This window comes from Genypterus blacodes, unplaced genomic scaffold (genome assembly GCF_046128005.1).
Source record: "Genypterus blacodes isolate CSIRO-AG114 ecotype Tasmania unplaced genomic scaffold, CSIRO-AGI_Gbla_v1 ptg000216l_1, whole genome shotgun sequence".
Lineage (NCBI taxonomy): Eukaryota > Metazoa > Chordata > Actinopteri > Ophidiiformes > Ophidiidae > Genypterus > Genypterus blacodes.
The window spans coordinates 385,542-507,437 of NW_027467015.1; the positions used below are offsets into that span (position 1 = coordinate 385,542).

The 121,896-nt window shown below is 43.2% G+C and overlaps 6 protein-coding genes and 5 long non-coding RNA genes across 14 annotated transcripts in view; 4 read left to right on the top strand and 7 right to left on the bottom strand.

Annotated features, from left to right (window-relative positions):
- utp6 (UTP6 small subunit processome component) overlaps nucleotides 1–3,421 on the top strand; it is a 6,856-nt gene extending 3,435 nt beyond the window's left edge. Inside the window, exons 14-19 of the mRNA XM_076170326.1 lie at nucleotides 1–53; nucleotides 1,186–1,266; nucleotides 1,839–1,948; nucleotides 2,148–2,214; nucleotides 2,611–2,683; nucleotides 2,777–3,421. The exon at nucleotides 1–53 is cut by the window's left edge and continues 127 nt beyond it. Coding sequence (XP_076026441.1) covers nucleotides 1–53; nucleotides 1,186–1,266; nucleotides 1,839–1,948; nucleotides 2,148–2,214; nucleotides 2,611–2,683; nucleotides 2,777–2,931 — 539 coding nt within the window. The 3' untranslated portion in view covers nucleotides 2,932–3,421. The remainder of the gene's footprint in view (nucleotides 54–1,185; nucleotides 1,267–1,838; nucleotides 1,949–2,147; nucleotides 2,215–2,610; nucleotides 2,684–2,776) is intronic.
- Nucleotides 3,422–4,240: 819 nt separating this feature from the next.
- LOC143016151 (uncharacterized) lies at nucleotides 4,241–7,532 on the bottom strand. Its single transcript, XR_012965487.1, has 2 exons — nucleotides 7,395–7,532; nucleotides 4,241–6,148 (listed from the first exon to the last, which is right to left on the bottom strand). It is a non-coding gene; the product is annotated as an uncharacterized LOC143016151 (long non-coding RNA).
- A 1,054-nt stretch (nucleotides 7,533–8,586) lies between these two features.
- On the top strand, nucleotides 8,587–26,520 carry LOC143016101 (uncharacterized). Of its 2 annotated transcripts, XR_012965482.1 has the most exons (4): nucleotides 8,587–9,518; nucleotides 23,347–23,481; nucleotides 24,939–25,093; nucleotides 25,864–26,520. It is a non-coding gene; the product is annotated as an uncharacterized LOC143016101 (long non-coding RNA). The 2 variants fall into 2 exon arrangements; XR_012965481.1 differs by having other exon boundaries at nucleotides 23,347–25,093.
- A 27,505-nt stretch (nucleotides 26,521–54,025) lies between these two features.
- Nucleotides 54,026–56,806, bottom strand: LOC143016175 (uncharacterized). Its single transcript, XM_076170367.1, has 4 exons — nucleotides 56,740–56,806; nucleotides 55,432–55,854; nucleotides 54,846–54,982; nucleotides 54,026–54,747 (listed from the first exon to the last, which is right to left on the bottom strand). Exons 2-4 carry the CDS (start codon nucleotides 55,845–55,847, stop codon nucleotides 54,581–54,583), a joined length of 720 nt encoding a protein of 239 aa, XP_076026482.1. The 5' UTR covers nucleotides 55,848–55,854; nucleotides 56,740–56,806; the 3' UTR covers nucleotides 54,026–54,580.
- A 638-nt stretch (nucleotides 56,807–57,444) lies between these two features.
- On the bottom strand, nucleotides 57,445–94,794 carry rab11fip4b (RAB11 family interacting protein 4 (class II) b). Of its 2 annotated transcripts, XM_076170277.1 has the most exons (15): nucleotides 94,555–94,794; nucleotides 92,228–92,315; nucleotides 91,955–92,034; nucleotides 68,749–68,993; nucleotides 67,820–68,005; nucleotides 66,648–66,782; nucleotides 65,153–65,188; nucleotides 63,983–64,082; nucleotides 63,488–63,591; nucleotides 63,196–63,336; nucleotides 62,570–62,651; nucleotides 62,201–62,338; nucleotides 61,794–61,952; nucleotides 60,175–60,318; nucleotides 57,445–59,852 (listed from the first exon to the last, which is right to left on the bottom strand). In XM_076170277.1, the coding sequence occupies exons 1-15, from the start codon at nucleotides 94,705–94,707 to the stop codon at nucleotides 59,736–59,738; spliced, it is 1,908 nt and encodes a 635-aa protein (XP_076026392.1). In that variant the 5' UTR covers nucleotides 94,708–94,794; the 3' UTR covers nucleotides 57,445–59,735. The 2 variants fall into 2 exon arrangements, with proteins under 2 accessions (XP_076026392.1, XP_076026393.1); XM_076170278.1 differs by lacking the exons at nucleotides 91,955–92,034; nucleotides 92,228–92,315; nucleotides 94,555–94,794 and adding an exon at nucleotides 76,672–77,102.
- Nucleotides 94,795–96,127: 1,333 nt separating this feature from the next.
- On the top strand, nucleotides 96,128–100,600 carry LOC143016103 (uncharacterized). Its single transcript, XM_076170235.1, has 11 exons — nucleotides 96,128–96,267; nucleotides 96,618–96,766; nucleotides 96,867–97,029; nucleotides 97,547–97,933; nucleotides 98,124–98,405; nucleotides 98,497–98,520; nucleotides 98,671–98,772; nucleotides 98,878–98,908; nucleotides 99,146–99,195; nucleotides 99,294–99,328; nucleotides 100,099–100,600. Exons 1-11 carry the CDS (start codon nucleotides 96,192–96,194, stop codon nucleotides 100,183–100,185), a joined length of 1,386 nt encoding a protein of 461 aa, XP_076026350.1. The 5' UTR covers nucleotides 96,128–96,191; the 3' UTR covers nucleotides 100,186–100,600.
- Nucleotides 98,675–102,794, bottom strand: LOC143016104 (uncharacterized). The gene is made up of 3 exons (XR_012965483.1): nucleotides 102,613–102,794; nucleotides 102,255–102,406; nucleotides 98,675–98,751 (listed from the first exon to the last, which is right to left on the bottom strand). It is a non-coding gene; the product is annotated as an uncharacterized LOC143016104 (long non-coding RNA).
- Nucleotides 102,795–103,945: 1,151 nt separating this feature from the next.
- LOC143016107 (uncharacterized) lies at nucleotides 103,946–105,113 on the top strand. The gene is made up of 3 exons (XR_012965486.1): nucleotides 103,946–104,185; nucleotides 104,603–104,718; nucleotides 104,976–105,113. It is a non-coding gene; the product is annotated as an uncharacterized LOC143016107 (long non-coding RNA).
- Nucleotides 104,577–108,275, bottom strand: LOC143016106 (uncharacterized). 2 transcript variants are annotated; one of them, XR_012965485.1, is made up of 4 exons: nucleotides 108,127–108,275; nucleotides 107,482–107,584; nucleotides 105,935–106,079; nucleotides 104,577–105,680 (listed from the first exon to the last, which is right to left on the bottom strand). It is a non-coding gene; the product is annotated as an uncharacterized LOC143016106 (long non-coding RNA). The 2 variants fall into 2 exon arrangements; XR_012965484.1 differs by lacking the exon at nucleotides 104,577–105,680 and having other exon boundaries at nucleotides 105,848–106,079.
- Nucleotides 108,276–109,957: 1,682 nt separating this feature from the next.
- On the bottom strand, nucleotides 109,958–112,958 carry misp3 (MISP family member 3). Its single transcript, XM_076170349.1, has 3 exons — nucleotides 111,677–112,958; nucleotides 110,934–110,998; nucleotides 109,958–110,075 (listed from the first exon to the last, which is right to left on the bottom strand). Exons 1-3 carry the CDS (start codon nucleotides 112,758–112,760, stop codon nucleotides 109,983–109,985), a joined length of 1,242 nt encoding a protein of 413 aa, XP_076026464.1. The 5' UTR covers nucleotides 112,761–112,958; the 3' UTR covers nucleotides 109,958–109,982.
- Nucleotides 112,959–118,176: 5,218 nt separating this feature from the next.
- LOC143016139 (uncharacterized) lies at nucleotides 118,177–119,345 on the bottom strand. The gene has a single exon (XM_076170305.1). The coding sequence runs from the start codon at nucleotides 119,268–119,270 to the stop codon at nucleotides 118,626–118,628; it is 645 nt and encodes a 214-aa protein (XP_076026420.1). The 5' UTR covers nucleotides 119,271–119,345; the 3' UTR covers nucleotides 118,177–118,625.
- Between the last annotated feature and the right edge of the window lie 2,551 nt (nucleotides 119,346–121,896).

Sequence of the window (121,896 nt, forward strand, 5' to 3'; positions counted from 1 at the left end):
GCGGAGACGTGGGGAGGCTATTTCAGGAAGCGCTCACACACGTCAATCCTAAGGTACACGCAACCCACACACACACACACACACGCCACATCATTTGTACTCATTCCCATCAAAGTTTGCGCTGAGGAGACACACCACATCATTTCTGCCTGTACAGCACGAGTGTGATTGTTCTCTTTGGAGAGTGGAGACACACACACACACACACACACACACACACACACACACACACACACACACACACACACACACACACACACACACACACACACACACACACACACACACACACACACACACACACACACACACACACACACACACACACACACACACACACACACACTCCGCTGTAAGTGGGCCATCTCCTTGGCCCAATTTGTGACAATTCCAGCACATTAACTTCTTCAAACGGCCCCTCAGGTCTAAATGCGCCCCACCATCCATGACTTTAATCATTCCTTTTTGTCAGCTGTATGAAATCAGATTCACATATTATCTTAATAAACTGGTAGGATTACATTGAACCTTATCACCTGAACAGATTTTCAGGCTCGCCTCATATTGTGATCTAATCCTTACAAACCACCTGCATGTTATGTTTCTCTAGGACTTTAGAATTGTCTCTCTCTCTCTTTATCATTATTGCCCCTTACCTCCTAATTGAATTATTGTGGACACGCTTAGACTCAATTGTAAGATGTAAGATGTCGAACATCAAGGTCAGAACTGCTTTCATCTGGTCTGTCAATGGAATTTACGCTTCATTTCTGAGGACACGGAGGCAACGTCCTCCTCATTTTTCCGTCCTAATTCACCCTGTAAAGGACGCGCTGACCTGCCCGCTGAGATCCAAACAAGCCCACTTGGCCCAGGATACTGAAGCATTACTCACCAGCAAACCAACAAGCCAACAGTCTATTCAAGCATGGGTCTATGCTGAGACCTGTTGTGAATCTAGAGTTTTGATGGAGATGTTCCTTGACGCTGAGCCGGCAGATCAATCTCCCCGCTGTGCAAAGCTGTTAGTTTGGAACCAACAGGATGATGCTTCTGGTTGTTAACGAGATGGGGCACCAGTGTAGCAAAACAACCCATAAAGTGGTGAATCTGTCAGCGGTTGTTAGGGTGACGGACGCTTCTCCTCCTCTCAATCCTCACGTGTCTCCCGTCCCGCCTCCACAGGAAAGTCTTCCTCTGTGGCAGCTGCAGGTCCGGTGGAGCGTGGACAGCCAGAGTCCCGACGAGACCGAAGCCGTCTTCCAGGTATCCGTCTGAATCAATGACAGCGTTTGTAGACAGGGAGTCGCCTTTGTATTGAACAAAATCAGATGAGTCAAAACATCCACAGGAGTCTGTACATTGTTGACATGTTTCTATCAATAAGTCATCATTTTGAAGATTCTCTCAGGGTGAAAAGTTATAGACCAAAAAAGTTATTATTACAGTGCCACCATCAGATCAACCAGTACCAATATTCAGCGGGATATTACCTGGATTATGTCATAGTCAGCTTTGATTTATCCTACAGTTAAACATCAGGAACAGGACCTCCCTACTTTGTACTTACGACCTCTGCAAAGTGGAGCATAGAGATTAATGGCGCAGTGAAATGAACAGCAATACAGAAGTTGTATTAAATGTATTGGCTAAAACAGAAAATGTGTTACTGAACGCGGCAGTTGTTGTGCTTTTGATGCTACTGTCCGATAAATCCTCCCCTGATAAAGCAGGGAAGATTAATCGCCTTTAAAGTCTGCGCCGTGTTTGGGGAATGAGGACACCACACACACACACACACACACACACACTCACTCTGTTCTCTTGTTTGTTCCCAGAGAGGTCTGCTGTCTACTGTCGCGGCTGTTGCCATGGAGATGAAAGAGGGCTACCTTGATTGGTCATACAGCACCCGAGGCTACAAGAAAGCAAGAAAGACCTTTACCAGGTAATGACAGACACTGAGTGTGTGTGTGTGTCGTCTCTGATTCCAATGATAAATAACACAATCAGAGTGTAGCACTTTTAATTGGTCCCACGTGCTGTGCAGCATGATTGTAAAGCAAACTCTTGAGATTGTCAGTGTCCAGGGAGGAGGATGAATGTGGCTTGTGAACTAGAAAATACTTTTTTGTTTGCTTCTCTAGTTTGCAGGAAAACAGGCCGCTCTCCAAGGCCTTCTTTACCAGAATGATTGAGATGGAGAAGGAACAAGTAAGTAAATATCTACAAACCGACTGCACGACTATATTGGGACATGCATGAATAAGTAAACGGTTAATAAATAGCATGCAGAATCAAATATTATCATTATCATTGCAATTGACTGGCAATTGATTTGATACATATTGAATCTGCCTGCGTGATTGACATCTAACTACAAATCAAAAAGGGCTGGGATCCTGATGTCTTGATAATGTTTCATTAGTGTGGGAAACTAAACCCTAGCATGCAGCCTGTTTCAGGTTCTAAACCACGGAAACTGATCAGAAGACGAAAGCCACCAACAGATCTTATTAAAGGCAAAGAAAGCTGCTGACAGAGTCCATCATGTTGTGCAAAGAGCACGACATGATGGACCAAGATTACAGTGGATGTTTGTTCTTACAGGAGACGCCAAAGATGAACAATCTGAGAGGTTACTACGAGAGAGCCCTGCAGGAGTTTGGCTCCTCGGATGATGGTGAGGGAGTTCAATACCATGAAAGTAATAAGAATCAGCAACGATTATTAACACTAAACTTAACAAAACGCTTTTCTTGTGTTTTGCCTTCAGATCTGTGGCTGCAGTACATCCAGGAGGAGCTGGGAGACCTCGGTCAGCCAGAGAACTGTGGCAAGATCCACTGGAGGGCTATGAAGTTTCTGGAAGGGGAAAGTGTGGAGAGATTCATCACCAAATACACTCTGCTTCAGACAGGACACCTATGAGTCCACCTGGGAGATGCTCGCAGGTCTACAGAGATACAGAGAACAACCAACGCTGAAGAACATCTGTAGATCCTGCACTTGTTTTGGACCAGGCGTTCCTCTTGGTCCTTTTGAAGACCGGTGCCTGTCCACACACGATGAACTGTTTCATTGAAGTTGTTTTGAACCTTGCTGTTCTATCAGGAAGCGACCCGTTGCCGTTCCAGTGTCAGAAGAAACGTTTGTAGTTTTGATTCAGCAGCTTAACACAAGTCACACCTGCTTTCTATTTTCTAACAGAGCATTTGTGTGTTTGTAATAAGAGAACAATGCTGGAATGTTCTATGGAAGGTTCAGTTTAATTCCATGAATCACACATTTAATTGGCATTTGGTGATGATTAATATAACAATGTTAAAATGTTCCTTCATTGTTGCTACCCTCTCAGACAGTGACACGCTGTAACAGATGTATACAAATAAACAGCTCATATAACCGTCGTTTTAAATTACCTACTGCTGTGGCTATAATTCTGTTTTAATATACATTTACATATCTGGTATCTAAGGAATCATTGTGACTTTTCCGATTACGTAAACAATCCCCAAACAGATCCCCAGTGGAAATGTCCCCCAGTATACAGTCAAGTAGGCAATATGTCTGACATACAGTATCTGGGGAGACCTAATCAATAAACCCGATCGACACACAAAACCAACACTTAAAACCTGAACTCAGCTTTAACTGGGCAGAAATCACACCTGTGTTCATGTACTTGCAGCAAGCATGACAATACTCAGCTAGAGGGATCCATGACAAGCAGATTGTCGTCATCAAAACACAAACCATCACATAATGAGACTGCACAAAAAACACGAGCTGCGTAGTTACAAAAAGCAGGTTGGTAGTCATAAAAACATCACACACGCATCTGATAAACCATAAGCACATCCAGAAACACGTCAAGGAGCCATACAAAGTTAAACGTCTCACATTGATGCGGGAGAGCTAATGGAGTCCATCAACCTGTCACTGAGAATTGATTCACAAGTCCATTTGTCAGTTGTAATGTCATGAATCAGTCAGTCTCCATTAAAAGCAAAGTGAAGATTTACACATCCACGTTCTCGAGCTGTTCCTGTGCTGTGTTAATGTCCTGCGACTGTTCACCGACGTCTGGGAAATGAACTGAAGCCTCCATTTGTCTGTTAGAGACTCGCAGAGGGAGGCAGGTAAGATGCTAAATTCACCTGAAATCTTATTTACCTGCACATCTTTGGCATCCAAGTAACACTATCCTCTCTAAATGGGATTATTTTCGAGGAATAACTCTGTTCAACTACCTTAGTTTAATTTCAAACCTAAGAATTTGGCTGCAACGGGCCTTTAAAAGCATTATGACACAAACAGTCAATCAATATGAGCTTATCACATCCACAAAGTGCATCTTATGAATGAATAAGTCTCCTCCATACTTGTGCAAAAACATCAATCGACCTGATGGTGGCGCTATAACAACAACAACAGCTCAATAACCTTTGAGGCTGACATGGTACACTCATATGTGTGTTTCTTTGTCAGTAGTTTGTGTGCCTTGGAGGAGGTATTTCTAGTTTAAACACTGTTGATGCCTTCAGAGCAGAACAATACGAGCAGCAAATGTGCTACAGGCCAGAAGCAAACCCACACAAGTGCACAGTAAATAATCCAATTCAGCGGAGGGACGACTAAACAAACACCCAAATATATTTACACTTTTAAGGACACTTTAAATTGCTCTCACCCTTTGTTCTGTTCAGCAGTTGCACTTATAGAAATGTAACATCGATGAGGTATAACAAAATCTTACAGAGAAAGCATTCATAGGACTGGTTTAAAGTATCAAGTCAGAAAACTAGACAAAACAACACGTTTAACTACATTAACTTACATTACACGCTCACTTAAATGTCTTTTCTAGTCTCTAAAAATACTTCACACATTCTTGTTGTCCGTTTTCTATGACCAACGAATTTACTGAATGAATGGGAGTCACATGATCTCTCTGTGTCGTGTTAACCTCGTCTACAAAAGACCTTTGAGACATCACAGGCATCACGTTCCCACAGATAATCGGCTGCTCCTCGCGTCTTCACACAAAACAGCGACAACGATTTAAGCCCACAGCTGAATTTCCACACGTATTAAGGCAGAAATTGTATGGGTGACTGCAATTTTCAACTGTGATCCCTTTGTGCTGCCAAGGCTATTTACAGACAGTGCAGAAGTCAAAATACCACCGACACGTACTGCTTCCACAGTTTCAGATATGATGGAATGACATGGACTTTACTGCTATAACTGAACAGTATCTGTGTTCAAAAGGGTAAAGAAAGTATTTTAGTCAATGGCTCAGAGGCTTTTAAGTACTGTTCAGTCCAATTTTCAGCCGGAATGTTCAAACTTTCACTACATTGAGATTCAAAATGGTCAAATTTAGAGATTAGATTGGACAAATATGATATAATAGCAATAAATATTAGTTTTAGTGAGCAAACTGTGTCTTAGCCTTTGAAAACCTGCAGTTGGACCCGATTCCCACATGCTCACAGTCTCAGTAGCTGCTACGTTAATGTCAGACTTTATGTTGGCCGGTCCAGAGTCTGTCCATGGAGTTCCCATAGGGAGGCTGTGTTCACCTCTGAAGCTGATTAGATGGGGAAAGTCTAATTTCTTGTTCTGTGGCACTTTCTGACTGTCTTGCTTGCACTCTTCCATCTTCCAGTCTGAATGAAGAGAGTGTATCATGGATGTCTTAGGCCACTTGTCACCTCCTTTGTTGATGGAAACAGCACACCAAGCACACCGTCCTCATCTTCTCCAGCCAGAACATACAAATACACCTTCATCTATCTGGGATGCTTTCCCCCACGTGGGACCAAAACATGTTTAGACATAAAGTCTGTCCACCACCTCCAAAGAACATGACTTCAGATTTTCTTGAAGAAGATGTAGGTGAAGAGCACTACCACGCCTGCAGAGAGCATCCCGATCACACACTGGTGGATGGTGATGACGTTCTCCAGGGCATGGATGCGCTCCTCCATGGCGTTGGTGTTGATGTAGTCATAAATGGAGGCCCCGATGCTCCACACCGCCCATACGGCATCCACCACCGCTTTCATGGTAGGAGACACCATTTAGAGGGCCGAGTGCTGCTGGACGGCAGCCACATCCACCACCTGTGGGCTCCACTGCACTGGGGAGAGAGGAGGAAGAGGAGGAGGAGGAGGAGGGTGACGCATGGAGAGGAGAGGAGTGTGTAGGGTGCTGACAGCCAAAAACAAATCAGCAACCACAGATGAGTTTTGTGCTGTGGTCACCAGAGTATTTTACACATTGTATTCTTACATCTTATACGTCTCCACGAGCAATATGCAAAATACACTAAATATTTAGTTTAATTTAGTTTGTTGTCTCCTTCCCCTGATATCTATGACTTACTTTGGCCATTTTGCTGTCTTTATTAGTCCTGTTTGTGGTGGTTTAACTGTAAAATTAGAGTTAGTTGTCTAGAAATATCTACTTTAGCCATTTCAGAAGCTATATGATGAGACAAATCAGTAGGATACCAACGTGATGCTTCAGAGAGTTTATTTCAATGTAAAGTCATAGCTACAGCCACCATAGTTACTTTTGATGACAAATGTTGTTTGTTTGGAAGCTGTAACTTATTTGTTCACTGGAGGTCTGGGGAGTTTGAAGCAGCAGCCTGGTGAAGACAAAACATGACTCCCTCTTCCTCCTTCAAGTGAGGTTTTAGATTCCATGAGTGGGAGGCTCTCCTGAGACATGATATTGTTCAAGCTGCACTCAATTTATGGATTCCCATCGGGATGGAATGAGGATTTGAGGAAATTATACAAACATTAAAGATATAAAATGTGTGTGTCACTGGGAACTTGTTTTCCCGTGTGTGTATATATCAACAACCTTCTCTCAGCTACTTCACGGTAAAAATACAGATGTTTCAGGGTCAAAGGTCATATGAAAGCACTTTGTGAGCCACAGTGAACACATTTGTATCACTTTTTTCACAGTTTTTTAAGCTTCTGTTCTGTTTTATTCATCTGTACATCATGACACTGAAACTTCAGAATCACCAACACCCTGACCCTACAACGATCAACAACCATCGACGTCAACACTAATGCGGGCCTTTACCAGCCTATAGCTGACGTCATTTCAGCAAACTTGGTCCACTATTCAAAGCTGGATTCACATGATTTAGCATCTGATCAGGCCAGCTGATCCCCGCCCACGGTGCGATCACACAAACACCGGTTTAGTTCCCCAAATGGATCATGTGAGACCACAAACCTTCACAGATGTGTGTTACAAAGCAACACGAGCCAGAGTTTGCACCGCATAATGACGAATTTTACGGATTTGGATCAAAGCCCGGAGGGAGGCTGAAGTCGTTTATGATCAGACTCAAAACTCACCGACAGGTTTCCAATGTGAGTGTAACTGTGAGTGATGAAGAACATCCGTACTGTCGTTTGCTGGAGCAGTAAAGCTGATGGTGTTTAGAAGCCGCTGTGCCTGTCAAAGTCCGGCATTGTTGCAGCGTAAAGTCAACCTCAACGTAACACTGGACCTGTGGCGAAAACTTTCAGAATAAAATGATTTTCGACAAGTATCGCCTACGTTCTTTTCACGAATACAGCGAACACAAGCCAAAGGTAGCGCGCATGTAATAAGAAATGTGAAGTTAATAAAATCCTACAACTTGAATTTCAACCAAATAATAGATAAAGTACAGAGCGCCAACCCAATATATTATTTTGAAAGCAAACATTTAATTTCCGGTCTCGGCCGCCTGCATATGTCGAAGCAGCTGACACATGCCAAAGGAGAGCGTCACTACAGCCGCTTAAAGTAGAGCATGACCTCAACAATAGAATAGAATAGACATGATAACATTTTGTAAAAAAAAAACCCTCTCCCTGGGTTTAATAAAGCCTTTTCTGATTTTGATGTGATTCTGATGAAGTAACATAAGAAGAAAGAAGACAATGTATCAGAATGTGACAAAATTAAAATAACAAACAGTGACAAGAACATAATGGAATTGAATTGAACAGTGTAATAAAGCAAAGTAGATCATATCACACAATAAATAGAACAAGATAAAAATGCCAAACAGCAGAATTTTTTTTTACAGAATGGAATACAAATCTACAAGAGTAAAATACATGAATGTAAAATATAAAATGGAGTTGAAATTTAAAAAAAATAGTAGAACGTATGAGCCATGTCATAGCTGAATGAATCCATAAGCTTAACTGTAGCTCGGATAAGACAGTAGTAAGATAAGATATGCAATAGAATAGAATAGAAAAAAGTAGAATAAAAGAAGCAAACAACCGCGCGGTAATGACTTGGTGTGTGCGGGAGAATGTTACACGTGATCAGACACATTGATTTGAATCTAACTAGCTCCTGTCTGACACCTGAGAGCGGTGACATGGCGCCAAGCTGCCAGCAGGGGTCGCAGCGCACTAACAAGTCGCCGGGCGGGGAAATGACGGGAGGTACCTGGACTCGATCTCTCGCCTTGATCATCCACAGCATCGATCCTCCATAAAAGAGGGGAACACCTTCAGTCGAGCCGCAGACGAGCCACCCGAGACGCAGCCCGGGCTCTGGGCGGCGCGACGCGGCTCCCGTCTGTCCGCAACACCCCGCAGGAACGCGTGCAGTTACACACATGCTCGGACATTATATACTCTCTACGGCGCTCTCGGCCATTTAAAAAAAAAAACAAGAAAAAAAGACAACAACAATTTATTGAAGAATTGTTGGGAAATATGGGGCCACATTGCTGCGCCCGCGACGGGAACCTATAATTGGACGCGAGCCAGTGACGCGCTGAAAATAACCAGGTTACCACTTAGCACCGGTCCATTTTGGGGAGGGCCCAACACGAGGGCGCAGGACACCATATATCAGCGCCTTCCAGCTGTTTGGGAATATCCTGCTCCCAACATCGAGGCTGCAACATGGCAACAGGCACCAGCGGCTCCTTCACCTCCCCGTCCTGCCTCCTTTCTCCAGTATGGATATGCGGGGTGACCGGCTGGGTGCTGCCGGGTGCGCACCGGGGATCTCTCGGTGGGGGAACGCAGAAGCTTTTATTTTTTAAAAAAAGAGGGAGGGGGAGACTGGCAGCATAAGGCGCGACACTGTTGCGTCTGCGTGTTTTTTCTCCTCGGACTTGGCGGAGGAAAGGACCAAGGGGACTGTCCGACTTATATACTAAAAGACAATTCGTCCCCATACCACCCCACCCCCAACCCCTTACAGGATAATGTTGCTCATTTTGGGATGCGTTCAACACCAAGTGAACATATCATACTGGGGCGGCGGCGGCGGCGGCGCATAGACGGGGAAGTTCAACTTCGCAGGCGGCCAGACAACCAGACAGACGATCGGTCAAGTCGGTGCTTTTTAAAAAGATTTTTTTACGCGAGGTCCCCATGCGCCCGCACCGGATGCTGACACCTGCCCGGCACGCAGGTAACAACCACCGGGCAGCATCACCTGTACCTCCCCAGACACAGTGGGTATGTATCAGCGTGCACACTCAGATGGAAGCATGGACACCCCCATTTCGACTCTCTGGTTAGAATAAAATGCTGTTTTGTTGAAGAAAATACACAGCGTTTAGAATGTCCTCCACGGCAATGATAATGATGAGGAGGAGGATGATGATGTGTGTCAGAGGCTGGGTCTTTGCGGGCAAGGTGAGTCTTTAATTCATTCAACTGGCCTACAAAGTCCCAGTTTCTGTCTCATGTGACCAGCAAGTTATAAAGATTCCACTTCTGCAATGGAACATCCCATTAAAGGAAATGGTGATCCGGGTAGAATACAAATATATCGACTGTGCTATAAATCATACAAAGAAAAATAATATCGTGCAAATATGGCGAGAGATAAACTCACATAAAGCAGGATGAGGTCACTGTGAGCACACCGCCACCGACTGCTATTAATTCTGTAGTATAATTAGAAAATGTGTAATTTTAGAATAAGATAGCAAAAGGCTATAACCAGAGAATAAACATGAAGTACCTCAGGGTGCAGAGGAGGTATTATTGAATATCGCAGGTACATTATGTGTCCCAGAGAATGTAATAGGAATATTATAGTGATTTTTTTTACATTATCTAAATGTGCTGCGCTTCTGGTATAAACTCCACAAAATCTCCAAAAGAAATCTCCTGGGATATAAAAGTGTAAAATATGCGTTTACAAACAGCTGCAGGTTCTTTGGGTTAAAGCGATGAATAGTAAAGTAAAGTTTAATACTTATAGTTGAAAGAATTGTCTCAAATCCTTTTTTAGGGTCAGAGTTTTTACACATCTAAACTGGCCTCTTAAACAAAGTCACAGATAACCAGAGCGGATTGGATCTCTGCTGTGTCCAATGATGAACAGCTTTCACGTGCCATTTCTCAGGCTGAGCTTCTCTCAGCCAGGCCTCATGCTGTTGGAAGAGAATAGTTCTTGACGAAATGTTTTCAAACTAAATCAATTTCCCAGGCTCTTTAGAACAAAATATGGGAAGAAATAAGGAAAATAAATTAAAGTTCTAGAGGTAAATGTTCCGTTTGAAGATCAGTTAATTAGGCATCTGAATTAGGCAGACTTGACTGATCAATTTTAATGAAACGTCTTTGCCACTTTCTCTTCAGAACTGAACACAATCACTATAAGCAGGCAGAGTTGTCAAAAAGGATGAAGTCGTGTCTTCTGTTCTATTGAACAAGTGTGTCAAGTGGGGAAGAAGTTGTTGGAGGCCTGTTTCTATATCTGTCCTGACCCTAGAATGCCGTACATACCTCACTAATGAATTTAGCATCCTGACACTAGATGCTTTATGTAATTAATAGAGCGCGGGGCTGATGGTGGCATCTCCATGCTGCAAGTGACACATAGGCAAGACATTCGCTGAAGCATGGGATTTTTATTTTAAAAACACCAGCCCTCCGTGATGATTAAACCTCACTCAAAACTGTCTTGTGAATGTAATAGTCTCCCCTGACATCAGCGTAGGCGCTCAATCACAACATTTATCATCCAGCTTGTTTTAGTCATGATTAAGTATTTGCTTTTAAATAAAGTTATTTATGTTTTCACTGGTAGGCTGTGTATAACAAATCAGTGGCAGGCCATTTGTTTTCACAGGCCTGCTTCTCCCAGTAAGTTGTTGTGGATTGAAGGTGCAGGGAAAGTTGACACTTTGTCAACCATCTTTAAGTTCTAATAAAATTCCATGTGATTTCAAATGATGACACGGTACAAATTATTAACATTACTACTACAAGCTTTGTAAATGTCCCTATGGGTGGAGAGGATAAGAGAGTAAATGGAAAATCACGTGAGCGTAGGAAAGATCCACTGGGCTCGCATCACAGATTCACTCTAACGTAGCTCGCTAAAGCACAATGACACATCACAGAAAGCAGATAAAAGCACTCCAGCCAAAAGCTCTCCATGTATGCTGTGTGAGAGCCGGAGCCAGCGGGCGTATGAGAGCGGAGGGCCTAGTAAGGGAGGCTTGGTGGAATGAGCCTGGTTTGAATAAGCAGCATGGCTACGGCGAGATCTGGGATAGTCACCAAGTGTGCTGATTAAAGTTGTGATATTAAACAGTGCTGGCTGCTACCGCTGCCAAGCCTCTCTCAGTGGCATTCACATTGTTTAAAAGGCCCAATCGGACTCATCTCGCCACTTGCTTCACAGTGTTGCTTACATCTTTTTTTTTTCCACCACGGCTGTCTCATATTCTCTTTCCTCACACCATTTGTAAGCAGGGTTATAGGCTTTCTTTAAATAGAATTTTCCTACATTTCCCCGTGTGTTTTTTTGCTGTGGGTCACTGGGTTTGCTCAGTTCTCAGATTAAACAAGTATGGTATGTGGGCATCATATAGAAAACACTGCTAATGTCAAAGCTTGAGATTGTGTTTACCCCCTGTGTGAAAGCTGGACTACTAATGAACACACGGAGCTCTCCTTGGAAATTCTGCTCTGTACTCATTCGACCCCCTTTAAAAACGTCAGTGCAAATCCCAATAAAACTCTGCCATTATAAATATACAATTCATAAATACTGGAAAACGTGCTCGCTTTTTGTCAAATATGTGACCCCTTGAAAGTTCAAACTTCAGACGTTGCGATAGCTCCAGGTTGTTGCCTTTCCTCAACCACGATTGCAGAGATACTAAAGTTATGAACCAAAATGGTGCCCGAGGAACAAACGCTGCAGTTCGATCTCAAAAGTCTGGAATGAGACATTGAAAGATTAAGCGAGGGAGGGAGGGGGAGAGAAAGAAAAGGCAGCAAGAAAAGTGAGGGACTTTTAGGGGCAGCTGTGTTTTATTAACCCAGTCATAATGCCCCTAAAAATCCTTATTGCTCTTGCAATGGTCAACAAATCTCCAGTTGCAACATGCCGAGGATGTCTAAACAGCAAGTAGGGCTTCATATCAACAACCTGACGCCCCGCAGGGCCAGAGAAGGAGGCAGCCGCTCGTAGGTATTGGTTACATTAGTTAAACTCGGGGATGTTTTTACCGCAAAAAGCCCAATAACATAAACAACATTGTTCATTGATTTGCTGACCTCTGAGTAGAACGCAAGCACACAAAAGCCCCACCGTCTTGTCAACAGTCACCCAGGAGGTTTTGTCAAAAGTTTCACAAACCGTTTCTTGATAAAGACATTTGCACACAGAAGGTGGAAATGCCACCCAAATAGAAATCTCGAGAACTTTATCTGAACGCTGCACAGGCAGAATGAAAATCGTCTCTTGCGATTCTTTTTGGCAGGCTTATGAATTACACTGTCATTATGTTTCTGCACAAGTCCTCACAACTTAACATGCAGACAGGGCAGTCAACGCACCATGTCCTGCAATATTTTGACTTTGCAATGTAGCGCCAAGGGACTGACTGAAAGACAGGCAGAGACGAAAAGACAGATTGACAGGCCGACTGACGGAGAGATGAGCCGGCAAGCGGGGAAGGCAGACGCAGAATTAAGACGGCAGTAAGATATACAAGCTGGTAGCAAGTCAGGCAGGCAGGGCAGATGGCAGAGTTAAGACAGACACACAACGAGACGTATAGACGAGACAACAGGCAAGCATGTAGCAATACAGACAGATATAGGAAACGGTAACCAGGCAGACAGAGAGAGAGAGAGAGAGAGAGAGAGAGAGGCAAGCAGGCCGTGGAGGACTGGGATCCAGGCCTGGGTGTGGTGTCGTGGGGCCGTTGGGGCTGGAAAGCGGAGCGGTGTGGAGTGGAGCTCTATCTCAATGTTAGCGAATGAGTCATCGAAGGAAGGCCGTGTTGCTGAGTTCCCCTGCGGGACAGCCGCCGCCGCCGAAGGAAGCCAGAATCCTCTTCACGTAGGGTGAAAGAGGGAGCGAAGAGAGAAGGACAGACAGACAAAGGGGAGAGGCAGGGAGGGAAAGTGTGGACGATGACTCAGGGCCATGAACCACATGGTGATGGAGAAGGGAGGGAGGAATTACTCATCAGAGCATGTGGAATCTCATGCAGTTATCACAGGACTGACAGTGTGCTTCCCTCATGGCTGCTACTCAGCCGCCATCCACCCGCCATGAGTCCCTCAGGCACGTTGCTCGGCGTGGATCACTTTTTCCATCCGGGAGCTCAGTGAAAGGGTGAGCTGGGGGTCAAAATGACATAAGAAGGTCCCCACCAGTCATGAGGGACCGATAGTTGAGATGGTCTCTCTCTCTCTCTCTCTCTCTCTCTCTCTCTCTCTCTCTCTCTCTCTCTCTCTCTCTCTCCCCCTCTCTCCCTCTCTCTCCCATATCCGTGCAAAATTCATTCCAGGAGTGGTGAGTCACAGCGCTCTTACCTGTCCGCCCTCCTCTCTTCACCGCAACCTCTGTGTGTGTGTGTGTGACTGACAAGTGCATGAAATCCCACTTGAATTTTTAAAAGACCACATTGATTTGTGTTATGTGGATTTCAGCAGGGGCCATAATAGCCCCCCTGCCGAGCACGCTTCAGCTTCACGTTTCATAGTGCCAACTGTCATTCCGCTTGTAAGGCAATATGACGGCCGCACGCAGCTTTCAGCCCGGCGATAATACAAGAGAAGTAGCTGCTGTGGCGTCGTGAGCGTGTGTGAGGTTGGACAGGTCGCCCGGTCGCTCTCCTGGTTTTGATCAGGAGTGTAATTGAGTGTGAACGTTGTGCCGCTTGCACACAGTTTACCGCCGTCCCCATCTGCATATATTTGGGTTTTAAATTACTGCAAGTCGGCGCAGGTCTTTGCTCGTTGCTCTGTGTTCTGGCAATGCTGTCAAAATGTTTAATCAGAGGAACTTCTGAAAAGGGGAAGAACAGAAAATACCTTTATTTATATGTATCTGCACTACTTCAGAAAAATGAGGCTCATACTTTAGGTCCAGTTCCTCAATTGACAAAACAGCTTTTCCGTGTTTGTGTAAATCCGTCTTTGCAGTGATAAATGTGTCCCAACAGCACATTACTGGGTGATGAAGCTGTTCTCCACAATGACAAGACAGATAATAGAAAGAGTTGTAAAGACAAACAGCACGTCTGAGACTCACAAAGTAAACCTGTGGTTCAGGCGCCAGTGGCAGAAGAACCCTAATCCTCCACTTTATGTGAAAACAGAAACAGGTCAAATCCAAGCATGAGCTAAGGTGTTAGCAGTAAGAAGTACTCGTATATCAACAGAGAAGTACTTATTGTGAAGTGGAGTTTAGTGTCTCTGTCAGGCTGAGACGTCAAATGTCTAGTTTTTGCCGATTTTCTCGCTCAGTAAAGGAAGCAAGGAAAGAGGAAGGAAAGAAGGACAAAGGGAAGAAGTTTACTAATTAAACTACCAGGTGCTGAAATAATTAGGAATAAATGATCTTCTTATTGTGGAATAAATGTTAACTTATATATTATTAAGGATAATATAAGTTATATCATACAACAGTATTTAAAATTAAGTACCAGGACCTAGAATGTCTACTTATGTACAGTACTTCAGTTAATATGATTACTTTCCACTTCTGTCATGTGCTAACAGGCTCAACAGTAAACGTGTGAAGAGTCAGCAAAAAGTTAGGCTCTCTCTCTCTCTCTCTCTCTCTCTCTCTCTCTCTCTCTCTCTCTCCCCCTCTTTCTTCTCTCTCTACTTCACATGTGCACATCTAGCAACAAGATGGTGATGAGTACAGCATGGTAGCATGAATCAACAGGTGAAGGGGGCACACCCATGAGACTCATCCAGCCCCCCCACCCCCCTCTAGCAGCGGGAGCACCCTCCCCTGATGTGTGTAACAGAGGCTGCCATTAGGGTGTGTGTGTGTGTGTGAGTGTGTGCTGACAATGCTCCAACACTAGAGGAACCACTCAAATCCAGAGCAAACACTGCAGACAAAGGCGAGAGGGCAAGAAAAACTGGAGCGGACCTTCCATGTGTGGATCCCCCCCCTCCCCCCCCTCCTTAAAAAATGAGAATGAACCCTGTTGACCTGCTCTCAGCCAATCAGCTCGCAGGGTTTGGTATGGCTGCAGTAAACAGAGAGGAGTGTAAACTGTTCCATCCCTGCAACGGTAATTCTCCTCCTTAGTAATCAGAGTGATGCTGCAGGTGTCTGATGCATTTATGGATCCTAGGATCTGGATCCTCCTTTAGTAGGTTGAAGTATGCAGAATTAGTTAATGTACAGAAGAAAACAGTAGAACACCACAGCAATAAGCTTTATATAAGATTATTAAGATTGATTAAGATGTTTGAAACTGCTATATTTTCAGATCACTTGGAGGATTACCAAGGTGATAGGTGGAAGTAAACCTAACATACATTGTGTGTGTGTGTGTGTGTGTGTGTGAGAGAGAGCTTCAGCTATAGGTTAAAGTCTCTCTCCCTCTCTCCCTTTCTTCCTCCGTCTCTCTTACACACACACACATTGAAATGAGATCTTTCGACTCAGGGGTTGGGACTATGTACACACAAAGCTATAATAGACGGTCACACACACACACACACACACACACAGAAACATTAACTCTCTACCTCTCGACTCTACTGTTTGCTTTTCATATGGAATGTCAAAGTGAGCCGCTCGCAGCCATTGAGCTTTTCTGCACCAGTGGAGTGAACAGTGGATTCAGTCCAACCAGCAGCCGCGCTTCGTCTTCTCCTGTTTGTCTAAGTGATTATGTTTGCCTTTATTTGATCACGCCGCTGTTTTCATTTTGAGCATTTCATTGTATAAGACGAGTTGCTGATGATGTCATGAGGTGAACAACAGCCTGAGAGGAAAGTGCTTTTCTTCCGCTTAAATATTAAGGAAAGCTGTTCTTTGTCCCTTTTCTTCTTCCTACTCGTCCTACTCGTCTACAGCGGCATGTGGGCTTGCGGCAGCTCTCTGTCTATTTTGGGGTCAACACGACACGTTGACAACTTCATCGACACGTTCTCTTTGCATTGCAAAACCTGTTGCAGGATAAAGTCAGCTCATTGTGTGTGTGTGTGTGTTGAGTAACAATGAGCTCTGCAGGGCAATTGACAGTTGTACGTTTGATGCTGCAGATACAGTCATGCCATTGTGTGGAGTCAGCAAGTTTAATGTGTGTGTGTGCATGTGTGTGTATAAAGGGTGAGGAAATGCGAGTTTGTTTAGGCAGAAAGATTATTTGCTGAACAAATTTGATCACTGACAAAATTTAACAAACAAACCATTGGCTAAGTGTGTTTTATCTGTCATATCCTTCATTAGTCATAAAGGAATATTGGCCATTTTACTACGGGAACCTCCGCCTCCTCACGCCTCTTTATCATCGCCTGAGTGGGCTAATGGTGAGCTGTGCTGAGCCTGTCATTAAAGTGATACTGTGGCAATTTAAATATCGTGATCGTTTATGTACAAACTAGGTCAGAAACGTTTTGTAAATAAGAGCGTTCTGGTGCCGTTCACTTACCAGGTCCGGAATTTTTGCAAAGCTTTATGTACAAAAGACCCTTTCTGCTGTAGGTACTGTCTTTTTGAGGTTCCCTACCAAGAACCCTGCTATCTCATTCGCGTTGTACAAAGTGGGTGTGTCTAACCAGGTGTGTACATGTTATGATAGTAAATTACCAATCTAAAGTGAAGTGTCAAGTACAACTCAGGACTTATGGGTTTGACGTATTGCGTGATGGAAATAACAAAAAGCACAGTGTGTCGACTTTAAAATTAAAGGAGACAGCAGCAGAGGTGTTTTTCCCCCTAACATGTTGTGGTTAACATGGTGAAGAAGGTATTTCCAGTTAATGAGACCTTCAAAATGGCTCAAATACGTCATTCTTTGATTCGCTGCAGTTGACTCAAAGTCCCATTGTCTGGTCCCAGCCAAGACACTCCTGTCCAGAAGGCCACTGTGCCAAAGCCAGGCTCTGAGGGAATTACAAAAAAGGGAAAACCCATCTTCCCCGAAACCCTCTTCCATTACAGAGTGGAGATTTCCGCTTTTATCGAAACTGTCAGTGGAAGTTATTCAAACCGCTTGGAACACATCAGTCGCTGCTTTTTCTTTCTTGATGTTGGCAAAGTGCATGTGGCATGTGGAGAGCATGATCCATCCATGGTCGCTTTCAAGAAGGGGTGAAGTGGGTGTGTGTGTGTGTGTGTGTGTTTGAGCCTTTGATACTCATTGGTGTTGTATACCAGCTATGTTCTGCAGAGCTCATGTGCAGCTGTCAGGTCTGTGAGATATCTGCATCTCTGTGCAACCTTTGCAACCGACGTGGACACAGATACAAATGTTCTCTTTAAGTGCTGAACAATGAGCTGTATTATGTTGGCACCAGAGTGATGGGAGCCACAATGTGACAGGCTGGCCCGGGGCAACCTTAAGCCCAGCAATGTGCCTTCTTGGAACTTCCTCCTCATTCCTCAGGCATAAGAACTCTGGCGTGGAGCCCATGTGACTCAAAAAGCAACACTTTTGGAAATATGTTTTACATCTGCTTCCCAAGTATTCAGATGTGCTTTTGTGCCGCTCTCATTTAGGTTGACAGTGTTTTTTACGCCTCTTGTTTTCTTGTCATGCATCGCAGTTTAATGTTGGCTCATCTCCTTTCGCAAACAGTAGTGGTACTTTGTGTATTTTACATATGCAGTATAATAGCTACCACATTCTGACTACATGCAGGAATACATTAATTCCCTTTTCCACCTTGCCACTTTTAACATCTCCTTTTTTTTAAATGGAACTTATACACATTCCAATGCTCTCATTTTCATTTACAGTGAATTTACTTTAATATGCAAACCCCAATAACCCTTTTCTGTTCAATTCCGCAGCACTGATGTGCACACTGGGTGACAACAAGCAGTAAACGATCCATTATAGAGGGGGATGGGCTGATGAATATGTGTGTAGGTCTAGTTGAGTGGGCAGGTTGTTAGCAGGAATTCTGTGATTGTTCCGGGGCAGGGAGGCAGTAGCTCAGTGGGTACAGCTTCCGCTTGGTAACCGGAGGGTCGCCGATTCGAGTCCCTGAGCAAGGCACCGAACCCTCAATTGCTCCCCCCTCTGCAAACGGTGGTAATGTAATGTAAGTCGCTTTGGATAAAAGCGTCTGCAAAATGATCGTTATGTAATGTAATGTAATGTTCCGTTTGTGTTTTCTCCACGAGACTTTAAGTGTGGATTTAAACAGGCTCACACTTTCAGTTCACATCTTTCCACAAAGCGTGAATGGAGTGAGAGAATGAAGAAAGAGCTTGAGAGGGAAATGTAGCCCCTCCAATTTTTCACACCTCACTAGAATCGCTGCATGGAGTGGGCGTGGCCTGATAAAGTGGGAGAGTGGCACATTTTCCACCACTTGGCACCTCTCCAAACGGTGTGTCGGATGAGGTGTACTGCTGCCCTCAAGGCCCGCCTCCCGAGAGCCAGCTGTGTTCTGATTGGCCAGCTGCACAATGCCTGACTAACGCACTAGCTGGTGTAGTACTTTTCGGGTGTCTAACCAATTGTGTAGGTGGGTAAAATCAAATGTGTTGCAAGTTAAGGCAGTGAAGGACTACATGAAGCTTCCAGGGCAGTTCAGGACCTCTGGGTTTGTCCTACTGGATACAATTCTACAGACAATTTCCCACTCACATGAAGGAATATGCACCATCAAGTGACATTCCGTTCATCACTTGTTAGAATTAAACATCATACCATCACTGATGAGTTATTATTTCATACCCAGCCTCTGCAATATCGATTCAACTCTGAAAAATCAACATCACAGTCTGAGCTCTCAATCTCTCCTCAGCGCTGGTGGCATTTCAGACCGTCTGAGTTTAATTGTCAAATTGCTTCCGGCTTTATCTACCATTGGGAGGGTAAAGAACTGGCAAAGGCAACTTCAACTGAAGAAATAGAAGCTTAAATTAATGCATCAGGCATAGTCCTGCCAGTTGAGCCTTAGCAACAGCTCAGTCCGTTTCATAAATCAGCTTGTTATAAAGGAACATGTACATAACAGAATAAACACTTCCAAGTTCTCAAGGCTGTATGGGAGGACAGAGGGTGATGGAGTTTGGAGGATATACTCGTCTCTAAAACCCCCTTTCTGCCCGCCACCCAATAAATAGTCATCTGCTCTTGTAATGTACACATAGTAAAGCGAACATAAAGCATAATGAAAAAAGCTTTTAAATAACAAGGGTGTTTTCCTCTAATTACCACAGATGTCAAAATCTTGGATAAACACTCTCTTATACACAATTTCCAACGCAATAAGGAAAATATATGTGACCAATCTGTGTGCAAATCATTCCTGCAAACTGCAAGAATTGCTCGTGTGAATTGCGTACATGAAGTATACAGTAACTCTAATCAGAACCCTGTCTCTTATCACTGAGGGTAAATGAACATTAAACCAAAACATTTTGCAATACGTTAAGCCTAAGGGAAATTCATCCTGCCAAGCTGTGTGTGTCAGTGTGAGTGTGTGTGTGCCTCAACAAGCTCCACCAATTAAAAAATGCAGGTCATTACGACAATTATATTTAAACTCACTATCCATTACATCAAAGCTATAAGTCATAATCTGATTTATGAAGTTTGTAAGGAGCCACCAACTTAAAACACCTGATATATCCAGAGTGAAATGTAGCTATTGAGTAGCTGCAGCATGTGCACAGAAAACCTGCAGGAAGACTCACATTCGCCTGTGAAAATATCAGCCAGGTTGATAACATTGTTCAGTGGATAATTTTGTACTTGTTAATTGTTAATTTAACACAAAATGAAAGTTGTTTTATTTTTGTTACAAGCTTTAAATGTAGTTTAAGCTCTGAGCAAAACAATATGTTCTTCACACATGAACATGCTGGAGTTGATCCATGAACATGTTCAGGGCCGACTCTAGCATGTTGGGGGGCCGAAGCAAAGTAGGGGTTGTTGGAATCGACCCACCCTAATTTTTTGTACTTCATTTTCATGTCTGCATTGCCCAAACAATCACAGAAAAGTACAAGGACCTGGTGGGACTGAATAAAGCAAAAGCAGAGGAGAATTTCTATCATTTATATACAGTAAAACAATCCTCTGCTGTGCTGTCTTCAGTTGCCTGCTGAGGTGTTGTTGTTGTTAGCCTGGCTGGTCCAACCTGCAGCTGCCAACAATTAGCATGGAGAAAGATTTGTGATGGGGCCGCAGGCACTTTTTTTGTTTGCAAAATAAGATCATTTGCATCAACAGTAGCTCTCCTCAATGCCTCATTCATGCTGCATCTCAAAGCCGGAGCAAAGATCTATCTAAGATCATCAATGTCAGAACAAGTCAATAATGAAAATCCAGCAGTTTATGTCACCCTCTGAACCAGATGTAAATATATTGTCGCTTAGGGATCCATAGCTCATTGAACATAATAATGACTGTGGCCAAACCAACAGGATCAGGCCCGGTGACTCCTGCTGGGTCCTGGGCCTGCGTCTCAGAAATGCTGACACAGCTCATTTAAACAGGTAGTCCACCCTGACCAGCGCAACTGTGAAGCTGCACCGCAACTCGTTCGGAAATGAAGCCGGTTTTAATGCCGCTTTTCCCCCTTTGCAAATTCCAAATTCGTGTTGCAGGCAATCAGGCAAATCGGCCAACATCGGATTTGTGCCTTGGCTGCAAATCAAGTTTTTTTTATTCAGACTGCGTGATATTGCAAGGACTTATTTGGGTTGATTTTGGAACACAACACAGATTGAGATAGTGAAGTCTTTAGTGTCATTTCGGGAGTCATTTCAACCTCACAGTCTGATCCACCCTCAGTTTTTCAAATCCTGGCAGGCCTCAGTATTATTTGTACTCTTTAGCTGGTAACCACCACAATAACTGCCTGCTTCTTTTTGTGATCCACTCCGAGGCGTCAGGATAATTAATCCGTCATATTCCTGGAAGTCAAACAGCATTAGCGACGATAACAACTATTCCCTCACACTTTGTTCTTTTAACACTCTTTTTTTCTCCGTGGCAACTGACACCTAGAAAGTGAATAAGACACAACACATGCTCTCCTAACGAGACAGGAGTAAAAATGGCTTGATTCTTTTTTTATTTTAGCTACATAACGGCTCATTTTCTGTCTGTCAGAGTGAAAGTCTCAACTGAGCTGGAGTCAGAGTGAAGGTTATGTGAAATGAGGTTATGTGTTATAGATGCAGGCAATGTGTAATAACTTGGCATTGGCATATGACTTACAGTTCTGCATCCCCGAAAGTTTAATTTCGTTTATGATAAAAGTCCAGAACATCTGCAGCCAAACATTGACATTTCACTTTCTGAACTCGCTTGTCAAGCAGATTAACATCTGACTGTGATTTGCCAAAATGGATCAAATGAGTCCATGTTAAATAAAACCCTGACAATCACAATCTTCTCAGCGCCGGAGAGTAAAAGAGAAAAAAGGAGAGAAGGAAGAAATGGTCTTCTGCTTCAGATTTACAGCGGAGGGGTCACCAGTGGAAGTGGAGCTGGAGCAGAGTGGTGCAGAGCTCTCCTCCTCCTCTTCCTCCCCTTCCTCCTCTTCCTCCCTCCTGGCCTCCTTCTCCTCCCACCCACTTTTTTTGTTTTACTCTATATGGGTCATACAGGGATTGTGGGAACATGCAGGTGAATGTGCTGTAAGAAAGTACTCCAAACGTGACTTAAGTAAAGTCAAAGGAGTACTCATCCCTGCTCGATGTATTTCTGTAGGTGAAGTTGATCGGCACACTCGACTCAAAGACATTTTGTGAGCTCGCCGCCGCCGTACATGACGCACGTAAAATCTAACAACAGCAGTATTTTCCTCTGAAACATCTGTGGAATACAAGTATGCAGTCTCATAGGACACAAATTACATTACATTAAGCAATATTTGTGACACTTAAGGGCCATAATGTGAAAGGGTTGTAATGTTAGTTGTGCCAAAACACACAGAGGAATGTAAAGCCCTGCGCTGTGCAGCTACTAGCTTAATGTTTGGGGTTTGACGTCATCAGAAACGTCCTGTATACTGACAGTAGACTAGACAGTTGAGCGCAGAAGCTAACAGAAGAGTAAATATCGGTCGTACATGGGGGTGGACAGAGACGTGATGCCAGTAGGTTGTTAATGTTGCTCTGTGTCTGCTGGATGTGTAATCAAGGTTTTACGTCAGAAGGATTTCAGCTTTGCCCCCAGTGGTTGAGATCAGTTAATGCAGCTGTCAGTGCTGAAGCAAGGTTTTACTTGAACAAATACACTTCTCACTCCTTTCTGCTTCTGCTATTTACGCTAATCTAGCTGAAACTAACCAGACTTAAGGTTTGTCTTGTTTGTCTTTTTACATTCTTAGCACCCAAAACAAAACATGTTTGGTTGTTATAGCCACAGAAAACCCCTCATTAATCACACACAGTATGAACATGCTTGTGTGTGTGTGTGTGTGTGTGTGTGTGTGTGTGTATGGTTTCTTCCTACAGTTTACCTGTGTGCACCATTAGAAGTCAATACTTTGTTGGTCCAGGCATGAAGGCAGGATGTTTTTGATGAAGCAGAGTTTAATTTAGGCTCAGGCATTCTCAGTATCTGTCACCTAACTCCCAACGATCCCCGACACACACCACAGGAAATGTGTGTGTGTGTGTGTGTGAGAAAGAGAGAGGGCGAGCGTGTGTGCCTGTGTGTGTGCGTGTGTCCAGGCAGTTATGTATAAGAAGAAATGTACACTTATACTTGTAAACGTAATAATAACAAAAACAATGTTGAACTTTGTAGATGAAACTTACGCAGCTTCTGTAATGATATAATTGTGTTTAACGTGACTAATAAAAAATTCCAACAGACACGTCAAACACCCCAAATCTTCTTTTCTTCTGTTGCAGGCGTTGGCACAGTTAGAGCTCCTGCTTGGCCATAAAATAACCAAACAGGCGTAGGCACTGCCAGCAAACCAGCAAAAGCACAAGACGAAAGCCAGCAAACACTGCCAAAGACTGCAACCCAGTGTTCTCTGACGGGTACATAAAAAACCATCGGCCTTCTTCCTTGAATCACACAGTTTTTGTTCTGTATGGAAAATGTTTTATTGGGAAGCCAAACCTGTTGGAAAGCGACTTCTTTACTGTATCGTTTAATTACCTGAACGCACATTCTCTCACCGCCTCTAATCCTGACGTGTCGTTCGTGTCAGAGGAGTGCGTGCGCCTCCCGAGAGGAGAAATGTGCTTTTTGGAAGAGCCGCGAGTGTAATCTCACGAAGCGTTGACCTCCGGTTTGTTGTAATTTTAACGTAGCGTTAAACGAACGTGCTCGGACCCGTCGAGGAGGCTTCACGGCGTGCCGAGAGGAGAAACGTGTGGTCGTCACACATCCGTAACGAATGGAAAGAAAGGAAGACCACACAGCAGCATGGTCAGATCAGGTTGTCAGAGACCATATTTAAAATCTGGGTCAGAGTACAGGCCATAACCTCTCTCTCTCTCTGTCACACACTCTCTCTCTCTCTCTCTTTCTACACTCTCCTCTGCTCCCTCTCTCCTTCGATTTGTCCCTGCATCCTCCTCTCCTCTCTTTTCTCCCTCCTTTCACCGATTTGTCTCCTACCCTCGCATCCTTATTTCATTCTATTCACCCCTTCTCCTTCCTCCTCTCTCTCTCTCTCCTCGTCCTCCTCCATATGCTGCGCCTGGCATGTGCTGCCTGAGCTCTCTGGCAGGTTTTGGGTTTCACGCTCGCACCTTAAATCAGGATCATGTTTGGTCCCATTGTAAATGAAGAAGCTGACGGTGGGTTTGAGTTTGGAAATGTAGCAACAATATAAAAAGAAACGCCACAGTTTAATCTCTGATCTCTCGGGCTACGACAGACAAAAGTAACTGTTGCTCTTCTCCCACGAGGAATTAAGAAAATTCAGAGGCGAGCTTTTCTCTCTCTTTTCAGGCACAACCATGTGATTCATATGAAGGTCCAGCGGCAGCCAGATGACAGAGTTATGAGTGTTACAATAAGCCTATTCAGTTCTGCTTCGTAACATTTAAGAGAAAAATGGCCGCAGCTGTTGCTGTGGAACATTAACAAGACAGAAGGCTAAAAATATTCCTCAGGTACTTCTGTTAAACTGGTGTGAGTTTAATACAGACAGAAGAATTAGGTGAGGGAGGAGAGGGAGATTTGAATCATGAGTTTCTTGGATATGTTTGAGGAAATTCAATGTAGGGTTGTTTGTGAAAGGTTTAAGGTCTGTTTGCTGAGGCAGAGACACAGTGAAAATAGAGAGAATGCTCGCGTTCATCAAAGGGGAAAAAGCAAACGCAGTACAAAACAAACTGGATCAATTTCCCATCTTGCTTCCTTTGAGTTCATCGTGCAGCGAACGAGGCTGCCAAGGAAAACTCAAATACGCTGTGATGACATTGTCCTGTTTTCACACTGGAGCGTGCGTCCCAGTCAGGACTTCTTTTGCATGCTTCTTCAGTTTGACATGGAGACGGCGCCCCAAACCACCAGCTGAGCCGAGCCGAGATGAGCCGAGTTGAGCCGAGTTGAGCTGGGCCGAGCCAACCTGCCTGCTTCAGAGCTCTGCTGAGACCTGCCAGCTTTCCCTGCCCCGGGCCTCAGCTCGCAGTCAGAGTGAGTTACAGCCAATTCTCACGACACACACACGCACTCACACACACACAGGGACACCCACACCCACACACAGATACAGATACAGCACGTGGCCCCATGCAGGCACACACATGGGTGAGACACATGTATAAACATAAACCAACTCACCAATAAACCAACTGACACAGGCAGACAGATAAGACAGGATAGACACGTACTATGTGTAGCCTTGCTGACATGTACGTATATATATATGCACACGCACACAAACCCATACATAATAATATCCCACTAACTCGTTCCACTCAAGTGTAATCTTATTGGACTATTAAATGCACGTACAAGGCCACAGCATACACAGCTCCAACCTCCTTACTCTGCACCTTAGCGACACATTGACCTCCATTGCACAAGCACACATACACACACACACACGCACCACACACACACGTAGGAAAGTGAGCACACGAGCGAGCGTCCACTGCTGTCCGCCGACGGGAGCGTCGCATCTCAGGGTTAGTGTGAGGTCAACGTCCAGCAGCTGCTGGATCAGCAGGATTGATCTGTCTGGGTAAACACGCGTGGTGGAAACCAGAGCGTTTGTGATCAAGAGCTTAGCAGAGCGTTTTTGTGTTTGTGAGGAGGAAAGTGAGTGAGTGAGTGAGTGTGAGAGAGAGAGACAGAGAGGGAGAGAGAGAGAGAGAAAGCTATCTGTATTCTCCGTAAAGGCCTGAATCTGTGTGTGTGTGTGTGAATGTCTAATTTGATCTTTTTTTCATCGTGGCTCACAGGATTGTGGACGTCCCAGCAGCGGAGGATGATGAGGTGAAGCTAACGGTTCACAGACGGGGCCGGATCCCAAAGCCTGCCGGTTCAGCCTCCTTATGGAAAACGCGTTTCTGCACACAAGCCAAAGAGCTGCGACGCCGTCTGCCTACAATGTGTATGCAGAGGAAAACTATACCTCTGTTTTCTGTAGGCCAGCTGTGGGTTTAGACAATAGACTGACTAAGTACCGACACTTCTGACACCACTCCTCTAGCAACACCACATTTTACTGTCTGATACTTAAACCAGTTCTCATCAATAGTGAATATACATAGATTAAAGTTCTGGGTTCTCTTACTACCTCAAAGCTTGTTTATATATTTTCTGGATGTGTTTTTGGAGCTGATTTGTATTTTTTAAATTATTTATTATTATTAGTATATTATATTATTATTTTTAATACATCAGTCTGTGAAATAAAATGATTGACTTAAATCACTGTGGTTGCAGTAAGAGAAGTAAATAGTTGCAGTAATAAAACTGAAGCAGATCTACTCCTCCTCCTCCTCCTCCTCCTCCTCCTCCTCCTCAATGTAGAATAGTATGACATTGACATCAGGCAATTGCACCTACAGGTATTCACACTGTTGAGATTGAAATGTGAATTCAATGTCAATAAAAACCTGAAATATTTCAGAAATTGGATCTTTTTTTGTTCATTAACTCAATATTCAGTCTTCTGTGTAAAGACCTTCCAGTTTGACAACTCAATGCCAGCGACACACACACCCGACTGATTAGTTATACAAAAACAAGATCCACATGTGGCACCTTCACTACAGTTATGGAAAATAAACAATATGGATGTTTGTAAGACAACTCACTCCCCGCTTGGATGTTCCACTATTGGTGTGGCTTCTGCAGACATGCGGACGCTGTGTCGTGGTGAAACGAGAGCTGAAAGGTTTGAATCTACAGGCACATCTACGTCCAACTCTCTCCCGTCATCAAGAGGGAGTTTGGAGAAGAACCGCCGCTCCTTCACATTGAGCAGAGTCAGTTTAGGTGGGCCGAGCAGGTGTTAGGAGACCACAGGGCAAGAGCTGACCTCGGACCCGCAGTGGAAAATGAATGGATGATTATTTTGCAGGGGTGTAAATCTTTGGCCACAGGGGAATTTGATTCGATAACAATTATTTAGGAGAAGAATTCTTTCATTTCAACCAGGATTTGATTAAATTTCATACAATTTTATTTAATTACTGAATTTATTTATTTATATTATTTTGCAAACAGCACTATGGAGACTTTATTTCTTACTTTTAGCAGAGTACAATGACTAGAAGATCTCAATCTAGTGGTGTGTTCAAAGGGGGAATATACAATTTTCCCCTAAAATATAATCGATTCATTTTACGTGTAAGCAATTAATGCATCCTTTACATCCCTTTAGACCTAATATTTTGAGTTTGAAAATACTGATTGACTACTTATCTTGTACACAACTACTTTTTTGTGACTTTGGTTCTAGATTGCAGCTGGTACTCTAATGCGTGTTTAACATAGACATGAGGAGTGATAAACATATTCCAATGGTGATGTCCATGCAGCCTCTGATTGCTGCAATATATTGTGTCCTGTGTGTGTGTGTGTGTGTGTGTGTGTGCATGCGTGCGTGCGTGCGTGCGTGCGTGCGTGCGTGCGTGCGTGCGTGCGTGCGTGCGTGCGTGCGTGCGTGCGTGCGTGCGTGCGTGCGTGCGTGTGCGTGTGCGTCTGTGTGTGTGTGTGCGTGTTTGCATGAGTCGGTACAGGTTAATCCAAAGCTTGTTGATGCGGTCCAGAGTGGCGCAGAGAGAAGCGTGGGTGAGCTGTGAGAGTCCCTCCGAGCGGAGTTTAGGTCCTGCGGTGCTAAAAATCCTTGACCTGGATTCTGCACACCCACACAGTACCTCTGGTCCAGTCCAGGACATGCTTTAAGACTTCAACTATGTAGCAAAGATAGCAAGACACACACACACACACATACAGACAAACAGAGGCAAACACAGACACAAAGACGTGTGAAAGAAATTGATATGCTATAAACTTAAACATACTTTCTTAAACACTGATGATGAGCACAAAATGTACCCGCACACGTATTCATGCCGATGCATTCGCTGTACCTCACACACACACACACACACACACACACACACACACACACACCCACCAACAAACACATCCCTGTTCCTCGTCATGCAATGAGGAGCACATGACAAAAATTCGGGTGTGGTGCATGACCTCTTATCGAACAAAAGCTTTCCACAGAGAGCGCTGATGGGGGAGACTGTGCTTCCCCCGCCTGTCCCGCCTGTCGGCAGTCATGAGGTCCTCATCTCGTTTGCCACGCTGTGTCTCGTGGTTCAAAGGCCATAAAATGTTTTGAACTAAAAAATCCCCTGCTTTTAAAGTACATTCTACCACGGCAGCGTGGAGTCAATAAATCAGCGTCTTAGCCGGAGGAGAGGCGCAGAAAAACCCAGCAGGAGGAAGAGCAGATCTTTTCAGGGCATGCATCTAAGAATTAAGCCTTTGAGTTATTGTCACACACCATCATGCATCACCTCGAGGGGCGGATTTCAGTGGGTATGGTTAGTAATGCACACATAGCCTCAAGCCTCTAGCATCTCTCATTTATACAGTCATTCAGCACAAACACACACACACACACACACACACACACACACACACACACACACACACACACACACACACACACACACACACACACACACAGTATATCTGCATCCTGTGTTCTCTGAGGGCCAGATCTTGTATAATGTCTGGTCGAATAAATCACCTGATTTAAGTGTCAGAATGGTGACATCTGTATGATAGTAAAACAAGTATGTCTTCTCTTAGGTCTCTATGTGGGTTGTGGTCTCTCATCAACAGCAGGTTAAGTCATAGTTCACCATATATCAGACCCACTCAAACAGCTGAGGGGCCCCCTAAGGCTGAAGCTTGGAAGAATATCGTATAAATTTATGTGAGTGCGCTGCAAAAGGAGAGAAATGTCAATATCTTAATAGATGATGAGTAAGAAGGATCTCCGCACTGAAATCAAGAGAAAACACAATTCCAAAATGTGTTTAGCATCATTTTGTGTGTATTCTAAAGCTCAGTTTCACCTCGATGCACTCACACACATTTCTTTGACTTATTTCAACCAAATTAAGACTTTAAGGAATCAATGATAAATACAAAATCTTAACGCAGGCATTAGAGAAAGACATTAGAGCAAAATGTTACACAACCATGGCACGACAATAATGTTTAAAGGTTTAATGGGAAGAAAGCCAACAAGAAGGAACAGAGAGAGGAAACTTGTGAGTGAATCCTCTCTGAGTGCAACCGAAAGGCCTAAATCAAATTTAGCAGAAATATGTGAGTGAGTGTATGTGTGTGTGTGTGTGTGTGTGTGTGTGTGTGTGTGTGTGTGTGTGTGTGTGTGTGTGTGTGTGTATGCGTGTGTGTTAAAGGCGGGTTGACCATCACAAGGTAGAGTGACTGAGGAGTTTTGCCCCCAGGCGGCTGGCAGGCTTCCACCCAGGGCCCTTTAAATTAGAGCAGTGTTCACTCAGGCAAGGTTACAGGGTTCAGTCGCAGTCATGATATGAAAAAGACCAATTGTCTGGCGCGGCGCTGGTGGCTGCATGAAATCTGATTAAAAAGCTTGCAATCGACGGTGTAAATGTGACCGCGTCGAATTGCGGAGTGAATCCACGGACATTGGGTTGGAAAAGAAGCCGCACCCTTTGGAAAGACGGCAGAAAAAAGAACATATGTAATAGTAATGATGATTCATGATACTGTGTGTTCTTTATCTGATTTCCCTAATGTGGAACATCAACAGGGAGCATTAATAAATGAGATGTAGTAGTAATCTGTTAGTACGCGAGCACGTGTGTGTGCGGGGAGCTTCTGCAACACGTTTTCAGGCACCAACTGTAATGTAAAGCAGAGTAGTTAAAGGGCCGTTCCCCATGCAAAGTGACAGCTAGAGACGAGCGCCTGAACTCAGCAGGGACAAGAAACGTGTCAGTGATCTAATGTAACTAACCAAACTAACCTCAGCCTGTCAGAAGGGACTGACACACACACACACATACAAGCACACACACACACACACACACACACGCAGCACGAGTCACGCATATTAAAAGCACTCTCATGCAAATCACGTTTGATAGGCAGGTTCTGATGGATGTTATGGTACGTCACATGCAACGATTCCCTAGCTGAGTGCAGAGGAAGAGGAATGACAAAACCTCTTTAACTTGTTTTAAAATGGATTCGCTCTGAATCCAGAAGTATGCAGCACATTATCTGGTATGTGTTGATATCACTGTTCGTCATGCCTGAAGAATCTGTGCTTCACTCTTGTTCCAGAGGCAAAGTGTGCCTGCACCCACCGCCCCAAAAGTCCCTTGCCCCCCTGCAACCCCCCACCCCCCACCCCCACACACACACTTGCCACCAAATTACCAAAATGTTTTGAGCAAAACAAACAAAACCTGTTTAAAGATGTCAAATTCCAGTTTGAATAAAGAGCAAAACACTGCTCCACACATATCATGTTCCCTCAGCTTTAGAGATGAAAGGAGCATTTTGAAATATTCATGTTTGTAAAACTCAACACACACACACCTGAGGCGAGGGAAGGAACAAGCCAAGAGGACAAACACAGGGAGGGGAAAACCTGCCAAACATCCGACTCCTTCTGTTTTAATAAAAGAGCTGAGAAGCATTTCAACTGTGAAGCTCCTCACCTAAGAGCAGCATCAGGTGGCCCATTCATGAAGCTTTCATCATGAGCCCCACCCTGGAGCTGCATCAGGAGGCCCGGTCGCACAGCCTGGATCCACACCCCTGGAGCTGCGTCGGAAGAATCGTTTACACAGTCCGGCGAGAACTGCAGAGGATTTGCAAACATGCAGACACGCCTAACGTACAGCACATTTCTGCCAGATGCCAAACACACACACACACACATACATACATACACACACACACACACGCAGAGAGAGAGAAAACACAAAGGCAGATGAACTCACACCTACAAACTTTGAATACATCTTATATCACACATACAGTATGAAGCACCTACACGTCTTTACGAGGCTCAAACGTGTGCTGTAAGTTGTTTATCCTCAGTAAATACACACAGCTGTTAGTGTCCAGTGAAGTGAGTGAACAATGCTGGCAGCTCCACACCTCCAGCACGAGGGACACATTAGAGAAATAGTAGGAGGAACGGGCCCACTCACTCTACAGACCAGTCCCCTGTGTGTGTGTGTGTGTGTGTGTGTGTGTGTGTGTGTGAGCGAGCGAGCGAGCGAGAGAGAGAGAGACAGAGAGAAAGAGAGAGAGAGAGAAAGAGACATTAAATATCATCCAGAGAGTTGGAGGAATGAAAAATTTATTGCAATTCACTAAATATTGCAACATGTATGCAAAGACTGAAAGTTGCTGCGGGAAAATGATGAGATGAAGGCGTGAGACAAACTCCACTCGCAACCAATAAACCAAATGAAGCGTTTCATCAATATTGCGTCTAAAATGCATGAATCACACGGCACGGCCCGCAGTTTGAGACTAGCAAAGGCAAGCAGGGGCCTCGGCGTGTCATCAGAGCTGCATTTGAATGTCAAACATTTTCTTACTTCCCAACTGTCAAATCCCACAGAGCGAGATGATGTTTCAAATGCAGGGGGGGGAGAGAGAGAGAGAGAGAGAGAGAGAGAGAGAGAGAGAGAGAGAGAGAGAGAGAGAGAGATGCTACGTTCTGTCGCTGGCATGTTCCATTGCTCAACCTGTTGATCAGGCTTCTTCCCAAAGGGCCTGGATGTGTACTTCGCTATGGGCAAGCACAGGTGGTTGAAGTACTTTGCCTGCCAAAGTGCCCCGAGCTGAATGGATACATGTTGACAGTTTAGCACGGTTAAGGTTGTTTCTTGCCCTATCAAAAAAATGTTTCATTAACCTTGCACATTATACACGCATTCTAGACATTATACACACACAAACATTCACACACACACACACACACACACACACACACACACACACACACACACACACACACACACATGCATGAGGACCCCCCGCTCCCTCTTAGCAATCCCCTGTTTGTTTCCGATGGCCGTCACAAGTAGCAGACGGTTTTGCCATCCCTCTCCCAGAATAGCCACCCGTTAGCACCGCCAGGTCAGATGGTTTTGAGACATCCATGGTAAACGGTGCTGGAGTGCAGGGTTGGCGGGGTGGAGGGGCCACTAGTGCGTGACGACCTCGTGGAGAGTTTCAGAGAGGTGGTCATGCTTGGGCCTCAAGTGGAGGTTTCTTTCACACTCGGGTGACAATGAGTGCCGGGGCACAAAGGAGGGGAGTCGAACAAAAAACTGTGTGTGTGCGCTCGCATGCAACAGGTGGCGAGGATTTGATTCACAACATTCTATCATGCGGGTAATTCTTTAATGAGGAAAAGGCCGGGGAAGCGATCCACCCATGAGTGTGCTTACGCTCCACTTCTTGTAAACAAACACAAACAAACCTCTGTTCCTACGAAACACAGCTAAATAACTCATCTTTTAAAAAATCTGTTGTCTGATGGGAAACACCACAAATTTAATTACAAATGTCAACTCCATAAAACCTTTGCGGTCAGATTTATCGGAATATAGGCGCGCCATCTTTTTTTAAGGGATGTTGTATATGAAGGTGCTTGTAGCCATGGTGACATGCGCACAAAGTTACAGCAATCTGGAGCCTGGCAGAGCAGAAGACAGATCTGCTCTCACTGTCTCAGGCAGGCATCTGACTTATTGATTCATCAGAGAAGTCGACCGAAGCAACTGAACAAGCAGCCTCCTAATGACTTAACCACATCAACTCTTTCTCTTCTGTACCGCTCACCCTCCCTTCATCTTTCCCTTCAGGCACCAACTGTGGCTAGAACACGGTGAGTCACGTTGGAACAAAAAGCCCCATTCAAAACTCACATATACACTCACACACAGCCTGACTCTTAATAAAAACTCTTTCCCTTCCTCAGTAACCCCCTTTGCCCTCCCGATCTCCGGGCAGAAACAGGCGGGCATGGCTGTAGTGAAACCAGATCGACCCAATCCGGTTGCCGGGTGCAGATCATTTCACCGTGCTGGTACAGCTCCCAGAAACCACCAGCAGCCAAATCTCCTAAGGTCTTCCCACCACAATCGCACAGCCCATTCATGTCAAGTCAAGTTTATTTGTATAGCTCAATATCACATACAACGTCTCAAAGGGCTTTACAGGCCCACAACAACAAACGGTTCCCGACCCAGCCCAAAGCTCTGCAGGAAAAACTCTCAAAAAACCTGAAACGTTTCAGGGAAAAGGGAGAAACCCTGTGAGAGGCAACGCAAAGAGAGATTCCCTCTCCTCGAGCGACTAGGTGTGGTAGCTGAGTGTCATCTGCATAAGAGTGCAAATCTACGCCAACAACTCTGAATTAGGTCTGCAAGTAGAAGCATGAACATTGAGTGTTGGACCCTGCAGAACTTCTCTTAGTTGAGAGATGATAGGAAAATTGGACACAAAATGGAAACTGTTAATAAAGTTAAATCTAAACCAGGATAGTGTCAGGTTACAAACTCCATTTTCTAGACGGTCAAGCAAAATATTGTGATCAACATCGCCGAATGCTATGCTTAGGTCGAGGAGGATAAGCACAGCTGTGAGTCAGCAGAAAGAAATAGATCATTTGCTACTTTGGTCAGGGCAGTTTCATTGCTGTGAAATGGCCTGAAACAGGATTGGTACATAAATAATGTTTAGTAACGTAATGAAAGTGTCTGACCAAACTGTCAAAAGGACTCGATGCAAGATGGACCTGCTGGTGGCAGAATTTTACATTTCTGCTTTTATACTGTCAACCTTACATGTGAGTGCAAGAGAGAGAGGGACTGAGACAGATGGTGGAAGAGGGAGCGAGAGACAGGGAGATAGTCAAGGGACAACAGGACTGGAAGATAAAAACCGTACGAGCAAACTGAGTGTATTTTCAAGCACTGTTACTTTCTTCCTCAAACAAGGCATCGGTTGCTTTTTCGTCCAATATGAAGCAACATCTCCGCCCCTCGCTGGCCTTTTTCCCAAGCCCAAGCTCCGGCCCAGGATAGCTTATTTGTCAAATTTGTTATCTTTCACAACTGAGAACCGTAGAAGCAGAACGCTTTGCGTCATAGTCCAACAACCTAAACTGCCAACGCTGAGTCATATCAACCAAGCGGAGAATCAACTGAGCGAATCACACGTAGAAGCGATTTCAAAGGACTATTTTGGTATCCCAACAAAGTGGAACCTGGAGTAGCTAAGGATCGTTGGACTCAATGTTCCTTCCCGTCTCCTTCCATATCATGGAGAAATGATCCTGTTGGGACAATACAGAAGTAAATGTTGTCAAATGGAAACACGGTTAAGCTTAAATTAAGAATTGGCATGACAAGAAGGCACCATAGTTCAATATAAGCCAATAGAACAGCACAGAATGTTTCACCCTCTATTTCCGCGCCATCTCTATTCAGCCAATGTAGCCGTGAGGATGTAAAAGTCTGCGTTTTTGTAAGGTAAGGTCACATTTATTCATGGAGCACCATTCAAGAGCAAGTGTCCCAAAGTGCTTCACAGGTCAGAAATGCAGGACAGTCAAGACAGTCAAGGTGAAACATCACAGACAAATAGAAAACATCAATAAAAGTCTGATCTATACAAATAGGTTTAACAGACTTCCAAAGAGTCCAGGCACGACAGCAAACACTCTCCCTAATCACCCTAATTCTCACACTGGGACTGCGGGATTTGCCAGAAGATCCCAATCAGGAGACCCCATGAGACCTCTTGGCTGAACATGCGGTCAGAGCCTCATAAGTGAATAAGAGAATCTGAAATCTATCCTATCTTTCACATGAAGCCAGAACAGGGGAAGTATGTGATCTGTGGCCGGTACTGCTTAAGAGTCTGGCTGCAGCATTTTGACTCTTGAGAGCTCCGTTTGTGAATTTTTCTGTATACACAATAGATACAATGCCTGAGGGGACTTGATTCATCTTTCCTAATTCTGGTGTAACTTGCGGTATAATTGTATTCTATATAGTGTGATTGATTATAAAGTATTCTCTATGTTGTACATCGACTCATACAGAGCTTTTTTTGTATTGTTTATTACTATTACTGTTAAAATGCCACCATGCTGCTGATTTCTTGAACATGTTTTCTTCCCGCTCTATCGCGCCACTGGAATCGCCAATCATGCCCTGTGCACTGACAATGGATCTGTGACAGCAATATATGCATTAATCACACAACTTATTACTTCTGTATACTTCTAGATCCACTGTAGGTCAAGCTACTATGTCGGCAAAACAGAACGTGTCAAAGTGTTGTTTTGTACTTGAATGCTGCTGGGGTCAGGCAGAGATTTTTGGACAAAGCACAGACAGGAGGACGCATTAGATGTGCCTTAAATTTGAAAAGTAAACAACAACATAAGGAAAGATACAAAATGTTTCAATGTAAATGCGCTGGAGGAGTTGTAGCTTAGCGAAGAAGTAAAGATCCATCTAACATTTAACGGGCAGAAGGGCACCATAGTGTAACAAATGTTTTATGAGTCACTGCTGGTTGGCAGCTTACAAATAAACACAGCTGAACAACACTATGGAACAAATAACTGCAGTTTAGTAACCATACTTAGACAGTGATGTGCTACTGTGAAGCATTCCCAGCACGTCTGCTATGTTACCTGAACTCAATGACCAGGATGATGGTATAAAACACGTTTTCTAGGCACCGTGCCAGCATTCACACTCGCAGCCTACATAGGAGGAATCTCTGTGCGGTCAGGGCCTCTGAATCACACATTAGTGCGGATGCCATGTATAGACCCTGATAATAGGCCCATAAATAGACGGCTCACCCTTAACTTCATTGACTTTTGACCTCATATTCTCTACATTAACCTTTTCCATAGGTCACCACCTTTCATAGGGTCAAAAACTTTCACAGGCTGCTTTCATTTAAAGACAAAAATAAAAACCTATATTGCGGTAAATTGGTGAATAAATTAGTCTTCATGAAAAATACCAGACAATTCTTGCTGCCATCACTTTTGATTAGAACATATAATAATTAAGTGGCTAATCATTGAAGTATCAATGTTAAATGTCAGCGTCAATGCCAATGAGTGACGGCAATGAAGAGATCAACACGAGGCAAAGAGTCAAGGAGAGAGGCCTCTGAAAGAGATACCTACTGTTTCATCTCACCGTCAAGCTTATTTGCCAGCAAAGGAAAAGCTTTATGTGCCAGAACCGTGTCTCAGGGCACGGGAGGGCAGGTTCCGGGTCACAATGTCAGTCGTTTATTCAACACCTTTCCTTTGATTCTGTGAGGACGAGGGCTTGGGGGGCAGGAGGGGAAACTGTCTCCTTCAGATGTAGAAGGCAATTAATAATTCTCACAAAGCTTTTGACATCAAATTCAACGGGGCAAACGTCTCTACACGTCCACTGCTACGTGTTATCTTGAAAACCGACGCGCCAAAAACAACCCCTGGCTGATACATTTTACACAAAACCAGCATGTGTATTATGCATGAGAATGTCAGGAGGCTCACATGCTGTATAGACTTCTTTAGAGTCAAACCTTCCCATATCAGATTCATGCAGGAACTGTCAGCAGATCGATTTCCTGTCACATACGGCAGCGATGCAATTGTGACTCAGAGTTATTTCAGTTATTTCACTCAGCTCACTGAACGATAGCGGTGCAGCCAAACATATGTTTACACTGGCTCACTCCCAGTGTATGCACAGCCTTACAATCATTATCTAGGTCAAAGGGTAATTGACGTGAATAGCATGCCTGTACATTTTACTTCATGATGTTTCTTGCCCGCATAACAGCATTTTCCCATTTGCAGGGATTTTTTTTCGTATTTAATCCAGGAGGAAAATGCGGCTGTAATGCTGAAGCTGGAACAGAATGTATGTGCCAAGAGTGTGTATTCCTGTATAATGTAGTCCAGGTGTTACAGCATTCAAAGTGACTGGCCTACAACTTTTTTGTGCCAAAAAAAGACATTCCAGTTTCCATGTTTGTGCTCCCTGCATGTATAAATAGAGGTGTTGTGGAAGTGTAAGCCTGTGTGCAATAATGCCGTGTCGAGCCCGGCGGATCACATGCTTTGCTTGATTTAGGGCCCGAACATATCTGCTTCTAACGATACGAGCTCCTATGCATGTGTGGCGTCGTGCCAGCGCTCTGAGTGACACGAGGACGAGGTGCAATACCCATGTGAATCGTGCAGGCGGCACATAGAGCCTCGGGGTGTTTATTTACGTTCAACTGTAACGCAACACAAAATTGGAAGTTCTCAAGGGAGACTTTCTGCCCCCTAGTGGATATACTGTTTAACCATTAAGTACACACAAAGTATGCAGGAAAGGATGTGAACAATAACACTAACAAAAATGTTTACACAATAATGGCGCTCCCCATAACCAATGAACTCAATTTTTATGTGTGTAATCAATGGACTCCACCTTGTTACCAGCGAAACATTGCACCTGCTCCTTTGCCAAGTTTACAATTTGCCGAGTTGTTGAGGTATTTTACTTTGAAGGAGCCTGCTTAGAAACGAAAACTGCTGCTGCCGTTATGACTCTGAATAAAGCTGATGAATAGAAAACGGAGTGAGCAGACGGCAGATGCAAACCGAACATATACGTATTTCCCCATGGGTCCAGACAGATTTCCAGGCTGTTGTGTTTGCTTATCTACACCATTGGTTGCATCATTTTGGAATTGTGTGTTATAACACTGTGACTGATGCAACTTTCCCTCCTCCACATAACTCCTCACATTGCTGGGTTACAGGGAGCCAAGCAGTACAGTCCTGTTGGTTTTTCTTACAAATTTCCCCCAGAATACGCACAGACACATTTCTAATCGTCTCTTAACTCCAAATTGGGTCTTGTCCTAGATTTAGGGAAGTCAGTGTGTGGGACCTACAGCAGTGTGTGCAGCCGTATCATTGGCAGGCCAGGGTGTGGTGAGAACAGGAGTCAAGATCAAGTACACCAATGACAAAGATGAGACCTTAGAACGCAAGATGACTCAGTGTCATGATCCAGAACTCCTCATAAAGGGTGTTAACCTGTCTGCCTGCTACAGACACACACACAGACACACACAGACACACACAGACACACACAGGCTGAGTGGGCTGAGTGGGAGACCATGAGTGGACTTTACCAAACCAATCTCAGTTCAGTTAAACCCACACCAACTGCGTCTGAGTCACAGAGGAACTCCCCCGACGCATTTTTAACCAAAAACATTCTTTCTTGCTCTCAACTTCCTATTAGCGATGAGTGTGTCATCTAATGTAGGTCATGTGCACCCGGGTCCACAGCGAGACGTATCTGACCGCGGCCTATTCTCCACGTTTTGTACGATTGTTCACAACATCAATTATTTACCAGTTATTTCAGCGAATGCCTTTCCCAGGCTTGGTCCAAATTGAACCAATATGTGATTCTGGACAAGACTATACCAAGTGTGATGGACAAGACAACTGTGCGTGTGCTGTTGTTGTGTCTTCCTCTTTGTCTGGGCCCTAACAGACACAGTGGAGCAGAGGGAGAGGGAGAAGTAAGCGACCTGCAGCCATGTCTGATTTGTCCTGTGTGACTTCAGGGCGTCTTTGTGATATAAAAGAAGATCAAAATTGGAGAAGGGAACCGAGCGTCTGAGATGTATCGGGGAATTTGCTAATGTATGTGCGAGCACAGCATGTGGTTATGTGTGCGTGTGTGTATGTGTGTGATTATAGGCTGAAGGGCAAAGAGTCGAGCTTGTGTTTGATGCTCGTCTCAGTGGCAAACTTCAAACAGAGCACACACACGCACACACACACACACACACAGGGCTAAAGTTCTGAGAGATTATTGTGGCAGGTTCAGAAGTTCAGTGATGCTGTTTTAGCGCCACCACCAGGTTATCTGATGATTTCTCTTTTGGATGTGTAATGAGTGGCAAAATTTGGCTCCTTCATAATTTAGGTGAACAGCCAATTAAAGCAAAACAGTAAGAGATTTCAAAAAATAAAGATAAAACCTTGGCCCATACACTTTACATGTACATTTGTGTGACAATTGTAGCAGTACATGTGAGGAAATTGTTTTGGAAAAGTAAAAAATTTACCGAACACCGATCGACCAGCCAAATCTGATTCAAATCACATCGCAACTGTACAAGTTAACACTGTGACGGACCGACAGACAGACGGCAGTGATTATAATGCACCTGCTTGGCTTCGTGCGAGTATTATAAGCACGCACATACACACACACACACACACACACACACACACACACACACACACAAACACACACAGACACACACACACACACAAACTGAGCAGTTGCATTTTACATACGGCACATCAATTAAGTCACACAGACAACAAGGAAGCCAGATCAAGTTCATCATAAATGTCAACATGGGGAACTGTCATTTCCTGTGTAAATACACACACACACACGCGCACACGCATACGCGCACACACACACACACACACACACACACACGGCATACATATGGAGCAACTGTGTGTAATCAAACACACATTTTACACACAAAGTCTAAATAGATAAAGGCACATGTCCATTCTCTGACTCACGTACTCATTTAGCCGATTTATCACCACCGTTGCACAAGCGTTTCAGCCGGCTCTGTGCGTGACTTTGTGTGTATGGGTGCATGTGAGAGTGTGTGAGAGAGGGCAGTAGGCTTAAACTATTAAGCTGAGTATAGCAGGTTAATTATGTGATCTGAAGGATGATACCTCATGCCCGGGAACAAAGCAGATGCTATTCTAGAGAAGAAACAGTGCGGGCCAACATGTGAGCCCTGGGGGACGCCTCAACAATGCTAGCTTTAGAGCAGCTATTGTAGCCAGCCAACGATATTACAGCCAACAGTTAAACCTAATACACTGCCAGAGCGCTGCCAAGAAAGTCTGCTGCACCATTATCGACAGGATTAGATCTGTGTGCAGCCCAGTCTAATATTATATAATTGAAAGTTTGTCCAAAAGTAGCAGGCGGAAACGATCGCAGGCTTTTACGGATGTATCCCGCGTTAAGTTCTTGATTCCAGCGCTGAGTGATAGATTAGCAAAAGGGGACTAATAAAGTAGAATTAAAAGATAAAAATGGAGCAGGACCAAGATTTACTGTATCTGGAGAGTGCTACTTGTTCTTATTATTCTAACTCTTGTTCTTGTTCTTATTGGGGCGGAGGGATGGAAGGAGAGAAGATTTACTAATTTGACAGCCTGGAATCGAGGCATTGACACTGAGACAAAGAAAAAAAGGCAAATTTTGACCCTTTTCGCGAAAGAAAGTTGGACGTTTCCACTGGACAGCAACACCAGAGCTCCCATGTTTGTGTTTGGTCTCAGATTATCCACACTGACACACAAGAGTCCAGTGAAAATGCCAAGAGGACAGACCGAAATAACTACAATTTGATATTTATATTTAATTCCTTTGGCATATTACAGTATCTGTTTCAATGATCTGACGTCTAAAAACATTTAATGGTTTTGTCTCTATGGTGTATGCAGCATATTTTCCTATTTTGTTTATAATTACACATTTAGCCAGCATATGATTGTAAATTTGTAAAAAAAATTTTTTTGCCGCAGTTGTTTTTTTAGCTTGCCATTTTTGATGATGATTTTAAAATCAAATCAATATATTTGTATCCCTAAATGCTCAATCACCCTGGAATCTACATTGACCCAGTTAGTATGACTCTATTTTCATAAAGGGAAGAGATCAGTAACAAAACGTTTTTCGATTTTTATTATTCATGGTTTTTTCAATATTTTAGCACAATTTAAAATGTCAAACAGATTTTAATGATCATAATGCATCGGCACCAATGTTCCCTTTTCCATAGGACTAACAGTAAGTATGTAAATATAGCATATTACCTTTATGAGAAACAGTAAGTGATGGGATATAATTGTACATTATTGAATTAACTTCAAATGGTCTAAAGTAATTCTGTCCTGTTTCTGGCAAATGTGTTTTTTTATTGTTTAGGCTCATCAGTATTTTAGTTTTTCATAGAGGAATATTAATTTAAGTATTAATATATACTATATCATAACTATAGATGATTTAATATTATTTTAGAATGCTGCTCCACCTCACCACATCTTTTTACCGTTGGACACTTTAATTTGCTTGAAAGAAAGAAAATGATTTAGTAAATTCTTCTTCTGAGACCTTTTCACAGTCCCACAGGTCCTTTTTCTGAATCTTATACCAAAATAGCAATGTGGCCTTTTAAGGGTGAATTTTAAAATGCTTAAATCTATGAAGCCCTGTAATATTTCTAAGGTATATATAGACAGTATATACTGTATATGATATAAAATATAAGTTACTGAGAGTTATTAGAGAAGAAGAGACTGATTCTGACATTTATGTTCGGCTGATGGAATGTTATGGAGACTGCTCGTTCGTATTCAAACAATAAAGATATCAATCAATGTCTCTCAAACAGAAGATCAAATATATGGAGAATGGATTCATTATAACCCAGATATCATCGTCTATGAAAGCTTCCTGCTGTCGAGTAATGGCTAACATTACATCCATGAGGAACAATGGACGCCAGCGTGGCTCTTATTTATTTATTAGTCTGTGGGAATTGGTTTCATAAAGAACTTGTAGCTTGAAACGTGTTTGCAACTGTGCATGACAGAAACTGGCTGCCGTCACCTGGCACCTGTCCAGCAAGAACGCAGAGCCCAAAACCATGCAAGCACAAGTTTAGAAACATGAACCCATGTGGCCTGTTTTGCTGCAGACCTTTCTCTTTTATTGCACTTATTGAACCCAGTACATCTGAAAAAGCTTAAGGCCTTAATCCATCCAGATTCTTATAAAGGAATCTTCTGTCAATTTCAGTCTGTTTTCATCAGAGCCTGGTTTGCGCTTGGCAGAAGAGCCAAGCACATTTCTCTGACTCATCTCGGGTTGGGGGGTAGGGGAGAGGAATTGGATGGGCGAGGGAGGAGGAGCAGGAGGAGGCGAGGCCGGAGTTCCCCTCTCGCTCTGGTGGTGGGCGAAGACTTGACTGAGCAACTGAGACTGAGCAAACCAAGCTCTATTGTTTCAGGCCTGTTGGCAAAGCAGGCCTTCCTGATACTCTACAAACAGCGATCGCATACACACACACACACACACACAAACACACACACAGACACACACACACAGAACACATGGCTCGCTGAGGATCCTGCCAAAATGGTAGAAACTTGTGTGAGAACTGCAGAAAGACTTTTGCAGAATCTTTGTCGAGGCGTCTTGCTCACCTGGCAGCTTGACAAAGACACATTCAGCAGATTCTTGAAAATATCTCTGTAATAGATTATAAACTTATGATATCTAAAGGATGAAGGATTAATCCAAGATAATCGCGTCTTCTCAGTGCGGTTAAGGGGTTTGTGTGTGTCTCTTAACACTTCTACAGTCATAAATTCTCAAAAACACATAGTTACATGTTGACAAATGAGACCTTTGATGATTGTGTGGTGATAATATGACACTTGTCCTGTTAAAATGTATAATCTGTTGCTCAAATATGTAATTTATCTGCATGCTGGAAGCGTCCCAGCTCCACCACGAGGCTCTGACGCGGCGGTGGCCTGATGTGATGCGAGGCCGGACTCTGCAGCAGGAGGCGCAACAACGACGGCGGCGAAATAGACAATGATGTCAGATGATTGATGGCAGTTTTCAGGAAGTGACTGAGCATCAACTTCTTCTAGGAATCACCACGGCTTAATTTAGAATAGTTTGACATGAAACGTTATGTTGATTACAGCAGTGAATTATTGACTTAACACCTTGAAAGCGAATATAAAAGATCTGACAGCTTTGGCTTCAACGCTGCAGCAGGGAGCGTTAGGGACGATTTATGAAGCCGACCTCAATGTGATGCATAATAGCACGTTGTGATGTAAGGAGCAATTCAGTCAAGGCGACAGACTTATTGCCCCGCTTGTCTGGCATGAGGTGCAAGGCGGAATAAAGTGATAAATGAGTGACACAGCAAGAGAAACAGGAACGGGATGAAACGCAGCTCCGGAGCACAATCGTTCATTTCTCAGCCTGGGTTCTGTTCAAACAGTCACACACGGGTTTCTCGCGGCCTCCCGGGCCTGTCGGGCAGCGCCACTGTTTGTTTTCCACTCCAACGTGGGGACACATTTGGACCAGGGCGACAGCGGAGTCTATTTTCTCCACCTGGAAGCTTGGAACGGAGGGGAGGGAAACTCAAGACTGGTTTTACCCGCTTCCTGGAAACAGTAAAGCAAAGCGGGAGGCCCACAGTGAGGGAGAGGGGGGAGCCGGAGTGTGTGACAGAGTGCAGAGAGAGAGAGAGAGAGAGGGGAAGAGAGAGAAACTTCCAAGTCAATGCATAAGGAAAATGTGTGAATGCATGGGAGTGTTTATGTGCCTGTGCATGTGTGTGTGCGAGAGAGAGAGAGAGAGAGAGAGAGAGAGAGAGAGAAAGAGAGAGAGAGAGAGAAAATGACAAAATGGTAAAGGCCACATGCTCCAGTCAGGGGATTTGCTGATGCCCACGAAGATCTGTTTACAGTGTGTGCCCCTGATGACCCCCCAGAGGATGCAGCCATTGCCAACGTGCATGCACACACACAAACACACACACACGCCCCTCATCTAGGACACATATCTCAGCAGACATAGATACAGGGTGTCAAAGGGCACCTGTCAGAAAGCATCCGGAAAAGCTGGATACCAGACAAAGCATGTATCCCTGCAGTGACACCTCAGCCGAATGATAGGTGTGTGTGTGAGTGTGTGTGTGTGTGAGGACGAGAAGAAATGATCCACAACTGCGGCAGGTGACGGATCCCTGCACACACACTAATTTGTGACTGCAGAGTAGAAGGTGCACTGTGTGGCGTCAGAGGGTACGAGAAGACAAAACAGCAAACACACAGAAATGGAGGCCAGCGTGGAGCCAGAGTGTGTGTGTGTGTGTGTGTGTGTGTGTGTGTGTGTGTGTGTGTGTGTGTGTGTGTTCCAAGGCCTGAAGCTGGAGAGGCTGAAGAGTGAGCGAGGGGAAGAGAGAGAGAGAGAGAGAGAGAGAGAGAGAGAGAGAGAGAGAGAGAGAGAGAGAGAGAGAGAGAGAGAGAGAGAGAGAGAGAGAGAGGGGGGAGCATCCAGTTCCACAGTTATTGTTATAGCGCCACCATCAGGTCTATTGATGTTTGGCAACTATAGACATTTTTGGTCAATGAGCCACGCCCACTCAACTTTGGCAAACAATTAAAGCAAAACGGTACAGAATATAAAAAAACAAAGATACGACATTTATCCAGCTCAGTCCAGAGATTCTACGTCTAAAAAAATGCAAAAAAATGTCAGAGGAGATGAAAAATGGGAGAAAACGAGGGCGTGGCCTGGATGGATGGATCTGGATGGATCAAAGGTTTCCTCTCCTGGATCACGACACCCAATAACGTTTGAGACATCCTGCTACCACACAGAGAGACAGGCAGTGAGGGTCCTGAGAAACAATTAGGTCTGCTCCCTCCTCCTCCCCCTCCTTCTCCTCCTCCTCCTCCTCCCTTGCCCTTCATACATCAGCCCCGTCGTCCCATTTACACATGACAGCCAGGTTTGTAGCCTGCCTGTTACATTTCAGCCGTGGACCCCGGTGACACGGGCGGACACGCACGCCCGCTGACTCACCCACCTGCCCGACTGTCAGGACGCTTTAACGTGCCCAACACAACGCCGCACGACAATCGAGCACGACAACCGAGCACGACAACACGCCGCCGACAAGAGGGGACGGAGTGAGACGCAGAGACAGAGGGACAAATGTCACAGATGATCTTAGCGTGGGCCTTAAATCACACGGCGGCGGTGCCGTCATGCTCTTTAATGTACAGAGGCTGGTCAAGGTCCAAGGTGGCTTTACTGTGTGCAGTGTGTGGGCGAACCAAAGTACTCTCCACACACACACACACACACATATTGTATGGAGGAATGCAGTCAATAGACGAGGGGTGAATTAAAATGTGTCCCGGAATGCACGTCTGCAAAGAGAGCTTGACTGTGTACATAAGTGCTTGTTTGTGAGTGTGCACCAATGGAGAATGGGTACGTGTGTGTGTGTGTGTGCATGAGACTACAAGGACAGAGATGGAGACAGAAAGAGAGAGAGGGAAAGTGGGACAGACAGCAGTGTGTTTATAATCCCCCCCCCCTCCTCCGTTCTCGGCTCTCTTTTGCCACCGAGGGGGAAGCGAAGGAGGTCACCCACACCTACGAGCACTCAATCAACCTGCCGGCGACCTTGCTCGTCCTGGATACGGCGCCCTGCTCCCCTCTGTTTGTCTGCCTGCCTCTTTGCCGCCGCCGCCGCCGCCGCCACCGCCTCTGCAGCAAGTGCCAGGTTACGCCGCCGTGAACGCAGAGGTGCCGTCACCACCAGATGCCCACTTTGCCGCCACGCTGTGTCAAAGCTGTGTTATATATCACAGACAGGGATGGCGGCAAAACCTGACCTGGTGACCTGTCGTCTCTCTCTCTCTCTCTCTCTCTCTCTCTCACTAAAAGCAGTTCACTCGCTATGGGTGGATGTTTTTAGTGAAGTGGACGGCTGCCAAAGTGTGTGTGTGACTGAGAGATGAAGCCGGTCCTTAAGAGAGTTGTGAGCAGACGTGACGTTCCCGCTGATTTGCCACTTTATTAGGTACACCTGTGCAATCCTGTGCACCGTCGCTGCAACTCAGGCCAACTCTGTGATACTGCAATCAGAATGTAAGGTACTGAGAATAACACACTGCTGATCTATCTCTATAACTACCAAAGAGGTATGAGTGGGTTACATGTTACTGGGTGTTGCGTGTTTGTAGACCTGTTTGTTTCTGTGCAGCATCTCCATTAATGAGCCCCGTGTCCCAACACACACTTGCTAGTCTGCAGGATCTGGTGCTTCATCTGGCTCAGGTCCAAACTGCACCTGTCTTGAGGATCAACCTGTCTGATTTGACACACTGAGGTTTGTGTATTTGCTGCTATCTCACACTGAAACAAAAGAACTATTCAAAGATTTGTGGTTCTGGTCCCAAATTCGATGGGTCCGTCGCTCGGTCAATGCCAGGACGTTCCATCAAAACGGTTCTGAGACATTGTGGAGTAATCCTGCTAACAAGCAAACCAACGGATGTGGATGAGAGCGCGAGTGTGACGCAAGAGGCAACTGTGTGTGTGTGTGAGGCACAAACAGAAAGACAGATCTTGAAATGAGACCGAGTGAAGCTCAGTGGATTCTGGTTGACCAACAATTAATGATCTGCTGGGAATCATGTGACTGCGACGGAAAGAGGAGAGAGATGAATCAAACAAATCAGCTTCTATGTATACACACACACTTTGTATTGTTCTTAATCCTCCGCCTCTTTGTGGATTCGGCATGGCACTGCTACATGAAAAGTGGAGTATCACGTTTCCAACATCTCAAAATCACAGCCCAGTCATTCTCTCCCTCACCATTCCCCTTTAGATCCTGGGTAAAGAAGTATTTTCCTCTCCACTTGTCACTGTCAGTTACAGGGGCAACAATGGAGACACAGTGTTTCTCGCTGACACTGTGAGAACCAACGTTATAATGTGGAGGGGGACTTACACTGCAGGGACAATTACCTGGCGGCGTAATGACGGTGGAAACAGCTGAAATCCTCATCAGCTCGGGCAGATCAACACGCCAGGCCACAAATATCTCTATCAGCTGTGACGGTCTGCTCACATTCCTTTGTTCTCTTCCATCGGATGGGGCTTCCCCCTATGGAAAGTTAGTCAGGCGTGTGGATACAGCTGCAAAGAAGACTTCACTGACCGCCGCGACAAAGACAACACACACACACGGGCCGACACTAATGAGAGAGGGAAGGCGGCGGAAAAGAGGTTACAATTCTCTAAATGGATGGTTGGAGGGCTGAGAAACATTGGACGTGTACATGTATCAGCCTGTTTGGTCTGTAGACTGTGTGTGTGTGTGTGTGTGTGTGTGTGTGTGTGTGAGGGAGAGAGGGGGAAGGAGTGACAGAGACAAGAGAAAGTGAATGTAATTCATCTTTAAAAGGGCAGATTCCTGGGTGATGTATGACTTGCAGAGTGAGAATGGTGTGTGTGTGTGTGTGTGTGTGTGTGTGTGTGTGTGTGTTTGTGTGTGTGTGTGTGTGTGTGTGTGTTGTAGAAAAAGGGCGTGGGAGGTGTAAGTTAGCTCGGCTACAACTCCTCTTATCGCTCCACAGAGCAATGTGGAGAATGAGGATTCTGGGTTCTGCCCTGTTGATCAAAGACAGAAGGAGGCTTCCTTCCTCCTTCTGAACCGTTTCAGACACACACATGTACACAGAGAGAGAACACACACACACACACACACACACACACACACACACACACACACACGCCCAGCATGCATTATATAGGATGATATGTAAGTGCATTACAGAATCAATAAGCTGTATCTGGGGCATCAGCCTGCTGCTGTATAAGGCAGTCAGGATCAGCTGTGGACATTTGGTTGAGCTGTGGAACAATCACATATATTTGTTAAATTTCTGTTTCTGGTCAATTTCCAAATGCCCATTTTACTCTTCCTCAAGTTTCTTGAGTATCAGTGTGTTTGTTGGTAAAGATGCAAAACAATCAGCAGTAAAAGTTTGACAGTTTCCTCCACATTGAACCTTTACGTCTCTTAAGTGAATTGGAATGTTTCCATTTCCAGAGACTTTCCAGTGAATGAGAATTCCACTGTTCAAAACTCACTCTCCATATCTCATGTCATCCTTAAAAAACAATTATCTAAACATAAACTATCCTGCACCATTCATCACAAGTCTTTCCACAACCAACTACAATGGTTTCTTGCCAAGATGAAGCCCTGATTTACAGAAATCTGACTGGATTGATCCCACCGTCAAATATCAGTAACTCTGCCTCAAAAGATCAAGCATGAGTCACGATCGGCACAGAACTCATAACTTCACTCTCCAGCTTTCCTCCTTCACCCGTCAGGAACAAATCTTACTGTTACAGGGGTCACATTGTGTGTGTGTGTGTGTGTGTGTGTGTGTGTGTGTGTGTGTGTTCGCTGCTGGATCTGGGTGATTACATGCAGTCAAAGCTCCTGATTATACAAATGAACTGTAAAGAAACTGCGTGGCTTTACAGTCGACCGTCTGTGATTCAGATGCGAGTCTCATCACAGCGACGATGTGCAGAGTCTGACACGAGGCGGCTGCCTCTGTACGTGTGTGTGAGAATGTGTGAGGGAGGCAGAGGTGTGTGAGCGTGCCTGTGTGTGTGGGTGTGTGTGTGTGTGCGTGCTTCAGGGTGTACAGTCCCTGTAGAGTCACGCTTCCTGTGCTCAGACTAACAGTACGTCTGTGTGTTAATTCAATAAAGCAGCAGCAGTGGAGTGTAAGCCTCTTAATAAGCAGTGTGCCTCCTCCCTCTGTCTCCTCATCAACCTTCCTCTTCCTCCACTCCTTCTCTCTGCTTTCCCACCTGTCCATCTGCTCTACATTCTCTTCCTCGCGTTCTTCTGTTCCTCTTCGCTGCACGTCTATCCATCTCCGTGTGCTCATTCTTTCCCTACCTCCCATCATTCTCTCTCTCTCTGCACTCACTCGTCTTTGTTTCCCACCATTTATTTCTCCTTCCCTCTCTCACATCCTCCTCTTCCTCCTCCTCCTCCTCCTCCTCCTCTCCTTTCCTCTTACTCTGCCTCTCTCCTCTCTCCCTTCTTGTGTGTGAGCGGTGGGTCTGTGGGGTGCTTGTTATCCAGCGCCCATCCAGACATCCCACGTCTTGGGGAGCCAGACAGCAAGACAGGGAACCCGGGCAGACAAAAGGGCCGACCAGAGGGGAGGGAAGAGTGACAGCCTGGCAGCGACTGCATCAACACTGACAGGCGGGAGAGAAAGACCACAAATCCAACAGGATGGCAAACAGGGAGACAGCCAGGCGAGCGGCCCGACAAGAAGACAGACAGGCCAGTCGGTCATTAAGGCGGGTAGACAGACGCGGGCAGGGGGCGAGTAGGGCAGGTAAGTAGGAGGCAGACAGGTAGGAAGAGCAGGCAGACACGCGGGCGGTCACAGGCTGGCGCTTGGCAGCCAGAGCGGCTACGAGCCCTGCATCCCAACAGGCCACAGGGTCAGGAAGTGCAACGCTGACTAACACTGCCTCCTCCTGGGCCTGGAACACAACCGCAGGCATGACAGGATGGAGTCCAACGTGTTCAGTCATAGGTTCAACATAACAACTCATCTCCTGACCCGACATGGTTGAGCACTAAAACAGAGAAACACTGAGGCTCCACTCACTGCCATCAAGTCCACTGATACTTCCTGTTTTGACTTTGATACCAGTACAAGTATTTCATCTCTCTCTCTCTCTCTCTCTCCCTCCCTCCCTCCCTCCCCCTCTCTCTCTCTCCCTCCCTCCCTCCCTCCCTCCCCCCCTCTCTCTCTCTCTCTCTCTCTCTCTCTCTCTCTCCCCCTCCCTCCCTCCCTCCCCCTCTCTCTCTCTCTCTCCCTCCCTCCCTCCCTCCCCCTCTCTCTCTCTCTCTCTCCCTCCCTCCCTCCCCCTCTCTCTCTCTCTCCCTCCCCCTCTCTCTCTCTCTCTCTCTCTTCTTATAAAATACATATATATATATTTATCTTTATTATGATTAATTCTATATCATATAGGACTTTTTCCTCCTGTGCTTCAGTATTTCTAGTATTGATCTGCTCATCCTCAGAGGTCACGGTGAGGTCATCCGTGCCCATCAGGAGTACAGATTCCACTTTTTTCTTCTTCCAGTACATCAATTCCAAACTACTGTACATTCAACAAGAATATGACCAATCGATTCAATCAATTCCAAATGTCACAGTAGCTGTAGCTGATGCAGAGGAAGCGGCGCAGCCCCGCAGCCTCGGGCCGCCTGTGAAGCTGCTTTGTTGCTAAGTTCACATGATTACCCAGATATAATATAGAGTGAAAAGCATGAGATGAGCTTGTAATTAGGAATCGTTGCGCGTTCTGTCATTTGTTGGAAAATGTGTGAGGATGATGTCAAACGTTAGCGGCCCAATCCCTCCCATCTTCTCTTCTTGCTATTGGAGACAGTTGTGAAGGTTTTCTAACACAAACTAGATCCTCCTCTGGCCAAGTTGTAATATTTTGCTATAATTCAATTCAGGAGGAATCTCTGTTCAAACATTTCCTGTGCTGTGCCCTAATAAAAGTCATGGTGTTGAAACAAGAATGTCCTAGAATAACACTTAGTGACACTCGGGAGGTAAACGTGCCAGACGCAGGCAGGGCAGCGTTCCACATACACCATATGGTGAAGATTTGAGGCAAACGCCTTCTAATTCCAATCACACTGACTCAGCAAAATCTGTTCCTCTTCCTCTGTTCACCAGATGTGGCAACCGTTTATTTCAGAACCCCCCAAACCCCTGTTGTGGCAAATCTCAATCACCACACTCACTGGTGTTTAGTTACAAACACCGAAACAAAACTCTGAGTCAGGGTTCAGGCTCAGATGTGAAGTATGAGCCGAGTCAGAGGTTCTGCTGGGATCACTACAGCAGGGCCAGACCTCCGTGTTCCGCTGGAGAGTTAGGAAATGGTGGCGTGGAACTTCTCTGTCCGCCCCGGCTGTCCTCCTCCTCCTCCTCCTCCTGCTGGGTCTAGTCACAGTGACAGGAGGACACAATGGGCTTTACACATCCTGAGAGGAACCTGTGTGTGTGTCCAAGAAGTCATTAATGCTTCTAAAGTACTTTTTTTTTTAATGTTTAGACTTGCAACGCCAGAGAGTCATTAAGTTTTATACTGCCAAATGTGTTCATCTAGCCCAACTGAGGCAAATTTTCCGAGGATTTTTACCATCTTTTACCAATTTTCACCACTGGACTCCAGAAAATGGCTCTGTAATTTAATTTAGCAGAATCCTGACTCAACAAACTGCCAATTTATTTATGTTTTTGTACCGGTTAGCTCTGGCCACGGTCAGCTTCCCACAGGGTTCTTCCTCTACTCAAGCAATGTATGATTACCAGATCAATCAAGCAAATCCTAAGGAAATGGAAACAACCGGACGCTGAAACGAAAGGGGGGGGGGGGGGGGGGGGGGGGGAGACAAAGCCATGACTGGACGTGAGTCACAGAAGAGGAGTTCTGACCCGCGTGTCCAACAGATCATCCTCTGTGGGGGGGCCAAGGCCAGTCAGAGGAGGATGAAAGGGGACTGGATCATATTCATACAGCTGTTCGTATGGGAGGACATGAGAGGAAACAAGGACTTCTTTGAACAGGATTTTCCTTGATTCCACACTAACTGAACTCATTTGGGATACATAAAAACATTTTCACCATGTCTCGACTTTTTGCATTGAATTTGCAGCTCTTTTTTTTTTTTTTTTTTAAAAGGTCTTTAATGCATAAATTACCTAACTTGAAATTCCTTATTCATACATATCAGATCTCTTTTTGTGCTCGCCAGACTTGACTGAACTTCAATCGACTGTAGACTTTCTCACAGCAGCTAAAACGGCTTAAATGTTCCTGTTTGGTACCATTAAGATTTTACTGTTTCTACCAACAGTGTGTGTTGGGTATTTAACAAGGTTGATGTGTTCAGCGCCATGGATTATGTTCCATTATGGTAGAATAAGGTGATTTGGTTGAAGAGAATAAGCTGTAGTCACATTCCTGCATGCTGCCTCCTCAAACTAACCGCTGCGTTGGCAGATCGATAAGGACGCTGAATGTTAAATGACCGGAACACACATGAAGCAAAGTGGGAATGATTCACAGCTGAGAAATGTGGGATTAGACGGCCTGGTCTCAATTACTCTGAGAAAACACACCAGACCATTAACGATCGCTTCCCCATATTTTCTCACAAACGCCACTGAGATTTCAATTAAAAAACAAACGAGTAGCAGTTTGACCCCTGATGACCCACAGACCTCCAGCGTGTCGTGTTCATATGTCCACACACAACATGGGATGTGGTCAAAGCATCTATTAATCATGATTACAACACATACGGTATGACACACACACACACACACACACACACAATGCCCAAACTACAAAATCAACTAATGTAAATACTGAATATTGTTCTTTGTTGTTGATGATTTAATCGAGGTTGAGGAATGTGCAGCAGGAGCAAAGTGAACATCGTCAGCTGCTCCTGTGACGATGAAGAGCAGATGGATTTTGACGAAGGAGGCCCTCTTTTGTTTGAATGCATAAGAGTTTGTATGAGTTTGTCATTTAAGATGTGAGAGAGCGACACTCGGTTTCCTCCTCTCTGGATTTGTAAGATTCATGCTCGCAAATATTTATGAGAGAGTCTAAAACAAATCAAACTAACGCCACATGTGAGCGGGACGAGCCAGCTGTGCAGAAGATGATCACCGCCGCTGCAAATGAACACTGACGTGCAGCATGGGTCAGTTTCCTGGATACACAAACACAAAAAGGTTGACACGGCACGCTTCGAGTCACGTTTCTCTTCTCCTGCTCAGTCTGAACAGGAATCACAGTTCACCCTCACAGATGACTTGGGGACGGCTCCATTCTGAGCTCAAGCACTGCCAGGAAGCAGCGGGACATCAAAGCTCCTCCCTCTTTTTTTGATATCGACGGTAAATAATTTGTCTTGGGGAAAAAACCCACCCCAGATTTGAACCTAATGTTCACCAACTCGTCTCATCAGTGCCACCGGCTGTGAATTATGACCTCAATCTATTATTGACACAGACGTGAATGATTTAGCACCGTTGGGTAACATTAATCAGTTACCTGCGACTTCATCTCCAGTGGAATTACAAATGAGAAATGGGGTTGAGCTGTCTGCAAGTAAGTGCATGTGTCTCCTAAGTCCTTGGGAAAGAACCCAGTGAACTCCCAAAGGTGTGAGGACATAACTCAGGCAGAGGGAAATGTTATGCCAACTCTTCCATCTACTGGTTAAAAGTGGGAATCACATCTGAACATTCCCCCTTCAGTGATGGCGAGTTAAAGCCAGCAAGCTTAGTACAGCTGGTTTAAGCTGCATCAGACGCATCTATTCATTTATAAAATAGGTTTCTGTCCTATGTTTCCAATATTTAGCTGCTTCAGCTTCAGTTTCCATCAATTGGAACGACAACCAAACTACAAAACACCTTAAATCTGAACCTTTGGCTTCCGAACGTCTAAATTTCCCCTTCATCACCTGGAACTGACACCGGTATTGTGCAGCACTCACACAGGTTTGAATTCAGCAAAACAACATGAACCACAGGAAGCATCATTTGTGCAATATCAAATACAGAAAATGGAACACGCACTGCCATTTCTAAAACATTGCTCATGCACAGAGAAGCAAGACGTCATATAGCTCACAAGCTTATAAAAACGTGGCTTGTAATTTGCCTTTTAAATATCTGACCTTTGTCACATGTAGACAGAAAGAAAGTGCACATAGCTTTTGATGTGCAGCATATGTGTTGCATCTGGATTTTGTTGTGGTTTCATTATTGTTTGACTTGTGGGTGTAAATGTGCATGCTGTGCCTTCCTGACATGAAGAGTTTATACTATATAGATCATAACGCCTCAGTATGTCCAGATGCACTGACGCAGCTGTAACACAGGATGTGACGCTCGGGCCCTGCTAGACTGCGTTTACCACAAATCTAAGATGAGAAGTCTCACAATATGACCTGAGAATGACCCTGTTAGTGTGAAGCAGTTACACACACCTTAGATATGCAGCTATGCCTCTCTATGTCACATCCCACAGCACAGAGACGCAGCTGGACTGAGCTCATCACCTCCATGCAAATGAGGATTTAAGGTCACAAAGGTTGATGGTGACAATTAATTATACAAAGAATTGACCAGCAAATTCAAAGGAAATTTGCTTTATTGAACTGTAGGTGTGAAAATGAAAAAGCTGCTGCAGGTGAGAACAGTTTGTTATACAGAAAAACCTTAATCCGCTCCTTTGATTATCAAATAAAACTTAACTTCTTGCCTTATTGTGAATATCTGGAATCTGCAAACAATATAATTGATCTAATGTTTCCGAAAAGCAAACTGGAAAGGATGAAATCCATCTAATTTCAGGCATTAAAAACAAAAATCTATCAGATAAAAGCTTGAAATCAATTTGATGAAATACTAAAGCTGGTGTTCAACTAAAATCATTCTTCAAAATCACAAAAGGATAACAAATCACTGTATTTAGCACACAACAAATATAAAATCTGAATTAAAAGTGTGAAATATAAGCTACAATAACAGCAAGACTGCACCCAAACACCTTTGACCTGTGCACGGACTCCTCAGTTGAGGCAAAACATGAAACGCTAACACTCCTCTAAAGAAACGACCTTTGTATAACTGCAAAGGTGCAAATTTAGGAACCGTGACCAGAACATTGTCGCAATAAAGAGAAAACTGGATTAAAAAGCAAGGTGACTATTCCCCTACGTCACTGGTGATTTCACAGCTTCCTCCTTTTACTCGTCAGCGTCTGCAAACTGCTCGGGCGCGGTGGGCGGCCTGGAGCGGTTCAAATTGAGCGGCCGCGGGTGCCGAGTGGCCGGTCTGTAACCGGCCGCTGGCGGGTCGGGCCTTTGCTTCAGAGCCAAATCCCTCAGGGCAAAACTCAGCAGATCCTCTGGACCTGCAGGAGGCGCAGGAAGGAGAGTTTGTACTCAGCCTGACCCGCATTCTAAAAATAGTGTCCAAACTGCAATCAGGTGCGTAAATGTCATTTCTTACCATAGGGTGCGTTCCCAAAACACATCTTCCTCCAGTTGTCCAGTGAGGCCTTTTGGATGTCTTTTTCCCAGCTTCCCCTCTCTTGAGGCGGCACCGGGGCCGGTTTGGGCTCCAACGGTTTGGCCAATGCGCCGTCGCTATAACAGATTGAACGGTCCCGAGCTAATTTAAGGATCCGTGATCAGATCCAGTGTTTAAATCTGCTTATTTCCTGATCATATTTGCTTCCTGCATAAACATTTCACTCAGGAAGCAGAGGGACTCAACGACACTGCAGTCATTTGAATTGCAAAAAGATAAAGTTTTAAATTAATGACAATTCATATCTAAATTGTATTTTGGCCACAAGCGACTGCCAAATTTGAACAAGCTGCAATTTATTACTTAAAATTATATGAGAAATGCTTTAAATGATGGTGGTGTGCCTGTGGCATGCTGGGTAATTATGGTATTAGCTGCTCCGCCCCCTGTGGGAGCTGGTGAGGAAGTCAGTGGCAACCATCCGGTCACACCTTCATATTGTAACACTCATATAAAAGTGTTCAGGACCCAGAAGCTGGACCTACATGTCAGGCAGGTGACTCACCGCTTCTTCCGTCTCAAATTGCTCCTTTTCTTCCGTGTCGTCGCTGCTGCCAGTTGGTTGGCGTCTGGCACCAGGAGGTCAGAACCACGAGGCAAACCAGCGTCAGGCGGACTGGTGGAGCCGTTTACTGGGCTGTCAGTCAGAGCCGAGCTACTGCCTCCGTGTCCCCGGAGCTTCTTTGGCCCTGCTGGTTTTCTGGCCTCGTCACTGCTCAGCGGCTTGGTGGCGGCCGGTGTGCCAGCTGGTCTGCTGTCACCGGCTCCACTGGCGGCAGCTGGACAGGGTTTGCGGTGGACTGCTCCATTAACCAAACCTGTGCCGGGGGTCGGGCCGGTGACTTTGGTACCGTTGGAGCTCCTGGTACCGCGACATGTTGCTCGTCTTCTGCTCACGTTGATGGTGTCACTCTGAGGCATTGTGGTCCTGTAAACACAAAACAGTGGGAAGACTGAAGTGAAACAAAACTGCATATTCTAAAAAGTTATCGGTTACATCAGATCACTTTATTCATCTGATCTCAAATAGCAGGAACATTCTTTATTACCAAAAACTATAAACTGGTATATATCGTATCATTATCACATATCTGCTGACTCTGATAAGCAAACATCTGTCAGTTATATAAATATCAAATCAATCTGGCTCTAGTATGATGTCGTTGGCATACAAACTCAAAAATATAAAATCCAGAGTAGATAATCACACATTAGATTGATTTTTGTCACATTTCAAAAGTCAGGTTCATAGCTTGTTAACAGCTCTGATGTGTTGGTGTCAGACTGTGACGCAGTGACTCATAACAGGGCTGCAAGGAAGGAAGGTTTTCACAACGTTATCCAAAAATGGTTTAGTCCACAAAAGTGTTCACCAAAACTAAATCACCACTTATTTAAACTGTCAGTTACTTTCTTTGTCAACAGACGGATTCATCTTTCAGCACTGAAATCAAATCACCTTTATCTGGTCACCTTAAATACATTTACCCTTCTTTGATCTTATCTTATGTACAAACATGTCAGTGGCGCCTTGATTTAACTTGAAGGTGCATTCCAATTGATCAGTTTCTCATTTAATATCTGTTGTTTGATGATTTACTCGGTAAAACAGTGAAACTCTCTGTAGTTGTGTGCAGCTGCGCTTACTCGTCTTGACCAGGTGGTGATTAACACTTGTTGCCGTCGGCGTGTTTACCACTCGGGTGAAAATAAACAGTTAGCTCACACACAGCTGCAGAGAGGTGTTAAATAAGGCTTTAGAAGTGTGTATTGATTATTAAATGAGTCGTTAGTCGCCCTCCTGGTAGCTTACCTGCAGTCTGAAGCACGTAGCCTACACCAGCACACGCACACGAAAACACACACGACAACACACACGAAAACACACGCACACACCAGCCGCTGACCAGCTGTGTGGCTCAGGCAGGACGATAGAGGGCGCCACAACACAAATAAGATACATGTGTAGCAGTTCTGAAAAAAGAGAAGAAAATGTACAAATTATTATAAATAACAATGAAACAAGGTTTTAATAATTTCCTTCTAGAATCAACCATCTTCTAGAATTAAGAATATTTTTACAGTTATTCAGCATTATTATTATTTTTTATTTATATTTTGTCAGATCATACTCATTTTCTACAAAAAAAATAAAAATTAGGAAGTTTATTTTTTATCTAGAATAATAGTCTTGATTGGTTGGGCCACAACTTATTTTGAGAAATAGATAAATCTAAGAAATGTAAATATTGAAGTGCAGTGCAGTTGATTGGATTTGTTGAGCACCAGCCTGTTATTTAAAAAAAAAGGATTCATGAAAGATAAGCAGTTTAAAGATGCTGTTAAATTTACAATAATCACTGTGATTCTTACACGTGTGTCTGGTTTAAACATACACTCCCATTCAAAAAACATTTGACATAACTCAGACACAATCTCCAATTTCATATTTACATTCATTGCTTGTATTCTGTCAGATTGAATTCTGCCATGAAACAGAAACAAACAAACAGCAATGAATAGTTCAAATGTTTTTATTTACAGCACACAGTATGTACATGACAAATGAATGTAAGACACATCAGCAGCGTACACCATAGGCACAAAATAGTGATTTCATATTTCAGAAATTATAACCCATTAAGAAAATGAAAATGAGACAGCGTCACTGTGAAACCCATTTTATTGCCACGTTAATCTGCTCAGAGACGTCGACCTGGAACATTATTTTAGAACTACAAGAAATAAATTTATGAAACATTTTGTGAAGTCAAACGAGACACAAACAATTGGATACTGGTAAATAAGTTAATATTGCTCATAATATCCACCATTTAGTTAGGAAGACAGTTTATCACAATATAAAACTCCGGTTTAAAGCAACATGAAAAGCAACGGACACACTGTGACGGACAAAAGCCAAAGAAAAACGACATAAACCCAAATTTACATAAAAATCGGTGACAAATTTTCTGAAAATGCTAATCTGTGTACCGTACAAAGCACTGTGCTATGTTTTCTCTCCTAATAGGCAACCTAAGCTATCGCAAGCTCTTTCTTGATAAAACAGTACAAAATATTTTTTAACAATTTTGAAAAAGAGGTGAGTGGCACATGATTACAAATTACTATCACTATCTAATTACAACATTTACAAGTCCAGAAAGAACTTCAGACATGGACAAGAATGTACCTTAAAAAACAAACCTGTCAACCTGGAGCAACGTCATCTTGAAAAATGTCCTCAGAGGCACCGACTAAAGAAAAGCTGAACCATGCAAAAGGAAACAAGACAGTTTTTGTGCAAGGAAGCAAAACTCAAGTTTAGAATAATTACATAATACAGCAGATTGTAATTTTCCTCCCAATATCCCAGAAGCTCCTCTCCTTTACAGTAAGGAACACTGTATACATGTTTATATTTACAATGTAGCTTAACCCATTACAAAGATTGAAAGTCAAAAGGTGTTTTTGTTCTCATGGAAAGTGAAACATGGAGTTATACAATCATGATATTTACATGAGAGTTTTGGTGAGATACTGGGGTACAAATTACAATCAATGACCTGTAGGTTCAATGAGATTGCTAATCCAGTATTCTGTATCAAAAAACGACTCTCCTGTGCATGCTCACGTCCTCCTCGTACCTTATTACGTATATAGTTAATGAGATTCAGTATAAATCAAGTATTTGAGTGGATCTCACCCGGTCAGAGTCAGAGATTCAGCGAGCGACGGTCACGATGGCCACCGAGACACCTCAGTGCCAGAACGCTCTGACCGCTCCGACTCGAGTCCACCACACATTCTGTACATTCATGTTATATCTGTGCAACATCATTGGGTCTATTGCTAACGACGGTGTGCCTTTCCAAGCTCATGCTGCGCCTGCACATAGCAGCCACGTACAGACAGACAGACGCACCTTGTTTGCAGCTTCTGCTCCATAAAGTGACATTCTTGTATTCATCTAAAGTCTTTTTTTTTTTAAACAGACTAACAATAATTAATCGCTGAACTGATTGATACTGCAACTGCAAGGCTGTGGAAGACATGTTCTACAAAAGCAAATAAAACTTCACCTTCAGTTGTCCCTCGCCCACTTCCCAAAAAGCTCTCATCCCTTGCCTACACGGCTCCCCACCTCTCCAGTGAAGACACTCTTCGTTTCTTACTCTTTTACACTTTTGCCTCTTTTCTCAATATACGTGCCTGTCCAGATACTTCATCGACATACATTAACATACATTTGCATCAGCCTATGTTATCTTCAGACATCTGGAATGGCATAAGAGGAAGAATCAGCAATGATGGAGCCCGTCTCACCCCGTGACTCAGGCTTACAGTCCGTTTCCCTGTCTGTCTGCATTTCCCTAAAAATGTGTCTGTCTGCAGATAGAAAAAAAACAACACTATCACATGGGGTTACAGCAGAGCCCACAACAGGTTTGTTACATTATTCCAGTTTTTAAAGCAAAATCTGCATGTCCAGTGTATTACACATCCAGTGAGTGCAGTTCACAGCATAGACAAAGAGTATAAACAGCACAGGATCCAAATGGACGACCATCAGTCAGTGAACACACAGTTCCCCTCGCACATCCATATCAGCCTGCAAGAGATGATGCACCCCCAAACAGCAGGGGGTGCTTAGAAGTCTTAGAAGTTCCATTTTTCAAGAGCAGCCGGTTCCTTTTCCTTTTCCCTGCACAGATTCCTGACAGGCAGTCACAGGTTCAGATCGGACCACGGGAATGATCGTCATCATGCAGACAAACTGGAACGCTTCTCATTCCAGCTGAGCGGTTGCTATTTCTTGATCTCCAGGATGGACGGGTTGTGGTCCAGGATGGACAGGATGATTTTGTCCATGTACTGCCGCAGACGTATGTTGATTTCCTCCTGCTCTGTCAGGGCTTCCATTATCTGAGGACAGGCAGGCAGTATGTCACACACACACACACACATCTTCATTTCAGTGAGATTCAATTTGACCTCACTAATACTCTGGATTCTGATTGATGTAGTTGATGTTATGCTAAACAGATTCATATCTACTATAATATATCAACAACAGTGTCATGCTGAGATGAAACCTGAAGCAAGAGGGTGAGACCTGCACCCTCGTAATGTGAGGCGCCTATGAACTAACTAGCTCACTAATACACAGATGCTTCCCCATCATTAAAGAACAAACAGTAAAGCATGTTTGTATTCACATCTAAGCAAGTCCTTGGATGAGACCTACCTGGTCTCTGGTGGCGTTTTCTATTTCAGCAGCCAGAGACTGAGCCTTGGTCTGTGTGGATAGCAGGTTCTTGGCTTCGTACAGGCTGAGGCTGAGGATCTGACCGTTCAGGTCATCGTTCTGCTCCTTCAGCTTTTGGTTCTCCTAGAAAGGGGAGACGGAGTGAGAGAGAGACAGGTTTATATTTGCTACAGACATGTTCATCAGAAGGGTTAATGCACTGAGGTCGCTGCTCATCACCAGACAGAGAATGTGGAACCTTGAAACTACTGAAGCCTCACTCAGCCCATACATCAGATCACTGCACTTGGTGCCTCATCCAGCAGCAACACACATCTATTTTGGCAACACCTACAGGACAGGGTTATGTGTGTTACGGCACAAACTGCTCCGCTGCAGTGTCTGGTGTGTTATGAGAGCTCCATGATGAAGTTGCCTTTGAGTGCTGAGAAGAGGTCAGTCAGCCTGTACCCTATCCTATCCTTTAACATTACCCACAGACCTGCAGCACTGACCCCAATTCAGCTTCTATATGGGCAAGTTCACCCTACTCCATTGAGATTAGTGGTTAATCGGGAGGGCAAAGGTCACAGAAGCAATTTTACCATCAGACCAGGACGGAGCCAAGCCCCGGCCAACGGCAGGTGTTGCAATTCAGGGGGAAGAAAGTCCTGGGACACACATCGCTGGACACACACACACATACACCACATTGACAGACACGCACACACACACACACACAAAGGTGCACAGGCAAGCAGAAGACAGTGAGTTTGTCCGTGTGGATGGATATCAGAGGGCACCGAGCTCTCAATTTGTTCAAAATCTGAAACTGCATCAAAAAGCTGAAGAACACAAAACGTCTGCGAACACAGCCTGGCTTTAAACTCACACTGTCACTCCTGATGTTGCTTGCCTTGCCTTCTTTTCCTGCTCTTGTCAGAAGGAACCCTCTTATCTGGTCCCTTATCTCTCCAGTTTACTTTGTGCCGGGTCTGCACATTTTGCAGCGACTTCAAACAGTAACATAACAGTTTAATCACCATCTATGGCAGCTGATAGATACATGGAAGGAAATGTACGTATCGATTTTAAAGTACAAGAACAATCAGCCAGCAGCGGAAACTTTAGGTCAAGTGGCATCTGTGAACTACAAATGTGTAAAAAAGTCAGAAATATTAAATATAAAAATGTAAAGGGAATGACCTATGATGACCTCCTGGAAATGCTTTGTGTTGTCTGACTAGATTGGACAGTGGTAATTGTGCTGGAACTTGCATTAATTCACTGCAAACTCCACCAGCACGATGTTCAGTGGGTCAAGAACGGGAAAGAGAGAAAACCAGGATAAAGGACAGGGCGATAAATCTATGACCTGGCATTTCCTCTCCCTTCAGTACATCTAAGCTTGCACCAACCCCAGTGAACATTATAAAAAACACACATTTTATTATCTGCAATCAAATGCAGCTCAACAGCAGAGCCACACAAAACAACTTTTACTGTTGAAGTTTATAATCAGTCAGAGGTGTAGGTTCAACACTGTCCAAGAAGTCAAGACATGTCAAGTTTAGTGTTTATAGTATTCAAACTTGGACGCACTAAGCAGCCGTCTGTACCTGTTTGAGTCTTTTGACCTCGTACTCCAGCTCCACCTCTCTGGTTCGACTGTTGAAGTCTGCCAGGCCGGACGAGGAGCTGCGGCTGCGTCCAGGCCTCTCAGACTCCAGCTTGTAGAGCTGCAGATACTCAAGCTCCCGACGCAGGTCCTCTATGAGCTATACACACACACACACACACCAGGAGAAGGACAGATGGACGTTATGTAAGACAGTGCAGTATTTTGGAGGTGGAGATGTGTGAGAAGTATGTGAGCCAGTAGAACAGCAGGGACCGACACAATGTGGGGTGGAGGAGACAGTGTGAGGAGTACAATGAATGCCATGTTGGAGTGCATGTGTGTGTGTGTGTGTGTGTGTGTGTGTGTGTGTGTGTGTGTGTGTGTGTGTGTGTCATGCCTCCCCACCTCCTGCATGGCCTCCTTCTCCTTCTGATGCTGTTGTCTGTTCTGCCTCAGTTTATCCATCATCTTCTTGTAGACGTCCATCTCATCCTTTAGACGCAGACTTGTGTCCTCCAGCTTGTCCGTCATCCTTTGTTTCTCCTGATGATGCACAAACAACCACATACACACCCACATAAAAAAACAAAAAACAGTCGCAGATTTAAATGTGCTTTTGATTGAGCCAAAAGTAGGTCACAGTCGTGTTTTCAATATAGGCAAATTCTTCTTTACGTCAACAAGTCCAAATGCAAATGAACAGTGTACCCGTGAAACAGTCCCCCCCAAAAAACCAACAAACAAACAAACAAACAACACAATAACAAAACTGACCTCATCCAGCTTCTCAGTCTGTGACCTGAGCCGGCACAAGTTGAGGTTCATCTCACTGTTCTCGTCCTCCACTTGCCTTAGCCTGAAAAACACAAAACCACATATGTAATCATCATCAAAGCAATAAATCTCCTTGTGAAATGTCACATTACGCAACATAATGCCAGTAAAATTGGCACGAATTGACATGTGCTTCCTCTGAATAAGCATGTGTCACATGTCAGTTTATTCATGCAAATGCTTTCTAGCCTCGTGCTGAGCTAACACACACCTCCTGTTTACTCAAAGAGCTGTGGAGTCGTGTTTAATTGCTGTAGGGACGAGTACTCAGAGTACTGACGGATGTCAGGTGCCTGAAGTCATAAATGATATCATATGTGAATCTTCACTCATCAATCAACATAGACCAATATAAACAATAACAGCTGTGCTGATTAGGAGTGGCATGGGCGGGGCGTAGTGAAAGCCGTCTGACAGGATCACCCGAAATGGATAGTCAAATTTGAAATACCCTGAATTGCATCTCATCATCTGTGAGGAATTCAAACACATGGTGACAGTGTATGCAAATCATAAAGACAAACACGTGAAACAAATCCATGCTGCATACGTGTGTGCAGTCTCACCGGTTGGTCAGCAGCTCTATCTGCGTGTTCGTATCTCTCTCCATCTTGTTGTAAGTCTCGCGGTGTCGCCTCAGCTCCTCCACCATATTTTGTTCTGCTCGCGTCTCCTGGTCTTTTAACTGCTCCTCCAGCTCGTTCACCCTGAGACCACAAGCATAAGTATGTTTCAACTCAAGTCAGCTGAGGTATGAGGTGGGTTGGATGCTAGACATATGCTTAATCAATATCTGCTTTGACACAGATACTAGTTTGTATATTTTATAGTGATATATAAGTATTTTTCTGACTGTACCTGTGTACCAGCTGTGTATTCTCCTGCTTCAGCTTGGACTTAAGATCACCGTTTATCAGAATTTCACTCTCCAATTCTGCCACCTTCTTCTCCAAAGAACTCACCTGTTAGAAGATAACAATAGATTTAGTGTTAAGTGACAACAATTCAAAGAGTTTGCATATTCTATGAAAACTGCAACTACACTGAAAGATTTGACTAAAAATCATGTACGCCAGAAATGACGTTCAAATTATGACTGAAATGAGAGGTCTTACTTTTTACAAGAAAAATGCATGAAGTGGGACTAAAACTTGTAGTCATGGATGCTTCCAAAAAAACAGACTTCCGCTCATTTCTCAAGTGTTAAATGGCTTCATCACATTCAGACAATCCTTTTATTTTCAGCAGTTCAACATCGGAAACGGGAACAGTTAAACAGAGCACAGGGCCTCAACACTCAGCCTATGTATAGACACACAACACGCATGCAAAGAAAACAACCAGAATTCATACCTTCTCATTGATATCAGTGTCGCAGGAGTCTATGCTGTCTCTGAAAAGGTCCTCTGTGCTGCCGTTGCTGCTGCTTAGGTTGCTGTTGTGGAGCAGTTGCCTGTTCAGACACCACAGAAATACACACACACACACACAGGAATCAGCAAGGAACAGATCCAGGTAAGCTGCAGCTGGTGTGTGTGTGCGCGCGCCGAGTATCAGAGATTCTTTGCACTGCTCTGCAGTGAGAACGCCCCAGGATGGTTCAGGCCAAAAAGTAAGTGTTGACAGAATTGTAATTTATACTTACACACACACTCACACACCTTATTTTAGATGCTGACAGTGTCACACAATGAAGTGTGACGTTCAAACTGTTATGTCACTATAGCTGCTTCCTCTCTCACTAATGGAATAAATTGAAAGCTGCAAGCCTCTGCTCCATTATTGAAATGAGTGAGGAGAGGAGAGGGGATGAGAAGAGAAGAGCAGGAGAGGAGAGGAAGAGGAGAGGGAGAGGAGGAGAGCTCACAAAGAAAGAACAAATAAATAAACAAAAAGATAAAAAGCAATACAGTGCAACCTGTAGGGGAGGAGAGGACAGTAGAAAGAGGAGGAAAGAACACGCCTCATATTGAATACATACATCAGGTCTGACAGGCTGTTTTCATTCATGTCACTATAACTCAGTTACTGTGGGTGTAAATCGGACAAAGGCCCAGATACAAAACATTCCACCCACTACAGGCCAAACACACCATGGAGGAGGAGAGCAGAGGGAACAATGCAGCCTCTGAGCCACACAGAATGATGTCCACACGTAAACATCTCACCTATCTTAAACTCCAGAAACAGATCAACACATTTTGCAGCTTTATGGCAGATTTATGATCTGTTCCAAATGTGCTCTGGATCTGCTGATTAACCAGGAAGTCATTGTTCCCTGAATAACCATTTAGCTGGGAGTCCCATGGTAACACAGATGACAGATAAGAAAGTAATAACCACAAATCTCACTGCTTATAGGTGTGTGTGTGTGTGTCAATAAACAGAGTAAATGTGCAGCACCGGTTGGACAGCAAACACAGCATGAAGTACCTGGAGTGACCTTCCCTTCACACACACACAAACACACACACATACATACATACACACACACAAGGACACAAACACAGGTGTACTGCATACCTTCCAAAAGCAGTGCTGGAGATTTTCCTATTGGGGCTGCAGAGGAAACAAAAACAACAAAAGAAAATCAGATCATTGTTGTCAGAGCGAGTCGTCTTGTACACGTCTAGGCGCTGAACAAAGCACTGAAACTAAACTGCGGAGACAATAGAGATGTACTTTTTGCCTCATTCGGTCTTACAGACATGTACGTCGAGCCAGAGACACTGAGGGACGTGCGCGTGATAATAGATTTTCTATCCGAGTTCACATGCGTTTTGCCGGCTCAGCATCTGTTTCAGGGAAAAAGCTGAAGAGAGCGTTTCAGCCGCATGTCTCCGTCTGATCTGTATGGATTTACAATTACAATTAGATAAACAAAATTGAGCAAACATAGCCTCTGACAAATTGCAGGTTAAGTTGTATATTGCTTTTTTGTGTGTGTTGGAAATGTATTCACATCCATGGTTTTGCTGTGACGGCTCTTAGATGATGATGATGGCTGAGGTGGTAAGAAGTTACACTGGTTCACTCAGAGGTGGTGCTTGGTTCAAAAGTTTGACATCTTCTGATTGATCCACACGAGCAAGCATGCGCATTCTAATGTTTGTCTCGATTTGCTTTAAATTTCATTCCCACTACCTTTGATATTCCGCTCTCCTTGTCAGCGTTTTCAACATGCTTGCTCCATTCAAAGTAATGTCCCCAATCGATACAGAGTCTTTCTCATTCACTCAGTCGCTCACTCCTGCCGTCTTAATTCCTTTTTCTGACCATCCCTACTCCATTATTCATAAGCGAAAATGTCCTGTGGCTCTAATTAGGACAGCCATGTTAGAATAAAGAGTTACTTCTCTCCTCTCTCCAGGGAAAAATACTGCAGAGTCAGCAGTGACTCCTCCAAGTCAATTCAACTTTATTTCTATAGCCCAATATCACATTCAACGTCTCAACAGGGTTTACAGGACACATTCAGGTAGATAAATCACTCAATTCCAGCATTCCAAAATGATGAGTGTGTCAGAGAGCGAAAGAGAGGGCGGGAGGGGAAGTGTGTGTATGTTTGTCTGGAGGAGAACTGAACAGCTATTAATGATCACCCTGGATAACATTTCTAAGAATAGACTCCCTCTCACAATTGTTGATGAGGTAAGCACAGGAGTGACTGCCTTATGTAAGGGTGTATGTGCGTGTGTGCAGTACTCTATATGACAGAGTGTGAGTTTAAATATGGCCATGTATTCTTCACCACAATATGTCAAGTCAAGTATAAAGTTACGGTGAATTAGAGGAGCAGAGTAACAAAGCTTAAACAAAAGCCAGAGAGAGGTGAAAATGTAATGTGACTGATTTATCTGTTAATCATTCACGAAACAAACGATTGGAACTTGTTACTTTAAATGTGGATTTTGCGTAACCTTATGTGGCATGTGTGTGCATGAAATGTGTGTGTGTCTGTGTGTGTGTGTGTGTGTGTGTGTGTGTGTGTGTGTGTGTGTGTGTGTGTGTGTCTGACCTGTTAGCTTTGAGACTTTTCAGGCGAACCTCCAGGTCATTTAGCAGGTTGACCTTCTTGCAACACTGAGAGCAGTAGACGTCCATCATTTCACCGGTGTAAGGCTGCCGTACTCTACGAGGAGTCTGACCCGCACTGTAAAAACAGACATACATACACACACGCACTTGTAAATGTGTGTACAGGAGGGGAAAAAAAAGTTGTGAGTGATAGCGACATTAAAATTCAGGCCTGTGAAGGTTGCCAACACACCTGGAGAGAGTTGTGTAGCAGTGAACAGAGTTTATTGCTGCCCTAACAGCTCTTTAATATGAATTGTTTAAACTTCTTCCTTTGCGTATTGTGTTTTCCTGCTTGGTATGCGTGTCAGGAACATGTCGTAGTATCGCCAGTGTATCAACCAGGAAGCTTCATCACCTTGAACATGTGGCTTTCATGAATATTAATGGAACCCTTAAGGGCCAAAGCTTCTCACAGTCAAGTGTCAGAATAATCAGTCAGGTAATTATTGTGAAGCTTGCACAGTGGAGCCGATAGTGCAGGAGATGAAGTTATTTAAATGAGTCAGCACCAACATTAGGCATTTTCCTCCTTATGTGGGCCCGCAGAGCACAGACTCGCTATGTTATCTGCAGTCTGTCCTAAGTATAGAAGATTATAATTGAGTTGGCTGATAAAATGTAAAGATGGCATGACAGATGGGTTTTGTTGTGTTACTCATGCAATCCAAATATAAGTTCTCACTGAGACAACACTGTTCATAAAAAATATTCTATGTATATGAGCTACACATCCTGTTGTGTCTAGGCATTCAAAGTTGTTCTGAGTCAGCTACCAAATCCTTCTTACTCACCAATATTACACATCCTTACTTGCCAACTGTCAAGTCTCAGCTAGAACAGACCGTATCCTGCAAATTCACGTCTTACACTCCCACAAACTGCTAGTGACTGTTCCAGTATAATAATTAGAACTGTTCACAGACTGTCACATAACTCGCCTCACAAAAAAATGTTCATTCCAACACCAACCAACTACAGCAACTAAAGAGCAGGGCAGCATCTTGTCAGTGTCAGAGCCATGTTAAAATTCTATGCTACATTCTCTGAGGCATTGTTGGACAACACACGCATGCATAAGACACACGTACAAAACCGCCTGCTGCCTCTTACCTGGAGGGGACAGAAGAGCCCAGGTCTGAGTATCCGTTGGTACGAATCTCGTCGTCTGGGCAGGGGCTGCTTGGAATGTAGTCTGGCTCCTCCCCTTCTCCGTAATCCTCAAACTGTTCCTCGTTCAGGGAGGCTGAGGAACGCGTCGACAGGTCAGATGTCACTGAGATGTTTGTTTGACCACACCTGTGGGGATACGAGGAGAAGTTAGTTAGCCAACTGTGTTCAGCATCTGTGGTCCACACAGAAACGTGGTATGCTGTTGCTAGAAAATGAAAACACAATTTAAGAGCGCGGACATAGGCGCATTTATCTCCAGGGAAGAAGAAAACAGTTACATTTCAGCACAGCACCACAGGACACAACTTAATTGTTCTACTGGGCTCCTCATGGGGATCATTTGTTTCATTGTAAGCCACATATACAAAGACAGAAAAAATAATGAAGTGCTTTTTTATGCATCTTTGTAAAATCTGAAGGTATATTGATAAATAAGCTTAACTCAGTCCCTTAATGTCATTGGGATCAAGAATAACATTATTTATAGATGTTTAATGGTATATTTCTGTGCTAATGGCAAGAGCTGCTAGATCAATCAAGTTTGTTTATATAGCTTATCTGTATCGCCTTACTAGCTCAAAACAGCAACAATTCTTTGCTTTCTGAGAGGACAGAGACTTATTTTCTATAAGAACATGAGAATATATGAGGAAATACATGAGGAAAAACAGTGGGACCTTAAATTGAAGAATATGACATGCTATGTGAAGATCCGCCAACATTGTGTTCAGTCAGGAAAATTCAAAAACTCTAATTGTTAAAAAATAAATCTCTCCCCCTCCTTAACATACACAACATTCTGTGGCTATGAAAATAGACGATATGTTATATATAGAGACCAACTCAGCAGAAGTTGGAGCTGTGCTTACTTCTCCCCAGGAAAGAAGAGCTCGCCGAGTGCGTCCTCCTTGTCCTCTGGTCTGGGGTCTGAGGTGTCGGACCCCTGGGTGCTCTCCACTGCACTGTCTCTGTCTGATTCCTTCTCCCTGCTCTCGTATGCCACCTCCTCCTCTGGTTCCTCCTCCTCTCCGGAGAACAGCTGGCGCTCAGGGACGAGGTCAGGATAAGGCCTCGTGCACATGATGACCGGACACGCCCGCACCTCCTTACCACCCTGGGAAAAAAAGGAAGAAGAGTCAGTCATGGGCTTAACATTTATCTAAATGTTGTGCCATTTGAAGTTGCCAATTGAAAAGTGTGTGATGGAGAGATAACATTATACATTTTCATGCAAATTACATAAAAAGCATGTATCTATGGAAACGTCATGGATAACAACAACTCTATTGTTATTGTGTTTGAAAAGAAAAAGCGCTAGAATTTGTTAATGAGCCTGTTTCAGGTCATATTATTAAGTTTTAAGGTAGAATTCCTCTTCACTCCCTCGCTGTGGGAAAAGTTATAGGTTCCCACAGGGGGTCTGGAGGATTAAATGGGTAAAAGGGCAACAAGTCAAAGGTCACGGGTTCCACGCCATTCAGAGTCACTCGTCAATGCCTCAAATCTGAACTACTGCAAAGCAGCACAAGACCTTAACTCAGCATGACTGAGCAGCTGAGCTGCATGCAGCAGGGTGAAGGGGAAGGAGGGAACTGATCGAGAGCTAATAAGAGAGGAAAGACAGCAGAGAGAGCAGTAAGTGCGATAAAAGAGAAAAAGAAGAGGGAGAAAGGAGTGAAATCTAGAAGGGAGACAACGGAAGACAATTCACATGAGGCCATTAGAAAGAATGAGAGAGGGAGGAGGGAGAGAGGGAGAGAGAAAACATGGGGTCTCTGGCTTAATCCCTGAGAACAAAACTAAGGATAAAAGTCTCTTTAGTATTCCATAGGCCAAGGCCTTTGCAGGAGCCTCTACTTATTTCCCTAAAGCATAAAAATAAACTCAGCGTGAATGCTGGAAACTGGCAGTCAGCCCTCTGTGCTGCACCACAACATCCAGGAAAATGAACAAACTAACACAGTGGGGACCCCTGACACCTGTTGTGAACAGCACATGAAAGAGGTGCATGAGACTTTTAACACCAAATGCAAGACAGAGCCCCAATATATTAGTGGAGGATGAGCTGAATCCTGTCAACACAGCGACACCTTTTCTGATAGAAAGATAGACTGACCTGATAATAACCATAATTATAAAGTCTCATAATTATAACAAGTCAAATAATAAGTATTATTGTAATTTTTATTATGGTTGGACGCTGAGGAGAATTTTGTCATTACAGATACTGATTACAGACGCTGATAGTTAGCCGAGAGTGGTAGTTTGCCAAATGAAGGATTGGACTGATAAAGCAGGTTTAACTAGTTTATTATCTAGTGGTTAATATTAGATAATAATTCATAGGCTCAGTGATATAATTACTGATGATATTTACTTGCTGTGCTGGGGTGTTTGTCCACTAACACACAGCTGTAGAACAAAACATTATCGGCATATCATGATTTGAAACCTTCTATTCAGTACTAAAATCATTATGATAAAGACATGCTGCAGTGATGTGCATTTAGATTCAAGTAATCCTTGTTTGATCTTCAGATTTTAAAAGACTTTGCTGATTTATACGAGTTATTCTCTCTGGATATTCCAGGTGAAAGAGAATACAAATGATTTCTGCTGAGTGTGTTGCTCCAGGATATGTTGCACTTAAAATACCGGAAACCTAAAACTTCCTTCCAGTTCTTCCCCGCCTCCCAGGTGAGGCCAATACCAGGAGGAGAGCAGGTATATTATAATTTGGAAAATGAAGAACCGAGACAATCAATCAACACCACATATCTGTCGGAATAAAACACTTCCTCGGAATAAAACAGACGCACCCACGTGCACAGAGACACACTCACAGACACACTCACACACACACACAGACACACCCACTTGACTAAGACAAGATTTCGGAGATAAGAAAGCAGCTTGTATGATTACAATAACAGAGAGTTAGAAAGCGAGGAACGCGGCCAGCCTCTCAGGAAAACCGAGTGAAACCGTCTATTATTCACATCCACTGCAGCCAAGAGAGGAATGGGAAGAGGGAGGGGAAAGGAGATAGGACAGGAAAAAGAGCAGGGACATTCGTGTGGGCAGAAGAGACAAGAGATCACCTCATGTTAGGTGGAGTGAAACTGGTGAAGACAAAGAGAAAAGAGAAATAACAGAAACAACTTCAAAAAGAATGACACATAATTCTCTTAATATTTCATAACTTGACAATTTGATTTCAAACTTACCCAACCGTACATGGGCACAACGTTTGTAACTTGAATGATGACTATGCAGAACAGTGCGATGACGCAGTCCTAAAACTCAACACACTGACTAATGCATTACTCACGCTACTGTTGTTGAGCAAAGATGCGGGGGAAACTTTATTGTATTGCAAATGATGTCATAATACAGGTCGCAATAGAGGCAGGTTAGATTGTCATTGTGAAATAACACTGGTAGAGACGCAGCATAAGAGGTGCGTGACAGCGAACATGTGGAGACCTGTGTTCAGCATTAGAAGTTCATCTCAAAGTCCTCCGACAAATATTTACTGACACCTTCATATTCTCTATCTTAACCGATCACAATCCCAACCACAACCATGCTAATTCACCTCAGGGAGCTTCTTAGAAATGAATGTAGCTGGAGATGCTGGAGATGTCAATCAATGGCTTAACACAGATTGAATTTTACCTAATTCTTTAGGTTGGAGATTCAAATCAAAAAAAATCTCTTAACGTAACAGACATTGTGATGAAACTGTGTTGTGACAGGTGTGTGATGACAGCAATCCTCATGGAAAAACCCTTCATGTTTGTGTATCCAATGATGGCTCAGCAACAGGTGTTACTTAACCCAGATCCAAATATTGATCTGATCAATGCCATTCAATTTTGAAAAATATATTTTAGTACAATGATTAACTATGAATTCTATACAAGGCCCATCCAACAAACGTTCTTTTTTACTGCAAGGGTGACGTTAACGCACTAATGAAGTTACCGATTGTTACATAGTTACAGTGGCAGAATTTACATTTACTTCTCTATCTGTCACTCAAAGGCCCAAACAATCCATCAAGAAAAACAAGAAGAACATAAGTAGTCATTAAAAGATGAGCTCTCGATCCATCTTTCTACACTCCCATTGTCTATGCTGAGTGCTGAGGGTCAATACTGTTTTTGTGCTGAACAAATCATTAATCCACCCTTGAGGCACAGTGGAGAATTATGCGGATGACCATGCATTTCTAGGGATATTGATTTGATTTGGGCGGGGGTGGCTCTGAACTTCACATACCATGACTGGACAAGGTAGGTTCACATGGAATTACTAGACCTAAAACATTCTGCCAGTACCAAGAAAACAGAGAATCCATAAAAATGACTCCACTTCAAGAAAAACACAGCATGACGACTGACAAACATCATCTAATCAACAAAAAAAATCCTATTACAATTCAGAGATGGTTCTTCTGAAGCTACCAGCCCAGCAGCCCAGTACGTAAAGCTACATAAGCTAAGACCACAACTGAGCTCCACCATCCAATAATATTTGAGGAATTTAGTGGCTTTAGGTAAATAAGGTAAAAACAAGATTAAATGACTAATATGGCTTGCAAGGTTTTAAAAGCCGTTTGTATCCGTTGGGTATTTGTACTGTGTTGCTGTGGGATTGCAGTTAGCTCAACACTAATCACACAATCGAGCAAAACAAATGTTGTGCAAGTGACAGGAGTGGGACGCTGCCGTGGGATGGAATCAGCAGGCAAAGAAACTGAGATTGATCGGGTCGATCCAAGCCGATGGAAAGCTTTAATTCATTGTGAGTCAGCAGAGAGAACTTGTTGGGGTGTGAGAGAGAGAGATGAAATGAGAACAGATAGAAGATGGATCAGAGAGGGAGGACAGAACAAGAGAACGGGATTGAGAGAAAGGTCAGTGGAGAACGAATACACACTCGGGAGAGAGTAGAGGGTTCTTGGCTCTCCGCTTGTTCGTCAGTCTGAGCTCCAAAGATAAAAGGAACATCTTTAAAGAGGCTTCTCGCGCTTTGTTCATTTCTCTCTTTCTCTCTTCCTCTAAGCCCTAAACTCCTCAAGCGCCATTATCACAATAACACTCACCAGTAAAGTTTTATGCTTGTTCTCTGAACTGCAGTGTTGAGCCAAGTATCTATTACCAGAGGGGCTAGCAATCCTATAGCAGGAAACCGGAGGATCAATATCCACTCCAAGAGGAATATTCATAATCATAACAAATGTGCATATGTTACCCATGTTTTGCTAAATAACTTGTATTTACATTAACAAGTTATCTCATACCAGCCATGGCAACCTATTATTATACCTGAGTCATATGAATAAACATTTATGTATACCCATGAGTATTTATGTCCTTGCCTGCCTCATTGTTCACCCCCCTGGCAAGAAAAACTCTTCCTACGCATGCACACACTCATGTTGATACACATGCACACACAAAGGGGAACTTAAGACTCAGAATTCACAACCTTTTTGTAAAGTTAACACATTTCCGTGACACACTCAACACACAACTCAACGGTACAATATGGTAAAAGCTACTAAAAGAAACACCGTCATAAGTCGGGGTTTTTTAGTCCTGCTTGTGTACACATGTAACAGTAGCACTTTTCACAGGATTTACACACGCACACATCCACATTTGTATCCATCTGAGTCCCGGGGGAAACAGGTAGCTGCTTGGGTTACCAGGAATGTTGCTCTTGACAAAGGACAAAGTAGGGAGGGACAGGAGCTGCACACTGGAGACTGTGGAGGCTTTCTCAATGAAACATGGCTAAGATGGAAACCCCAGCGGGCCAAACTGTGAGTGTGAGTGTGTGTGTGAGATGCTTCCTGTATTTTGTTTTTGTGAGGACCATAAAAATGTAGAAAGATGTAGAAGGTCTCAGAGTGAGAGCACTGTGGCTGGGGTGAATTCCATCACAGAGCTGGGTTAGTACTCACTTAAAGACTGGTAGTTGTACCTACTAAAAAGGTATCAACAAGTCTGGTTATTCAAATGTTTGAAAGTTTGCCAATATGGGCGTATTCATGGTCATTAAACAAGGAGAACTTGAAACTCCTCTCTTGTTTGTTAATGTTGTGATTAAAGTGTTCGCACTAAAGTGTTTATGAACTGGTTCTTTAATTACATGCTACACAAACTTGAGTATGTAACTTGAGGTTGGCCCGATTGATTGTAATTTACAGGCTATATGTACAGCAAGGATGGAAAACTACAGCTTACATACACCGAAAGTATTTGTATTAGGGTGTGTGTCAGACAAATTCAATCAGACACCTCCCGGTCAAACAAAACTGCAATGTCATGTATGTACTGCGTGTGTTGGTATGATCATTAAGAGCAGTGTCCGGTACTGAAAGCCAAGATTAACAGGTTTTAAGAAAGCTAGGTGTGTGTGTGTGTGTTTAGACCATTTCTCCTCAAGGTGTCAACCACCTGTTCCGAACAGTAGCTCTAACATGTAAACAACAACTGGTTCAAAGTTTTAACAGAACACTTCCGCTTAATAATAAAACAAGGAAGTAACAGCAAAGCAGTAAGTGTTGTTTTAATCCTACAATAGAGGAATTACAGCACAATGCAGCAGACTAATGCAGGATCCTCAATTGCCGAGGCAGATTCCTTTGTGAAACCGTCATCCTTAGTGTAATTACTGTAGGGATTACAAAGAGACTAGGTGGCTTTTTCAGTTAGGCAAAGAAACACCCTGTCAAACTGAAATGAAAACACATTTTGTCTGGCGGCTGCAAAAACCTTAAAAGTCCATCATCTCACAGCCAAAGTGTATTGTGTCTAGCACACCGATTCCTCTCTTTGTGTGCTGAATCACCAAACTAATGTCCTCTGAGAAGAAAGGACATCTCTGTCTTGCGTTTACAAAGTGCATTGTCTTTCTGTTAATCGACGGTTTGTCTGTCCTCTGGCTGTTGTCCTTTGAATGGGGGCATCTCACACATCACCCCTCAGCAGGTGGCCCAACCTCTTTGTCAGCTGTTGTGTCTGAAGTTTGTAATACAAACAATATGGTAATCGTTTTCACAAATTCAGTAAAAGGCGTTACATACAACGATACAGTGTTTGCTGGGAAACAGTGTCTTAGTATTTTTACAAGTATTTTAAAAAGCTTTGCCACAACAGCAGGTCTACCTAATCAACACTTGTGCACAAAGGCACGAGCAGTAAATTGAAGTGCATATTCAAGGTGTTTATTTGGTCTTAAACTATGTTATCATTGGCTGAGGTGAACATAAGGTATGTGCAGAGTTCATTTGCAAAAAACAGTAACATAATCTATTTGTTGCGTTTTGTCAATTTATTATTTTAACAACACATCAGTTGGATTGATATTAGCTGGAACGCAGAATAAAAACAACATGTCCTGTTTTTGCATCTTCATCTATTGTTGTTTTCATGTCTCCCTCTCTGTACTGACATATTAGAATTGGTGCACGAGTGTGCGACAGACGAGTTTCTGTTTTAACTGCTGCAGATTAGCCTCCATTCAGCCAGCATGGCTCAGTACTGTTAATCTAGTTATTCTAGTCCTGGTGTACACATTGTACAGTAAAGACATGTTGCTAAATGTCAGTCCAGGACACAAGACACTATAATAAATGTACCAGGGAGCGTCAAACACGATGTATTTATTAAATAAGTATCAGTTTTCCAGGAATATTTTAGAAGACCAGATGATCAAGAAAGTATCAACTGCTCAGGTGATGACCACTAAATCTCATTACGTAATGTTCAGTCGCACAGTCGGAGTATTCAAAACCAGTCTTTGACGTCAAACTATACCCACTATACAAATGAAACTCAAATTACCTCTCAGGAATCATGAAAGGAAAGGCTGTGTCTATGTCTCTTTTTGCTGCTAACTTCTAAATGATCTAGAATTAAGTTAAATCATCAACAAAAACATTGAGTACTATGTGTGTTATGTTTTAATTTCTACAATATTTTGAATGTAGCTAGTTTACACAGTGTCACTCTTGCAAGACAGGAACTTGAATGTTGCTGCTATCACAATCGCTATCACAAAATTGTTTCAAAATAATGAAGATACAAACATCAGATTTAAATCAATTCTGCCCGAAATCCAGAGTCTACGCTGTCTCAGACTTAAACTATCAATAACATCCACCCCAGTCCTGGAATGGAAAGGAAATGTAGTGTTTTGTGTTACACCCCTATTCTCGGTCATTCTATCTATACATGGAGAATCTACAGTATAACCGTCCACAGCCTCAATATCTTTCTTGCTTTTTCATGTTTGTTCATCCATGTACACTAGTTTTCAGTTAATCCCATTACCATATGTTGAACTGCATTGGAAGAACCGGTGAGAGGGGAAAAGAGAGAGAAGAGATGTTAAGAGAGAGGAAATCAGGCATGTATGTGAGGAGAGCAAACAGATGACAGGGAGAGAAACTGAAGTGCATTGTGGTGACACCGGCAGCTGAGCAAGACAGACAGGCAGGCTGGGTCATACATATGGCACGCACAGACACACACACACACACAGAGGGACAATGGACTCTGTGCTGCCCCCCCTTCGACCAATCTTCCCCAAACATATATAAACTATCTCTGCTTGCATCTCTATGTTCTCCTTCTTCCTCAAAACCCTTCACATCATCGCTTCTCTCCATCTACCCTTCTCTTTCTCGTCCCTCCCTTTTGTGTTCTTTCCCCCATGACTAATGTTTCATCCCTCCTTATTCCAGCTGGCTGGCTGGGTGCAGTCCGGTCGCTTACCCCGTTGGCTAGTGAGGGGAGTCCATGGTCACCAGTCCACCACTCTCCACCAGCCAAGCGCTCATCGGCTGTAGTCATCCACTCGCCCCGTCCACCAGGGCTAAGTCCGCTCTCTCCGTTCAAACACACTACGCACACACACCACACACAGGTGTTCCCTTCAAAGCAAACCGAGGAGGTGGTGGTGTTGGGATAGTCCAAAGGTTGAGTCCTTGGAAATGGTTTAGTCCAAAGAGAGAGAGAGAGGAGTAGAGCAGGATGTATGGTTCACTTTAAAAACACTGCATTGGCTGCCTGGCTACGCTGACAGAGACTGCAACTGCCTCACTCTCTCTCTCCTCCACACACATACACTGCACTTGGACTCTGCACTTCACGCCCACACGCAATCGCAGTCCTTCCCTCGCTCGCTGACTGGTCCGCCGGCTGACTGGCGTTCACACAGTGAGCGCTCAGATCAGGCAACAGTTGTTGAATTCATGGCCCCGCCTTCCTCCCGCTCACCCGCCTCCCCCTTTGTGGGTGGTTGCTTAGCAACTGGCTTCAGTGGGCGGGGTTTGCGAGAGTCCTCACATTGCTGCACACTCTCCACTAGGCTACCACCCACTCAGGCTATATTTGCATATGAAGCCCAGCCTGACTGTGTGTGTGTCTGCTGTGGAAGAGACTGGTGGCTGTAAAGAGGGGGAGGGAAGTGATTGTTATCACTTAAAAGTTAACATGTTTACAGGAATAGATGTGACTGGTTAAGTCAGGATGGAAAAGAGAAAAGAAGCAAGGAAAGAGAGATGAAAATATTAATTGCTCATTTCTGTCAACTCCAACACAAGCAACTACAAGAAACCACACAATTTATCTGTAGTGGCCTTTAAATAAAGTAAAGTGGCAGTGTTCATTTTTCAAACAATTAAATAAAAACAAAGAGTCCTGCCTATATAACATAAGGCTGAATCACTAAGGATATAAAGCTTTGTTGAAGAAAATTTCATCATCAATTTTTCTGAAATTCACACCATGTGGTGACAGCTTTGAATTTGGTCCCAGTAAGCTGGCACCATGGACATGTTGCCAGCTTTTTTGCCAAGAAGAAATTGAGATGAGGATTTTAGTCATGCTACACAATGAGTCACAGAAAATTTGTGATGTTCTTACCAAGTTTTCCTACCCGTCATACCAAAAGATGGCTACTAATTACGTTTTACTACAACTCATTTAAAATAGATATATCATCTATAGCCTGCACTGTAATATCGCAGCCTGAGAACTTCCCCGGGAACCGAAGTGCTGTTGTCCTACTTAAATCTGAAGAACCTGTTCCCTGTGCTGTGGAAACATAAATCACATACTCCACTGCCATCACAACAAATCCCCTCTGGTCTCCAAGCCACCGTGTAGTTACTTTGTCTTTTTTTGGCCTATAGTTGCCTTTGTCCTCTTTTTACTACTATAGTTGTCTTTCATTAACAACATTTCATTCAAACCCTAAATTATACAGTTGAATATATGTTGTTGTTATTGTTGACCTTCTCTGCACAAGGATGTCTTTCTTTAACAACAATTATTATGCTCACGTTTCACTTCTGGTCTTGTTCCAGTAACTCCTGAATTACAAGGAAATGTCGGTGACCTCATTTTCTACCTTTCCAACGTATCTTCTTCCCCACATATCGATGTTGCAGTATTGTAAAGCAGTTGGTCTTTAAATATTCTATTCATAACTTAGAACTCAACGTGCTGACCAGTCTCATGCATCATTCATGTATGGGAGATAATGCGGGCACTTCTGTTGGTAGTTTGAATCTGACAGAGTAATGAGGAAATGGGACAGGGTGTGAGAAACAGAAAGAGGAAGACAAGGAAAGAGATATGATCCGGGCACAGGGAGCCAAATAAAAGCTAATTATATGGAAAGGAATGCACCCTTCCAGCAATCTCCTTTCTCCCCCTCCTGCTTTCTCCACTTCTCAAAGATATTGGCAGTGGCTCGACCAATGGCCTGTGGCTATTTGTTTATGTGTAATTTGTTAGAGGGCTGGCCTCTTTCCCCCCTTTTCAAAGATGCCATTTACAATTCCATTCATGCCTACCTGCCTCATTCAGATGGCAACACAAAGTTATGGACCAAGGGCCTGTTTTTGACTACATGCTTTCAAAAAGTGTTAACACAGTTATGTTAATGCTATTCAGAGAGGGGAAGAGAGAGGATGGCATTATTGTATTACTTTCCACAGTGGTCTATAACTGACTGAGGGGAGGGGAGGTGCAGTATTAATGTTATACCAAGTCTCCTCACAGACAAATCGACACAGGGTTAGAAATACAAAATACAGGGTAAGCAAACACGCACACATTTGTGTACACGAACCCACAGTGTTAAAAAAAACAAACCAGACAAATGTCCTTGTTGCAAAGTTCAGCTGAAGCAGCTCTGTAGGGATTCTCCACTGGAGTTTGCAATGCAGCAAGGCGCATTTTTGCAACACAGCAAGGCTAATGATAAGAGGGAAAGTGGGAGGGTGGTAGTTAATAAGAGATGGATAGTGGGATAGAGGAAGAAAAAAATAGAAGGAGAGAGATAGAGGCTCTGCACAATGAGAGGCAAAAGAGGGCAGAAGCTAACAAAACGAATGAGGCAATGATTCTCTAGAGGTGCAGAGGGCTGCTAGGCTGCTTATTTGGGACGACTGCGGTGAATGCCAACACCTTCATCTAGATACACACAGAGCTGAGAACACCTGAAGAAAATGCACACAAGCATACGATAATATTCACATGGGCTGGAAACATGGACTGCCAAAGTCTATATCCATACAAAACTTACTTGTGTCTTTGTGAGTATTAGTATACCACTAAATTACATTTCAGATGATCTGTACCAAAAGAATACTTTGTGCTGCAGTCAATTCTTCTACCCAATAAGTTCCATAACCTTATTTATATTGTGGCACAGCCTGTTCAGGTTACTAGAGCAAACCACTTTGACATATATGTTTAAACAAAGCACAGGCAAACAAAGCTTATCTCGTTCTCGTCTGTCACGACACAGCAGAGTGAATTACTACTGTGATACTGCTGCTACACAGGTAAGAAGAGAGAGTCCAAATTATTCCAAACTATTTTTTTTAACAGGGCCGTCTGGAACACCTATATTCTGTGGTCATTGTATTATTACTTATGTTAGGCAGCCCCATTCATTGCTCAAGAATTACTAGATAATAAAAAAAACTCCTCCAGTATAATTGGAAGAAAATTTGAAGAACATATTACATGACAATTTTAAAGCAAGAATGCAATATGTTAGGTACAATCTGAACACCATGCAGGCAATAGAGGCGGTGAAAGAAACAAATTAATAAATAGGCCACAATATGTGAGAAGAAAAACACTGTATGTAGAAGATGAAACTGATAGGAGAAAAGGTCGTACAAGAGAAAGGGGAAATAAAAAAGCAAAGCCAATGACAGGACAGAGAAGTACCTCACAGTTTGAAAATTTAATTTAGTTTCCACCCAAAGGGCTATACCGCTCACTCGAGTGGGCCGAGTATATACTGGAAGCAGAAGCAAGGGAACTAAATGAGTTGTGCACAAAAAGGCACACACTCACAACCAAACAATACTGAGCATACATCTCTAAAAAATGACATTCGTACACCGGAGTGACATCTTTCATAAGAAAAGCACAAACAGCGGCTGGGATACTGTAGATGTAACCCTATACAGTATTGTTTGTACACTATACGATTCATAGATGAGCAGCAAGAGATGGAGTTGCAAAGGTGCATGTGATATTATCTCCTGCTACTGCAAATCAAGAAGGAACACCTGCTTTTGTTTGTTTGTTTTTATTTTTAAAGACTACATCTACAGCAGACACTTTAAGTTACATGTTGTTAACAAGTGACTACACAGTTAGAGCTTTGACCTTGAAATGGCTAACTGGTTAAAAGGTTTTGGTTAAGGTGAACATTTGTATGTCTGGTAACACAGATCATATGAATACTGACGCTTAGATTAATTGAAACCAGGCTACTGGGTTAGTACGGCCCACAGGGAGTACTCTCAGGGAAGTATGAAGGTATTGATTACCATTCATGTGGGTTAGAATGCCTCTGTTTATAGAAGTACACAATACACCCAATAATCAATACGTACTGTATATACTGTCAAACCAACAAAGAAGTATAAAGATCAGCCGTGACAAGCTTAAGAGTGAGTTAAATTAGGTTGGAAAGTGTATAAAGCATGGAAAAATGCAATAAAAAAGTCGACAAATATTAAAACTTAAATTGCATTTTCACTAAAAACTAAAGCTGCTACTTGGAAGGGCACTGTCATGTCTTCAAGGCTAAACAGAAAGCCCCAGGGCCTCCAAGTGCTGCCTGAGAACCTTTCACAAATACTGAGGTTTGGCCACTTAATGACGTATTCACAACTTGCTCTTTCCACTCACACCGGTTTTACACGTGACATACTTATGACTCCACCTAGTACAGTCCAAGTACATTTAACAAAATGTTTTTCTGAGCCTTCCACCTTTCATTGCTGGGGAAACTAAACCAAATGCAAACTGCACAGAAGGTAGTAGGGTTCTGCATTAATATAACATTTGTCAGATCAGCTTTGACCTCTAGAGAAAGGTGCAAAAGTTCAATTTACCTAGTGAAAAGGTGGATAGAAAAGTGAACCAAACACCAACATGTCAACAATTGTCAACAAACAATCTACTCTGTCAGTATGCTGCGCAGTCCAGATCAGATAACAGCTGACTGACAACAGATCAAAGCGCAGTGATCAATACGACCTGACCATCCATGTGTCAAATCATTGCCAGTCTACTGGGACAGCAAGGGATTGAGAAATCGATGAGGAAATGAGAAAGGGGAAGTTAACGAGAGGCCTGATTAAAAGCTGAGACAGGTCGGAGAGAGAGAGAGAAATAAGACACGCAAGCAGGAAAGGTTAAGACATGAAGGACCTTTAGAATAAGCTCACAAATACAAATCAAACTTCAGAGGGAATCAAGCGGAGGTGCCATCAACGAGGCCTGTCACAATAATGTCACCATGTCTGCCATCATCCTGTATTTTGACACGCATGGAAGTTGCGCAGAGCTGAAGAGGAAGCACAGAAGATTAACTAAGGTTGTCGCTTCCTCTATTAATAGGTTACTGTGGGTGGGAAGCTACCAGGTGAGATCTGAACTGAAACAACACAACGCCTTCAAATTAGGCCAACAGACAGGATGGAGAAACTCTGGAACATGAAAGGATTTATAAAACAAGTGATGTAAATGCAAAAAAAACGAATGCAAAAGGCAAAAGATGGGCTGAACATTGAAGCATTGAAAGCACTGCCTGAAGTCCAGCTTTTGTGAACCACTGACTGTGCACGCACGCAGGTTATACAAGTTTAAACTCGGCTGTTCTCACTGTGCGTCTCTTCCTCTTTCACAAAGAGCCATTATCAAGACATGTTGATTTAAAAGACACCTGTGTACTGACAGTCTCTTTAGGTAAACATTTACACCGCCATGCCGACCCCTTTCATCTTTCACCTCACTGTTCTCATTTATGTTGAAAAGACTCAGGAGCTAGTTGTGAGGTCATTTCGTCTCAACTTGTTAGGTAAAAAATTAAGCTGAAACTGCTGTTGAAACACTTTGTGCAAGCGTAACTTCCTTTAAAACGGATGTGAGCTAGAAACAAGCATGTGAAAATATTATTATCTTCATCATTGGAACAGAGCAGTAATAAAACTTGACAGAACAGGAACTCAACATTCATCAATCATCAAGTCCAAACAAGATTGACTGTTAATGTTGAAAAATGTTTCCTTTCTTTTTCAGTAGTTTAGAACATTATACTGAAGTTATAGGAAACTTAAAACCAAAGTAGTGACAATGCATTTTATTGAACCTCAACTACAGCAGTATTTTGTGTTGTTACTGAGAACAGAATCAACGCACGAACAAAAGAGAGACAGAGAGAGAGAGAAACAGCATGAGGAGGCGGTCATCCAGAATAAAGCTCCGGTGACAGCTTTTCTTTTCAGCGCTCACGTCACGCAGGACAATCAGTGACCTAATTAAACATGCAGAAAGGAGGATAACGAAAGAAACAACTGGGGCAAAGAGAGAAAAAAAGAGATGAGTGAGGAAAAAAAGAGGTGTGGATTGATAGGAATCAACAAATAAATCACGCAATTGCCAATAACCCTTAGCTAGGGGATATAAAGGAAAGGAAAAAGGATGGCGACTGGTGAGGTGAGGAGGTATGAAGTCAATATTGCTATTGTTGCAAGCACCTGATATTATCCACTCTAAAGAAGACGCTCGCCGGCGGACACTAACTTTGAACACGATGAAGACAAAAATGGCAGCGGCTTGTCCAGGCCCCCAGCACTGGGCAAGGGAGACGATGTAGGGGAGAGAGACAACGGATGATGGACAAGTTTTAGCTGGTTCAGAAATTGTTTGTATCGTGTTCACACACACAAATAAACTACATCATAGTTTGTTTGGGACCATACCCAGACTGACAGGAAGTAGTACCCACCAAGATATTTTACTTTATCTTAGGACCCGAATGTGTTTGTCGTGCTTATATATACATCCAACAGAGCCAAAACAGGGAACACTTCAGAGACTGAAACAAATGCTACGAATGAACAAGCAGGGAAAACAGCGGAATACAGTATATCGCCAGAATCTGTGTCAATAATTGTGCAGCCTCAGGGAAATTGTTTTTGTGGGTGTGGTTGCAAGCTTATAATGTCCTGACATACAAGTTTGTGTTCAAGCAGCCATGCATGAAGAGATGTATGTGCAGATCCATGAGTATGATAGAAGCAGTGTACACTTTTGCACACATAAGCTTTTCTCTGTGTTCTTGCTGATCATTATTTCCTCATTCTTTGGAGGAGACGCTTTGCACGCGTTCACATGTTCTCTGTGCTGTGTCACAAACAACTATGGAAGAGGTGCCTGGAAAGACAACAGACGATCATCCACGCACATACGCACAAGAGACAGTAAAGGAGTGTGGAAAAGCTGAATATACATTTACATATGTAGACTCTTCTAGTTCTCTCTCACACACAGCCTTGCCATAGTCAACAAAGCGTCCAAGTTTGTTCCTCTAGCAAACACTGATAGCGTCTGCCTATCTAACTTGTGGAAATGGAAATGTGAAAATATTTGCACCATGTACTGTATGCTGCATGCAAGCAAGCATACTTATGTGTTTGTGCACGTACATACTTTCTCAAGTGTGTGTATGTGTGCGTGAAAGCTCGTACTATCCAGCCAGATGCTCCTGGCAGGAGGTGACCCCTGTCCACGCACAGACACTCTAGTCCTGCACACACACATGCACACACATGACAGAAAGGGAAACTCACAACATGCTCAAAGTCAGCACAAGGGCATACAACTTCCCAAACAGCCAGTAACAGCAGAAGAAAACAAACTCTTGCTTCACTGCATTGCTTCAAATCATCACTGCTCCCAACTTGCAATATGGCTCTAACAAAATGTAATATTGTCATATTAGCATTATCAAAGTGGCAATTTAAAGTTTAGCAGCATTCTTTCAATAATGTTTGTAGCCTGTACAATATCAGCTCTGCTTTATGTAACAGAAATAACAGAATACAAACATGGTGTAGGTGCTCCAGGCAATCAAACGCCAATAAAAAACATAATTTGTCAGAGAACATGAAAGTTTGTATTACTGTATGTGTGTGAGAGTGTGCTCTGCAATCTTGCAAAGCACACACACACACACACACACACACACACACAAATTTCTGCTAACTGAAAAACTTAACGTGACAAAAGTTTTGTAAAAAGCAGAAGACACTCAAAGGCTGAGGATGAAGAGAGAGAGAGCGAGAGAGCGAGAAAGAGGATGTTGGTGTTCATTAGCAGTCCTCCCTTCTACCCAGATAGTTAAAGGATAATCATGTCTGGTACTGGTGTGTCCTTGACTGTCTTTGGTAGGACTCTTGGTCCTTGTCTCTCTTCCAAACTGTGTGTGTGTCAGTGCGAGTGTGTGAATGAGTTTTCAGCATGAGAGTCTTACAGAACTTTAATTAACCAACTAATCTGCACACATGCAATGCCAAAAACTGTGGGGGAGCTACACAAATCACACTCCTCTCCAACAGGATATCATTTCTTTCCAGCACACTGTGTGAGCATCCAATGATGACACCGAGTTGAGATATGGGTAAAGGGGGGCAGGGCACGGTGGTTCTTCCCTGGATTCAAACCAAGGCATTAAGTGTTCCATCGTGGTGTACAGCTTAGCCCACTTGGCCCCAAACTACATACTCTGGTGCTATTCATTGATTGTATCCCACTTGACCAGAGTTAGGAGGAACGCTTTCACAAATCCCCAATATTGGCGTGAGTGGCTTCCCCAAAGGCATTCACTGAGCTGTAGCACTGCGATCGATAAGAGAAATTGATCTTAGTTTCAAGAAAGTTACCTAAACTGCACTGCGACAAAAAAAACAAGCAAGAGAGATCACATGGGTTGTGTGTTCCTTTGATTTTACCGGTTGTAAAGTTAGATTTCTGAGGATAAACGCATACATTTCTCTACAAATTTACAACAATGTATTGTTTATTTGTGGTCATGAAGTTAATAAATTGGAAAACAGCTGACAACTGCATTTCTGGGCTGTTGTAGAGTAAATTTAAAGATTGTGAGAGAATCAGGATGATATAAATCGTTTCCAAACCAAAACAGTCCTAGCTTGCTCTTGCAAGACATTCTGTGACAAAAGCCTACAGTGAGACAAATCTAGCAGGTCTATAAACCAACTCCACTTTATATCTCTCTGTTTGGACATGCAGTGAACTTAACTGACTGCTGTTATTTCAGTTTGCAGGAGGCACTAGATGTCAATGAAGACATGAGACATGGTGGGCTTGAGATCTAACAAGCTCTGAGGGTACTTGAGTTAAACAGATCCTACAAATATCAAAGTAAAATGTTAAACATGATATTTCAGCTCATATATTACACGTCTTTCTGATGGTTGAGATGGTTTTCACTGTAAAGAACCTCAAACATTCTGAAATCCTTTACAACTGATATGCCACATTGACTAAAAATAAATTAAGAACATTTAGCCACCTATCATTTTTTGTTTTCCTCTCCTTTCTGTCGTGGAAATCTGGATAGGGACGGATCACAGACCGATTGGGGACGCTTGGGAAGTGAGGCCTGGTGATTGTCATCTGTATTAATGACCCCTGTCATTAACAACTAAAGGCCAAATGGCTCACCCATTCATAAATTAGATTTAGACGGTGCTTAGCTAATCTGTTGTTCCTCTCTCCATTCCCTTCTTATCTTTTCTCTCTTCTCTCTCCAAGTTGCCCATTTGTCTGCAATCCATCTGCTCCTCTAATCTCCTTCCAGACTTACATCCATCACTCATCCACACTGCATCCCATCTATCTCTCTTTAATCACACATTTCTCTCATCTACCATCATTGTCTTTGACATAGTCTCCTTTAATTTCTTTCCATATCCATGTCTCTGGGTTTTTTCCGTCTTCACCCCAATATTTTCTCCCCACTCCCTCAGACAGGAGACAAGCTTGTGATATCAGGATTCATAAGCTCACTCCTTCTCCCTCTTGTCTTGTAAATCTACTCATACAAAGTCAATATACCAATAATATAACAAATGGATACGCAGAATACCAATAGGTTTGTGCTTAAGACACAGCTAGTGCAGCTACACCCTATGCTCTCAATGCAGCATACGATATAAATGTTAATAACAATTACATTCTGGTGTAAAAATTCAGTATGATAATCAACAATAAGTCTCGTCTATGATGTTACTTCTCCTGTGCCCCACTGAGCGTTACTGTAATGTGTTAGAGCCTGGATTCCTAATTCCCAAATCTCAAGACTGGGAAGATTGGGCCATTGAAAAGTTTCCACATTTGGCAAATAATGTACTTTTAACTAGGATCAGTGGCTGTATTGTTGATTTTACCTCACTGTGCTTGTGTAATGGCAGCTATCATGAAGAAACCGGAAAATGACATTAAGCACAGCTGCTCAGAAATGTCTGGATGATTAGCAGTCATCACAGAAAAGGCTTAGCCTTCCACTTCGTTCTCCTTCTCTGATTTCCTGGCAAATCTAAAACATCTCATCTGGTCATTACATGGCATCACATCAAATTATACCACATGGCTCACAATGTGGCATCAGGTTTCTATGGCTGCCCATCAGCTGTGTGGCTTTTAATGTGGCCAAAAAGTGCAGCATGTTGATTTTGGACTGACTAACAGACACCATGCCTGCAAGCAAGCACACATAGAAGACAGGCAGATGCTGGCTGGTGACATATGTGCCAAAGACAAAACACATCAAGTATTATCACTAGCAAAAGATGTAAATCTCCACAAATACACACACTAACAAAGACTCAGCATCCCTTTTGTCAATCTCAAACTTAGAAAAAAAGTTTTGTTATATGAGGGTGTGCATTTTCAAAAGCAGAAACTATGTCTATTGAAAACTCTGTTAAATCAACTGAATGCCAACTGTCCTGCAACAAACAATACATGGACAAAGCTGAAGAAAAGCTGATGAAGATAATTAAGCATCTTTAAAAAACCCATTTATCATGTGGACAGAAACTCTTCTCCGGTGGGATGCTAATGTTGTTTGATAAAAGGCAATTGTTTGATAAGACACATAATATCCAAGAAACATAATTTTACTCTCAGGAGCTAAAGCATAGATTGTTTTTCTACTGAAGAACAAGTACTGAAGCTTTTCTATCTGCTAAAACACATTAGTGAGGGCGGTGGTGGTATCTTCTGTCACGCTGTAGGTGTTAACCATACAGTCAAAGATAGCGACAGCTAGTCACACCAATGTGCGTGTTAAAAAATAAGGAAGTACGAAACACAAAGTTCAGAATGTGGCATCCTGAACAGTGATATGGAAATGTGCGGTTTTAGAACACAGCCATTCGGGCCGCTGAGTAGTTTCGGTCATTAGAACAAGATAAGGCATGAAAATCCATACAGCCATTTGCATCATGAAAGGCATTTAGACCTCATGCATACTCAAACCACATCCATTCTCTAACTGCTTATGCTGCCAGTCAAACACATTCACACGTTCGACAGTTAAGAGAGTCTTCCTAATCTACATGACTTTTGCCCGAGCTAACTATACCCGACCCTCCAGACCCAGACAAAAATAGTTTGTTTTAGTATCAAACATACATCAAACTACCCGGAGGAAGCCTGGGTGTTGAGTTAGGGTTAGACAGTAGCAGTGTGGGCTTGGTTTAAACATCATGCTCTAGCACAAAGGTCAACAGCAAACATGCCCTTTTCACTCTCCTGGTTTCCTCCTCTGCTCCCTTTGCTTTTCTTTGTCTGAACTTCAGCCTTTATGTTCTCTCTTACCGCCTGTATTGCCTCAACTCCTGTCTTTTTTTGCCTTCCCTGATGTCCTGTGTCACTTCTTTAATCAGACCGTGAAATGATTGCAGAGGAGCGTCTGAACAGTCTCACTTCAACTGAAGTCTGAAGTGCTAATGTGGAAGAGGGAGGGATATGGATAACAGAGATGATGGAGGTAGGAGAGGGAAAGAAATCAAAAGGAGGGGGAGAAACAACCAGACGAGAAAGGAGAGCGAGAGGAAACTAATCAATGGTGGTGAGAGAAACTAAGGCAGAAAGGAGAATAATAGAGAAGGAGGACAAATGAAAAACATGAACACGCCTCAAATGAGCATTTACAGGGGAAAAAGGGAAAAATTATTAAAAAAGAAGTGCGGTGTGTTCATTGCAAACTTCTTCTCTCTCAAGTGATAACAGCACTGAGAAACAAAGGCAGATAAGAGACAAGCTTTGACATGAGATCATCGTTGTTGTTTATAAATTGTTGGACAATCAATAGGATAAGGACCTGGTGGACTAAAATAAGAGGTTGGACAGAGGGGAAATGTAATTGCTGTACTTCAACAGAAAAGGGGCTTAACACACTACCACTCCTCTGTGTGTGTGCAGCTGAGAGGAGTTTGATTCAGTATTGAACTGTTCTGATGCGCCTTGAATAGTTACACACAGCAAACCCAGGAAATGTTGAAGTATTGCAGTTATTTCTTTCCCTTTAGGCCAGTTCATTTCTAGCAGAAGAATTTCATGGCTCCAATTTCAAGGCTTCTACAGCCCCAGAGGAGTTTAATGAGTTTCACACTTCAATGAGTTAGCCTAAAACTTTTGGGTTTGGATCCAAAATGTAATTATTTTTGCATGAATCTGAACAGCCCTCGTGAAAAGCAATACATGGCATTGGCTCTGTTCTCTGAGGACATAAACATCTCAAATGGGTGCCAGAATGTTCAGATGGACTTGAAGGCAGAATCGTTTGTCTGAGCAAAACCTGTAGGGAGGTGAAGTCATGTCAACTACAGGGTAATATTCCTGGTGTGTAAAATGTGTTATTAATAGTTGTCTCTCCTTGATTCTCCCACTGATCCTGCTAGATCTGTTCTCTTCTGCCTTTGGAGCCGGGTATCTAGGCCAAAAGACCCCCCTCCCAAGCTCTCTCTGTATGTGTGCGTGCGTGTCCTCTCTCGTGTTTAGTGCACCAGTTTCATCCATCTTTGCCGCCTGCCAAAATCCATTTCAGCACCTGTGTTGCCCATGCTGAGTCTCTCCCCCTTGTCCCTAACATATATGTGCATGCTTGCCCACGTCTGTGTACAAATCCAAGCAGCAGGAGAGAGCAAGCTAATAAATCCTCTTCCAGGACGCCTCATGCAATAATGAGACACTTCTCACCTTTCCTGCTTCTCCTCTTTCTCACACACACACACACACACACACACACACACACACACACACACACACACACACACACACACACACACACACACACACACACACACACACACACACACACACACACACACACACACACACACACACACACACACACACACACACACACACACGGGGGGGCTACCCGGCAGAGCTCTTGGATTCCACCCGCTCCTTGCTATGGCAACAGAAATGTACTCAACAAACTTCCCCCCGACATGACAACTGTCCACTTCTATAAAAGTGGGCCTCTCCACATCATAAAAAATAACAGAGGGAAGTAAGCTAAAGGCACCAAGAGGGAGGGAGAGAGGCTTCACAAAAGAGTAAACAAGATAAGGTGCAGTAAACCAAAGTCCTCTAGAAGACTGAATAAATGTTGATACAGTGGTTGCTTTCAGACAGAAGGTTAAATTGTGGTACTGGTTTCATCTAATCACAATCACGGCAAGAAACCTGAAGAATAAACCTGTTTCTATTGAGGAAATAAGACAATCCCTTCAGATGAATAATGCATGTTGTTGCACTATTATCAATGGCTTTTAGTCCGACTCAAACAGTAACTAAATGTGTTTAGATCTCAAAACATATTCAACTTTAAATCTAGCCATCTAGCTATTCACCCATTAACCCGATGAAGTCATTTCCTGAACGTTATCCCTCACTGTCAGCAGCAGCACTTCAGCACTTTTCTTTTTAAAGGTTCTCTAATGTGCATTTCTCACTTTGCCTTTGAAACCATCATCTTTTTTTTGTGCTGAAGACACAAAAGGACACTGCCTCTGCTTTTACCTCAGGCTTTCTGCAAACATTACCATCAATAACATGCATATTTCTATACTCATAGAATGTTTTTGATCATCTCTTCAGCGTCAGAGCAAAGACATTCTAAGGGTCACATCTCTACATAAAAGCAATGCATTTTTATTCAAACAGACACCACCTGCCACAAAATCACACCTACCTGTTACCGTGTGAACCGTGAGTTCTAAGCACTAAAAAGTGATCTTGGATGACAGCATACGTCTCTTTGCTGAATATTTATCACGGCTGATTGCCAGCATAAAACCATCTGTAGACTTTTGCATCCAAAGCAGTGTTTCCAAAGAAAAAGACGAGTTTCGTAATGCCTGTCAAAGACACAGTGGGTAGCTACCGTATTGCATTTCACCCCGTGTGAATATTTCAAGAGCGCCTCTCCAATGGCATAATGAAATGTCACAGCAATGGCTGTTAAAAGACTTAACTTCAAAAAACCTGTAAATGACACCCACTTCAAAGTTAGACCGTCAGAGAATGCGACAGAAAAGAACAGAAGATTTACTCATGCAAACCGTAACACAGGCCACATTCAGTTAATGTGAGAGTTTGCATCATTTGCTCCACGATAGATGTTGCCAGTTAAATGAGTTTCCTTTCTTTGGCGCCACACAAAGTACCACCTCATTAATGATGGAGGACAGGGTTGTGTAGAAGGGTCTGATTCTGCACGAGGTATCCGTTTCCAAGAAATAGGAATGTATGAAATATGTGTCACATGTAACACCAAAGGGAGCTTTACTCCCAGTTAGCCTGTGATGTAATGAGCCAATTATCTCAGCAAACTTCATTGTGAGACCACAAAAGATGTGGGGAAATAATGTGGCGCATAGGAACACATCTAAAAGAAATATCCAACCGAAACGCTGGAATATAAATTCCATAGTGGTAATAACAAACAAAAGAATGGAAAATATCTTCATGAATCTTCACTGTTTAACCAAGTGTCCTTTACAGTGATGCTGCAATCATAGGTTTACAGAAATGTGCCCGACCCTTAAGCATCACTAAACTGCTCCATTAAGGTCCTGGTCTTCATCAGGGAAGTTGCCAAGTTTAGCATGTGACTGCCAGAATGAACTTCTGTAGCTGAACACTGCCACCGTGTGGGAAAAGTTGTGTAAGTGCATCAGCTGCAGTGTATTTAATGAAAAAAAAGTTTGTTCATGTGTTTTTAAGTTAACACATGAGGTGAATAACAAAATCTGTGCCAGCAAGCAAAACACATTGATGCTAAAACACAGAACACTCAATTAGAGAGTATATTTTAATAACAGCTACACTGATCAAACGGCTTTTTGTAGCCCAAACAATCTTAAGAACACTCCAGTCAAAACATAAACATCATCACTTAAGCGAGTTGAGTTTGGTTTCAATCCCAAAACTGTTAAGAAGCCATGGTAGCTGCCACCTGTATAAATTCTTGCTTGGACCATAACTAACCTGCACAGCGTCTCTCAGCTGTGGTGATGACATCAATCGAGACTTATCTATTCCAAAACCAACATCATCAGTTTCAGTAGGGAACGGTTGAATAGAAAAAATAACACACACACACACACACACACACACACACACTGCATACCTGATAGTAATGGTCATCTGCCTCATACGGTCCTGTGTTGATGAGAGTTCTTGTTGTCTTGGTACGTGCTCCATCATGACCTGTAAAGAAGAATACTTACACTGGATGTTGTTCTAAATCGTAGCATCCAGCACGTCCCTTGTTAAAGTGTTTAAGTGTTTGTATGGCATACAATTTATGTATTGTGGTAATTTCGTAAGTTTCCTCCAAGTAAGAAATGAGGAAGAACAGTCAAGGTATTTGGTCACATGCCCTGCTTGTGCTCCTTCTTACCTTTCATGGTCAGCACACCCTGGCAGAAGTGCTTGAAGCTGATCCTCCCGTGAGAGTCCGAGTCCAAACATTCAGCCCACACTTTCACCTGGACAAGTACAACGAGAACCATCACAGAACATACAGAGTTTAATTAATGAGACTCCCATGATGATACTTGTTACTGGGTTTATTTTGGCTGATCTGCTATCGGTGCAGGTGATTCGTTGTTAAGCTCAGTAATACACCAAGATGCACAGTAAAGCTTCGCACAGCAGCACTCCCTATAAACAAAGTGTGGCAGGAGTCATAATATTCCCTCACATTGAAATTGTCCTCGTTTTAATGATTCACACTGCCTTTGAAAAACTTGAATGAGCATATCATGTTGTATAATTACATGTTTCCATTTTGTTTCCTTGTGTTTTGACAATTACCAGTTTCTACCCTACAATATCACAAATGTTAAGGACCTGAAGCTTTTTTTTTTTTTTTTTACACCACAAGCTAATTTAATTTTTGATTCTATCTCACTCCTCCAGCATGCACTCAAGATCCTCTCAGTGAAGAGAGCTGCTGCCTTTCAGCACTCTGCACCAGAGCTGATTAATGCATTAGGCTGTCTGAAAGCCACCAGAGCCATTTCCAGTTTTAACAGCAGTAATTCGAATAGTTTGTGATAAAATATAGAAAAATACCCGATTTGAAAGAGACAAGCTGGGTCTGAGTGGAAGGCTGATGCTTTATCTCAAGAGAGAAGTACGATTCCCATTAACCTTACATTTTGTCTGCTGTTTTTTTCAGTCAGAATTTGATACATTTGTTACAATTTTGTTTTTGCGTGAAATTCAGCAAAATTATGTCAATTCATGTAGTGGTGGTTGGAATTATTACTTGTTGGCAGCCCAGTGTATTGTTTAAGAAGTTTGTCGTCTTGAGTTTATCAAGTCAGAGTGAGGAGAGAGGAAAGAGTGTGTGTGGATCTGCAAATGACTCTCATATACGTGAAATCTTTGTATCTTGGATTCTCAATCTCTGAGACAAGACAAATAAACGAGAGGTTACGTGTTATATCTCATTGTACTGTGACCCACAAGCACATCATATGGCTCAGCAGCCGTATCTGCTCACACGTAGCTGAAGTTATTGCATCCACTTCATCATGAAACCATTTCCCAGGTTGGTAAGAAGCCTCCCCAAGGAGCTAATCAGTATTTGCAGAATGTTCCTGCTGAGGAGCAACACACACTGGGGAGCCAATCAACTACAGTGTTCAATTAGGTTGACATGCAAGGAGACACATGGACATGTGCCTGTGTCCACTGTGACGCAAGCACATGCGGGGAAAACCATGGAAAACACCATCAATACTATGGCTCACACAGCACCGACTGAGCCCTGTTAGTCAGCCAGGATGGATGCAGTGTGAAGACTGAGGAACTAATCAGAGAACACATAAAAATGTGCATTAATTGCCCTTTGACCGAGGCACTAGACTAGAGTGTTGATCTGGAGTTGGTCCCCACACGCCAGACGATGGCTGCCCTCCTTGGGGACGGGTTAAACGCTGAGAACATACGCTGTTGTGTCAAAATACAATGTTGAATAAAGCCTTCGTGTCTACATATGCTTCGTCCAGTTTCCTCCCACAGTCGGAACTGGAAATACTACATTGCCTGTAACTAATAAGTTTGAATGTGACTGTGAAGTGTCTGCATGTCTGGCTGATAGACTGGCAACCTGTCACACAATCACTGCTGATATGAGCTCTAGCCCCCTGTGATCCTGCACACAATCCAAGAATCAAAGTGAAATAAGCCTTCACTTCACTGTACCGACAAGGTTGTTTAGGGAACAGACAACGAAAGCAATAATTCATATATGCGTGTCCAAAATGGTATCTGCCCCGAAAACTCAATATTTGACACAGATCCTAAACGTTATGGTCACCGTCTCCTAAACTTAACACAGACACAACTTAACTTAGCACAACTTAAAGTCTTTAATAATGATCCAGCGAGAGGAAACGTCCCAAAACAAAACCTGAAATGAACTTTCAATCTCAGCATTGCCAGTTTCGAAGGCTAACCTACCTGAGCGTGCCATCTTTGGCCAAAACCTGTTTAGCATTGAACGAGACAAATCCTTGTTTGTTACACAACAGCTTAGCGGATACAAAAGAGAGCGTTTACGTCCTTTACATTATCCTGGAAGCTTAGAAAAACAACGAGCGCGTCGGGCAAAGTTTGGAGTTTCAGACCTAAAGCACGCAGCATTTTAATGAGTAACGTAGAAAAAGTAATTTACACAAACACAGCAATTGAATCGTTGCGTGTCATAAAGCTCACCTGTTCGTTGTGTCCGAACCGGGAGCCCAACCTCACCAAGTGTTCGGGGAGGATGAAGCCGTCCGAGTCTTCGTCACACACGTCAAAAACCTCCTTCAGCTTCCTCAGACACGCCAGCAGATGCTCCGCGTTAGGACTTAAATCTTTATCCATATTTTCCTCACGTGTTTTCTATTTATTTTATTTTATTTTACGTGCGTTTAACTTCATTGGCACGACGCGACCCCCCCTCCCCGACGACACCATATTGAGCAGCGCGCGCTAGCCCTGTGCGCGTGACACGAGAGGCAACGGTGCCGCGCGCGGGAGGAGGAGCTATGCACTTCTGTTTAGTTTATTTAATTTAAGGAAATAAATAAGAGGAAACGTAGAGGTGCTAACAGGTTTCTTAATTAATTGTTAACAGTAGAGGGTCATTTAAAAAAATACAAAAAATACTCACCACAATCCAAAATTCAATTGAAGTTGAGGTCAAATTATGAAGCTCAGTCGAATCTCTAGCCAATGGTACGTTCTTAGTCAGTCGTCAACCTTTGAGATTCAAGCCATTTAGTGTTTGGTGTTTACAGAAAATGCAGAAAGACTCGAACACCAAACACTTCAAGTGACCCCCACATGATTGAAACCACTTCTTGTGTGGTGAAATGAGCATAATCAGCAAAAACAACTTTAAGGTCAGATCAAGAAAATTTATGTCACTTTTTCACTTCCCTACTCTCTACGAGATGCCTAAAGCAAAACAGGGCAGGTCTGCTTCTCTGAATATGGTTAAGATTAGATTTACGACCGATTTAGGTAACAGGTTTAACTGTTTTCAATGTTGTGAATTAATTCCAGCAGATGAAAATAATGAAATGTGGCTATTTGTCTGAGGTACCAGAAGAATTTCCAGAAGAATGCCACTTACTCCTACAGAAAGTTATGATTAGCAACATCTGCCACTTTGAGATTTCTAAGTAATGCAATAATGATGAGTTCTATTGCCTCCAATAGCTAAACTAAGCTCCCTCTGTTTCACAAGGGACAGACATTTGGTGTTGACACAGTTTATAAACATCTTGCTTTGTATGACCTAATTCTTGGTCACAACTCTTTTGTCCCACATTTTTCAGCATTCTTTTTGCTTAATAAGGGAAATCCTGATCAAGCAAAACACAAAGCACACGAACAAAACAGCTCTTACTGTGTCATCGGAAGAAGATCAAATCAACTGGCACTAAACTACAGCACACCTTTAGTATAGAAGGCATAGAGCTCCATTACTAATTACTTATAATCCCTTTGTTGATGTGACATAGAGGAATTCTGCTTTTGCTACATGTTTTCTATATATGCTGACACAGGAACATTCCCACACGTGTGTCAGTAACATGCAAACCTGCTATTTATTCTCAAGAAGCACACATCCGACAAGCAACCTCCAAAAAAGGAAGTGTGTTTACTGGTTCCACTTCCCCCATCATTCCGTCGTCAAGAGGATGTCATACTTATTAAGAAAACAGAGAGAGAGAGGCAGAGAGAGAGAGAGAGAGAGAGAGGGAGAGAGAGGGTGAGAGAGCGAGCGAGAGAGGAAGAGGTAGAGTAGCTCATGTCTGTAGGTGTTTCCTTATGATTAGCAGTCTTTTGTTGTCTCAAAGATGCAGGTTGTTAACAGAGGACGATCTCTGTGGCTCTGGATTTTCGCTCTGCTGTTTTTTTTTCTACAACTTCCGGGTAAGAGTCACAAGTGTTTCTAAATACTCACATTCTTCTCCTGGTCAGTTGCTGTTGTTTCTGTTTTGCCTAATATTACAAATGAAAAGGAAAATGGCAAAAATGACAACGAAAATATCAAATGAATAACACAAGAAATGTAATGTACAGGTCATATCTATATATTGAGTGTCATCTGTACTTGTTTACGTTTCACATTACTTCTCATGACCAGAGTGGACAATGTGACCGTCACCTGATATAGCAACCATTGAGGTGCTTTGTCTGCTGCTGTGCTGTTGCTCCATCTTAGGAGTAACTTGTGAAACTCCACTAACTGCAGCTATATCACCTTTCTATCTCCGCTGTAGGAAAAGTATCAGCCTCCACCTCTGCTCCCACTCTTCCAGCCCCTCTTCTTGAAGTCCTCTCAAGGTCCAGGGACTCGGTGCTCCTGGTCTGCCGTGCTCCAGCGGGCCACCTCGGGGTTGTGTTCATGTTGTATAATGTCACAGAGAAGGTAATTGTGACACAGATGCATATGCTTTCAGTCCAGGTCAGGCAGACGCCATCACTGGGCTCCTTGTGACTGTGTTTTTTCTGTTCTGTTCCTTCTTGAGGTGGACACCCTGGAGCTGCAGTCGGCTATGCAGGGGGTTCAGTTCACTCTCGGGGCTCAGGCAGGCATATCGGCCCAAACAGAACTTTTCTGCTGTCTGTACAAAAACAAGGATGGCATTTACAGCGCCTTCAGTCCCTATTTGCATCTGGAACACCAACAAGGTATGTGTGGGTTTGCAAAACATAGTGTGTCGACATAATTAGATTCCCAGATGTGCCAGGAAAGAAAACAAAAGAAATCACAAACCAGATTATAGTACAGTAGATAAAAGAGTTTGCACAGTTTATCTATTCAAACTGTAACCAGTGGTGACTCTGCATGCGGTATGAAATAATAAACACTCCCATCCGCTTCTCCCCGTGGCTCTACAACACACACTGCCACAGGTGCTCTCGCCTGTGGTCTCATATTGTCTTCTGCTGCGGGCGTGTGTAGCATAGTGCTTACATCCTGCACCTCATATAGAAACCACACACCCACACACAGGCAACCATCAAACACAGTGTGTGCTGCTGTGAAAAGCTGACGGTTACAGAGGGAAGTTAGGTGAGAAATAGTGGCAAATCTATCTATCTATCTATCTATCTATCTATCTATCTATCTATCTATCTATCTATCTATCTATCTATCTATCTATCTATCTATCTATCTAACAAATCTCTGTCTTGTCTTCTCCAGGTGTTGCACCTACAGGCCCCACTCCCTCCTTCCCGACCCCGGTCTTGTCAGTAGAGCCCTCCAGTGGCCGGGTAAAAAGGGGCGACACACTGTCTTTCCACTGTTTCGTGCCCACTCTTCAACCCCAGTCTCAGCTCCCCTCTAGTGGTAAAAAACAACCCATCTCCTTCATGTTGCTGAGGGCAGCTGAGAGGACCGGAGCCACGTCATTGGTCCTCCAACCACAGGCCACCCAGGTCTCAAACTCCATGTCCCAGCTGGGAGCCTTCACTGTGGGGCCGGTGGAGGGAGGGGAGGGGGGCTCATATACTTGCCTCTACCAGATCAGAAGAAGGAGAAATCTGTTAAATTCAACTGTGAGCAACATGGTTCAAGTCACCATCGCAGGTTAGGAGGACGCGATTTTCTGGTTTAACTATTTATTATATGAAAACCATCTGCAGTGGAGGTGGTAAACTTTTCTCGATTCATCCATGGTATCACAGTGGTTAAGGTCACATATGTCTAATCCAGAAACATGTTGCTGGCCTACACTTCTTACCCTAACACCTGCCTCATTTGTAACTTGTCCTGTCAGAAGTGCTGCCGGTGCCCACCCTTGTTCTCCAGCAGCAGGCGGGACTGTGGCATTTGTCATGCACAGGATCACCTGCATACCCCGGTGCAGTCTTCTCCCTCTACTTGGTGGATAATCAAGTCCTGATTGCCTCTCAAAATGCCCCCTTGACACACTATCAGGCCGCCTTCCCGGTGCCTGTTCAGGACACTCCCTCAGGGAACTACCAGTGCCAGTACAGCGTCCTTCTGGGGAGGGAGTGGAGCCACTCTGAGCGCAGCCTCCCCCTGGTTGTCTCCACAGGTATTGTTACGTAGCAACACTGTCTGTATGTGGTGTCAGAGTGTAGTTGGACCACAAAATGTGATTGTTTTGCTTCTGTTTCACATTTCAGGTCCTTCCCCTCCACCTTCCCCAGGTAGATATACATTAAATCAGAATTCTTCTTTCTGCAAAATGTGATTTTATGAGCAGCACGAAATGGAAAAATTGGAATGAGGCCGATATCAAATGACGCCACAAAAAACTTCTTTATCCCTCTATAATAGTGCTCTCACATTGTGTGCAGATCAGTCCGGTGTGGATTGGCCTCTGGTGCTGGGCTCTTTCTCCGCTGTGGTGTTATTCCTCTGTTCAGTGGCAGTGGTGGCTGTGGTGGCACATAGAAAATGTATGAGTGAACACGTACTGCAAATCTCTGCTTTCTCAGTATTCAGTGCTTGTGCTTGATAGAGGAAGCTAGTCTTCTTTAAATTTCCTTTTTCTTTCGTTTCAGTAAAAGCGTCAGATCATGAAAAACAGAAAAGGTAACATATGTTCCTTATTATTATTATTATTATTATTATTATTATTATTATTATTATTATTATTATTATAAAATATTATTATGATGATGATGATGATGATGATGAGAACCCCTGTTTAAACCTCTGGATGAGCTCAGATTTGAGGTTTTCAAGTACACTTCCAACAACAAAGTAGACACAGTTAATCCGTATTGCAGCACATAATTAATCTGCATCACTGTATGTTGCACTGTTCAGACAGGAAGCACAGTTCTGGACTCAGGTTCATACCAAAGATTATGCTGTTGGTGAGTCTTGCTAAAATGTATTTAGCGTGATATTGTAGGAAAGGAAATACAAATGATAAACTGTGTACTGATCATTCATGTAACTCTTGCTTCTACAGATCTTACACTCAGACCTACAAGCTCTAACCCACAGGTAAGTCTTTCTTATTGCATTATGCGTTATGATGATGATGATGGAGAGTTTATTGACCTCTTCCCAGTAATACATATTTAGATAAGGCTCACCATGTACAGGGACACAGCCTGCTGTGTCTTTCTGCTGCATCTGTGTCTCTCCTGGAGCTTCACTACAGCAAACAACTGTAAACTTCCTTGATCCCTTTGCTGTAAACACACATACACACACACACACACACACACACACACACACACACACACACACACACTCACACGCCCTCTCTGCTCAAACTAATGTTGTTAAGCAAGCCATGGCCCGCTTCTCATTAGTTGTAATCACTTCCATTAATTAGCTTGACGAAGGGCTCTCGTTAGGCTAAAGTCTTTCCCAATGGGCTCTCTCTCTCTCTTTCTCTCTCTCTCTCTGACTGTCTCTCTCTCCGCATTCTTACTGAATGGGACATTTGGGGTTAGATGTACAGAGCTGCACAGGGACAATACTCTGTCCCCATGCCCATCCTATACGTGCTGCTACACCATCACATTAAACCTGAAAACAGAGACATTTATTCCTATTTAGGAGAATAGAAAGAACTCGGATTTGTATCTAACATGACACAAACCCTTCTAACTGAACTGAATTGAGTTTGATGCATAAAATGTAACACCTATAAGGTAATTTCTTAAATAGTTCCGCTTTAGTGTCAAAAGCATTGGGAAAATAGTACAGATGATGATAATAATGCCGAGATCTCATAGATTTTGTATGTGTGTGTGTGTTTATAGGAATGGAACAGTGAAGGCACACCAGAGACAGCCTTCAGATCCTCTTTATGGAACCCTTTCTCCACATTCACAGCACCCATTCATTAGAAAATCTCTCTCTCTCTCTCTCTCCCTCTCTCTTTCCCTGTGTCCCTGTGTGTGTGTGTGTGTGTGTGTGTGTGTGTGTGTGTGTGTGTGTGTGTGTGTGTGTGTGTGTGTGTGTGTGTGTGTGTGTGTGTGTGCGTGCGTGCGTGCGTGCGTGCGTGTTTATACTTTATTCTTGTTTATCAATGTAGCATTACATGTGGTGACACAGGAAGCGTGGAAATTCTATTTACCCAAGTTCCTATTTCATGACTAACAGTAAGATTGTACAATGTTTGTATATTGCTTGACTCATTTCCGATTACATGTTATTGAGCAAATGAATATGAATACAAAGTGTCCTTTGGTTTTGTAATACAATGTACCTTTCTTTACTACACATATATGATTTCAGAGTGCTTTTGTCAGATTGGCAGTCAAAGGTCTGTGATAGTCTTTTATCTGCTATAAAGCTTTGAAAGTGATTATTCCCGGAAATTCATGTCATTCATTGTGATGTCAGACAAATAGGGCGTAATGCTGACTGGATTGCTGCACTATTGTTAAATATTCTGTAGAGGGCACCCTTGAACATGAAAACAACCACCAACAGCACAATAGAAAAACATTCAAATCGGGTGGTGATGTCATTCATGAGGAGTAATGACAGAAAGAAGGTTCTGTGTTCAGGTGAATAACACATCGCCGTTGTGCAATAATGGGGGAATCTGCTGATTTTACATATTTAAACACGTTTTATAATTTTAAAATTATAATTAATTATAAAACATAATATAATTTGTATAAGTAATTGGGAGCCAAGTGAGGGGAAATGCCTCTTATGACATTGCAAAAGGACCTACTGATGAACAGAGGATTTCATTTGCTAAAACATTCTTGAAACAACTTGTTTTTTTCTGCAATCTTAACCACTGAGGTCACAAAGGTCACGTTCACTTATTTTTCACAGAGCCCTCCAAGGTCACAAAAGCTTCAAACAATTGGTGGACATTTGAATTTGTGTAAAAATCATTGAGACTGTGCATGTAGCAGGAACATCTGTTGTATCCAGTAATACACTAAAACTTAAAAAAAAGTATTAATTCTCTGATATGCTGACAAGTCATGGAGCAAATGTCAAACCAGACATCAACGTTGGATTAATTACACAACGGATGTAGCAAGAATTGAGGACAAACGATGGACTGAGAGAGTTAAATGACTGAGGAAGAAGATACATCTCCCACCTGTTTAGGAGGGTCTTATGTTGGCCAATAAGTCAGCAGTAAACGGCAGTCATTGGACCTCAGGCTCAGGAAGCAGCAGAAAGCCAACACTGTATTAGCACTATCCATTTATGCACAGGCAACCCTGCACTGACACTCACACACACTTTGACGAGATCTAGCTCTAATGACATTCGGCAGATCGGTTTGAATTTGAACAGGCAGAACAAATTTAATTGGTTGAGCGCTGATTAACGTGATGGTACCTTAATGTGCACCCACACACTAGCTTGTAGCTCACTCACCCTGTGTGCGTGTATCTGCTCTTACATTGGCATGAGATCCTGAATTATGAGACAGATTGATATTTCACCAGATTAAGATGTATTCACAATCCTAGAATTAATTATAATTGGCCTTTTAATACCACCCCATGCTGTGTGTCTGATTTATTAGCTAAAGGACACTGAGTATACGTGTAGGCTGAACATAGAGGTGAAATATAAAACCGTGGGTGGTTTCACACTTAATCTAGCCTGAAAGTTTAGCAGCATAATTGGAACCATGATGTGATTTAATCTGATGCATGGCAAATTTGATTTGATTTGATTTTCTGTAGCTCACACTCATTTCTTATGGCAAAGATACCGTCGCTCTGTCCTCATCTCAAGGTGAGCAAACGCAGTCAGTGGCAGTGTCAGTAATATCAAATCAGATAGCTGTTATACGAGTCCTATTGACTTCACAGGGCGAAAGCAAATGAGTGAGTGTTGTGAAACTTGATATAAACAGCATGAGGGGTGATTGTTATCTTTGAAAGTACTTTAAACTCTTTTGAACTCTTTAATTACTACCATGAATACTTACTCTGTGATATGGAGCATAAAATGCCACGTCTTTAAGATTGTGTAATTGGTAAATTCCTGGATCCCCACCCTGGATCTGGAACCTGGAATGGGTTCCTGCTTGGTCAATTCCCCCAACTTCAATCAAAAGCGTTTCATAACCATTGGGTAATCCTGGTAACAGGCAAAGGTCAGCATTCAGCATTACTAGTCAAGTCAAGTCAAATGTATTTGTATAACCCAATATCACATGCAATGTCTTAAAGGGCTTTACAGAACCACAACATTAGGAAAATTCCCAACCCCGCCCAAAGCTCTCTAAGAAGACGAGGAAAAACTACAGAGAAAACCTTAATGTATAAGCAAAAAAAGGAACAAACCTGAAGAGAGGCAATTCCAAGAGATTCCAGCTCCACAAATGGCTGGGTGTGCAATAGGAACTTCCAGTCGATACAAAGGTACAAAAATAGCTAACAAACAGAATAAACTTGGATCATTCAATAGCTGCTTTCCTGTCAATACACAGAATCAGACAATTTTATTCCTCTTCATGAAAGGAACAGAATACACACAGTCATGAACCTTAATGTAGAAAAGCAAGGACACACACACCTGTCACACTCATATTAAGTAACCTCATGAGATGTGTTTGCATAGCCGGGTGAGGAACAAACCCAACAAGCCAAAAACAGTACAAGGGCAACGTTTTGTTTGACCTTTTTCTCATTCAATGTTGCGTTTGCTGTTGTAACTGCATAGTGTCCTTCCACTGTAATAAATGCAGAGACATGTCTTTGCATGGAAACACATGTACACCTAAACATGCCGGCCTCACCCCGCCGCGTCCTCCTATTGTTCTGTCCCTCCTGACAAAGAGCCATTACAAGAGCAACGGCTAATCCCCTAAACGGCGACCCTCTGCCACGACGCTGCTGCAGTGAACCCATGGCAGCAGGCTAGAAGACGACGACAATGAAACAATGTAAATGAGTGAGGTGATTGACAGCTGTGCAGGCTTATTATAAGTTCAGCATATCTGAAAAGCAGTCATTTAGCTGTCAGACGGAAATGATATGAAGTTTGTGCTGATGTGAAAATAAACTTTCTGACCTTTGACATTATTAACAAATAGAACTTAATACAAATTGCCATCTTTTCTCTGGAAGGGAGTGAAGGTCAATGTGTTCCCTCTCATTTTCAGATCTGTTGACAACCAATAAATCACCTGCTCTAATACAAAAGCCTTGCTGATGTGCCCGGCCTGGCAAAGCAGCATGTAAGGGAAGTTGTCTAGAGAATGGAATTAAGCTTATTAATAATTTTGAGCACTTAAGGCAGAGCATAATAATGTACCGGCAACATCACTGGGCTGCGTCCACTCAGAATGAGGAAATAAATTATTCACAGGAGATTGGGAGGTCACCAACGCGAGGACTTTTGATCTCTCCCTTTCACACACACACATACAGTATAAGTGTACACACATGTACACACATATATACACACACACACACACACACCACACACACATACACACAAGCACTCACATGCCATTCCTGTTGCTTGATTCTATCAGAGAACATTTTGTATGGGCACAGCTACGGTGGCCGAGAACCGCCACCGCTGCAAATAAAAGAAGCGCTGCAAAAATAAAAAAGCTGGTGTGCAAAAATAAAAAGCTGGTGCAAAAATAAAAAAGGCGATGCAAATAAAAGAAAGTCTGCAAAAAAGAAACGCTACTGCAAATAAAAGAAAGTCTGCAAAAATAAAAAAGTCGGTGCAAAAATAAAAACGGTGATGCAAATAAAAAAGCCACAACGGAAGAGGGTTACCGGGGACTGTTTTTGCCGATGCACCTGTGTGAGTAGAAGACGACGCCGACGCACCTGTGTGAGGAGAAGAAGACGGCGACGACGACGAGAAGAAACTACGAATAGGAAAACGAACTAGAAAGTAAGTGAACATGATAGTGTTTAATGTCGCTACGTGTACTTTTTAATGTGTTATTTGGTTAGGCCAGGTAACCCCAGGTTTGAAGTTGAACTGGAGAATGCCGGTGTATTGTTAGCTTCGGCTAACACGGGGAGACCACTAACGAGAGTGGAAGCAACTGACGGCTACAGCTTATTACTATCGTTGTTGTTGTTGCTTGTATCATTAATAGTCATGCTAACAATAATCTAAGGCGTGGGTAACAATAGTTATTTGGATGAATGTGAAGTTTAAGCTGTGTGAGGTGGCCAGGGACTTTTGTGAAAATACCATGACCATAATGTCAGATTGAGGTATTGAACTGACGGCTAAAATGTTCATGCAATTTAAGTCCAAAGCAACCTAATGATACTTGTTTTTTTTGTTTGTTTTTTGCAGATCATAATGAATTGTCCTTTTTGTGGACACCAGCAGCCTCCGAAACTACTTTGTCGGATTCAGAGGTGATCATCATGAGTCCAAGCTCTGCAGAATTCAGTGCAGCTGATACATTGGTGAGTGCCACATTTGTTGTGTCTTACATTGATTATATTGTAAGTTCTGTCTGAAAATGAAAATGTTTCTAGATTTTACATAGAAGCCATGTTTCTGATGAAACGTGCCAAAATAGCATTTTAAATTACAGTAAATGTTGCAGTGTCCTGGCCTACACATATTTTACAAACTTCAATATTTATGTTCAAATTTGTTCAGCTCTAGTTCTGTCAATCAAATTTGAAGTGCTCACTGATATATTGTTTTTTACTTCCAGATATGGGAACCTGCAGATGGAGAGTCAAGCACTGATTCAGCAGCTCTGGTAATTGTAGCTCCGAAACATAGTCTATCGTTCACACTTAGCCTTGTCTGAAAATATTGTCACACAATCAAGGCTTAAACTACTTAAAAGAATGTGTCACGCTCTGACCTAGAGATCCATGTTTGTGTACATTATATTAAACATTTCATTTTTAGACTGTTGTCAAGACCGCACATTTTTATTGTATTTGATATCAGGAATGTGCTTGCAGCTTCAGCTTGTTTCTTTAAATAAAAAATAAATAAAAAAACTACAGACTGTTCTTTTTTTTTTTTTTTAAGATTTTTTCAGGCATAGACAACTTTATTACAGACATTTGTACGTTGCTTTGGACAAAAGCCTCTGCCAAATGACAGGGGAGAGAAGAAAATGACAGCAGCAATATACAGCAGCAGCAAATACAACACATAAAAAGAAGTTTGTTTTGGTGTTGTCACAACACAAATATGTCCCTAAAATTTTTACAGACCAGCCATGTTTTTCAGGGTGATGTAGTTCTCTACAGCTGATTCCCACTGCAAAGGAGCTCTTACACCACTCTGTCGTTGCAGTTCTCCAAAAAGAGTTTCATGCTCATCCCCAGCAGGAGTTGCTGGCACTGGCATGATGCTGGTGATGTGGTTCAGGGTTTGGGCAGATGCTGGGAAACCACAATTGCTAGGAGCAAGTACAGGAAAGTGTTCACACTGAGCAACACATCAATTAAGTTTCACTTTCATGGTCATTACAATTATCTCCAGAGTTTCTTACAGGACAAGGATGCAGAGACCCAAAGACAAGCAATGATCTTAGGTTAAACTAAGTATCAAATATTAGAGAAAGCATTGCACATGAGGGAAAACTTTATTGTGAATCTTAAATTTTATAATCAAAATGTTACAAAATATTTTCAAGTGCAGTTAAGTACCCACATTTTAGAGCACCACATTATTTCAGTTTTTACGTAATTAATAATAAATAAGGTGACTCCAGGAGGTGAACTTTGTGTTTGCAGGGCTGCCATTGAAGAGATGCCTCTCCCTCAAGTCACTGAACAGATCCATCCAAAATTGGCTCCTAGATAGAAAACACAAATTCATCCAGGTCATCGTTCTTCAAGAGGTTTAGATTAATGTACAAGTCCACTTACTACTGACTCATGCCTTTTGGAGATTTCACTACAATATACCCTTTCCTTTAAAAAGCACAGCAATATACATTAAACTGAGAAATAATATAAATGCATACAGCAAATACAATAATCCAGGGTCAAGTAAAATATAAATGAATTAAAAGTGACAGAAACCTTTGTTTCCGGAACCAGCTTTCAATCCGCTGGTTGGATGTTGAAGTGCCATACATGTGGCTTTAAGCTCCTGCAAACTCGTCTGCATGCTCTGATCTCATGGTACATTGAATGGCGGCCATTATTCCATTTTCAGTGCCGCAATCTGTGCGGAGCCGCTTTGGAAAAACTCCATGCTCAACTACACAGTTGATGTAGTTTTGAGCAATTACTGAAGGGTCGTTGTTCGTCTTTCCACAATTCAGCCACATAATTTTTCTGGAGAAGCCATCAATGCAGCCACTTATGCCAATTCCAAAAGGTTTTAATTTATTATACCCATCAACGTGCCAGGTTTCGTTTGGTCCCATTGAATGATATGCCCTTCGAACAAATCTACGTCTGCAGCGATTCTCTGTTCCACATGGATCCAGCTCTGCCATTAGGTGCATCGTCTTGTCTGACGACAAGAGAGTGTTTCCGTTTCAGAATCTGCAACATCGCTCTATACCCTAAAAGCTGGCCTGATCCCTTTAGCTCCTCGGAAATAGCTGCCTGCACAGTAGCAATTGGAGTGTAGTTGATCCTTCTGGTCAGGCTTGCATGTTTTAGTCTTTTTTGTAGATTGCGAAAACTGACTGATGTGTTGTGTTTGGTTTTCAGTAAGTCCACTATTATTTCATAACTATGGCCCTCTGTGAAATATTTTTGGATAAGTTCATCCACTGGAGTACTAGCTTCAGGACCTGAGGGGTAGGACGGAGGACACTATATTAGAGGCTAAATGATGAACTGCATAATGAACATTTTCAATTTTTACAGAGGTGAATAAATGAGATTGTTAAGATTATCATGTGTGGGTGACATGGTAGTTAGTGATTAGTTATTGAGGAATCAAGCTATTCAATGCACTCGTTAAAGTTAATTAATTGAAAATGTCTTTATATAAAAGTAGCATAGTGCAAAACACTCAAAATTGTTGCATAGGATTTTTTTACAGGGATCAGTAGCCTACTAGACTAAGAAACTTTCTTAATTTTTCATGTCTTCAAATTCATTGTATTCCACATGCCTCTGTTATGGATTTCACCATATGAAGTGGTATATTCATGACTAACAGACAGTATATTCTCTGAAAAAGCATAGCAATCCATCATGTTTAAGAACCTCATTAACTGTCAGAAAGAAATGTACCTTCATCTTGAAGACTCCTTAGGAACCTGACATTTCTACAGCATGAGCCACAATATACCAGGACGGATGGAAGGTTCACCCCACAGAATGGACAAAACATGACCTGGTAAATGACAAAGCAAAAACAGTCAAGTTTAGGATTCAATCTGACATTATGGTCATGGTTCTTTCTCAAAGGTCCCTGGCCACCCCACACAGCTTAAACTTCACATTCATCCACATAACTTCTGTTACCCACGCCTTAGATTATTGTTAGCATGATTATTAATGATACAAACAACAACAACGACAGTAATAAGCTGTCTTCACTGTAGATAGTCACCACAAAACGAGCTCACTCACAGAGTCACAGTCAGATGTTGGTCCAGAAAGTGTGTCTCCAATGCTGCTGAAGCTGTTTGAATCTGAAGCTACTTAAATAAATGAGTGTGATGGCATCACGCTAACAAAACGATGTCATCCAATAACTCAAACTCCAGCTATGATGTCAAACTGACATCTGGTTAGTGGTCTCCCCGTGTTAGCCGAAGCTAACAATACACCGGCATTCTCCAGTTCACCTTCAAACCTGGGGTTACCTGGCCTAACCAAATAACACATTAAAAAGTACACGTAGCGACATTAAACACTATCATGTTCACTTACTTTCTAGTTCGTTTTCCTACTCGTAGTTTCTTCTCGTCGTCGTCGTCGCCGTCTTCTTCTCCTCACACAGGTGCGTCGGCGTCGTCTTCTACTCACACAGGTGCATCGGCAAAAACAGTCCCCGGTAACCCTCTTCCGTTGTGGCTTTTTTATTTGCATCACCGTTTTTATTTTTGCACCGACTTTTTTATTTTTGCAGACTTTCTTTTATTTGCAGTAGCGTTTCTTTTTTGCAGACTTTCTTTTATTTGCATCGCCTTTTTTATTTTTGCACCAGCTTTTTATTTTTGCAGCGCTTCTTTTATTTGCAGCGGTGGCGGTTCTCGGCCACCGTACACAGCTGGTATCCATGGTGACTAATTTCACTTTGACCGCTGTGCTGCAGGTGTGAAAAAACCCACATAAGGGCATTCCACAAAGTGGCTTTTCATGTGTCACCACAACACACTGTCTCAATGCTATTTAAGGCTGAGGACAGCAGAGGAGAAAGTATGTGACGAGAGATATGACAAGTACAATCATCAACCAGCTGACATCACTGCTGTAATTACTTTAATCAGAGACTTGTTGTGGTACATAAGGTTTTACAATAACACTGGACCCAGTACAGTTATGTCAAGTGGTAAGAAATGAGCATGGAGTGAGGTATAGAACAGAAATGTACAGATCTAGGTTTTCTTTTCTTTAACAATACAACAATACAACAGCATTTGTTGACATTTTTGTTTATATTTTTTTGAAATTTAAGTCACCATCTGAATGCCATGTGTATGCTGTGGTGGGCCCACATTCAGATATCGATCCAGATCAGGCACATTAGTGCTTCGGGCTCACACGTATGCTAATTCAACAGGATGAAATTATTTTATACAACGACAACACTGCAATACTGCTGTGCAACACCTCATGCATTTTTACTCATGTGATTTCAAAGTGACGAGAGTAAAACTCATTTAGTATTGGCAAAAAAAAATCAGAGGACTGCTGGGCCTTGGCAGAGGTATGTACGCTCTGACTGCCCTCTAGTTTGAAGGAGGGCATGAATACAGAATATTTACCTTTAGGGCCAATCTTGGCCAAATTCAGGCCAAGATTGCACCTGTTAAAATACAATCCAGCTTCCAGTATTGATGTATGAAAATAAGTAGCGATGCATGGACTGGCCAGTGTATGTGATGTAGGAAAAGACCTCAGCAGAAGAAACAGATTGATTATCTTCTGTGAAAAACCTCACGAGAAGCAGAAACAATGGGAGCAGAAAAACAATAGATTATTCACAATGGACAACCATTATACATAAAATTGTGCAATTTGTTCTCAGTTGACATCTAATTGTCTTCACCGCTGCAGCATCCTGTGCCATCAATAAATTAAAACAAAAAAATAATCTCTACTTTAGAAAATTGTATGCAGGACCATTACGGTTCTTAAATTTAACATTGCTCTCATCATTTGTTTTTCCTGTTCCCATTTGTCGTTCCCAGTTTTCCATTATCATCCTGTATCACAAGAGCGACTGCTGTGCCAGTAAAAATTCTGTCCCTCTTCAGGAATTTTCTTACTTTCCTCCTCTCCGAAAGACTCTTTGGCGTTTTCAGTCCACCACCGATCCCTCTTCGCGTTCCCAATCCTTCTGACCCCCTTTCTAGCTTCGATACTTGCCCTCTTTCTCACTTCTTACCCATCATCAGTCATTTTCCTTCCCTGCCGCCTCCACTGTTTGCTGTGTCCTCATGCTGACCTCTTTTTTATTTTTTATTTCAGTCTTCACCGCCCACCACCTCATCGCTAGGACATGAATAATCCTCCCTCCCCTCCCTTCATCCCTCCCTCAGTGTGCTCTTGTCTCCTTCTCCTCAGTCTTCCTCATTGTGTCCTTTGACCAGGCTCGTTTCCCAGCGCTGCAGCAGAGGAGGCTTCTGTCTACGGGTCCGGGGACTGACTTGGACCTGGAAAAACCCACAAAAAGATAAAAAATGGATGGATTTATTTCCTCTTACTCAAGGGGAGGTTAATGCTACAAAGATCCTAAGCCATGTTCAGCAGTCGACTGCCTAGCTCAATTTCTATTGCAGTTTTCCGTAATTCCTGAACTGGAACAAGATCTGGGAGAAGGAGGGGAGAAAGCCTGGCAGCAGGAAGGGGGGGGAAATAGGGAATAGGGAAAAGGATTGCTAATTCTGCTGTCAAGAGCGAACCGTGCAGCTCAGATCCAGCGTATCAATGCCAAAGTGATTTTATACCTCTCAGCACTAACTAGAGATAGCACCATTTCAAAGAGATACAAGACCCATGAGGCACGTGAAGGAAATCTGTGGAATTGTCAATTGACTTTCCTCTCTCTGCACTCTCGGCCCACACACACACACACATTTTACAGACTGCACTAAACTCTTGTCTCTCTCCCTTTCTCAGTGACTGTGTGCTTGTGTCTTATCCTCAAAGATAAGCGAGTGTGCTCGGCTTGTTATCAGATGTGTGACTTTCTTCACCAAACCGTCTGCAGTCCAAAATAGTTGTGCAATGCATTCATACTGACGTCGCGAGTTAGCCAATTAAACAGTGGAGGCAGACTCAGGAAGCTGATTTGCCTACATTTTCATGTCCCATACAAAGTTGGCCCAATACAAACAGACGGGCGGGGGGGGAGGAGGGGGGGATTTGCAACATAAAAGCATTGTGCAGGAACATCTATGGATGTCAGTGTGATGGTATTTTCCCATACAGTGCGATTCAACTTTAAGAAATTGATGTTAGTCAAGTGTTATGACTTCATTTCAGCACAAAGACTGCAAACACTGACTCACCTCTGGCCGGCTACGCTGCTCTTGTTCTGGAGGCCACATGCCTAGCTTTCCAAGGGACTGGCGTACTGGAACAGAGAGGAAGAATAAAAGAGGGTGAGAGTAGGAGGATAAGGGGATAAAGGTGCTCCAGTGATCTTGTTTGTGCTGCACCATGTGAGCAATAAAGCCTCGACTCAAATGAACAGCGGACACAGCGACAAGACGACTGACAGAACAGGAAAACGCAAAGGAAATAAAAAGAAATATTGAACAAACATTGTGAACTACAAAGAAACGAGTCACCACAGGGTAAACAATATGAAGACATTTTATATAACGGTCGCATCTATAAAGCAATAATGTTCATTTCAGAACAATGAGTCATCTGGGTCCTGTCGTGCCACTCCCTGGTCAGTGTTCACACAGCTGCTACGCCAACCAAGGCTGACGCTGGCAACAAACACATACTGGCAACTATCTCCCTCAACCCCAAAATTGGACTCTTGCTGCTGACACATCGTGTCAACATGACATTTTAATTTAAATTTTTACAAAGAATAAAAGTAGTTTGGAATCTGGTTGGATTATACTCTCTGGGGGAAAAAAAATCATCTTTTCTTTCGCAACAGCAAACAATGATTTGTTGAGATGTTCCAATGACCATGACATAATGAAGTAATGTGCTTGTTCAGCTGTTTCAGGCTGTTTTCATCATCTCACAGTAGATGCAATACTCAATCTCAGGCAGCCAAACACACACTCACCTGATGTGGATCCACTTCTTCCCCTGGATATGGGAGCCGGTAAATTGGGAAGAGCCTCTTCATTCCATGTGGGGCTATTTCTGTCTATGCTGACTGGTCTCCCTGCGCCTCCTCCGTTTCCAACACAAGGGCCCCCGTACAGGCTGATCCTCTGCTTGCGAAGCTCCTTCTCCCTCTCCTGAGTCTCCCGGATATCCCGCTCCACTTTAACCACAGATGTGGAGGGACGCAGCTTGAAAAAGGGGTTCTCTTTGGGTGCTTCTTCCTCTTCCTTTTCATGCTCTCTACCTGTAATCCTGTATGTTCCATTCACAGTTGTTGAGACACGAGGCATTCCAGAGTCAACCTCATTTAACCCTACAGTCTCTGGTTTGGTGTGGTAGAGCTTCTGCGATGGGACCCAGACGTTATTCTCTGGGATGACGTTCTGGCAATAGGTGGAACGCCCTCCTTTAGGTGAATTTGGGCTCGGTGTCTGCCTCATCATGTCTACGCTGTCTCTCCTCTCCACATACGAGCCTCTTGCTGTAGAGCCTTGTGAGGTGCCCCTCTGTTTGAAAAAGGTGGAACGCTCGTTACCAGAGAATGGGGTCTTACTCCTTGTTGAGACGGCCGTGGATGGATCCTTGGGTTCCTGAAATGCCTCAAAAAGTTGTTTCTTCTCTTTGAGTTGGCGTACAGTGCCTTTGTCATAAACCCCCGGCACCTTCCCAAGCTTGACGAGATCCTGTTCCCTCTGGGCTTCCTCATGGATCTCCTGCTGCATCTTTTTCCCAGCAAACTGTCTGTCTTTGCCTGGATTCCTTTCAGACTTTGCAGTAGGTGACTGAGGCAGAATATTTTTCTTGAATGGTACCTCTACATACTCATTGGTCGAGGGCGGAGTGGGGAGTCCTCTGGACCTTCTCAGGCTCTGTTCACGGTCTATCGCTCGTCTGATCTCCCTCTCAATTGGCGTCTCATATTTAAGCCTTGTTGAGGAGCCCATGGTGATGGTGGTTTGGGTCTCCATAGAGCTCCTTGGTGAGAAGTCTGCTGATACTCCACTGTCGCTCTGGCTATCATCGTATGAGTCATTCTCCATCCTTGTGGGTCTACCGCGTCTAGAGAACACATAGAAGAATGAGTCTGTCTCCTGCTTCTGTGTTTGGACTCTCTCTCCGAAGTGTTCCTCCACTCCTGCCTTATCCCTTTCGAGTCCACGCGCTTTCTGTTCTTCCTTCCCACCTGTTTGCTCAGTTTCTCTCTCTATTCTTTCCTCCGCCCTTCTGTACCTTTCACTCACATTTACAACACAGCCAGAGCCTTGAGAGGTTGCCCCGCCCTTGCTGACCAGCTCCATGGCAACGGTTGACAAAGGGGGAGAGCCCTGGCCAAGCACCTGTTGTGTGGCTTCCTGGTTTTCTCCCCTGGGGGCTAGTTCATAGCTGCTTTGAGGAGGCAGCTCCCCCTGCTGAGGAGCTGAGGGAACTACAGATACACTGCTAACAGAAACGCTGTCAGAGGAAGTGAGAGGCTTCCCAATGTCACCCATTGGTTCCCATTCCTGCTGGAAAAAATTTATCAAGGGGTCGGAGTCTTCATCCTCACCTTCATCAGCAAGACATGAGTTTGATTCATGTGAGTTGCTTCTCTCTGCTGGAGAATGGCTAGAGGTTGAGGTTGTTACAGCAGCAGCCCCCGACATATCACATTCAGATTCAGTGTCGTTCCCACTAACTGGTAAGGTGGTGTTTTCTTTTGTTTTCACTTTTTCTCCTGCTGCTTCCTCAGATGTTGCCTCTACCTTCTCATCTACATGCTGATCAGGCTGAGGTGTATGTGGCTGTTCCTCTGAAGAGGTGAGGTTTTGGATGATCTCTGAATCGCTGATCCACTTAGCTTCCTCCCTTTCCTCATAAGGTTCATCCAGAGGCTGTCCGGACTCTTCACCAGTCTCTAAGGTTCCTAGAGTTATTTGGGGGGCTTGACCTTGAACTTCATCAGCAAGAGTAAGCAAGATGGTATTGTCTGAGTTGCCTCTATCTGATGGAGAAAGTCTCGGGGTAGAGGTTGTTCCAGCAACATCACTTCCTTCAGCAAGAGCAGGCGAGTTGACATCATTTGAGTTGCTCCTATCTGAGGGAGAATGGTTAGTAGTAGAGGTTGTTACTGCAACCTCACCTCCATCAGCAAGATAATTGCTAGAGGTTGGGGTTGTCACTGCTACCTCATCTCCATCAGCAGGTGAATGGCTAGGGGTTTGGTTTGTTTCAGCAAGAAGAAGTGAGTTGGCATTGTCTGAGTTGATATCTGATGGAGATTCGCTAGAAGTTGAGGTTGTAACAGCAACCTCACCTTCATCAGCAAGAGGAAGCGAGTTGGCATCATCTGAGTTGCTTTTATCTGGTGTAAAATCGCTAGAGAACTTTACAGCAACCACACCTTCATCAGCAAGAGGAAGCGAGTTGGCATCGTCTGAGTTGCTTCTATCCGATGGAGAATGGCTAGAGGTTGAGGTTGTAACAGCAACCTCACCTTCATCAGCAAGAGGAAGCAAGTTGGCATCGTCTGAGTTGCTTTTATCTGGTGTAAAATCGCTAGCGGTTGTTACAGCAACCACACCGTCATCAGCAAGAGGAAGCAAGTTGGCATCATCTGAGTTGCTTCTATCTGATGGAGAATGGCTGGAAGTTGAGGTTGTAACAGCAACCTCACCTTCATCAGCAAGAGAAAGCAAGTTGGCATCGTCTGAGTTGCTTTTATCTGGTGTAAAATTGCTAGAGGTTGAGGTTGTTAAAGCAACCTCACCTTCATCAGCAAGAGGAGGCGAGTTAGCATCATCTGTGTTGCCTCTATCTGGTATAAAATTGCTAGAGCTTGAGGTTGTTACAGCAACCTCACCTTCATCAGCAAGAGGTAAGTTGGCATCATCTGTGTTGCTTCCATCTAAAGGAGAATGGCACACTGAGGTTGTAACAGCAACCTCACCTTCATCAGCAAGAGTCAGCATGTGGGCATAATGTAAGTTGCTTCTATCTGAATGAGTATGGCTAGAGGTTGAGGTTGTTACCGCAGCAGCCCCTGACATATCGTGTTCAGATTCAGTGTCGTTCACACTACCTGGTGAGGTGGTGTTTTCTTTCTTCTCACTTTCTCCTGCTACTTCCTCACATGTTGCCTCTACCTTCTCATCCACATGCTCATCCAGCTGAGGTGACCATGGCTGTTCATCAGAACACCTAAGGTCTGAGATGATCTTGGTATCGCTGATCAACTCAGCTTCCTCCGTGTCCTTAGGAAATTGATCCAGAGGCTGTTCGGATTTTTCACTCGTCTCTAAAACATCTTGCATTTTCTGAGGGACTTGTTTGAGCTCCGTCTCTGACTTACCCCCATGGCTGTACACACTCACTGCTGTTGGCTCTTGATCTTCTATTTTAGTTGTTGAGACTGTTAGGTTCTCCTGCAGATTTGTAATCTCAGCTTCAGGCCTGTCACCCAGCTTAGCCTCTGCCTGGGACATGCTGACCCGCATGTCAAGCAAGTCAGCAAGACCACATTGCTCCTGGGCCATTGGCTCTGTTGCCATAGTAATGCGTCAGTTCCTGTCTGTAGTGGTACTTCGTGGCCTTGCTTCCTCTTCAGTGTTGATATACCACTTCTTGGGGTAAGCGTGGCAAAATACTAGGTAACTTTCCTTGAATAAATCTTTAATTAGAAGAGACAAAATTACAAATGGACTGTCAAATCTACCGTGATAAAACTGTTGCTTCCAGCGTTGCATACAACTGTGGTAGACTCTAAAGCTACATAAATAAACAATAATGATGCCATCAAACAAGCTAAGTTACAACATTGATGTCATACAAACTAACAAAGTTATAGTAGTGATGCCATCCAAACTAAGAACGTTAGTTGGTTCATCTTAAACCGGAGCAGCCAGGATGTTTGCCCTTCAGCCAGTGCAGAGTAACTGACAGCAAAGGGACATGGAGAGGAGTTGGGAACCAACGTGATTAACACAACAATCATTTTATATCCTATAATTCCAGTGCACTAGAAATGACAAATGGTTAAATGGTGACTCACTGCATTTGTTGTGACATTTAGTGTTGGTGTGCAAAGTGCTACGCTGTCACAGTGTCATGTCTTTCATTCCTCGCCGCTAAGCTAGCCAGAGTAAAATGCAGATGATGTCATGCATTAGCTATAAAAGGTCACAAGTATATAATGTATATCTTAATTTTAAGCAGGCAGCAGTGGAACAATTGAGAAGAATACCAAACACAGCAGACATTTAGTCTTTTTCTATTAGCTTCAGCAGCAGCTACGATACCACCTCATTGTGCAACCTATAAAGTTTTCTGCTGAACACAACATCCTTTAATCAGCTTACAAACTGGAGAATGGCTCAGTGTAACACACACACACACACACACACACACACCTTGTCTGCCACTCGCCAAGCTTTGTGGCGGCTTTGACCGATTGTTAGCACCGAGGGAGAATAATAAGGTGGATGGAGATTAATAAAGCATCCTATGTGTGTAAATCAGACAGAGAACATCAGCAAATTATAAACAAGAGAATATTGGCACCATGTACACAGTTTTTTCTTGGATGTAGCACAAAACAAATGTGTTTTGAACAGAAAGTTTACATCCTGTCCAGTGGATATAAAAATCTGTCTTTGCTCTGTTGTTAAGCTGTCACTTGGAGCCTATTAGAGCGCACCGTGTGCAGCACACTACACTGCTGAGTCCACGTGGGGAGGAATTTCAGTGCCAATTATGAAATGTACCCTAGTTGTCAGACTGGCCCGAGACAGACTAGACTAGGCATAAGCTGTGCTCATTAACTGTGCTTGTGCACGTCACTGCATTTACAGACTGCACACACATAAAACAACCAAAGCAAACTCTTCACATTCCGATAGTCGAGTAAAGGCTCCAGGCTGCCGACATCATGTAGTTCATCCATTCCAAGGTAGATTAATGAGTGATTCATTGACTGATTTTCTAAAGATGAATTGAAATGAGGTGGTTAGAAATCTGTTGAATAGTTGAACGCTTTTGCTTACACACCAGGTGATTCTGGTGAAAATCTTGCAAAAAACAATTAAATACCTTCAAAACTTGATGACTGATGCTGCAATGAAACAATCTCTTTGTTCATGTTCTGACACAGCGATGTAATATGATCGGGTAAAGCTAAGTATTCTGATGAAATGTTTCTTTTATTGATGTTTCCCTAAACGTTCTAATGCTGATAAATGACAAATGGCACCACCACTTCACTCCACTGACCCCCAACTGCCAGCAGAGGTCACTGCTTTTAATCTGATGCATGCACAATAAAGAACAAAGGCTCAATACAACAGAGTGAAAGCAAACAGAGAAAAAACAGCAACTTTGACTCCCATAGCTTTTAGGTATTTAGAAAGAGAAATTACTTTGTCATCTTTCTTCGTTTTACTAATATGACACTTGCATGATACACAATATCAGAAAATGTCATAGTTTCAAATTCTTAGAACTTTAACTGTCCGTAGCGTATCCAAAAATTAAGTTTAATGAAAGTACAGTATTTTGTGCAGTCACCTCTGAATATGACGTGCTGCTTTGTTAAAATTTTCAAGATGCAGGGAGAAAGCTGAACAAATTTACCCTCAGGCTCTAAAGCTCCCTCACAGGGCGAGCGAGGCAGCACAAGACTAAAGCTTCATTTCACAACAGTCATGCTTTGCTCATTAGCAACACAAGGTAGCAACAAGCTCATAATTGTTGTTAAAAATACATCTGCAAAGAAACGACCAATGTCACCAGGATCCTGAAGTGCGTCTACAGCTCAGGCCATTCAAGGAAAATGTTAATTATTCAAATAAATGCATGCATCTTCATCTCCAATTATTCTGTGGCTATCTGACATTTTCCTTGCACATTTTTTTAAATTTTGCCTTGTTCATTGTGGTAAAAATTCACACCTGGTTAGAGCTGTATTGTTATGATATTATGTGATATTATATAATTGTTTGAATATGGGAATATAGAGTTGTACATACCTGCCTATACAATATTGTGAAGTTTCCTTCCAATACACACTTCATGAGAACATTTCTGGTGATCAATGTTTAATTGACCTTGAGTGTAGCCTCAGCGCTCACAGTTCTACTTCTTTGCTGTCTGTTTCTCCTTCTTTGTCCACGCTAACAAACCTTCGTACATGCCGCTATTACATACAAAACTCACTGTAGAACACGCACGCACACACACACACATGCAAACACACACACGCACACGCACACGCACACACACACACACACACACACACACACACACACACACACACACACACACACACACACACACAGATTGTTCAACTGCAAGTATGCACACAATCATCTGCAAGAGGCTTACTCTGCTGGATTTGAAAATGTATAGCACTAATCCAGTTAGTTAGCAATGCAGGTTAATTATTCCAGCATGTAAGTGAATGAAGGCATTCAGGAAGTGGAGGGGGGAGATTACATCATTGCAGTTTAATTTTGTCCTCTTTGTTGTATAACATAACAACAAACAACAAACCAGGTGATTATGTGGTTTAGGTTTTCACAGACAGAAGATTAAATGAATAAATGTATTTGTTATGTAACTCACCACTGATAACAGCTTTGTTTCCGAAAAGTTGCTTCAAACAAACTTCATTTATTTCAACAGATGGGTTAACAAGGAACAAATCCAAGGTTGCTGGTGTCTAAACTTTTAATACATCACAGATAAAACGCTGGTGTCACACTGATCCTGTTAAACACATACTTTAAATACAGTTGTTGTTGGTGGCCACTGTTTAGGTGGTTGAGGTTTCAAAAGCAGTAGTAAGTTAAACCTTTTCATATATCTATGAAGACAAAAACAATTTCCTGTTTCCTTTCACACAAAATATATTCAACCTATTTAACCAAACATAATCAACAGAATGTCTCTCGTGCTTTTTGTTTCTCGGTTTTGTCCTCAACCTCTTCTGCTGCTTTGTTGGAGACCTGATCTGGACACAGCACTTTGCTGGGATCCATCACCACAGGAGGAGGCAGCTGCAAACACTTCAACTGAGCGCTGTACTCCTCCATCTCCTTTAGGTCCACCTCCCTCCTTCTGCTCACCAGGTACACATCCAGAGATGTCCTCCTCTTGGACTCCACATCCCAGCGCATCACCACACAGTCTGGGCAGGATGTAAAGAGGAAGCTCCCGCTGAGATTAAACCGATCCCCCACATCAAAGGTGAAGCTGCTGCCTTCTACTGAGATGTTGTAGGGTAGATACTGACACTGCTCGCCAAAACGGTTGATTTGGGTGTAGGAGGTCCTTGAGGGTTCACTGGAGTTGTAGAAGGTCATGGTGATGCTGTCTCTCAATTTCAGGGCCTCCAGGGATACTGGGTGGCTTAAACTGCCTGCTACTAAAGCCCATCTGCCCTCCAAGTATTGAGGATCCAGTTGATCCAAAGGCCTGATCAAATCTTCACAGGTCAGAGGAGCTGAGAGGCCCACCGGCACCAAACAGAGGAGAGCGACGACACTCACAGCAAACATGTCTCGTTGAGCTGCCTCCATGCTGTTAGAAGAGTCTTTGTGGAGATTTCTTTACATACAGCCTTTACTGAGTGAGGCTGTCCGGCTTTATAGGTAGATAGGTATAGATACGTTTTACACCAGGAAACTCCAGCTTTGCATCACTATCAGGGACAGAGTCCATTTGATAAATGTGATTTCCACTATTGAGAAATCACAAGACTTTAAATTCTGGGAATGGTCACTATTTGCACTGTAATAGCCTGAGTGGTCAATGTTGATTGGACATTGACCAGTACAAATATTGTGTGGTCTCATGAAACATATTGCTCCATGTGGACCTAAACTATCTCCCAAAGAGCCTAATTAATTTCACAGAGCAGTGATGCATAAAATGGCCATTTGTCTATAAGTGTGACTACATAATAAGTTATTATTCAAATAATAGTAAGTAATAGTAAGTTAATGAAGTTTATCTGGAATTATATGTATGATTATTATCAGGTGTCAAGTGAATATTTTCTGTCATCCTAAAAGGTTGAGCAGCGTTTTGCCATCACAACACTTTTGCACGAATTAATCAAAGATAAAACATTTAGTTTAATAAAAATGATTTAACCTTTAATGATATTGTATTGCAAGTCTGATCATTTTCAGGTTATTCATCAAATCCCTAGAATGCGAAAAACAGTTCAGTCCCATGAACCCATGCTGTGACATCCCTGCTTAAGAAAAACAAATCACTGTGATCCCAACTTTTATTGAAGACATTTAGGCAAATACAAAGACAAAACAGAGAGAATGTTCCACCTCACAAAGCATCAACTGACATTTGCTGTATGAGCTATGTGACCAAAGTCTCTCAGTCCTGTTTCTCTGTTTTCTCCACAGTCTGAGCCTCGGTGACGCTCGGTCCTGGACAAAACGCCTTGCTGGGATCCAGCACGGCAGGTGGAAGCATCTTCAGACACTCCACCTGAGCCTTGTACTCCTCCATCTCCTTCTGCTCCACCTCCCTCCTCCTGCTGAAGAAGTAAGCCCGCAGGACTGTCCCTGACTCCGTGTCGAAGCGCATCAGTATGCAGTCTGGACAAGACGTGTAGAGGAAGGTCACAGTGACGTTCACCTGAGCCAGTGCATCAAAGGTGAGTGTGCTGCCTTGAATTGAGACGTTGTGGGACCTCTGCCGGGCGTCAGGAAGACAGACAGTGGGAGTATAGCGGATGTTGGAGGTGTCATTGGTGTTGGTAAATTCAACTCTGGCGCTGTCCCTACGTTTGAAGAACTCGAGTGAGGCTGCATCTTTTGTGCTGCCTGCAACTAAAGCCCATCTGCCCTCCAAGCGACGAGGATCCAGTTGGTCCAAAGGCCGGATCAAATCTTCACAGGTCAGAGGAGCTGAGAGGCTCACAGGCAGCAAGCAGAGGAGAGCGACGACACTCACAGCAAACATGTCTCTGGGGGCTGTTGTTCTGTATAGAGGTGGGTTAGGATACTGCAGTCTCACTCTCTGACTGAATTTGTGGCGGGTGAACAGGAATCTCTGGTTTTATACTTTGGAAACTCCAATTTTACAGTCCAGCTAGTGATCAGAGTCCTCATTCACCTGTAAATTCCATGATTGCAAAATAAGTGTGGGTTTGGAGCCAACTGATCATTTTCATTGCCACTTTATTTGTTTTTAGCTGCGGTGTGGGCTCATTTCAGCCACATTTGATAAACTAGAGGGATATCTAAGATGTTAGTTTGGTGTGCTTAGCTACCCCAAGGGAAAACACTACATGGAAAAATTCATCAAACTATACAGACAGTGTGACCAAGTATTTGTTCAAATTTTAAAATCAAGTGAAGAATTGTAGGTCAAACCCTAGAAAAAAATCTTAATTGTGTTATCTTTCCACAAACTGCTTTTTGCGTTAATAAAAGGCTGAGATGAGACATGACGGGAAGACACAGTAATGCTTTAAAAGCCTTCAAAACATGTTTGAAACAAAAGTAAAAAGTAATTCCACTCTGGAACATTTGCAGTTTTTATTCATTTTTAAGCATTCATGATGTCTTTTTTATATTGAATGTATGATACAAACTTTCCAGCTCAATCCCTCTGTTTTGCTAAATATAACTGTGTTGATTTTATTTTAAGCTCAGATTTATAAAATCATCAATTCATAGAGACTGTTTGACCAAATACTTGTCCAAAGTCTCTTGAGCTTCTGTCTTCTCTTTCATTCAGCTGCTGGTTTAGTGACGCTCTGCTCTGGACAAAGCTTCTTGCTGGGATCCATCACAGCAGGTGGAGGCATCATGAGACACATGAGCTGAGCCTTGTACTCCTCCATCTCCTTCCGCCCCACCTCCCTCCTCTTGCTGAACAGGAACACTCGCACAATGTTCTCCACCCCTTTGTCAAAACGCAACACCAAACAGTCTGGACAGGACGTGTAGAGGAAGGTCAAGGTGAAGTTCATCTCAGCGACATTGAAGCTATTGCCTTCCAGTAAGGTGTCAAAGTGAAAATACTGACACTCGTCTCGAAAACGATGCATGCAAGTCATAGAAAGGCTGGAGGTTTCGTTGGTGTAGGAGAACTTCATGTTGATGCTCTCTCTACGTTTGAATTCCTCCACAGTTGCTGAATCTTTGATACTGTTCGCAACTAGAGCCCATC

Coding starts and splice junctions, on each gene's coding strand:
- LOC143016175 (XM_076170367.1), bottom strand. CDS start 55,847: ATGCCTCAGAGTGACACCATCAACGTGAGCAGAAGACGAGCAACATGT. Junction 54,983..55,431: donor AATTTGAGACGGAAGAAGCG/GTGAGTCACCTG, acceptor AATCTGTTATAG/CGACGGCGCATTGGCCAAAC. Junction 54,748..54,845: donor TTTTGGGAACGCACCCTATG/GTAAGAAATGAC, acceptor CGCCTCCTGCAG/GTCCAGAGGATCTGCTGAGT.
- rab11fip4b (XM_076170277.1), bottom strand. CDS start 94,707: ATGGATAAAGATTTAAGTCCTAACGCGGAGCATCTGCTGGCGTGTCTG. Junction 92,035..92,227: donor GGGTGTGCTGACCATGAAAG/GTAAGAAGGAGC, acceptor TCTTCTTTACAG/GTCATGATGGAGCACGTACC. Junction 60,319..61,793: donor AGGTCAAAAGACTCAAACAG/GTACAGACGGCT, acceptor TCCCCTTTCTAG/GAGAACCAAAAGCTGAAGGA.
- LOC143016103 (XM_076170235.1), top strand. CDS start 96,192: ATGCAGGTTGTTAACAGAGGACGATCTCTGTGGCTCTGGATTTTCGCT. Junction 97,934..98,123: donor GGTTCAAGTCACCATCGCAG/GTTAGGAGGACG, acceptor TTGTCCTGTCAG/AAGTGCTGCCGGTGCCCACC. Junction 98,773..98,877: donor TGTGGTGGCACATAGAAAAT/GTATGAGTGAAC, acceptor CTTTCGTTTCAG/TAAAAGCGTCAGATCATGAA.
- LOC143016139 (XM_076170305.1), bottom strand. CDS start 119,270: ATGGAGGCAGCTCAACGAGACATGTTTGCTGTGAGTGTCGTCGCTCTC.
- misp3 (XM_076170349.1), bottom strand. CDS start 112,760: ATGGAGAATGACTCATACGATGATAGCCAGAGCGACAGTGGAGTATCA. Junction 110,999..111,676: donor AAGAAGTGGATCCACATCAG/GTGAGTGTGTGT, acceptor TCTCTGTTCCAG/TACGCCAGTCCCTTGGAAAG. Junction 110,076..110,933: donor AGCAGCGTAGCCGGCCAGAG/GTGAGTCAGTGT, acceptor GGGTTTTTCCAG/GTCCAAGTCAGTCCCCGGAC.